The 121,896-nt window shown below is 38.4% G+C and overlaps 2 protein-coding genes and 2 pseudogenes across 9 annotated transcripts in view; all 4 read left to right on the top strand.

Annotated features, from left to right (window-relative positions):
* Positions 1-1,713: 1,713 nt before the first annotated feature.
* PRR14L (proline rich 14 like) lies at positions 1,714-71,238 on the top strand. Of its 4 annotated transcripts, none has more exons than XM_079149679.1 (10): positions 1,724-1,850; positions 3,675-3,792; positions 12,633-13,154; positions 32,179-32,251; positions 42,138-47,397; positions 50,650-50,721; positions 51,233-51,404; positions 52,675-52,781; positions 66,063-66,134; positions 68,267-71,238. In XM_079149679.1, the coding sequence occupies exons 3-10, from the start codon at positions 12,684-12,686 to the stop codon at positions 68,541-68,543; spliced, it is 6,504 nt and encodes a 2,167-aa protein (XP_079005805.1). In that variant the 5' UTR covers positions 1,724-1,850; positions 3,675-3,792; positions 12,633-12,683; the 3' UTR covers positions 68,544-71,238. The 4 variants fall into 4 exon arrangements, 3 of the variants coding, with proteins under 3 accessions (XP_079005803.1, XP_079005805.1, XP_079005804.1); XM_079149678.1 differs by having other exon boundaries at positions 3,672-3,792; XM_079149677.1 differs by lacking the exon at positions 3,675-3,792 and having other exon boundaries at positions 1,714-1,850.
* On the top strand, positions 70,485-75,688 carry LOC306667692 (S-formylglutathione hydrolase-like; annotated as a pseudogene). Its single transcript has 2 exons — positions 70,485-70,574; positions 74,809-75,688. The product of its transcript is annotated as an S-formylglutathione hydrolase-like (transcript).
* A 36,679-nt stretch (positions 75,689-112,367) lies between these two features.
* Positions 112,368-113,639, top strand: LOC306668344 (ras-related protein Rab-1A-like; annotated as a pseudogene). The gene has a single exon. The product of its transcript is annotated as a ras-related protein Rab-1A-like (transcript).
* A 5,397-nt stretch (positions 113,640-119,036) lies between these two features.
* PISD (phosphatidylserine decarboxylase) overlaps positions 119,037-121,896 on the top strand; it is a 49,954-nt gene continuing 47,094 nt past the window's right edge. The window contains exon 1 of one of the 3 annotated variants that reach the window (XM_079149726.1): positions 119,037-119,166. In XM_079149726.1, the coding sequence (XP_079005852.1) occupies positions 119,102-119,166 (65 nt within the window). In that variant the 5' untranslated portion in view covers positions 119,037-119,101. The remainder of the gene's footprint in view (positions 119,167-121,896) is intronic. The other 2 variants (XM_079149720.1, XM_079149723.1) reach the window with 2 other exon arrangements.

Genomic DNA, 121,896 nt, shown 5'->3' with positions numbered 1-121,896 from the left:
CCTTGGTACTATAATCACTGTACAACATCAGTTTGAACACTGTTTTGTTGTTTTGTTGGCTATGTATCCTTGCACAAGATACTCCTTTTTTAAAATTTCTCCCCTGTCAAGTATATATCCTTCCTCCTTCAAAAGATGTCTGAGGTGAGGAACATATAACCTTAAGCCTTTAAAATTAAACTAATTGGGTGGGGTGTTTAAATCAGTGGTAGAATGTTTGTCTATCATGCACAAGGCTCTGAGTTCAATTCCCACCACTGCAAAACAAAACAAAAACAATAAAAAATGAAAAGAGCCACATAAATGTGGAGAGTAGTATGAACTAAGCAAAAGCAAAAGGCATGCAATGCATCAGGAAATTGACTCTCTTCTGACTTCCAGGAGATTAGACTTTTGGACCCCATCTCTGCCTGGTGCAGAGCTAGAAGCATGGCAGGGATTAGGATGAGACAGGTGAGACACTCATGTCCTCATGTCCGGGTACAAAATGTTAAGGAGTGTCAAAAGGAAAAAAATACTTCAGCAAGATGAACAGTATAGATATATATTGTTTGTTTGTTTGTTTGTTTTTGGTATTGAACTCAGGGCACTTTACCACTGAACCACATTCCCAGTCCTTTTTATACCTTTATTTTGAGACAGGGCCTCACTAAATTGCTGAAGCTGGCTTTGAACTCCTAATCCTCCTGTCTCAGCCTCCAGAGCTGATGGGATTACAGGGGTGCACCACAGCACCCAGAAAAGAATATCTTGATTAGAGAAGAGAGACTTAAAGTCTCCCCCAAAACTTCCAAATCTCTAGTTCTGGACAGATCAATAAGCTCTAAGAAGCAACAAATTTTATTTTAACACATAGCTGTGTGATTTGGGAATTAAGTCAATTACGTTTTCTAGACATCCTCAATTCCCTTCAGGGTTTTTTGTTTGTCTTGTTTTTGTTTTTGTACTAGGGGTTGAACCAGGGGCACTTTACCACTGAAACACATTCCCAGTTCTTTTTATTTTTGACACAGGTGTGGCTAAATTGCTGAAGCCGGCCTCAAAATCAATCCTCCTGCCTCATGCTCCCAAGTGACTGGGATTACAGGCCACACCTCTGAGTCCCACTAGTGACTGATCTTTTCCTTCCTTCTAATGTCTGCCAGACACTGTCTTTAGGTGCTGTGAATATAGTGATGAATAAAACAGAGAAGGGTGGGAGGGGACAGACAATAACCAAGTCAAGAAATGAAACAAGATACTTTCAGCTAGAGTTAAAATGATGAAGAAATGAAAACAAAGTGCTATATTCAATTAGAAGCAGGGTGCCATTTAGATTTAGTGGTGTGATTAGCAGCAGGGGAGTAATGTGACCTAAAACACTGATCCAGTACTAAAAGATTTCTCGAGCTAACAGAATGGAAGCAGGGAGGCCCCTAAAATTGTAGATGTCCAGGTCAGACAAATGGTGATCTAGATCTTAATGGTAGTAGAGAGAGAAAAGTAGGCCCTGGGGTTCAGCAGAAACGGAGCCAAAAGCTGTGTTTCCCTTTAAGAGTCTGCGCCGCAGGGGCGGGGTTCAGGATTGCTGCTGGCTCGCAGAGGGCGGGAGTTCCGAGGCGGGAAGAGCGCCCTTTGGAGTGCGCGCGCGCTATGCGTGGGTGGGACTTGAGCGAATCCGCATGGCTAGCTCAGGCCCCGGATGAGGAAGTGCGGGGGAGGGGGGAAATCATAGAGACGGAGAGGCGGTAGCGGCCGGAGCGCCCACTGGCTCTCTGCTCTGTAAGCTCAGGTAGACTTGGCGGCTGCGGGGCTGCGTCTGCAGAGGCCAAGCTGGCGGGGCAAGCACTGGCCGGGGAACAGGCCTCAGGGTAAGAGGCCCCGGGGTTGGAAGGCTTCGGGCATAGCCGCTCCACCCCACAACGCCCTGCGGGGACCCTCCTTCGGGCGGTGCTGGCAAAAGGGGAGCCCGGGCCCCCGCCTTTGGGGGCGCTGAAGCAAGCGGAGGTTACGCTGCGGGCGGCAGAACGACCCAGAAAGAGGGAGGAGACTAGGGCCCGCGTAGCTAGGGAAAAAAGGCTTCTCCGACTCGAACGGGGAGACTGCTTTGCAACCTAGATCGGCAGGGGACTCCCCACCCCCCCTGCAACTTCTCTCCTTCGGGAGGACGACGCCCCTTGTGGGAGTACAGTCCTTGGTTCTGGTCCGTTCGTCAGCGGTGGGAGACCCACTCCCAGGGTGCGAGAGGGAATTTAAACATAAGGAGGGATAAGGGGTAACCCCCAAATGAGAACGTTCCCCCCACTGTGTCAGTGTCATTCAGGTGACGAGGGAAATTTTCAACTTCCCTAAAAGTATTGGAGAGGGTCTACCTTCCCTCTAAGTTTAAAACGACTTCCCTCCGTCATTTTTCACCTTTATCCCGAGATACAGAGAGGAAGACCTTGAGTTAACTTTATGATATCAGAAGTCAGCTTTTTCTCCCTCTCCCCAAATCATGTCCAGAGAGGGAGCTTCGCTTTTCTTCCCTTTTAGTCTCTTGGTGTGCAGTGAGCTCTTTTTTCCCTTGCACAGATAAGATCGTGACTTTCAGATTGTGATAGTTGCAAAGCCTCTCTCCCATCTAACATCTTTGTGACCTTGACTCATCCATGTCTCAGCTCATTTCAAATTTGGGTTACTCTTTTCTTAATATTGACATGGGAGTAAAGGGAGAATTTGTGTTAATGTTTAGTACATAGTAAGTTTTTGGCAAATTGTTACTGTTAATTCGTTAAGAAAGAAAACTGGGACTGGGGATGTAGTCCAGTGGTAGAATGCTTGACTAGCATACACAATACCCTGGATTCAATCACCAGCACTGAAAAAGGAAAGAATACAAATATCTTGGCCAAAGAAGCAGGTGTTTGCATGCATCTACTTACCACCACCAGCCACCACAAGTATTCAACCCTTATCCACAGGAGAGGAAGACTTTTCCCCACCCCATGGTGGAAAAAGATGTACTTCCACTCCCCTCAGATCTTACTGTTCTCTACTCCCTAAATTAACAAAGAAGGCCTCAGTGAAAATAATCAGGAAAAAAAAGACTTAGTTTTTTGAAACAGGTCAGTACCCAGGAAGGGAGACTGATGCCAGAATCCACCCTTTCCTTTGTGCACAGAATCTGTCACTTCTTCCTGAGTGATTAGAGATGTCCTTTCCCACTCTCCTTACTTGCTGTAGTGACAAAAAAAAAAAAAAAAAAAAAAAAAAAAGGCTTCCTCCTAACACAACCTCCCCTCCACACATTTGCCAAGAAGATGATTCTGATTTTTTTTCTTTTTTGTGTGTTCTCAAGAAAAATAAGACTATACTTTTGAGGACAGTACTCTTTTTCTCCTATCTACCTAGACTGATACAAATGGTTTCTTTTCTCCTCTCCTTTTGAAAAATAGATGGAGATCTTTTATGCAGGGAGTCTTTGTCAGTAGAAATCAGGAGCATTTTCACTGTTTGATTCCCCGTGTGGAGACAGGGGTCCTTTTCCTGCATGCTAATAAAGGGAGGAAAAGGGAAACAGTGGTTGATGCTTTTGAGATTTCCTGCCATTCCCTGTTCAGTTGGACCCTGTTTAGTATATGAGCTTCCTTGCCTTGCTTCCAATTTGTCTTGAAATCTTTTTAAAAACTCTTCTTTCTCTGTCCCTCAAGAAGAGGCCCCTTGGAATTCCCTCATGGAGGGATTGGCTGCAGTGTCTGAATCTTTGGAAAAGAATGCCTCTTTCTGAAGGGAAAAAGATTGTTGTGAACTTCTGAGGGCCTGATCATTGTTGTGAGTATTGTTCCTTGACACAAGCATGGCAGCCCCTGGTGGTGTTAACAGCTCTTTGCGTTGGAATTAAAGGGAGAGGAGACCTTCAGTCCCAGGATTTTTGGGGCACGTAGTTTTCTTTTTCTTTTTTTAAATTTTTTTAGTTGTAGATGGACAAGAATTCTTTTATTTTATTTATTTATTTATTTTTGTGTGGTTCTAAGGATCAGACCTAGCACCTTACACATATTAGGCAAATGCTCTACAACCAGGCTACAGCCGCAGCCCCAGGGCACATAGTTTTCCATTCTGTTTTCTTTGTTATCTCCCCTACACACACACACACACACACACACACACACACACACACACACACACTCACACTCGCATGCGTGTGTGCGTGTCCCCCCATTTTTTGCTTTATTCCTATAAATTTTTTGTGTCCATAACTTTTGTTTTGGGGAGAGTTGAATGACTAAAGTAAATGTTGCCACTTTGTCAAATTTTTAGTATTATGAAATATTCAAATGAGAGCTGCAACATAAATTATTCAATAATATGTTTTTGTATTTAATGTTTTTGTCTTTTGGTAGGATAAAAATTAACAGTAGTAAATTATGTGAAGGCACACCAAAGAAGTTTTCCATCTTTTCTGTGTGTAAAATGTTCTTAAATTACCTCAGATGCCCTTGAGTACTTGTGGAGAGGATTAGTCTGCACTCTGTACCACCATTGTTGATGTGTGTAGGTGTGTTTTGCTGAAACAAAGAGAAATAGAAAAGTTATCTTTTAGAGTCATGAGTTTTACAGTGGCAGGGCCCTTTGTGATTATTTTGTTTAATTTGTTCATTTTACATGAAAAAACAAGCCTGGGAAGTTCACATAATTTTCACTTAACATAATCACTGTGTAGCTGATGAATGGAGTCAGAATAAGGACCCTGGTTACCTGATATGGGAAACCAGCCAATTAGACTACTCACCACAAATCTTTTGCATTTGAAACAGAAAGATCAGTAGGTAATTGCTCTTAACTCAAAAAAACTTCATTTTTTTGAGAAGAATTTTACTGCATGCCTCATGTAAACATTACTTTGGTTTTTTTCCACATAGATAAGTTTATTTCCTAATCTAACACATTTTTATGTGTTGTGGTAAAGATGACAAGCCAGTAGCAGCTGGCAAGTGTCATTGGTAAATGGATAGTTTATTTTCTTTAGACCTCAGACTAGATAATTATCTGGTATACTCACTCAATAGGTTGATTTTAAGTCATTAGAAAGGATTAGCTGTAAATAAATCCCTGCCTACATTTTATAAGCACGTGTTACTCTTTTCTTTTTCTTCAATTTTTTTAACACTTGAATGTGAAACTTTTGATTATCGGAGGCAGAGAACTGACAGTTGGAAAGATACCATATAAAATAAAGGGCTAATACACTTACTAGTTTTTTATTGTTATGCATTTGGGTCTTGAGAAATAATAGAAAAAAATTAACATAATTCACTCTCAACTGTCTTTCTAAAAAATACAGTACACAACTAAGTCATTGGTTATCTCTCCACCAAATTAACACTGTTAATGGTTTGTGTTTTCAGAATATTTTTTAAATTTTCTAATTTTATTTTTAGTTGTCAATGGACCTTTATTGAATTTATTTATTTATTTATTTATTTATTTATATGTGGTGCTGAGAATTGAACTCAGTGCTTCACACATGCCAGGCAAACACTCTACCACTGAGTCACAACCCCAGCCCTCTTTCAGGATGTTTTTTATGTGCATGTATATTTATCAAAATGAGTGTCCTCGTGTTTATTTAGTTTAATAAAAACTATTCTAGGCAGTTTTCTACATAGAGAGATGTTTCTACATCATCAGTTTTAATTGCTGCATTGGGTTCAGAAACTTCAATTTTATGTGTGTGTTTTCACGTGGTACTGGATTTTGTGCTCTATGACTGAGCTACCTCCCTAGCCCTTTTTTATTTTTTATTTTGAAACAAGTCTCACTGAGTTGCCCAGGCTGGCCTCAAATTTGTGGTCCTCCTGCCTCAGCCTCAGAAATTTTAGTTTTAAAGGATTTGCATCTTTTCTTCAAAATAGTGTTCTGTTACTGCAGTCTTGTGGTACAGCCAGTATTTTGATAGATGATGATATGATCTAGAGAGCTGACAGTAATTTTAATCTGCTACTTTAGGCTTGCATCTAAATATCACTTCGCCTCTGAGGGATCCAGCTGTTCTATTTGAGTACAGTGTTTTGGTAACTAAACTGGAGAGTTGGCTTAGAAATTTTTGCAGGAGTGGGAATACTGGTGATTTGACCCAGGGGCACTTTACCACTGAAAACATCCCCAAACCTTTGTTAAATTTTTTATCTTAGGACAGAGTCACCAATTTACTTGAATTTGTGATCCTCTGGTCTCAGCCTTCATTTTGTTGTTGTTGTTTGTTTGTTTATGCTAGGAATTGATCCCAATCCTTTAAAAAATTTTCTTTTGATACAGGGACTCACTAAGTTCTTAGGGCCTTGCGAAGTTACTAAAACTGGTTTCTGATCTTCCTGCCCCAGCCTCCCAAATTGCTGGGATTACAGGCTTTTGCCACCATGCCCGGACTGGCTTAAAAATTTGAGGACCCAAAATTGGACTCCAAGAAAAAGGAGGGGGTGTTTATTGTGCTTCCACAACAAGTATGCCTAGTTGTTTTACAGGTTGAAAATTCTTAGAATTCTGTCCAAAAATGAGTATCAACAAACATGAGTATCGAAAAATGACAGTTTTATGGTATTTGTCTTTAAAGCTTTAAAGTTCTGTTTTAGTCACTGCCCATTTACAGTGTAGATGCAGGCATAAGAAAGTTAAAGACACTGTTTTCCCTGAGAAACATTTTGAACCATTCTATGCGATTATCAGTATTCATTCTTTCTGATAAAGATCTGTTTAGAAAGCAGAGCATGGGGGGACACACCTGTAATCCCATGACTTGGGAGACTGAGGCAGGAGGATTGCAAGTTTGAGGCCCACCTCTGCAGTTTAAGAAGGCCCCAAGCAACTTAGTGAGATCTTGTCTCAAAATAAAAAATAAAAAGGACTGGAAATGTTGCTCAGTGGTTAAGCACCCTGGATTCAAACTTCAGTACCAAAAAAAAAAAAATGTTTAGTAAATATGTAGTTGTACATGACTTTATGTGGAGTGACCTTTGGAAGAAAATGTTGAAGTAAGACTTGAGAATTAGAAAGAGTAGGGTTTATTAGAGACACTGTTGAGTTCATAGGTTGTTAAATGCTATGCAGAGTGGAAGGTTAGTTGTGATTATGTCTGGGGATTTGAGTCTGAGCTCTAGAAAAGTGATACTGATGTTGAGAGGCAGTTGTAGTGGCTAGTGTGTAGCTCAGTGATGGAGCACCTGCTTAGCATGAACAAAGCCCTTGGTTGAATGGGGTGGGGGAGGAAACAAGGAAAAGAGAGAGCATGTAATATACTGAGAGCATCTTATTCATCTTTGTTTCTTGCAGCTGTTTGCATGTAGAAAGACTCAATTATTCTTTGGATTAAATGGGCTCTATTTTAGACATATTATGTTGGGGGAGGTCCCATCCTTGGTAAGTGAAATGTAGGTCAGGAATTGAGAGATCGAAGGAAAGTTTGGGGGGCTTGGGCAGGATTCTTTATTATTATTATTATTTTCTTTGCAGTTTTAGGGATCCAAGTTAGGGTCTTGCATGCTAGGCATGTGCTCTACTGTTGAAATAGAATCCTGCGCCCCGCCCCCCCCCCCCCCCCCCCCCCAGTGCTGGGGATGGAACCCAGGGCCTCCTGCAAGTTAGGCAGGCACTCTACCACTATACTGTATCCCAAACCTTTTTATTTTATTAAGACAAAGTTGCCAAGGCTGGCCTTGAACTTGCAATCCTGCCCCAGTCTCTTGAGTGACTGGCATTACAGGCATGTGCCATCACACCCTGCTCCCCATCTGTTCTTTTAAAAATGAGTTTTATTAAAATAATTCAGGACTGGAAATGTGGCTTAGTGGTAAAGCACTTGCCTAGCATGTGTGAGACACTGAGTTCGATTCCCAGCACCGCATACAAATAAATAAATAAAGGTTCATCAACAACTAATAAAGATATTAAAAATATGTATATAATTCACATGAGCTGCGGGTGTAGCTCAGTGGTGGAGCATTTCTTAGCTTGCATAGGCCTCAGGTTCAATCACCAGCAGTGAAAGAATTTACCAATTTAAAGTATACAAATCAGTGGTTTTTAATATATTCACCTTTATCAATTTTAGAACATTTTTATACTTCAAAAAAAATGTGTCCATTAGCTTCTAGCTCTAGTTCTCCAACACTTCCAACTCTGGCAACCATTAATCTACTTTGTTTTATAAATTTACATATCCCTTTTTGTGTGTGCATTTGGTGCTGGAGAGCAAACTCAGGACCTCCTTCATTAGACAAGCACTCTACCACCGAACTAAATACTCAGCCCTGCATTTTCTCATTCTTTTTATTTCTATTCTTTCCTTTCTTTCTTTTTTTTTTTTTTTTTTATTTTAATTTGTGGTGCTGGGAATTGAACCCAGGACCTTGTGCTTGTGCAAGCACTCTACCAACTGAGCTGTATCCCCAGCCCATTTTCCCATTCTTGACATTTTATACAAATGGGATAAAAGTGGTTCTTTGTGTTTATTTCACTTATAGTGTTTTCAAGGTTTTTTTAAATTAAAATATTTATTTTTACAGACACATTTTGATTCATTGTACACAAATGGGGTACAACTTTTCATTTCTATGGTTGTACACAATGTATATTCATGCCATTCATGTAATCATACATATATATAGGGTAATACTGTTTCATTCTACTGTTTTTCCATCTCCACCCCTCCTACCCCTTTTTCCTCAACACCATCCAAAATTCCTTCATTCTTCTCTTCCCAAGTTTCTTCATTCTCCCCCCGCCCCCCCCCGCACTACCCTCCATTGTTATATATTGTCATGCACTTATCAAAGAAACATTTGGCCTTTGGTTTTTGGGCTTGGCCTATTTCACTTTGCATATTTTCCAACTTCATCCATTTACCAGCAAATGCCATAATTTTATTCTTCTTTATGGCTGAGTAATATTCCATTGTGTATATATACCATAGTTTCTTTATCCATTCATCAACTGAAGGGCATCTAGGTTGGTTCCACAATCTAGCCATTGTGAATTGAGCTGCTATGAACATTGATGTGGCTGCATCACTGTAGTATGCTGATTTTAAGTCCTTTGGGTATAAGCCGAGGAGTGGGATAGCTGGGTCAAATGGTGGATCCATTCCAGGCTTTCTGAATGGGTCCATACTGCTTTCCAGAGTGACTGTACCAATTTGCAACCCCACCAGCAATGTGTGAGTGTGCCTTTTTCCCCACATCCATGCCAACACTTCTTATTGCTTGTGTTTGTTTTTTTTTTTTCTGGGGGGGGGGGGCTGTACTAGGGATGGAACTCAGGGCCTTGTGCTTGTGAGGCAAGCACTCTACCAGCTGAGCTATCTCCCCAGCCCTTGCTTGTGTTCTTGACAATAGCCATTCTAATTGGAGTTAGATGAAATCTTAGGGTGGTTTTAATTTGCATTTCTTTAATTACTAGGGATGATGAGCACTTTTTCATGTATTTGTTGATCACCTGTATATCTTCTTCTGTGAAATGTCTGCCCATTTCCTTAACCCATTTATTGATTGGGTTCTTTGTATTTTGGGTGTAAAGTTTTTTAAAGTTCTTTATAAACTTTGGAGATGAGTGCTCTGTCTGAAGTGTGTGTGGAAAAGATTTTCTCCCACTCTGTAGGCTCTCTTTTCACATTATTGTTTCCTTTGCTGAGAAAAAAACTTTTTAGTTTGAATTTATCTCATTTATTGATTCTTGCTTTTATTTCTTGCACTATGGGGTGTTGTTAAGGAAGTCTGGTCCTAAGCCAACATGATGGAGATCCGGGCTTACTTTTTCTTCTATTTGGTGAAGGGTCTCAGGTCTAATTCCTAGATCCTTGATCCATTTTGAGTTGAGTTTTGTACGGGCTGAGAGATAGGGGTTTAGTTTCATTTTACTGCATATGGATTTCCAGTTTTCCCAGCACCATTTGTTGAACAAGCTATCTTTTCTCCATGGTAAGTTTTTGGCACCCTTGTCTAGTATGAGGTTACTGTACTTATGCAGTTATGTCTCCGTGTCTTCTATCCTGTACCATTGATCTACCTGTCTGTTTTGGTGCCAGTACCATGCCATGTTTTCAAGGTTTATTCATGTTGTAAACTGAATTAAATTAATACTACAACCCCATCCCCACCCCCAGTCCTGGGAATCGAACCCAGGGGCACTCTACCACTGAGCTATACCCCCTATCCTTTTTTATTTTTTGTTTTGAATTATTTGGTAGGGGATGGGGGTACTGGACATTGAACTCACGGGCACTCAACCAGTGAACCAGATCCTGAGCCCTATTTTGTATTTTATTTAGAGACAGAGTTTCACTGAGTTGCTTTGCAACCACCATTTCTGAGGCTGGCGTTAAACTCGAGATCCTCCTGCCTCAGCCTCCCGAGTTGCTGGGATTATAGGTGTGTACCACCACACCCAGTTTGAGATTGTTTTGAGAGTGGGTCTTTTTAAATTGCTAAGGTCGGCCTCAAACTTGAGATCCTATAGCCTCAGCCTCTGAAGTATCTAGGATTATAGGCATGTGCCACCATGCCCTTTTGGGTTTGTGTTTTTTGTTTTGTTTTGTGGTACTGGGGTTTGAACCCAGGGTCACTCTAGCACTGTGTATATTCCCAGCCTTTTTTAAAAAAATTTATTTATTATTCATTTATTTTTGAGTATTGTTACCTAGGGCAACCTGAAGTGTGTCATCCTCTTGCCTCAGCTTCCCAAGTGGGTGGGATTATAGACATGAGCCTGGCTCATGTCGTGCCTTGCTGACAAACTTGAGCTTCACAATATCCTCTCCTACAATTTTTCTTCCAATCTATATGTAGTCTGACATCCAGAAACTAGATCGTGTGTGCTGTTGGAGACAGGAAGCTGAACCAAGTTAAATTTGGACACTTTCTACTTATTTTGACATCAAATAGCAATTCCATTTTATCTCTTCTAAAACTCCTCCTCATCACGCAAATGACCTAAAATCTGAAATGCCCCCAGAAATATCCAGGAGCTAAATTAAAAAGGGGAAAATTTTAACTCTAAAAGAGATAAATTTGTCCCAGCACTATGAAAGTCTTTCACATGGAGAATCTCATTAGATTCTTACTGTACTTTTTTATGCAAGTTCGTATCTGTGTGCTACTTTTTTGGATTCAGTATTTGTATCTTTTTTATCAGCCTTTATTATCTGAATTTCATAGACTAACAAACTGATTTCTTTATATAATTTCTAGTGTTTGAATTAGTAATGTAGCTTTACATCATTTTACCTTTGGGAAGGCTTCCTTAACACTTATCTTTTTCTTTTAGTTTAGGGTTAGGAAAAACATCAAGAATAAAAGTGTGAAGTATCTTATTTGTTGAATCAATTTCTGCCTCAGTCAAGTGGAAGTGAAGTTTTTAAAAATATTTTTTAGTTGTCAATGGATTTTTATTTTATTTATTATATGCAGTGCTGAGACTTGAACCCAGTTCTTCACACATGTGAGGCAAGTGCAGTACCACTGAGCTATAACCTCAGCCCCATAAAAGTGGATTTTGTTGTAGAAACTGCATATGATTGCTGGACTAAAATGGAAAATGTACTGGCTGGGAAGTCCTGGTCCTGAATGTGTGTGTGCGTGTGTGTTTTGACTCTTTTTATAATATAGTATTGTGAATCACATATAAATATTTCAGCAAATTACTTATGTTTCAGCATACAGAGCAAAAAAATGATAAAAGCCAGGAAGGATTGAGGTGTGGTAGCACACACTTGTGGTCTCAACTACTGTGGAGGCTAAAGCAGGATGATGGCAAGATTGAGGCTGACCTTGGCAGTTTAGCAAGACTGTCTCAAAATTAAAATACAAAAATGGTGTAGCTCAGTGGGAAAGCACTTACCTAGCATGTGCAAGGCTCTGGTTTTAATCCCCAGGGTTCTAAGGGACTGGATAGGAGTATCTTGTGCTAACCTACTAGATACAGCTCAAGTATTTGACAAGCAGTAAAAGGAAAGCAGTTCCATTTTCCATGTATCCTCTTTCAAAGGAAAGATTTTCATATATCACACTCCTCAGAGTCCCTCAGAATAACCTCCAACATACAAAGAGTACCTACAGTATATCAAACTTCTATTTTGGGCAGTGGGGATATATCAGTGAACAAAAAGGGTGAGTTCATGCCCTGAAAACAAGTATAAAACCATATTGTCTTTTCTTTTCTAGAGGCAAGCTCTCTACCATTAAGAAACATTCTTAATTCTTTTTTGTTGTTTGAGGCTGAATTTCACTAAATTTCCCAGGCTGACCTCAACCTTGAGATTAACATGGTCCAGTCTGTTGAGTAACTGGGATTACAGGCCACCATGCCTGGCCAAAAGAAAAAAAAGAATCTATTTTGTAAATTGTATCAGCATTATCCTTGGATGTATAATCATGTTTTATTTTCAGCTACACGTGTGGGCCCTTCAGGTTTAAATGGATAATTATTCAGAAGTCAATATTTGAATTAGGATTAGACAGGATCCATTAAAAGTTAAGGTATGTGTTTTTCCACAAATTTGGTTACCGATTATGCTGGCATTTGAAGTAGAATTTATTTTCCTTATTTTAGCTAATGTGACCTGAGTCAGCTTCTACCCTATCAAAGTTTTAAACTTATATCCTTTTTTTGATTTATGTCAGGGTGAACTGTTAGATGTAAAAGACTTCACTCCATAATCTACATCTGCCCTAATGCTGTCATCCGGAGTAGAGACTCAGCCAGTTCCCATTGATCCCTCCATGTCTGCCGTGGTACAGGAATTATACTCTGAACTCCCAGTAAGTGTCTCCAAAGAGCTTCATGCAGACCCTGAGCCAAGTGTGAATCCAAATGTAAAACCTGGAGCCTCTAGCTCTCTTATAAGTCAGAATAGAACATTGCCCTTGGAACTCCAAAGAACTTGTGCAAAAAGTTGTCAAGAAACCTCTGAGACCTTGGATCATGGGGGCAGACTTGGTTGGTGTGGTCTGGTAGACCCCAAAGCAAGAAGTTCTATGGCTTCTGGGATCTTGGATAGGGAAGATAAAACCAAGAGTATGGAGCTAAAGGTCTTAAGAGATCAAGGGAACCAAGTGGAAATTATGAGAGAACCCTGTGAGGAAGCAAAGGAAGACCTATGTGAACATTCCACAGCTGCTGAAGAAAACATCATCCCAAGTGAGGTAAGAAATGACATCTTGATTCAGATGAGTTGACTGAATAACAGGATTGCAGAGTACCATTTCTCAGGATAAAATACAGGTGCCAACAGGTAGATTATGACTTATTCTTGAAACATTTCTAAAATGTTAATTGATGTTAACTTTCTTATGATGATCTTGTAAAATATTTGTATCACATGAGACACCTAGTAAAAAAAAAGTGTCACTTCTGTGAAGCAACTATTGTATACGGTATATCTCAGCCATTGTATGTGTAATGTTGAGTTTCTGAAAATCCTGTGGTATTTCTGCATTTGATGTTAAGAAATTATGTATAGTTGCTAGACACAGTTGCACACACTTGTAATGTCAGCTGCTTGGAGGTTGAGGCAGGAGGATCACAAGTTTGAGGCCAGCCTGGGCAACTTAGTAAAACCCTGTCTCAAAATTTTTGAATAAAGTGGGGGAAGTGGGCTGGGGGTGTAGGTCACTGGTTGAGCACCCTAGGTTCAATCCCTGGTTCTTGTGGGGTGAGAGCATTAGAAAGCCAGTTCTTTAGGGGTTGGGGGTTGTGGCTCAGTGGTAGAGCGCTTGCCTGGCATGTGTGAGGCACTGGGTTCGATTCTCAGCACCACATATAAATAAATGAATAGAATAAAGGTCCATTGACATCTAATATATATATAAAGGAAAGCCAGTTCTTCATTTAATACATAATGAAAAGTGTACTTATTACCTGATATGAATAGTCATCCTGACTGATATACGTCTCCCTATAGGAAGCCTACATGGAAAATCAAATTGCTGTGAGCTTGAAATTTGAGTAAGAATGTTTAGTTAGATGAGACTGATGATTAGTGAGCTGTGGTATGTGATGAACTCTGATTCCTAAAGATATATACATGCCAAGTGCACTAGAAAACTTTTTTCCCCCTAGTATTGGAATTGAACTGAGGGACACTCTACCTCTGAGGTACATTCCCAGCCAATTCTATTTATTTATTTATTCATTCATTTATTGATTAATTTTGGTTCTGGGGATTGAACCCAGGGCCTTGTGCATTCGAGGCAAACACTCTGCCAACTGAGCTATATCCCCCAGCCCCTCATTATATTTTTTGAGATAGTGTCTTGCTAAGTTGCTGAGATCAGCCTCAAATTTGGAATCATCCCATGACATTATCCAGAGTAGCTGGAATTATAGGTGTGCAGGTGTGTACCACCATGCCCCACCTAGAAACCTTAATCTCACCTGTGGATGGTATGATAAACCAGGAGTCAGCAAACTTCTTCATTTTTTTTTTTTAATTGTCAATGCTGGAAATCAGGCCTACAGCCCAATTGTTCATGCAAAGCAAGTGCTCTACCACTCAGCTATATCCCCAGCCTCAGAAAACTATTATAGAATTAAAGCAGGTCTAGACAATTTGCAAATGAATGAGTATGGCTGTATTCTAAGGAAACTTTTTTTTTTTTTTTTTTTTGCCGTGCTGGGGATTGAACCCAGGGCCTTGTGTTTGCAAGGCAAGCACTCTGCCAACTGAGCTATATCCCCAGCCCCTAAGGAAACTTCTGATTTCCGTATTTTACTGAATAATTGTCAAAGATGTAATGCCAAATTTTATTGCAAAAAAGTTGGGTGCAACCATTATGTGAAACTTCTGTAATTGTTGTACAGTGTTACTTAAAAATTATTTCTTACTAAACCATCATTGGTGCAAAACTAGGATGCATGGAATAGTTGTGAATATATGTTAATGTGATGGTGACAACTGTGAGGTAAAATATAATTTTTTTGAATGGAGTCTCACTGTGTCGCCTAAGCTGGCCTCCCAATCCTGGGCTCAAGGGATCCTCCTGCCTCAGCCTGCCAAGTAACTGAAACAATAAGTTTGCACCACCACATTGTTTAGTTGTAGATGAACACAATACCTTTATTTTATTTATGTATGTATTTATTTATTTATTTTTATGTGGTGCTGAGGATTGAACCCAGTGCCTCACACATGCTAGGCCAGCACTCTACCACTGAGCCAAAACCCCAGCCCGACAACACCCAACTTCTAATAAAACTATAAGCATAAGTGCAGGCCTAAGGGCTCTAGTTTGCTGACCCCTGCTATAGAACCATTAATAAATGGAGCCTAACTTGCTGGGCTAGACTCCATTCCCTAACTGATAAATACATTATTTCTCTTACACAGGTTACAGGTCAATTAATTATTGTTAGGTAGAGTTTATACATTGACTATAATTAGACATGAATGAAACACTGTATACTATTTCTTGGTATGAAGGGCTGAGTTTAACAAAAGTGGGTTTTTTTGATTGTTTTTATGAATTACTGAGAATTGAACCCAGAGGTATTTTACCACTGAGCTACATTCCCAGCCCTTTATTTTTTGAGACAGTGTTTCACTAGGTTGCCCAAGCTGGCCTCGAACTTGCCTCAGCTTCTCAAGTTTCTGGGGTTACAGGTATGTGCCAAAACACCTGGAAGTAAATGTTTCTTAATGTAATATTTGATATAAAGTAAAAGTATGTGTAATATAAGTTATAACATGGTGAGCACAAAACATGCATGCATATATATGTATTTGTATATGTAAAATACACACGTAAGCTGAACACAGTGGCTCGTGCCTGTAATTCCAGCTACTTGGGAAGCTAAGGCAGGACGATCTCAAGTTTGGGTCCATGCTGGACCAGAATAAAAAATGTAAAACTAGGGCTGGGGATGTAACTCAGTGGTAGAGTGCCCATGTAGCATGTAGTAGGCCCTCAGTTCAGTCCCAGTATTGCAAAGTGCATATATGTATATATAGATGCCACCCAACCTCAGAACTAGATTACTATCTCCCTATTCTTTTTTCAAATCATACCTTTTCTCCTAAATTCATCAGAGGTAAATACTATTTTGAATTATATAAAGCAAAATGAAATTTAATAGCTATAAATGTAAAATTTTCTACTTTGTTTCTAAAAGTGGGCTTCATAAATGAAAAAAGAGGAAATACTTACCTGGGAAACAGAAGACCTACAGTTTTAGCAAGTCAATTAGAATTGACTTCTTGGGGCAGAGGATTTAGCTCAATGGTAGAGTTTCCTGGATTCAATCTATAGCACCACGGGGGGGGGGAGGGGGGGGGGGGAGGAGAAGGAGATGATGATGACTGATTTTGTGATCATTAACATAAATATGCTGTGTGTACTGAGAAGTGGTGGTTTTGCTATGTTTTGCTGGTAAGGCTACAGCTGGAGTATCATACTCTCCTCTTAGAGTCATGTATGAAAGATCAATAGAAAACCACAAATGTCTCAGGATAAGAATTCACACTTAAACCAGGTTGGTACATGCCTGTAATCCCAGTGCCTCAGGAGGCTGAGGCAGGAAGATTGCAAGTTAGAGACCAGCTCAGCAATTTAGTGAGTCCCTAATTTACTTGGTGAGACCTTGACTCAAAATTAAAAAATAAAAAGGGCTGGAATTTAACTCTGTGTTAAATGCTTTTTGGAAAGAATGTTTCTCCGTTTGAGAAAACCTGAGTTGGGGGTAGTGGCTTATGCCTGTTTTCCCAATAACTTGGGAGGCTGAGACAGAAAGATGGCAAGTTCAAGGCCAGCTTCTGCAACTGACGGAGACCTCCTTTCAAAGTAAAAAAAATACAGGACTAAGGATGAAGTTCACAGGTAGAGCACCCTTGATTCAATCCCCAGTACCACAAAAACTAAATCAATAAATAAGGATAAGCCTTCCACTTTGCAGGGTTATAATCGGGACTAAAGAGAAGGAAGGCTTCTTATCTCATGGCTAGAATTTGATATTGGCATTCAATCACATTCTATATACACACAATTTCAGAACCTGAAAACATGCCTTTGCAGGCTGGGTCACTGGGTATCTGACTTATAAAATTAAATAGTCAAGAGAATTTGGAGAAGCTTTCAAGAATTTGAAATTTGTCCAACATATGTGGGCGTGTTGGACACAGTTCAACTCAGTGGATGACATGGAGCAATAGTAACTCCTAATCATGCTAAAGTTACAGGTTCCTGTGGAAAACTAAACACTGTAGATGTACCATTTGCATACTACTTCCGAAGATTTGCAAACCCAGAAGTCTTTGGTCTCAAGATAAGAACTCTGGTTAGATTGGTAAAGAACTATTTAGTCAAAAAAGACAACTGAAAAATTAAGAGAATATATTTGCAACCAAGCACAGTGGCACACGCCTGTAATCCCAGTGACTTGGGAAGCTGAGGCAGGAGGATCATGAATTCAAAGCCAGCCTCAGCAACTTAATGAGTCCCTAAGCAACTTAGTGAGACTCTGTCTCTAAATAAAATATTTAAAAAGGGCTGGGATGTGTCTCAGTCGTTAAGCGTCCCTGGGTTCATTCCCCAATACAAAAAAAGAGAGGAAACATATTTGCAGCACATATCACAGATAAATGTATCTCTTAATACATAGAGACTTCTTGACTTGAGGAATGAAGAAACAAAATCCAATTAATAATGGGAAGAAGAGACGGGGGTGTGGTAGAGCCTCACTTGCCTAGCATTTGAGGCTATCAGTTTGATCCCCAGCACTGCTTTAAAAAAAAAAGAAACGAAACTGAAATTGGGAAAACATTTAATAACTCACTGTATATATGTGGTGCTTAAATACGTGAAGAGATGATTCAACCTCACTCATACCTAGAGAAATGCAAACATAACCAACCTAAGGTTCTATTTTTTACCTATCAGATTGGTGAAAACAAAGAAATATGACAACACATTTTGGTTAGGAAGACTGTAAGGAAACATTCTCATACCTTGCTGGTGGGAATGCAAACTGATAGATACACTCTTTCTGAAAAGTAATCAGGCAATACTTAACAAAACTACATATTCCCCAATCTCTTGACATACATTCTCTTTGCTAATAATCTATCCTTGAAGGTGCATCTTCAACATGGAAAAAAAAAAAAAAAAAATATATATATATATATATACGAGATTATCCTTTAGTTTATAATTGCAAGATACTGGAAATAACCTCAATGTTCATATGTAGGAGAAAGGCTAAATACACTCGTTTGTGGTTTATCCATGCATGGAGTATTATGCAACTGTATTAAAGAGTGAGGAGGATCTCTGTGTACTAATTTGGAGTTATTTTCAGGTATCAGAAGTCCCCAAGACTTCCAAGGTTTGCAGTTCTCAAACTCACAGAACTCATAGGACTCACAGGCATTTGGTCATACTCACAGTTAAGGTGTGCTTTTGTTGTTCTTATTCAACCCATAGTTGATTTGCCAAGCTACATCAAACCCTGCCCCCCACCCCTTTTTTTTTTTAACTTAGAGACAGGATCTTGATACATTGCTTGGAATCTCCCTGAGCTATTGAGGCTGACCTGGAATTTGTAATCCTCCTGCCTCAACCTCCCGAGTAACTGGGATTATGAGTGTATGCCACTGTGCTCAGCTCAGCTGTTTTTGGTTTTTATGCCAGGTATTGAACCCAGGGGCATTGTAACACTGAGTTACATCCTCAGCTGCCCCCTCCCCCCTTTTAAATGTATTTATTTATTTATTTAAGTTGTAGATGGATACAGTACCTTTATTTTATTTACTTATGCTAATGTGGTACTGAAGATGGACTCCAGTGCCTCACATGTGTAAGACAAACACTACCACTGAGGTATAACCCTAGTCCCTCAGCCGTCATTACTTTCTATTTTTAGACAGGATCTTGTTAAATAGCCCAGACTAGCCTCAAACTTGTGATCTTCCTGCCTCAGTCTCCTGAGTAGTTAAGCTTTAGAGCAATGAAAGGATATAAAGAGAATCAGCAAAAGGAGAAGGGGTATTGAGTGAAGTCCAGAAGAAATTAGGTTCAAGCTTCCAGGAGCCCTCTTCTAGTGGACTTACATACCTTTGAAGTCCTCCAGGAACAAACTGTGACAAAACATGTGAAATATTGTTTGCCTTGGAAATTCAGTGCCCAGGACTGAAAACATGGGCATCATCTGCCTGGCACATACAGAATTCCAGACTCCCAGAAGGAAGACAGGTGTTTAGCATAAATCAATTATTGTACAGGTACAGTTGAGCCACTCTTATTTATGTATTTATATATTTATTTATTGTAGTACTGAGAATTTAACCAGGGGCACTCTATCACTGAGCTACATCTCCAGCCCTTTTTATTTTTTGAGACAGAGTCTCACCAAATTTCTGAGGCTGGCCTTGAACTTTCAATCCTCCTGCCTCAGCCTCCCAAGTTGTTGGGATTAGAAGCATGCACCACCATACCCAACTGATCCATTCTTATCATTTAGGGAATGGTGAACTGAAATCTAGTTCTCAGGTGGTAGCCAAAGACAGTCTTTCAAGTAAGTCTTTCTAAGGATAGCCATCAGGTCTGAAACATTTGCTCTTTTCTGGGAAGTAGTGTGTACTATTGAATGAATGCAAAACGAAATGAGTAGTGTCTTCCTTTTCATGCACGGAAGAAGTTGAGCCAGGTATGGTGGTGTAGGCCTATAATCCCAGCTACTGAGGAGGTTGAGGCAGGAGGATCACAAGTTCAAGGCTACCCTGTCTCAAAGTAAAAAATAAAAATAAAAATAAAAAGCACTGTGGATGTAGTTCAGTGGTAGAATACCTACCCGTGGGTTCAATCCGCACTCCCAAAAGAAAGAGGGGAAATAAGTGCACATACAGGTATCTGCTCATTACCACATAATACATACACATCTACATAGAAAGGATAAACCAGAAATTGATGTTATGTTTTCTTCTTTTTTAAAAATGCAATCTCATGAATTAAATTCAGGAGCACTTTCCCCTGAGCTGTAGCCCCAGCTCTTTTTATTTATTTTTTTATTATTTTGAGATAGGATCTCGTAAGTTGTCAAGTCTGACCTTGAACTTGCTGTCCTCCTGTCTCAGCCTTCTGAATTGCTGGGTGTTTCTGCCCACTTTTTTTTTTTTTTTTCTTTTCTTTTTTTAGGTTTGATTATAGGGAGTGAGGAGGAAGTGGGGCAGAAAGAATGGGGCAATGCAAACCTAATAGAAGGAGTGGGAGAAAGGGACACTTCTGTAAAGACACTTTTGCATAGTTGTGACTTCATACTTGAAAGTTAAGTAACTAGACAACTACAGTGTGAAGAGATGAACTCAAAATCAGATACAAGCTGTAAGAAATAAATCCAGCTGTATTACAAACAGCAGAACCACACTGGGAAAGGGAACATGACCCAAATAATTATGGAAAACAGTATTTTGACTGTATTAAGAGTGAATAAAACAAGAACAAAGAATTTTAGTTAATTTTTCACAGGGATATGACTTAGCAATTCCTGAATAAAGTAGTTATGTCTCTTCTGGGATTTAGTACCTAAGTACATATATGGTAAGTATGAGAGCCACCTTTCTCATTTTCAAAGAAATTACAAAGCCCAGTCAGTGTAAGGTGGCTAAAGATCCCCATAGTGTTGAGTTGGAATTGAAGTTATTGTTATGAACTTAGGGTTGATTATTAACATGTAGAGAGAAATACAGAAATAAACAAATGTGGTTGCTTAAGATAGGGCCTAGAAGCAGTGATGCCTCATTATAGTGAGCACACTTTGTAGGGCTTGGATTTACAGTGGGTGGGTTACTGGGGATTGAACCCAGGGTTACTTAACCACTGAACCATATCTCCAGCCTTTAGTTTATAAAAATGATAATTAAACAGAGAAAAGTCTTAAGAGAATTCCAGTTAATAAATAGAAGGAATGGTAGAAATAGAAGATCACCATATGATAACCATCACAGTAATAAAATCACCTTAAGCAAAAATCATGAATGAATGTTGAAACTAATGGCTAAAAGTTTGAATGAGGAATAGAAATATTTACATAGTTTCTAAATATCTGCCCACAAGGTACTTATTAACTACACAGGAAGAAATTTGTAACTATAGTAGAGTAACCTGGCAGGACCTACCTGAACTGAATGATCAGTTTGTTTCCTCAGGAATGAGGTACACTATGTATCTCTTGATAGGACACACTGAAAAGAACCAGTATCACTTCTGTGGTGTTCCTGCCCTCAAAATTGCATATCTAGAATCTAGTAATGAGGAGACATCAGACAAACCCAAATTGAGGAACACTGTCTTAAAAAAAAAAAAAAAAAAAAGTTTCAAGGAGTCTAAGGAGGTATGATGACTAAATGCATTGTAGGAACCTGGGTTGGATCCTGTTAAGGGAAAAGGACATCAAGGGCTAGAGGTATATAGCTCAGTAATAAAACATACCTTGGGTTCAATCCTCAGCACCACACACACACACACACACACACACACACAAAAAAAAAAAAAGAGGAAGAAGAAGAAGAGCCAGGCAAGGTGGCATGCACCTCCACTCCCAGCTGTTTGGAAGTATGAGGTAAAGGATCTATTGAACCCAAGAGTTCAAAACCAATCTGGGCAACATAAGGAGAACCTCTCTCAAGAAAAAAAGAAAAGTAAAAGGACATCAAGGAGCCATTGACAAAATTTGCATGAAGTCTGTGAGTTGAAATTTTGGCATTAATTTCTGACTTCAAGAATTGTACTGTTTGGTTTTGGTTTTGATTTTGGTTCTTGGTACCAGGAAAGGAACCCAGGGGTACTTAACCAGTGAGCCACATCCCTCGCCCTTCTTACGTTTTATTTTGACACAGGAACTCTCTAAGTTACTGAGGCTGGCTTTGAACTCATGATCCTCCTGCCTCAGCCTCCCAGGCCACTGGAATTATAGACATGCCCCACAGTACCCAGCTATACTGTTGTTATATGCTAACATTGGAGAAGCTGGGCAAAGACAACAGGGAATTTTGTGAACAATATTTGCAAAAAAATTTTTTTGGCCCTGAAGATTGAACCCAGGGGTGCTTTACCACTGAGCCACATCCCCAGTCCACCCCCCCCTTTTTTTTTTTTTTTTTGAAACAAGGTCTCATTCATTTGCTTAGAGCCTCGTTAAATTGCTGAAGCTGGTCTCAAACTTGTAATCCTCCTGCCTCCCGAGTTGCTGGGATTACAGGCATGCACCAGCACCCCCATCTCCAAAATTTTTGTATCATAAATTATTTCTAGATCATATATTTAAAAGCTTCTACAGGGGTCAGGGAAGAATAGAAGTTCATTGGATTAGACAAAGGGGAATGAAGGGAAGGGAAAGAGGATGGGAATAGGAAAGACAGTAGAATAAAACAGAACCTTTCTGTGTTCATATTTGAATATACAACCAGTGAAACTCCACATCATGTACAACTGCAAGAATGGAATTTTAATTAGAATAAATTAGATTCCATGTATATATAATATGTCAAAATACACTCTGCTATCATGTATACCTAAAAAGAAAAAATTTAAAGAAAAAGATTCTACAATTTAAAAATATTTTAATGGTTTTTAAAAAAATCTCTTTGCTAGAGGGTGACAATTTAACTCGAGAGGTACTTTTTTGGGGGTGGGATACTGAGAATTGAACCCAGTGACATTTAACCACTGAGCCATATATATTAAAAAATTATTTTATTTTATTTTATTTATTTATTTTTGGTACCAGGGATTGAACTTGGGGGACTTGACCACTGAGTCACATCCCCAGCCCTATTTTGTATTTTATTTAGAGACAGGGTCTTACTAAGTTGCTAGCACCTCGCTTTTGCTGAGGCTGGCTTTGAACTCTCAGTCCTCCTGCCTCAACCTCCCGAGCTGCTCGGATTACAGGCACGCACTCATTTTGAGATGGGGAATCGCACTAAGTTGCTTAGGACCTCACTAAATTGCTGAGGCTGGTCTAGAACTTGTAGTCCTTCTGCCTCAGCCTCCCGAGTCAAGATTATAGATGCCTAGCAAGAAAGATACTTTTTGACAGGCAGGACTAGAAATGAATTAGGTTGCTTCGGAAAGTTGTGATTATGAAGAAATTTAAGTAACTGTCTTTCAGGGATATAACAATGAGGATTCTGGTTTGGATAAGCAATTTCATTGGTATTCTTTTCTATCTGAAGTTTCTGTGATTTTTTTCTTACTAGAAAGATATTTTACTTGCCTTAGCAACATTCCACACAATTCTTTTCCTTCAGGTATTTCTTTGTGAGCCCATCCATAATCAGGCATTGTCTTAGTTTGGGGGACAAATACTCATAGATTACTCCACCTTCCTCCCTCCCTCTAGACTTAAAATCAGTCAAAGCAGCAACTTCAAGGAAGTTCAGCTCTAGTATTTCCTCTGATTTTGAAAGATAGTCACTTAGGCTTTCAGGTTATTTATTGCACGAATGCGATTAATGCATTTAACAGTAAGTCTGTTTGGATTTCTCAGTTCTGGCTGAGGCAGGAGGATGGTGAGTTCAAGTCAGCCTTGGCAGCTTGGTGAGACCCTATCTCAAAATAAAAATAAAAAAGGGCTTGGAATGTAACTCAGTGGTGTAATACTTGCTTAGCATGTGTAAAGCCCTGGATTTAATCCCCAGGACCAAAAAAGGAAAAAAGTTCTTTACTGTTTTATAGCTGAGGAAGGTATAAAAACTCTAATAATTTTGTTCTTTGATCAGGAACATCCCCTTATTGGGGAGGGGAGAAGAAAGGGATTTAAAAAAAAAAAAAAAAAGTATCCGAGAACAGGTGCAGTGGAAGGGACAGCTGCAAAAGCCAAACTGAATTGTGAAAGAACATATTCAGTTGTGAACTACATTCTCACAGGAGATACACCAAAAACCATGGTGCATGCAAAGTTACTAGCCAGGATGTGGAAAAGATTGGTCTTAGCCAGGCATGGTGGCTCCTGCCTGTAAGCCGAGCTACTTGGAGGCAGGGACTGGAGGATATCAATTTCAAGGGCAGCCTCAGCAACTTAGCAGGGCTCTAAGCTACTTATTGAGACACTGTCTTGAAATAATAAATAAAAAGACTGGAATGGAGATGCAGCTCAGTGGTAAAGTTTCCCAGGGTTCAATCCTCAGAACCCCACCCCTGCTTCAGAAATGGTCTTATTGAAGAAGTGTATACCAGAGATATAAAGAGGTAACCATGTGACATCTTACATTGATCTAGCATTGAAGGTTCTTTATATCATGCTTGTGTTTTTTTGTTTTGTTTTGTTTTGTCACTTAGAATAAGCTGTAAAGTATTAAAGTTTTTTTTTTTTTTTTCCTCTGAGGCGCCGGGCATTTGAACCTCGGCCCTTGCGCATGCTAGACTTGCACTCTCCAAGAGGAGCCATTCCTTTATCTCCCAAGTTTTTCTATATTTTTCTTTTTTTTTTTTTCTCATAATGGCATATCTGCCTGGATTGAATATATTATAAAAACTTTGGTTTTAGGGTACAATACTTGTGCTCAACACAGACACAAAGAAAGTGATGAATTGTTATAGCTGTAACATAAGATGGCATATTACACATTTTGGGGATAAGCAATTGTATTTGAAGGTATATGGAAAGGGGGCATTAAGTAGGGAAACACAATGGCTGTTGATTCCTTGAAACGTTATGTTGTTGGAGAAACTTGGTTTTTTGAGTTTTGTTTTGAGATGGGGTCTTGCTAAATTGCTCAGGCTGGCCTGGAACTCATAATCCTCCCACCTTAGCCTGCTGGGTTGCTGGAATCATAGGCAGGGTGCCACGATGCCTAACTTTTTAGAGAAACTTGTGTTTTAATGGTGTGTTCAAAAGAGACCCATTCTTTTGCCGTTTGTGTGGATTTACTTAAATGAAAGGTAGTTTTCATTTAATGAAACTAAATGCCCACTAAGTTTACTGTGTACTTCTTATCCTGAGAGTCTTTGAACCTATGAGAAATTGGCAGTAGTGTACAGGAATTTTGCTCTTTGCCTAAACTACTGTTGAAAAGAATTTGGTTTTCAGTAATTCAGAGGTGAAAAATCTGAATTTCATGGCTCAGTAAAATTGGTGTTCATAAGTTGTTCTGTGGGTCTGTAGTGCACTGTTGTCTCCCTGGTCATGGTTTGTCAGTGGTTCTCATGTGACAGAAATATCCAAAGCACGTTACTGAGACTTAAGATAGAACTTTCTCTTGATTATTTCACAATTCTCTTAGATAATTCATTCCTGGGGATGTCATTAATCCTTTACCCAGCTAACATGATTGATGACTTATTTAAAGTCACCGGCTCTTTCTCCAAATTGAGGTATGGGAAAGAAAGTTCCTCTTAAAGCTGTACAAGAATGACTTAAAGTTACTGTTTCACATTTTATTTCCTTTCTAGATAGGTAAATATACAAAACTGAAAGAGTCTTCTGTAGTTGTAAATATTTCTTTCAGAGTATCTTAGCTATGAAAATAATCATGTTAGGAAATAGGAAATATTCCTTTGGCCCTGTAGTTGGGATAATTTAGTGTATAGGCAATGCCTTCTATAGATGGAGTCATCACTGTTCTTTCCTTAATCTGTTTCTGCCGCTAGTTAGGGAAGCTAAGGTTTGGAGGAGCCCGTAGGGGGTCTGGTTATAAACAGAGCTCAAGGCTAAGAAAGTCATCAAGTCCTGAGGAGCTTAAAATTATGTTATTTATAAAAGCTAAGAGCCCAATGTGTATTCATTTCCCTCCAGGTATCTGTGAAGCTTCCTACTGTGTAAACTCATCCTATAGGAATGAATTAGAGAGCTACCTTTCCAGGACATTGTTTTGTTTTGTTTTGGTTTCGGTTGTTTGTCTGCCCCACTGGTGATCAAACCCAGGGTCTCACACATGCTCAGCAAGCAGTCTTACCTCTGAGCTTTGAGTTTCATCCCTAGCCCTACAGTCAACTTTTAAGACCAAAGATAAAAATGATTTTCAAGACCCTCTTAAAATCTACCAGAATTTTGAAGAAGGCCCACAAATTGATTTTGTTTCCAAAACAGTGGGCATTTAATATGCCCACTGCATTAAATACATTTAATATGCAAAACAGAAATGGCTTGTTGTTCGTTATCGATTCAAAAAGCAAATTGCACTGTTAGCTGGTATTTCTTATATAGTTTACAGAAAGCTTTAAACGATAGCAGTTATCTCATTTGATGTTGCAGGAAACTACGTTGATGATCAGTTGTGATTTTAACTAAGTCTGGACAGCAGGTGCTGGGGTTGTGACTTGGTGGAGCACTTGTCTAGCCTGTGTGAGGCTCTGGGTTCGATTCTCAGCACCGCATATAAATGCATAAATAAAGGTCCATCAACAACTAAATCTGAACAGTAGAGTAAAACATTTAGGACTCTTACATCTAGGAATCCTGAAAGTTAAAATGTTTAGCTGATAAAATATTGTAGGAAAAGGAAATTGGGTCTGATAAATTTCTGCACGTATTCATTATGTGGCTGGCTGCCTTCTAGTAAGGTTGGGAGGGTTACAAAGAACTACTGTGATACATGTCCATTATATTTAAGGAGGCTGTTCTATTCCCCTTATCCACACTCAGAGACCCAACTGGCAGAGCTCCCACCTGATCAGGAGGTCACCCACCATCATGAGGAGATCCCCCACATCTGACCTCAGCTTCTCATTCTATTTCCTTTTCACTCTTTTTAGTTTCTGATCATATTTGAGACTTCAAACCTTATAGTCTCCAGTCTTCCTGTGAGGGATAATGCAGACTTTTTTTTTTTTTTTTTTTTTTTGGTACTGGGTATTAAACCCAGGGTCACTTAACCACTGAGCCATATCCTTCATCCCACAGACCCTTTTTATTTTTTTATTTTGAGGCAAGGTCTTGTTAAGTTGCTTACAACCTCACTGAGTTGCTGAGGCTAGCTTTGAATTTATAATCCTCCTGCCTTAGCCTCCCAAGCTGCTAGAATTGCAGGCATGCACCACCACACCCAGACCTTAACTCAGAACACTTTAAGAGAACTCAGTATGGCAGGAGTCAAGTGGAATGACTTAGTTTTAGCTTCTTTTTCTCCCTTGCCTGGTTACAAATCAGAACCAAGGAGAAAAGAACATGGCCGAAGTAGTGGGTTTGGTGCTTCCCCAGGATATTTCGGGATATCCAGCTAGAGACACATCTGGCGATCAGTAGATGAGGGCAACACTGAAAGCTCAACAGCCCCTTCAGGGGCTGGAGCCAATAAAAGTTAACTGCACAAGCTTATAAGATATCTTTAGAATCCAAAAGAGCCTTTATGTCACTCTGTGCATTTAGCCCCAGAATAACTTGGTAGTCATTCTAGGCTGCATGCGAGAATTCATTGTGATAGTCCTGTTGGCTTTTCTCACAGAAAGGACTAACAAATATTTATGGTCTCAAGAATGGTAGAAGCTCCTCCATAGGAGCAACCTGTTTCAATAGGGTATCTTCTTAGCCATTTTATATGGTGCCCATTTTTTCTTAAAACCAAGTGTAAGGTTGCTCTCAGTACCACCTAGTGATAAGAGTCCTGGGTTAGAACTACTAGACTACTCATCCCACTGCATGCTGTCTTTTCTATAAAGTATTTTCTGATCTCTCAAATCATACACAAAAAAGCAGATGATAGTGTCATTTTGCATTTTTATTTGCTTATTTATTTTTCAGGCTTAAAGAATTAGCAGGATTTTGCCTAATGAAGAGGACAAAGGGGAGGGACATAACTGAGACAAGAGGAAAAATGCCCAGAATACATGGGTGAGGCAGAAGCTAGAAAAGTAGACAGGAGTCAGATCATAATAGGCCTGTGTATCCAACTGAAGAGTTTGGATTTTATTATGGAAGTGAGGAACCACTGGAGGATTTTAAGAAGAGGACTGACATGGACATATGTTTTCTTATTGTTATGCTCACCTGAGGGTAGACTGGAGACTGCACTGGAGGAAAGCCAGGGCTTAATGCAGACAAACTTAGGAAGCTGTTGCTATAATCTCAGTAAGAAATTATGAGAAAAATATAAACCATGTCAGAAGTAGAGAGGATGGAGAGCAGAGGACCTATTTGAGAAATGTTTTATGAATAGAAATCATATCCTTGACTCCTGATTAGACATGTGGAGGTGGAAATTCCTGATTAGACATGTGGAGGTGGAAAGCCAAAGTCTTTTCTCCCAGTTTCTTCCTTCTGACTTAGGTAATTATTTGGACAGTGGCATTTTTGAGCTTGGCAGGGGAGGCAATAGAAACACATTGATTTTTTTTCTTTAAGGGAGGCTGGGGAAGATGATGAGTTCAGTATTAAATGTTGCATCTGAGATCTAAAGGGAGTCCAAGTGGAGAGCTGCAAGAGTCTGTTAGTTGGCTAACTAGACTACATTTTTTAGTCTCAAGAAGTTTGAGACCATTCCAGAAACATATGTCTGGCAGCCTCATAGAATAGGCATTTTTTCCAGTTTGACATTTTGCATGTTGAAGAAACACTGAAAATGCAGTGATTGAGAGTTATTAAAACATTGTTACTGCCAAATTAACACTAAAGAACAATTTATTTTTAATTTCTGATTTCTTCCTACAGTGAGCTAAATGCAGGTTGCGATGGGCTGCTTCCTCACACTTACATTAGTGGTGTGTCTCCATGTTTAGAGCTAGGAATTCCTTTTAACAGGTTTGAAGAGCAAGAGCTGAGAAACATGTCCTTCAGTGGCAGTGGAATGAGGAGTCGGTAGCACCTTTTTTTTTTTTTTTTTTTTTTTTTGGGACCAGGGATTAAATCCAAGGGCACTTAACCACTGGGTCACATCCCAAGCCTTTTTATTTTCTATTTTGAAACAGGGTCTTTCTAAGTTGCTTACAGTCTCACTAAGTTGCTGAGGCTGACCTCAAACCTGCAATCCTCCTGCCTCAGCCTCCCAAGCTGCTGGGATTACAGACATGTGCCACCACACCTGACTCTAGCACTCTTTTTCCCACCAAACAAAGTCCTATAAAGAAACATAATTTATGGGGCATCAGAAGGCCAAAACACTCCTGCTAAACCAAAAAACCAAATGAATACTCCTGGGGCTGGGACTTCCTTACCTCTCATGTTGACCAAAGGAAAATTTCACTTTATACTCAACAAAATGACACCCCAGATTGCATAGTTGGCAGTAAGTCCCATTCGGCCACAACTGAACACACTAAGCCAAAACAGGTAGTCTAATCAGATTGTCTCTAGCAGACAGAGGTCAAGGATAGTGTCATTTTGGAGAAAGGATCAAATATTACTACAAATAAATGTTTTTTTTTTTTTGCATTGCTGGGGATTGAACCCAGGGCCTTGTGCTTGCGAGGCAGGCACTCTACCAGCTGAGCAACATCCCCAGCCCCAAATAAATGTTTCCTTGACCTTTATTTTGAAATAATTTGAGAAGTACAGAAAAGTTACAAAAATAGTAAAAAGAATTCTCTTCTACAACTTGCTGCAACATTTTGCCTTTTTTTCTGAATAATTTTAGAGTATATTCATAGACATGATGCCTAAATAACTTCAATGTTTATTTCCTAGCCAACAAAAACATTCTGTTACCTGACCACAATATGACTATATCTACTCTACAGACCATATTCAAATTGGACCAGATGTCCTATCGCTATCTTTTATTGGCAAGGAAAAGATGATATTTTTAGTTTTTATGGGGCAAGATCACTTGTTGCATTAGTTGACATGTCTCTTTTGTCTTCTTTAATCGGGAATAAACAGGTCCTTTGCCCATACTTTTGAAGAGGACAGGCCACTTGGTTTGTACAGTTTTCCTCAGTTTGGGTTTGTCTAATGTTTCCTCATGATTAGATTCCAGATAAATGCATTTTGGGGTCAGAAATACTACAGAAGTGATGTTTGTCCTTCTCAATGGATCACATCAGGAGGCACATAGTGTTGGGATGCCTCATCCCTGAGGAGGAAAAATTTGATCACTCGGTTTGATGAGGTTTGTCAGGTTTCTCCATTGTGAAGTTACTATTTTCCTTTTAATAATTTGTTAAGTGTCTTGTGGATATATATTTGAGACTATGAATTTTGTTTCTTATTCAAACTTTTAGCCACTAGTTTTAGCATTCATCAATATTTGCTTGAGATAATTGTTAGTGTGATGGTTGCCAAATTTTTTTTTTCTAATCCCAGCATTCCTTCTATAGTAAGTGCTTTCTTTTTCCCGTTCAGTCTGCCTTTCATGCTAGAATTTATTTTTGTTTTGTTTTGAATTTTATGCTCTGTACAAGTATTGCACACTAAAGTTTCAGTAAATAGTGAAAGAATATGTGTTGTCCATTCAAGTTCTCATCTCTAAATTCTAATAATGGTATTTTATTTCTATCTGTATTTGCCATCATTTATATCTTTGAAGCTTCTTTCTTGGCTTCTGTTCACAACACAAAATTTTGCTTAGATCTTTTATTTTTTTAATTATTATAAGAATTAAGAGAAAAATTACCTAAAGTTGTAGCAGTGATTTCACTGATCTGCATTTTTCGATAGGTGTTGCATCAAATCTTGAACTTATTAATTAAATCAATGTTTAAAAAAAAAGTTAGCCTGGTATGGTAGCACACACCTGTAATCCCAGCAACTCAGGAGACTGGGACAGGAGGATTCCAAGTTCCAAACCAGTCCTAGCAACTTAGCAAGGCCCTAAGCAATTTAGCAAGACCCTGTCTCAAAATAATAATAATAATAATAATAATAATAATAATAATAATAAAGGACTGGGAATGTGGCTTAGGGGTTGAGCACCCCAGACAGACCCCTCCCACAAAATGCTTAAGCCTCAGGAGAGGAGGAACAGAGATGACTCAGAAGGAAAGTTTAGTGTGCATAGCCATTTTTGGTTGGTCAGAGTCTCCCAACCAGTAAACCTGATATAAGTTCAGCATCACTTATCCAAAAATCTGAAATACAAAATGCTTCAAAATCCAAAACTTTCTGAGCATCACCCTGATGTCTCCAGTGGGAAATTCCACATCAGATGTCATATGACAGGTCATAGTCAAAATGCAGGAACACTGAAAATAATTGTATAAAATTATGTTAAGTTTGTGTTAGAGTATATGTGAAACATAAATGAATTTGTTTTTTAGCCTTAGGTCCCATCCCTGAGATATTATATTTTATATATGCAAATATTTCAAAATCTAAAAAAAAACCTGAAATCTGAGAAACTTCTGTTTTCAAGCATTTCAGATAAGGGATACTCAACAGGTACAGCCACGCATTGTGGGGTGCATTTGCCACAGTTGTACATTCTGCCATTGCCCTGTCCCATTTTTTAAATTTCTTCTGCTTTTAAGATGCAGAAGTTTTTATTGATTATGCTTATTCAAATTTGAGATTTCCTTCAATTTCTATTCCTTGTGGCTTCTTAGCAGATTTCTTGAAGTCATACAAAAGTCTCTCAGCCAGGCATGGTTGGTTCATACCCGTAATTCCAAACTGTCATTGATGATGATCTTTCTTTCCTTCCCTTCTCTAATGATCTGATGAGGAGGATTTAAAAAAAAAAAAACTTAAGAGGTTTGAGAGTAATTTTATTTTTGATATATACAATGTTTAGAAATTGAGATACATACAATTCTCTGATATTTTCCCCTGAAATAAAATTAAAATTGTATTGCAACAATTTGCTTTTTTAATTCAGAAGGCACTTATAGGGTTTTGTTTGCATCTGTAGGTTGACCTTTTTTACCTATTATTATTCAGACTTGAAAATTTTGACTTTTCAAGCTTGAACTCTAGAGAAGCAAAAGTTGTTATTGATTTTATTTAAATTTGAGGTTTCCTTCAGTTCCTAATCTTTGTGACTACTAGCAGATTTCCTGAAGTCATACAGAAGTCTCTCAGCCAGGGGGAGTGATGCACACCTGTAATCCCAGCTACTCAGGAGGCAGAGGTAGGAAGATCACAAGTTTAAGGCCAGCCTGGACAATTTAGCAAATCTGTATCTCAAAAAAAAGTTTAAAAAAAAAAAAAGGGCAGAGTGAGCTGGGCATGTAGCTCAGTGATAGAGTGCTTGCCTAACTTGTGCAAGCACCTGAGTTCAGACCCCCGGACCATAAAAACATTTCTCAAAGAATAATATTCGTGATTTCATGTATCTGAATCCTCCCTGACTCCCGAATTTTCTCATTGTAGGAGGACCTCCTGGTACAGAACAACAAAGAACTTCTATGTGCAGAACTTCCTGAAGATTTTCTAAGGAGCAAAGGTATTTATTTCTCTAAATCTTTTCCTTTTTCCACTTGCTACACATACTGTTTAAGTTCACGTTTCCTATTTTGTATTCAGAACATAAGGGTTGTAGGTCCCTGCTAGTTGCAAGATGAGCTAGCTATAGAAATATTGCCCATGAATATACCTGACTGAAAACACCTATTATCAGGCAGTGCCTTACTTTTTATGAAAGTTTGATTCCCTTTTATTTTTACATGATGAATCTTTCCCTATTAAATATGTTGAACCTTTTTTGAAATCGTTGATTTAATTTTATATAATCAAATATATTTTCCTGTTTAGAAGGGTGAACTAGGATAGGATCATTTATTGTTCAGCACATGGCTATTCTCTGGGGCAGGTATGAGAGGAAACATTCACTTTGGTCACCTTGAGAGTTTTTAAGGCAGTTATGTTTTTGTTACTTCATTTTGCTTCTCAAAACAGTGGCTGACTATAGGCATATGAGGGATTACTTTGACATTGGTTGTTGATTAAGAAGGAAACTGAGATCCAACAGAGTATCTGAGTAGAGATTCTCCCCCTCCCCCCACCCACAGGCCAAAAATAATCTTAGGTAACTTTAGAGAGGACTATCCTATATAAGATTAATAATATAGAATAACCAGAACCTCAAAAAAGAAAAAGGAAGATAAGTGTGTTAAAGAATGTGAACATTTTGCTACTGTGATATAATGTCAGATTTGACTCTCATCTTCTTGGTAGTCTGTACAAAAAAGGAAGCATTTGTCCTGGTTTATCACCCTGCTTCCTGCCGCTACAGATTTTCTCCGTGGCTCAAAGACTTGACTGTCTGGTATGTATTAAAGGACACTGCTCTAAAGAGAAATGCTGTTTTATCTACAAGTCTCACACTATTTTTAGGGTCTTAGGGGATTCAATTTAGTGACCCCCACCTCATCCTTAAGATCTTTTCATGGGGTTCCATTATGACTTAAGCTTTGGTACTTTTTCACCCACATATTATCATAAGATTTATAATGTTTGTGTTGAAATATATTTTCATTTACCCACTAAATGGTGTTTCAGAAGAACCTGAGTTGTATTCTTTCAGGATTGCTGCTATAGCTCAGTGATAGAACACTTGTTTAACATGTGCAACTCCTGAGTCAATTTCCAGTACCACACACCAAAAAAAAAGAAAAAAGAAAAAAAATCTGCCCATGATGCACATCTGTAATCCCAGCTATTCAGGAGCATGAAGCTGTTTGAAGGATTTCAAGTTTGAGGCTAGTGTGAGCAACTTAGCCAGACCCTTTCTCAGAATAAAAAATAAAAAGTACTGGGGGATATGGCTCAGTGCCCCTGGTTTCAATCCCCCCATTATTACCAAAAAAAAAAAAAAAAAGTCTGTCCTTTTTGACTCACCTGGCTGCTCTTCACCAAAAAGCTAAAAAGCTGGTTTACATAGGACATAGATAAAAGTATCCACAGAGAAACTGCTCAGTGGTACTTTTCTCCTTTTGTGGTACTGGGGATTGAACCCGGGGCACTTTACCACTGAACTACAGCTCCATCCCTTTTTATTTTCAATTTTGAGGGAAGGTCTTGCTAAGTTGTTCAGGGCCTCAGCCTGGGATTACAGGTGTGCTCTACCACACTAGGTTCCCAGTGGCACTTTTCTTCCTGTTCCAATGCCCCCCCCCCCCCTTTTTTTTTTCTGTACTGGGAATTAAATCCAGCGTTTAGCACATGCTAGGTAAGAGCTTTCTGTGACCGAGCTACATCCCCAGACCACTGTTCTTTTTTATTTTATTTTATTTTATTTTATTTTATTTATTTATTTATTTGTTTTTTGCATTACTGGGGATAGAACCTAGGGCCTTGTGCTTGTGAGGTAAGCACTCTACTAACTGAACTATATTCTCAGACTTCACTGTTCTTTTTTATAGTAGTAGTACTAATACTGGGGATCGAACCCAGGAATTCTTTACCACTGAGCTATATCTCAAGTTGCTAAATGTCTCACCAATTTGCTAAGGCTGGCTTTGAACTTGTGGTCCCTCTGTCTCAGTCTTCCAAGTCACTAAGATTACAGGTGCGAGCCACCCTGCTCAGCCCACCATTCTTTTTTTTTTTTTTTCAATATTTTTTTAGTTGTCAATGGATTTTTCTACTTATTTATACATGGTACTGAGTCTCAAACCCAGGGCCTCACACATGCCAGGCAAGTGCTCTACCACTGAGCCACAAACCCAGCACCAGCCCACCATTCTTTTTTAATGACTTACATTTGCAAAATCAGTCATTCGATTTCCCCCACTCACCCCCAAAGCCATTTGTAAGGTTCTCTGTTTGATATGGGGGAGCTTGAAATCAGCAACTCTACTGGAATATATAGTAACCTCACTGTAATACATAATGTATTATTCAGTCTCCTCAGAACCTTCCAAGGTATTCCTGTATTACACGCAAGGAAATAAGCTTAGATGTTCAAAGTCACAGACTGTTGTAGCAAGGAAGACAGGAAGGTTCTGTGAAGGCAAGTTTATGAAAACCTCAAGTCCTGGGGTTTCAAGCAGTATGTGCCACCACCGTGGATTTGACTTAACCAGATGTACATTATCTTTGGTAATGTGGTCAGCATTTCGGCTTACTTTGCCATGGTTGAGGTCATGTGTCTGCTGCCTCATCATTTACTACAAAATTGAAAATCAAATGATGCTTCTTAGATATCTACTTCTTGTATTCTTTCTCCAGGGGCCCTGCTGCTAATATTTTTTGCTCTGCTCAGGTTTGTTCTCTCTTTTCCTTCCTTTTTTTTTTTGGGGGGGGGGTGGTTTGCGGGGGGTCTTGCTGGGGATTAAAGCCAGGACCTTGAGTATGCTAAGCACATGCTCTACCACTGATCTATACCCCAGCCAAAGATTTTTTTTTTTTTCTTTTCTCTTTTTCCAGTGCTGGGGATTGAACCCAGTGGAACTATTGCCACTAAATTACATTCCTACCCCCTTCTGTTTTTGATTTTGAGACAGACTCTCCATAAATTGTGGAGACTGACCTTGAACATGTGATCCTCCTACCTCAGTCTCCCAAGTAGCTGGAATGGGATTATAGGCATGCATCACCATGGCTTGCCCCATATTTTTCTTGATAAAAATTTTAATATATCTTTACTACCTTTATTTTATTAAGTTTTTGGACTACTGAACACTTTGCAAATCATATTTTTATAAAAATTGTTTTGATTATTCTGAGTATGGGAACTTCAGTATTCTGTAATAATTTATAAGTTTGCTAAGGAATGAATTTAGATCTCCAACTTTGAGTTGTTTAGTAAGTAAACCTAGACTATTACACTCTCCTTTCAGTGTTGTTTTTCTTTCTCATATGATATATGTCTCACAAAATTACCAAGTTGCCAATTCCAGAATTTTTGAGATTCTTTTTTGTTTTTTTGGTACCAGAGATTGAACCCAGGGGTGCTTAACCACGGACCCACATCTCCAGCCCTTTTTTATATTTTATTTAGAAACAGGGTCTCCCTGCAATACTTAGACCCTTGCTAAGTTGCTGAGGCTGGCTTTGAACTTGCAATCCTCCTGTTTCTGCCCCTTGAGCCACTGGGATTACAGGCATGTGCCACTGCATGTGGCTCATGTTTTTTTTTTTTTTTGTTTTGTTTTGTTTAAAGGAGTGGGAGTAGGATTTATTCAGGTGTGAAGAGTAGAAACAACTCTCTTGCAGAGGCAAGAGGGGACCCTATAGGGGTTGTCTCATGATCTTATAATTTGCATTTTGGGGGGTGAAAAGAGGAAAAATCAACCAATATCATATCTACTTAATAGCCAACAAGAATGATTCTAGATGCTTGGATAACTGAATTTTATCTTTTTTCTTTTTATTAAGATATAATGTACAGAGAGCAGAATGTACCCTTTGTGTTTTGTATGCTTGTATGAGTTTTGACAAACATGTACAGTTGTGTTAGAACTAGTTCTATTTCAATCCTGCTTGCCAAGCCCTTAGCAACCACTCATTTGTATTATTCTCTCCCTATGCAGTTTTGCCTTTTACTGAATGTCATAAAAATGTAATCATATAAAAGAAGCCTTTGAGTCTAGCTTTTGAGTACACTTGGCCTAGTACATTTAAGATTCATCCATATTATTATGCATATCAGAAGTTCATTATTTCTTACAGCCTAGGTGTAGCCCCTCTTATAGTTATAACTGTTTGTTTGCCAGTTCCCATTTGAGGGAAATTTGGGTTTATAGCATTAGGTTTATTTTTTTGTTGTTGTTGTTGGGTTTTTTGTTTGTTTGTTTGTTTGTTTTGTTTTTGAGGTGCTTGAAATCACGCCCAGGCATGTTTTACCATAGAACTGTATCTCCATGGTTATTGGTTATTTATTTTATTTTGAGACGGTCTTGTAAAGTTGCCCAGGCTGGCCTTGAACTTGTGATACTCCAGCCTCAGCCTCCCAAGTGCTGGGATTATAGGTGTGTGCCTCCCCTGCCCCAGCTCCCATGGTCCCCTTTCAGGGTATGCCCCCGATAATCTAACTTCTTTCCACTGAACCCGATGTCTTAAATGTTCCACCACCTCCCAGTAGCGCCACAGGCTGTGGACCAAGGTTTTAAACACATAGGTCTTTGAAGAATACTTAAGATGCAAACGATAGGGTTCAGGTTGTGGCTCAGTGGTAGAGTACTTGCCTAGCATGTGTGAGGCACTGGGTTTGATCCTCAGCACCACATATAAATAAATGAATAAAATAAAGGTTTTTCAACATCTAAAAATACATTTAAAAAAAAGATTGAAACTATAGTACCTCTCATTTTACTTCATTGATATTTATATCTAATCTGTGTTATTATCTTGACAGTATAGCAATATAGTAAGTTTTGAAATCAGGAAGTCTACGTCTATTAATCTTATTCTTTTTAAAGATTGTTTTGGGTTTTATATGCCACTTGAATTTTCATATGAATTTTAGAATTAGCTTGCCGATTCCTGCAAATGTGAATATTTTTTAAATGTAGAGCTAGAAGTCCACAATCAGCTGAAGCTGAGTTCATAAAAATCTTTTGCTTCTTTTAGTCTTATAACTCACAGAATGTACAGTTCATCCTCCAGTGTTCTAATACTTTTTTTTTTTTTTTTTTTGTATTAGGGATTGAACCCAGGGGCACTTTATGCTGAGCCACACCCCCAGCCCTTTATATTTTTTTATTTTGAGACAGGGCCTCACTAAGTTGCTGAGAAACTTGCTAAGTTTGAGAGGCTGGCCTCAAACTTGCCATCCTCCTGCCTTAGTCTCCCAAATAGCTGGGACTACAGTTCTGTGCCACAGTGCCTTGTAGAAGTGGTACATTAAATAATTGAGAAATAGTATTACAGAGGTCTTGATAGAACTCATTTGCAAGGGAGTAGGAGCCCAAGGAGTAATAAGAATGACTCACACTAACTGAGCATGGGTTCTCTACACTTTTGAGAGCTTTACATATATTAATTCATGTAATCATAATAATTCTGTGCAGTATGTGAGTCTTGTTTTTTTGGGGGGGCGGGGCGGTTACCAGGGATTAAACTCATGGACAGTTGACTGCTGAGCCACATCCCTGCCCTATTTTGCATTTTATTTAGAGACAGGGTTTCACTGCTTTGTTTAGCAACTCACTTTTGCTGAGGCTGGCTTCGAACTTATGATCCTCTTGCCTCAGCCTCCGGAGCCAAAATTACCTCAAACTTCTTTAAAGTTCTCTGAAATCTCAAAATATATAATTAAAAATAAGTCAGAAGAATGAGAAGAGTGTCATTTTGCTTTGTAGCTGCATATAGCTGTTCTTTCCCACCCAACTTGCTGCTATACCCCTTGGGAAGTGGCTGCTCCTCTGCCTCCTCCCTAAGACTCTTCACTTAAAGTTGAGAATGGGCATTCTTCAGCAGGTAGTGACTCTGAGGGAGAGTCTTACCTTAAGTGCCTTGCATAAAGTAAATCAACAGTAAACAGGGGGCTGGGATTGTGGCTGAGTGGTAGAGCATTTGCCTAGCATGTGTGAGGCACTAGGTTCGATTCTCAGCACTGCATACAAATAAATAAAGTTTCATCAGTAACTAATAAAAATATTTTAAAAAAAAAATTATCAGTTTGGGGATGGATAAAGAGTTTTACAATGTTCCTGAGCAGATAAAGTAAGAGATACAGCTAGAATGGTGCTGGAACACAATTTAATGAATGGTATAGCATACAGTAGAAAGATAAATAAAACCATTTGGAGTACTCATATTAAGAAATTCATGAGTAAAGTGGCATTGTCTGCTATAATAGAAAGAGTAGACTAATTTTTTTATTTGTTTATTCACATTTATTCTCTAATACAGAAAAACAAAATGTACATATTAATGGTGTACCATGTAATGTTTCAATACACGTATACATTGTGTAATGTTTACATTGGGTTAAAGAGATCTGTCTCCTCAAACTTGTATCATTTCTTTTTTTTTTAATTTGTTTATTTTGATTCATTGTACACAAATGAGGTACAGCAGTTGTTTCTCTGGTTGTACACGAAGTAGAGTCGCACCATTTGTGTAACCATATATGTACATAGGGTAATGATGTTTGTCTCATTCTGTTATTTTTCCTTCCCCCCATCCCCTTCCCACTCCTCTTTTTCCTCTATACAATCCATCCTTCCTCTATTCTTGCCTCCCTCCTACCCCCCATTATGTATCATCATCTGCTTATCAGAGAGATCATTCATCCTTTGGTTTTTTGGGATTGGCTTATCTCAGCATGATATTCTCCAATTTCATCCATTTACCTGCAAATGCCATAATTTTATTCTTCTTTTTGGCTGAATAATATTCCATTGTGTGTATATATCACAGTTTCTTTATCCATTCATCAATTGAAGGGCATCTAGGTTGGTTCCACAATCTAGCTATTGGGAATTGAGCAGCTATGAATGTTGATGTGACTGTGTTGCTATAGTATGCTGAATTTAAGTCCTTTGGGTATAGGCCAAGGAGTGGGATAGCTGGGTCAAATGGTGGTTCCATTCCAGGTTTTCTAAGGAATCTCCACACTGCTTTCCAGAGTGTCTGCACTAATTTACAACCCCACCAGCAATATTTGAGTGTACCTTTTTCACCACATCCTCACCAACACCTATTTTTAAAATTTATTTTTATTGTAAACAAATGGGATACATGTTGATTCTCTGTTTGTACATGGAGTAAAGGCATACCATTCGTGTAGTCATACATTTACATAGGGCAATGTTGTTTGATTCATTCTGTTATTTTTTTCCCTACCCTCCCACCCCTCTTTTCCCTCTATACAGTCCCTCCTTCCTCCATTCTTGCCCCCTCCCACCCCATTATGTGTCATTATTCGCTTTTCAGTGAGATCATTCTTCCTTTGGTTTTTTGAGATTGGCTTATTTCACTTAGCATGATATTCTCCAGTTCCATCCTTTTGCCTGCAAATGCCATAATTTTATCATTCTTTATGGCTCAGTAATATTCCATTGTATAAATATACCACAATTTCTTTATCCATTCATCAATTGAAGGACATCAAGGTTGGTTCCACAATCTGGCTATTGTGAATTGAGCAGCTATGAACATTGATGTGGCTGCATCTTTGTAGTATTCTGGCTTCTAAGTCCTTTGGGTATAGGCCGAGGAGTGTGATAGCTGGGTCAAATGGTGGTTCCATTCCAAGCTTTCTGAGGAATCTCCATACTGCTTTCCAGAGTGGCTGCACTAATTTGCAACCCCACCAGCAATGTATGAGTGTACCTTTTTCCCCATATCCTCGCCAACACCTATTGTTGCTTGTATTCTTGATAATCGCCATTCTAATTGGGGTGAGATGGAATCTTAGGGTAGTTTTGATTTGCATTTCTCTTATTACTAGAGATGTTGTACATTTTTTCATATATCTGTTGATTGCTTGTAGATTTTTCTTCTGTGAAGTGTCTGCTCATTTCATTAGCCCATTTATTTATTTGGTTATTTGTATTCTTGGTGTTTCACAGTGATCAATATTGTGTGGAAAATTAGAATTTCAAGACTGCCTTTTGTTGATGATTGGTATCTGTGCAAGCTTATGAAATTCAGTATATATTTATCCATCTAGTATTTGCTGACTCCAGATATTTTGGAGACTGAGAATGTAGTTGAGTGGTAGAACACTTACCCAACATGCTAAGTCCTGGATTTGATCCTCAGCACTGCAAACACTTTTTAAAAATTTTAGTGGTCTCAGTCAGGACTTGTACCCAGAAGTTTGCAAATGTTTAACATATCCTTTATCAGTGAGTTACACCCCTTGCCCAGACTCCAAATATGTAAATACTGTTCCAAGCCTAATTATCATCATTTTGACTATTCTTAGGCTAAGTACAATAAAATAAAGAATCAAAAAGAAAAGGCATCATTCCTTTATATGGCAGGCACTGTACCAGGTGTTGTTTTACATGTATTATTTAACTCAGTTCTGCATATTAGCAGTGAGGTAAGTATACTAATCATGCTTTTTACAAAGGTGGAAACTTGAGACCCAGAGAAATAAATGTCATGGAGTCAAGGGGCTTCAAAGTCACTCATAGCTCTTTCTCTTAGTGATTGCTCTTCTTGGTACCTATTGAGAAATGAATAGGGAAGCCCTAGAAACTCACTAATAATAACATTTGTTGATATGACCTAACTATGTATTCATGAATTCTACAGATATTCGTCGAGTATTGTTATGTATCAGGCATTATGCTGGCAACAAGGAATAGGAGAGAACAAACCCAACATGATCTTTTATCCTCATAGCTTTTATTTTATTGGGAATTAGATCTTTAAATTGATTTTCTTTTTGCTTTATATGTTTAGTATATGTATCATGTTGTATGTATGCCTAATCCATATACACACATCTATACGTGTGTTTGTATGTGTGTGTTTGTATGTGTATAGCTTTGAATTTGTTTTCTAAAAGGGGAAGAGAGATGAAATGTACATATTGTGTGTGTGGATTAACAAATTTGAGGAACTACATTGTACTGCATCCTATACCTAGGATTTAAAAGAAACTCTGTATAGTAAAACTCTTTTATGAATTGTACTGACATTTTGCTAAGAAAGAGTTTTTTTGTTTTAAATATTTTATACTAGAAATGTTCAAACTTATTCATAAGCAGAAAGCATATCCTAAATCCTCACATCCCTTCTACTCAGCTTCAACAATTATCATCTCCATTAAATACAAAGACAGTTACTGCAGATAATTGGGTTCAAAATAATTCAATTTATAGATTAATCTCTTTTACATAGTTTTTGTCTTGTTTTGTTTTTGTGTTCCTAGGGGTTAAACCCAGGAGTCCTCTACCACTGAGCTTTATCTGTAGCCCTTTTTATTTTTTATTTTGAGACAGAATCTCATTAAGATGCTGAGGCTAAACTCAACCTTGTGATCCTCCTGCCTCAAACTTTCAAGTAGCTGGGATTATAGGCATACACCACCACCTCTAGTATATGTAGTTTCATGCAGAACTTTTTTTTTCCAAAGAGTAATTTTACCTACAATGCATCTAAGTTCAAGTAATAAGGTAGTCATCTAATGATGTAAGCTATTGTATTGTGAACCTGTTCTATTAATGTTTTTAAATTGAAACTTCTTAAGATTCTGAATTAGGCATGTGTCTTCATGTTGTATTTAGTTATCCAGCATTGATTGCTGAATGCTAAGTAACATTTAGAGAAAGTCATTTTGGTGGTATAGCACACTGATTTTGTGATTCTCTTTTCTTTTTTTAAATTGGGTGGTTTTATTGCCATTGGTTGCATGATGAGATTCAATAAGGTAAAGCAATTATTTTATGATTGTGTACTGTTTTGGATTTATTTCTCTTGTGCAGAAGGAAATGTGTGGATTACAACTGAAACTCCACTGAAATCCATTGAAGATGTACAAGGTATGAAGGTCAATGGGACTAAGACGGATAATAATGAAGGACACAAGAATGGCCATGTGAGTAAAGGTCTCTCAGCTGGGTGCAGCGAATATCCAGAAGTAGACAAAATCATGACCCATGGTGAGGTTACAGAAACCAGAACATTAGTTTCCTTAGAGCCTTTAACCTTTGTGGACACTGGATTAACAGAAGCAACTCCTAAAGAAAAAGAATGTGGAGAATTAAAAACTTGTCCTTCTTGGTTGTCATTATTACCAGGGAGCAGTGCCATTTCCAAAGTGGACAATGGGAAAGAAGAATTGTGTAAATTAAGCCTTGTCTGTGAAGCAGATGACAATCAACAACAGATTCTTGGCCACCATAATGAAAACTGCGGTTCTTCATACAGTAGTTCCACAGCTATGGGAAATGTAGATGCTGTAAAAACGTTGGAAGAAAATTATGAAATTTCATATTTCACACCAAGTTTGTCTGATCCAGAATCCAGAACAACATCCTTAGAAAAATGTGGTTTTGAAAGTGATGGTTTGCTGAAGGGATTTGCTGAAAAGACAGACAGTTCCTATTTTTATGAGGACGATCAAAGCAAGAACTTGGCTTCTAGAGAAGAAAATGAAGAACAACTTTTGAATCCCAGGAGTGAAAGAGAGGAACTCCTTCTTATTAATTCTAGGCAACCAGAAAAGGATGCCAGTAATTATTGTTCTGGTGTAGAAGAAGCTGTTGATTCCCCTATAGAAAATATTCACAATAATTGTTGCATTCAAGGCAGAACCCATACAGACAGCTCTTGTTCTTTAATGCCCAAGGCTTTTACTGAAACCACAGAAATAATGTTTAAAAAAAATGATTTGAAAATCACTTCAGATATTCAGGGTAGCTTGACAAACCCTGAGGACCATAGAGAAACTGTTACTAATATCAAGCAACCAGGTGGACACTGTGAAGAAAGCAGTTTTTCTTCATTGGTGCAGATGGAAGAGCCAGAACAGACAACCACTAAAGAATTCAATTTGTTAAGTGAAAAGGTTTATAGTAAAGACTCTGACGCCTTAGTCAGCATCCAGAGAAATCTGGAAGGTGACACCCAGTTAAATGAAGCATCATGTACTGATTTGCTGTCCAAAAGAAAATGTCTTATGACTTTAATGCCAAAAGATGATTCAAGTTCTATATGTAATGAAGTATCAAAACCCAAGAAAGATATTGTTCAGTTACCACCATCTCTAGGATTAGATTATAGATCTGAGTCAGAAAAAATTATACAGACCTCACATAACAATAGTTTACATTTAGATGAACAGAGCATTGTCCATGAGATGAATAAATCTTCTGGTACCAACAAATTGGTTGTAAACAAAGTAGAAAATGAATGTGTTTTAAATCAAGTGTCCCTTAATTCTGAAGACCATGTGAAGTTGCCAGCCAACTCCCTACTAAATGTAAACAGAGAGATGCCTTTAGCCACAGGCAAAGATGCCCAACAGAGCCAACATCCTCCATTAGAGAATGGAGGATGTGTTATTGCTGATACTCAAATCATTCCCTTTAGAACAAAAATGAAAGACATCTCTCCACTAGGTGAAAAAACCTGTGGTGCCTCTTCAAACAGTCCTACCTTAAACATCAACCAAGGAAGCGTAGAAGGAAAAAAAGAAATGGCTGACTCAGGAGCAGAAGATCTACATCCCAGTTTTCTCCCAAGTACAAAAGAAGCAACTGGCTTTCCTCAAGCAGTTTCTGTTACAGAATGTCAAAATGTTCAATCTCAGGATATCCTCAGTTGTCACTGTATAAGAAACAATGCATCAGAAAAGAATATGTGTTTTGCTTGTGCTTCTTTTGAACCCAACAAAATCATCCTGAAAGTTGATAACTCTTCTGTAACAAAAGGTAAAGATGGATTTCTGCCTAATGATCACCACTCCCAAGGAACAGAAGACTCCATGGAAAATAGCACCCATAAAGTGAGTTGTACAAAGGGGAGTGAACTTGATAGGAGAGAAACTAATGGCAGCCTACTGGGAGTTAAGATCAGAAATGAAATGACAGCAGGAGTGTCAGATAGTGGAGCTTCAAACACAACCAGTCACACCATCAGTCACATCAAACCCAGTGAGAAAGGACCAGGTGGGAAGAAAATAGATACACCCAAAGAGACAGCGTTTTATACATATAACATCTCTGATTGTGCTACACGAGAACTAAACCAATCTGCAAACATTCCAAGCCCTGAAACATTCTTGGACCAGGCTTCTACTGTTATGTTCTCCAGTTTTAAAAACATGAACCAAGTAATTGAAACACTTGATCAGAAGATAAGTGAAGTCCTTGACTGCCACAGTAACCAAAACAGACCAAATGAGTACAGAAATGAAGATAAATCAGCTGAGGAGGCACAAGATAGTAGCCAGAGAGAGACCAACATAGAGTCTAACAGAGAGGTAAACCACAACAAAAAAGACCCGATAGCCAGTCCAAACAGTAATAACCCGCTGTCTTATGATAATCCAAAGGAAGGTGATTCAAAAGGAGACTTGGGAAATATTTCCAGCTCCGCAGAGTTGACAGAAGATATCATAGGCATGGTCAGTGCTGACTATAATAAAAAGCCTATGGAAGGCATGGTGGACATGAAAGCATCTAGTATAGTTGGTAGTGATATAAGGCAAGAGAGACTGGCATCCCAAAAAACCTCAAGGAATACCTCCTCTCCCTTGAGAGGAGAATTGAATGCCCCATTCATAGGAACATTTGAACAGCACTCATATCTTCCAAATGCTGCTGCTTCTCCAGTGGAATCTCTTAAAATAAAAAAATCATGTGAGGAGAAGTTTTGCAGATCTTTAAAAGACTGTGAAGTGGAAGAGTGTCCAGATTCTTGTGCTCAGGATATGGGGTTAGTTACAGATCATGAACCAAATGTAAGAATACTGGGTAGAGTAAACATGTCTTTAAATTATATTTGTCATGAACACCAAGGTAAAGGATTATCTCTGAGAGAAACACAAGGAATAACTGAAGGATCAGAACTAGAATTAAATTCTGTATCAGGCAAGGAAACACTCTTTGAGATTTCCTCAAGAGACTTGATATCTTCTAGGTGCCATGAAGAGACCTCTGTCTCCCCAGGGAGCATGACATTCTTTGAGAAAATGTCTTTGTGTCTGTCTTCTCAAGAAAATTCAAAAACTGATACTAAGAGTAATGAAATTGACCCCAAAAATCTCTTTAAACCAAAAGATGGTGAAATGCTGTGTGAAACTATAGAAGACTACACAGTCCTGCCTGAGATGAAGGAAAGAGCTCTGAGGGATATGAATAACCCTAGTGAAAGAGACAGTATGCAGATCAGTGTGAAAAATAATATTTGCAAAGATTGTCACTCTCAGGAGAATTCCACTGATAGACTTTTGCCTTTGACAGCAGAAACAGCAATTAAAGTGAATAGAGAGGAAAGTGAAGATCCTCCAAGAGAAACTTTGGGTCACTTAACTGCTGGGGAGGAATCTGAAGAGATGATTACCATAAAAGGTGATAATAGTGGTAATTTGAGCAAGAGTTCTCAGACCCACTTGAAATGCCAGGGCATACATGCTGATGCTGAAAAACAACAAAGCCAGGGGGTTTTGGACTATATATTGCCAAAGGAAGAGAAACAAGTACATCAAAAAGGACCACATATGGTATTGGAACAATGCACATCACCTAATATGTTGTCTGATGAGGTTCAAAATAAGAATCAACCTAAGGCTAACAAAGATGAGTTCACCCTGATGAAAGAAATCACCCTGTCAAAGCCAACCAAGGGCAACATTGCCAGACAGTTTCAGAAGTTGAAAGACACAAAGGAGGAAAGTTTATGTCATCCATTAAAGAAAGACATTGAGTTGTGCACAGGTCTTTGCCTTCCTGATGCCCTTCAGAAAGCACAAGACCCCAGGTCTGCTGGGTATGATCAAGTACATGGTGCCTTTGTGAACATTTCCTGTCATAAAGGAATGCTTCCCTTCAAGAAGCAGCCCCATCGAACATGTAAGAGAATTGCCTGTCAGGAGCCAGTCAGCATGGGGAGGAAAATAAGTAAAATCAAAAGTTCTGCCTTTGGAAAGAGTTCCTCTGATCCCATCCCCACAAAAGCACACAGACTTCTCAGCTCATGTGCTGCATCTGCTTCTGCTCGATTGGAACCCAAAACAGTACCTGCCAAGAGCTTGCTTAGCCACATACCAAAGCAGAAGACTGCTCCATTCCATCCCTTAAAGAGCCTGAATTTTAGGATGCCTACCAAAGAATCAGCCTTACTAAACAAGCTGTCCATCCTTGCCTCCAAACTAGCCCCAGCCATAAAGACCCAGAAACTCAGATATCGGCGATGTTCCTCTGCACTTCTTCCAGTGGCTAAAAGCTACAAACGCCTCAGATACAAAAGGCTCCTGGATGGATTTTCATATAATGCAATGCAGCTGAATCCATATTTGGCAGCTAGTGGATGGGACAAGAGGATCAACAGTAAGCCCTTGGAACTTTATTCTCTCGAAGCCATCAAAAAGAGCTTCATAGATTTGAGCAACAAGATGCCATCATTATTGTTTGGTTCGGAAATCTTCCCAGTTTCTTTTCATGTAAAACTAGCCCCTGATTATATGACTGAATCCTCACGGACTTTTCCTGAGCACTGTGCTCCAGCAAGGCTTGCCTTAGGAGAGGCCCCCCAGTGCCCATCTCAACCTCCCAAGTGGACCTTTTCTCTTTTCTTATCCCATAATTGCCCTGGGATGGCCACATTCAGGGAAGACACTGGCCTCCATAGTCAGGCACATACTCAGGCTCCTCCACAGACTACAGCTCCTCTCCAAGACTATGGAGGCACTGCCATAGTCCAGACCAGAGCAGATTGCTCTGTCCTTGGCCTTCACACACTTCTTGCACTTTGTTCCCCGGGATGTTACCGAATCTGGACAAAAAAACGGAGCTTTTCTAGTCACATGCCTACCATGCAGAGGCTCTTCATGACCCAGTTTACACAGGGCTTGAAAGGGTTAAAGTCTCCAGCCTCCATAGCAGACAAGATCTTCTGTTCTCTGCCCTACTCGGTGGGTAGGGTGCTATCCATTTGGAGCCAGCATGGACCTTCCTCCTGCTCCTTCGAAATCTCTGCTGTCCATTCCAAGCGGCAATCAAGTCTGGGCACCACAAGCAGGTAAAATCTGTCCCTTGTTCTTTGCAAAAGTCCCATGTTTGCTTCCTCCCACTGGGGAGTGAAAAGGAACACTTCTGACAAGGCCATTTGCAGTCATCTCTGTATCTGTACTTGAGATTTATCTTGCCAGATCTCTGATGGGAAAAATTCAACAGTAATTCTCACATGTGGATACCCATAATTGCCCTATAAAATCTGCTCCTGTATTTTGTGTCATTCTTTTTTCTGTTCATTTTATTCTTCAAACCATCAGTCTTTTGAATCTCTTCTTTTATCCTCATGCCCCCAGTTTGCAAAGACAAAATGGTCATTACAAGTGAAAGACTATAAATAGTAACGATAGTAACAATAGCTTATAACTATATCTTGGTCACAAAGCATTACATAGTAGCATCTAACTCAGTTTTTGGCATGTAAAGAATGCAGAATAAGTACTTTTTAGTGAAGGAATAAATTACGTAAGTATCAGCAAATCTAGTTTATGAACCTCTGCATTTCTTATTGCACTTTAGCAGAGAGCTAAATAAATAAAAAGGTTTTGGAAAAATACTACAGAACCCTGAACATTGCTCATTGAATCCAAGATGAATTGCTAATTGTGAGCACTTGTCCTATAGGTAAAAGAAAATACTCACTTTTGTGAGGGCAAGGGTTATTGGGGATTGAACCCAGCAGCGCATAACCACTCAGCCACATTCTCAGCACTTATTTTTATTTTTATTTTGAGACAGGGTCTCACTAAGTTGGTTAGGGCCTTACTAAGGTGCCAAGTCTGGCCTCAAACTTGCCATCCTCCTGCATCAGCCTCCTGAATCACTGGGATTACAGGAGTGTATCATATCACCTGACTCCTTCTTATATTTAGCTTCTAATTTAATACTATAAATTCAAGTAGAAGGTGGAGAGGTGGTATTGATAGGGACTTTTTCTACTCGTTGGCTATAAAATTGCTGTAACATCATGTGCCTGGGCTCAGATAGTGTGTTTTTCTAAACACGCTTAGAAGTGTTTTCCAGCAACATAAAATACATAACCCCAGAAAACAAGATTTAACAGGTTGAATTAATTTGTGTTTTCATAGGATGTTTTCCTTTGACCCTTATTTTTCAGCACTCTGTACTCTGTAGTACAGGTTGGACAAGCATCAAGCATCTCTTTTTTGCCCTTTTATATATATATATATACTGGAGATTGAACTGAGATGTGCTTTACCACTGAGCGCTACATCCCCAGCTCTTATTTATTTATTTATTTATTTTTTTGGTACTGGGGGTTGAACTCAGGAGCACTCAACCACTGGGCCACATCCCCAGCCCTATTTTGTATTTTATTTAGAGACAGGGTTCCACTGAGTTGCTTAGCGCCTCGCTCTTGCTAAAGCTGGCTTTGAACTCTTGATCTTCCTGCTTCAGCCTCCTGAGCTACTGTGATCACAGGCATGTGACACTGTACCCCGCCCCAGTCCTTACTTTTATTTTTTTATTTTGAGACAAAGTCTAATAAGTTGTTTAGGGCCTTGCTAAGTTTCTGGGACTGGCTTTAAACTTGCAGTCTTTCTCCCTCAGCCCTCAAGCCCTCAGAGTTGCTGGGATTACAGTCCTGAGACTGAGGCACGTTAAAGTTTCTTTCTAAGCTTAGTCCCTCAATTATTAGGGTTTTTTTCTGAACTAGAACTAGGACCAAGATCTGCTGATTACTGATTGGTCAGGTCTTTTTCCAGTATTTCACCCTGCCTTTCATTCCTTGGAGAAACCTGAATTATCTGTTTTTCCTAGCTAGTAGGCACATTCCTTTTTCTTTTTTCTTTTTTTTTTTTTTTTTTTTTTGCGGTGCTGGGGATTGAACCCAGGGCCTTGTGCTTGGAAAGCAAGCACTCTACCTACTGAGCTATCTCCCCAGCCTTTTTTTTTTTTTAAACTTCTTTTGTGGCATTGGAGATTGAACCCAGGCCTCACCCTTGCTAGACAAGTGTTCTACCACTAAGCTATATCCCTGGCCTTATTTTATTTTTTCTTAGTGCTGGGGATTGAACTCACAGCCTCATGCATACGAGATAGGACTCTACCACTGTCTATGTCCCCAACCCTTTTATTTTGAGATAGGTCTCCCCTAGTTGCTCAGATTGTTCTCAATCTTGCAGTCTTCCTGCCTCAGCTTCCCAAGTAGCTGGGATTACAGGTGTGTGCCACCATGCCTAGCTTCAAATTCTTCCTGTTTCTAAGAGGAAATAGATTGTTTGGTCATCATATAAATATCTTGTTAATGAAGCATGTTCCAAGGTTGTATTGATTGATTGATTGTGCTAGGGATTGAACCCAGGGGTACTTTATCACTAGCTACATTCCCAGCCCTTTTTATTTTATTTTGAGACAGGGTCTCAGTAAGTTGCTGAGACTGGTCTCGAACTTGCGATCCTCCTGCCTCAACTTCCTGAGTTGCTGGGATTACAGGCATGCACTACCGCACCCAGCCTATGAATGCTTCTGTAAGTTATTAATGCTGTTGTTGTTGTTTCATCTATAAATATATAAATTGTAATTATAAAGGAATAAACTTAGCAATTTTCTTCCACATAGCCATGTTTTATGTGCTACTTGGCTTTAAAGAAAATGTTTCTCCGTATGTTTCTCTGTGTGAAGAAACATAAGGTTATACAGAATGGTGAATTTTAACAGTTAATAGTGAACTGAGTAGTGCAAGATATTTTTTACTTTTATTTTATTTTGTACTGGGGATTGAAACAGAGGTGCTTTACCACTAAGCTGTACCCCCAGTCCTTTTATTTTTTTTTTTTAGTTTGAAACAGGGTCTCACTAAGTTGCTGAGGGCCTCACTAAATTGTTGAGGCTGGTCTTGAACTTGAAATCCTCCTATCTCAGCCTCCCAAGTCACTGGAATTTCAGGCATGAGCCACCAGCCAAGCTATCTTTAAATCTTTAATATACATACTAAACAACTTGATGAAAAGGTATAAGGCCCAAATTCATTCTTGTTCCCCTCCTTTCTCTTACTGCCCTCTTTGTTTCTCTCTCTACCTTCTTTCCATTTAAGTTAGAAAATAATCTTGTCAGTCTGCATCTGTTCCAGTGATGGGCACATAAGTTTATTTTTCATGAATTGGGAGGTTTTAATGGGAGGTTTCCGTCTTTCTTGGGACCTTTTACTATGTGGTAATACCCTCAATAGCTCAGAATCCTTTCCTGTTGTCTCACTTCTATAACCTGCTGCTTTTCTATTTTTGATTCACTTCAGCCACACCGTGTTACCATATGTGCCTCTTCCAGGCATGGAAGTTACATGTAACACCAGCAGCAGTCAGATGAGGTAAGCCTCTGGCATACAAGTCTTCAATTGTGGAGACATGTGTGTGTTAGAGAGAGAAAGAGAGAGAGATTCTTGTCCCTGTAAACCCAATCTGCCTCTCTCAGCTGAGAGATTAAAATGTGCTATATTAACCAGCTTATCATGTCAGGAGTCCCTCTCATTTCAGGACTTGTCACTTAGACAACTTTATTCCCTGGATGCGATTGATCTTAGCATTATTTTTTCATTCCACTAAATGTGTTCTTCCCTCCAAAAGTACGTTTTGTTTTACATTTTTCCTTAAAAAATTCTATAGACCAATGAAATAGATTGACCGCATTCTTATATTTCACATATGTAGACCCAGGCTATATCAATGTGATTATAACATAGGCTGAATGGAGATGTTATTTCTGCAAAGTAGGGATGTCTTCAATTCTAGTATGGATGTCAAAAAAGTGAATGTGCTGGAAGTAGAAAGTGAACCCCTCTCATATGGTTCTTCTCTGGCTTTCTCTCTCTGTGGTGCTAGGCTAGAGCCTGTATTCACTGCCTTGGTACCAAAGTCTTGCTTGGTAACAGAACCAGCTGTCAGCAAGCTCCTGCTTTCAGGCTCTGAGTTCCCAATTCCTGAGTTTGATGAGCTGGATGGTGTGACAGCAGCATGCCCCCAACCACAGAGCAACCCTCCAGAACAGAAAGAGGTAAATGTGAAGAGCCAGTGGGGTAAGGTGGTGATGACATTGAGGTCTCCATTGTTGACTCACTTAGCATGTTAGGTGCAGACTAAACACCTAAAAGTCTTGATTCAGCCACCTTTAGTTTCAGCTAAGTGTCAGAGAATACTACTTATGAGTTTTTCCTGCTTAGCCAGTAAAGAATGGATTTCCTTTATTATTTATTTATCTTAGTTTACTTTTAGAGACAGGTTTCACTATGTTTCCCAGGATGGCCTCAACTTCTGAGCACAATTGATCCTCCTGCCTGAGCCTTTCAAGTAGCTGGGACTACAGGCGAGCACCACAAATTCAGCTTCAATTTTTTTATTTGCACTGTTTTCCAGATCCTTTTTTCTTGGTGACAACATTTAGCAGTGTTTTATAGAGACTAGGGCCCAAAGAACCACTTGTGCCAGCAAATGATGGTATTCTTTTTTGTTTGTTTGTGGTACTAGGGGTTGAGCCCAGGGACACACTCTACCACTTTTATATCCTCAGACCATTTTTATTTTTCTTTTTGATACCAGGGATTAAACCCAGGAGCGCTTAGCTATGAGCCACATCCCTAAGCCATTTTTTTAAAATATTTTTTCAGTTGTGGATGGACACAATACCCTTATTTTGTTTATTTTTATGTGGTGCTAAGAATCAAACCCAGTACCTCACACGTGCTAGGCAAGAGCTCTACCACTGAGCCACAACCCCAGCCCCTTTTTATTTTTATTGTTTTTATTTTGAGGCAAGGTCTTACTAAGTTGCTTAGGGCCTCACTAAATTACTGAGACTGGCTTTGAACTTCTGATCCTCCTGCCTAGGCTTCCTGAGCCACTGGGCTTACAAGTATGTGCCACCGTACCAACTTATTTTTTATTTTGAGACAGTGTCTCACTAAATTGTTGGGGGCTAACCTTGAACTTGAGGTTTTCCCGCCTTAGCCTCCCAAGTAGCTGGGATTACAGGTACATGCTCTACCACACCCAGCAGTGTTGTTCAATTTTGCAAAATCTGCTGCCTCCACTGACCGCAAATTTTATGAATTAACAATCTCAATGTTTGAACTCAATATACAATTCTGCTTTAATAATGTAAAAGGGGTAGTTGCTAAAAACAGCATAAGTAGGAGGAAGAGCTTTGTTATGAGCTACTTATTAGATTGTCTGTACTGAGGATGCCACATCTTGAGTGTCAAGGAAAGGGACTTTATTCAAAATGTTTTTACACCTTGACCATTTTTTTTCTTAATCCATAAAAACAGGCTGAGCCAGAGAAGAGACTAAAGAAAGTCTCGCAGATTCGCATTCGGAAAACCATTCCTAAACCAGATCCTAATCTTACCCCAATGGGCCTTCCTCGACCTAAAAGGTGAGCTCCTCTTCTAATACAAATTGCATTTTCTTGTGTGTGTTGTGTGTCTGTTGCTGCAGATTGAACCAGGGCCTCAAGCATGCCAGGCAAGCACTTTACCACCCATCTATATCTCTAGCCCCCTGGGTTTACTTTTTTTGAAAATCTTTCAAAAATATAGTTGTCATGCCCAACTCTTAACATGTCCTTTTTTGTTTGATTTTCTTTTTGGTATTGGGGATTGAACCCAGGGGTGTTTTACCACTGAGCACATCCCCAGCCCGTTTTATTTTTTATTTTGAGATGGTCTCACTGAGTTACTTAGGGCCTCACTAAGTTGCTGAGACTGGCCTCAAACTTGCATTCCTCCTGCCTCAGTAGCTGGGATTGCAGACTTACGCCACCATACTCAGCTCAACATGTGTGTGAGTTTGTTTGTTTGTTGCTTTGAGGCTTTTTCCCCTCCTTTTTTGGGGGGAGGTACAGAGAATTGAACCAAGGGGTGCTTAACTGCCATGCCCAGCAAATAGTTTATGTATTTTTATTTTACCTTTGTTTTGGTTCTGGGGATTGAAACCAGGTCCTTGCACCACAGGCAAAAGCACCTGCTTTACCCATGAATTATACCTAATCCCTTACAGTTGTTTTATTCATCACCCTATAATATATATTTCAAGAGAAAATTTTAAATATTACTAATATCCTATATTGAATAATATTTACTACTAAAATTCAGCATCAGTTTTATTTTTTTCTGCATTTTTTAATTGGTGCATTATGATTCTACATAATGAAAGCATTTCAGGCATAGTATAACAATATAATTTGGCCAGTATCACTCCCAGCACGTCCCTCCTCCTTTACCACCTACCACACATTGGTCTCTTTCCTCTACTGATCTTCCTTTGACTTTCATGAGAGCTGTCCCTGCCTTTCTTTTCCTTTATCCTCTCTAGATTCCACATGAGAGAAAACATATGACCCTTAGCCTTATGAGTTTGACGTATTTTGCTTAACATAATTGTCTCTAGTTCCATCCATCTTCTGCTGATGACATCATTTCATTTTTCCTTATGACTGAATAAAACCCCAGTGTACATACCACATTTTCTTTATCCATTCATCCATTGATGGACATCTCGGATGCTTCCATAGTTTGGCTATTGTGAATTGTGCTGCTGTAAACATGGGTATGCATGTATCACTGAAGTATGATGACTTTAATTCTTCAGGGATGGTATATTCTCCAAGGAGTTGTACAGCTGGGTCAGATGGTGGTTCCATGCCTTATCTTTTGAGGAACCTTCATGCTGATTTTTATAGTGGTTGTACTAATTTACAGTAACACCAACAGTGTAAAAATGTTCCTTTTTCTTCATATCCTCTCCAGCATTTATTATTTGTATTCTTGAGGACAGCTGTTCTGCCTGGTGTGAGATCAGCATCAGTTGTATTCTGTCTTGATAAATAAGTGTTTGGAAGTGCAGAGAGTTTTAATAAAATCAAGTCATTCAGTTACTTTAACTTTTGTCAAGTGACATGGTCAAAGATCACAGTGACCTGTCATCATTATATTTAATGAAAGCACTGAAATCATAAGGATAAAAGCACTGAATCATAAAGATTCTGTTACCCAGGCGTTGAAATCAATTTTTATTGTTTCAGTGTCTGAGAAGGATATCAGATAGATCCAGTAACTGTCAAATGCCCCAAAAGTTTGTATGTTACTGCTTAGAGGTACTTTATTTAATTCAATATACAGAAAGGGAGTTGGAAAAGAGAATTTTTTAAAAATTTACCTAGAGATTTCTTTATCTTTTGACAAAATATTTTTCTTACTTTGTTGGAAATATTTTTAAACCCTTGAAGTTGCATATTTAGTGTGTAAAATTTATGAAAAATCCTTGACATGCAGTTTAATTGGCAAAGGCAATTTGTTATTCAAGCCTGTCAATGAAATCATTTTTTCTAACTTTTCCATTTTGCAATTCAAGTAAGTGTGTTAATTGTACTTTTAAGAAAAAAATACAAAACACTGAAATTAGATTACAAGCCAGGCACAGTGGCCCATGCCCATAATCCCAGCTACTCCAGACCGAGGCAGGGAGATCACAAGTTCAAGGCCCGCCTAGGCAATTTAGTGAGACCCTATCACAAAATTAAAAAAAAACAAAAACCAAAAAACTGGACTGTAGCTCAGTGGTAGAGCGCTTGCCTAACAATTGCAAAGTCCTGGGTTCAGTTCCTTATAACAAAAAAGAAAAATAGATTGTGGAACATTCAGGATAGATTTTTAAAGACCATAAAGTCAAAATGAAAGTCATATAATACTTTATTAAAACAACATTATGACATTATGATGCTTTTCTCATGACTGAATTTATAATAAAGCAACATAATATAAAGCTGAACTATAAAATATGAAACAAGTATGGTAGAAAGCATATTGCTTCAATTAATCAAGCTATTAATAGATTTTGAAGAACAATTAAGAATCATGGAAAAAAATCAGAAATCCCTTAATTTATGTAAATCATGATTGCTTCTATAAAATTGTAGGAAAAAAGATCAATTAAGTCAAATGTTTCAGCATGGCAATTCATCATAAAATTTTTGGGTTTGATAATAATAGAAACTGTAATGTGAAATAAGGATTAATTGGATTAAATATTTCAATGTATGATTTGATAAAAGTTCATACCTTATCTGAAAGAAATAACTTTTAATTGTTCTTTTTTTTTTTTTTTTAAAATGTAGTGCTGAAGATCAAACCCAGTGCCTCACATGTGCTAGGCAAGAATTCTACCACTGAGCCACAACCCCAACCCCAAGTTATTCATTTATTTATTTTATTTTTTGCAGTACTATGGATCAAACCTAGGGCTCTGTGTGTGCTAGGCAAACACTCTTCCACTTGCCACATCCCCCAGCCCTATTTATTTTTTGCCATGCTGGGGTTTGAACCTAAGACCTTGTGCATGATAGACAAGTGAACTGAGCTATGTCCCCAAGCCAGTAATTATTTGATAGTCCTAATAAATATTCCAGGCTTTTTTTTTAATTGGTATTGGGTAATAAACCAAGGAAGGGCCCTCCGTACACTAGACATTTTCCAATCATTCAGCTTCATCCTCAGCCCTTTTTATTTTATTTTGAGACAGTGTATCACTAAATTACTCAGCTTGATCTTGAAATTGCAGATCCTCATGCTTTAGCACCCCAAGGAGCTGGGATTTCAGGCATTTGCCCCTTCACCCAGCTAGGTCTTTTTATTAAGTAGATATTATTTGATAATTAGAGTAAACAAAGTCAAGTCACTCTAACAAACTTTAACTCCACAAGATATCTGAAATCAGAATATTCAAACTCCAGCCCAAGAACATATTTTTAAAGACCGTTCTTTTTTTTTTTTTTGGTCTTATTTTTATCTTTGACACATAGTAATTATGCAAATATATGGAGTTCAGTGTGATGTTTCTGTACATGTTGTATGCATTGTATAATGATCAGATCAAGATAAATATATTTCCTCAGATATTTATCACTTCTCTGTGGTTAAGGAGTCAAAATCTTTTAACCTTTTTGATATAAACATTATTGTTAACTGTAATTACCCTACTATGCCATAGAACAACAGAAGTTATTCTATAACTTAATACCTCTCCCAAATCTCTCCCCCTAGAGTCTGGTAACTACAATGCTACTCTCAACTTCTATGAGGTGGATTTTGTGAGACTGCCAATATAAGTGAGATCATGTGGCATTTGTCTTTTTGGGTCTGGCTAATTTCGTTTAACAGATGTCTTCCAGGTTCATCTGTATTGTCACAAATAATAGGGTTCCATCCTTTTTTTTATGGCTCAATAGTATTTTCTTATATATATAAGAAAATATATATATATTTTTTATATATATATATATAAAATATATATATATATATAAAATATATATATATATAAATATATATTTTTTTTTAGGTTAATTCCATGTCTTAGCTGTTGTCAGTATTATCACAGTAAACTTGAGTATGCAGATATGCTGATAGATAACTTCCATATACCGATTTCATTTTCTTTAGCCATGTACTCACTAGTGGGATTGCTGGGGTCATATTGTATTTCCATTTACTTTTTTTGAGGAACCTCCATACTTTCTTCCTGCTATTAATGGAAATTACATTACCACTGATAGTGTGTGAGGGTTCTTTTTATTCCACATTTTCACCAGTACTTGCTTTCTTGTCTTTTTGATAATAACACCATTCTAATCAGAGTGAGGTGATATCTCATTGTGGTTTTGTGTGTATTTCCCTGATTGGTGTAGTTGAATATTTTATCATATACCTGATATACCTGTTGTACATTTGCGCTTTTTTTTTTTTTTTTTTTTTTTTTTTGCAGTGCTGGGGATCCAATATCATGCTGTTATAATTACTGTAACTTTGTAGTATGTTTTGAAATAAGTTTTCTAATGCTTTAAGCTTTCTTTCTGTATTTTTTAAAGCTATTCTTTCTTAAGGGAACTGTGTATAAAATGGTAAAGATAAGTCTTAGATATATTTACAGTAACTTCATTAATCACTAAATTGAGCTTAGCAAAATCAAATGATTTCATATATAGAAGTAGAATTCAAGATAGATGGGGGCTGTTCTGAAAGAATTTGTGGGATTGGAGGAATTTGACAGTTCTCAGATTTATCAATGGTAGAACACTTCTCAGATATATCAATTGTAGAAACTAAAGATTGAGAGATTATTTTGCCCAAAGCTGGGTTCTTGTGTCCTCTGTGGAACATCTAAACAGAGGAAGCTTAATACTGAGTATTGGACTATGATGGAAGAGTACCATAAATCTAAAGACAATTCTGAAGGGTACTCTAGGACTGAGGGACAAACTTGGAACAGGCACCACTTCCCGAAACTTAGAGTTGGTACTTTGTTGGAGAAGGTGTGGCTGCAGCCTATCAGATGACTGGGTTGCAGAGGCCAGAGCTGGTCAAGTGGGAAAGCAACCTTTTGGAGCACACACAAGCTAATGCTGGCAGGAACACATGCAGAAGAAATTGGGGTGCTGCTGTGATGCAAAGCCTGGAGCACATGGTGTTTGCACAAGGGCCAGGAGAAATAACCCCCAAGAAGTCAGGGTGCCACTGAGGGTATAAGGCCTGAAATGCCCTTTTTGTAGAACGTGCAGCAAGGTGGTCAGCAGGATAGGACTGTGAAGTCACTGGGAGACTACATGCTCTGGGCAAGGCACAACTGGTTCAGATAATCCCCAGATACCCCCATGTACATGCATCACTTATGGACCACATGAGAGTGGTAAGGAGAAAAATTCATCAGAGTTCAGAAGAGAAGCTCCCTTTGTCCTGCATTGTTCCTCCAGCACTGCCTTCTTTTCTTTTCTTTTGTTGTTGTTGTCTTATTTTTTTTGTGGTACTGGGCAATGAACCCAGTACCTTGTGCATGCTAGGCAAGCACTCTTAACAACTGAGCTACATCCTCAGCACTTCAGCACCTTCTTCTGAGCAAACAGTATCATATTCACTGTGTAGGAGAAATGCTTAAGGGACCCAAGGTTCCCTTATCATAGAGCAGATATTGAAGCTCAGATTTTGAGGAGAAGCAATAATATGATAATTGGAAGATTGCAGTCAACAATAAAAGGTAAACACATTCACTTCTGGAACTGTTCTTTGAAAAAGAGATTTCAATAAATGCAATAGTGTTTTAACACAAAGTTCCTATGAAGAAGTAAGAATAGGCAGGGAAGTTCAGAAAAGGAGTGAAATAAGAATACTAGTCCCAAGAAATATTAAAATAAAGGACTGGGAATGTGTGCTCACTGGTAGAGTGTGTGAGACCCTGAATTCAATCCCCAGCACTGCAAAAAATATACTGTAAGTCTCAGTAATTAGCCAGAACATAAATCTACACATTGGTAAAACAGAATAGAAAGTCCAGAAACAGATGCTAATACATTGAGAAATTTAAGAATAATAAAGTTGGATCTCTATCTTATACCCTTCACTAGAATAAATTCCAAATGAATCAAACTGTAATATAAACAGATTATAAGGATATATGAAGAAACCATAGGAAATTTCTAACTGGAGTAGCCAACTATAATACAAGTCTAGAAGTCAAAAGACTAAAACATATACATTACATTAAAATACGGAAATTCTGGAGAAGAATAAACACAGATGCATATCCAAGAGGGTTAATTTCCATATACACATACACCCATAGCTTCTAAGATTTTTTTAGCTTCTAAAAATTGAAAAGAAAAATCACCAGAAATTCCATCAAAAATATTTATGAATAGGTTGTCCACAGATAAGGAAATGCAAATGGCTCTTAAACACGGGCAAAAATGATAATTCACATATCTAGTGAAAAAACTAAAAGAAATATTCTGTCACTACTCTTGTACATCTACTAAATTGGCTGACAGGAAGCTTGATAATCAACACATTGCTTTTGAAGAATTGTACCAAACAAAACTAGAAGTGCCCAAACCTAGGCCAGCCATGGTGGGACACATCTGTAATCCAAGCTACTCAGGCAGAAGGATGACAAATTCAAGGCCAACCTGAGCAACTTACCAAGTCTGTCTCAAAATAAAAATTTCAAAGAAGTGTTGAGGGTCTCGGTCAGTGGTAGAGCACTTTCTAGCACAGATAAGGTGCTGGATTTGGTTCCCAATACCACACAAAAGAAAAGGCAATGTATAGATCTGTTGAGGCAATAATTCTGTTTCTAATAATTTATCATTTCTGTATTTAGGAAAAGACATGTATAAAGCTATTCACTAAATCATTGTAACAACAAGAGATTGAAAACGTTTCCACAACAAAAGACTGATTAAATATAGTACATTAATTCAGAAGAATAAAATGCCATATAGTCTTTAAAACAGAAAACAAGGGCAGGTGGGTGTAGCTCCATGGTAGAGCTTAGCATCTACAAGGGCCTGAGTTCAATCCCTAAGACCACAAAAAAAAAAAATAAAATAAAACCACCACCACCACCAAGATGCAGTACTTTGTGTACAAGAAACCAGTCTCCTTTGTATAACAGTGTGAGTGGTGCTCTCACATAATTTTACACTAGAGCCAACCTGTCTATAGAATGCTGCATTTGGAATAGTACAAAAGGGATTTTAGGGACGTAATCTTTTTTGCAGTGTAGGGAATCAAACTCCTGAGCCTCAAGTACTTGAGCTTGCGAAGTACTCTACCTCTGACATTACGCCCCCAGCCCTAAATGTTTCTTTCTTTTTTTCTTTTTTTTCTTTTCTTTCTTTCTTTCTCTTTCTTTCTTTCTTTCTTTCTTTCTTTCTTTCTTTCTTTCTTTCTTTCTTTCTTTCTTTCTTTCTTTCTTTTCTTTCTTTTCTTTCTTTCTTTCTTTCTTTGTTTCTTTTCTCTTTTTTTCCTTTTGCAGGACTGGGGGTTGAACCCAGGGATACCCTACCACCTTCTATATTCCCATGCCTTTTGACATTTTTTGAGACAGTCTCCCTAAATTGCCTAGGCTGACCTTGAATTAAATTGTAATCCTCTTGTCTCAGCCTCATGAGTCTCCAGGATTCCATACCTGGCCCTAAATGTTTCTTCACACTTCTGTTTTACATAAACCATTTCCGCAATAAGATCTACCATAACTCTCTAAGGGATGGGGGGTGTTGCTCGAAATTGAACCCAAGATTTCTCAAATGTTAAACATACCCTCTACCACTGAGCTGTACCTCCAGCTGCCAAACATATTTATAAATTAGATGCATAATTTCTCAGAAACTAAATTTGAACTTACCCCAAATGCCTGATGTCTTGGCCTTATGTATAATTTTCTTTGCTTTAGGTCAAAGTATAAAAGCCATTGTCACCCAAGCACTTTGGTCCCCTAGGTATTTTCTAGGCCAGAAAACATTATCAAAAATTTGAGCTATATGCTGCTAAATTTATACCAACATATCTCAGCACCAAGACCATACCTTGCTGCTAAGGGTGGAGTTCGTTTGTGTGTGTGCCCACATTGATAGGGATTGAACCCACAGCCTTCTGCATGTGAGGCAAGCACTCTACCAACTGAGCTATATCCTAGCCCCAAGGGTGTATTGTAGTTCAGTAACAGAACATGTGCTTATTAGTATGCATGAGATCCTGGGTTCCAAGCCTAGTACCAAAAATAAAAACAAAAAACATGCCAGTTTTCAGTGCCTTTCTCACTTCTGTGAAAACTGCATCAATCTTGTGTTGTAGAAATGTACTAATTTGAATTGTGTTTAAATTTCTGCCACAGTTTCATCATAAAAATGGTGTGGCCAAAACTGCTCTCGAAGAGTCATTTGCTGAGATTTGTCAAAAGTCAGAACTAGGATTTTGGTTTTTTTGGTTTTTTTTTTTTGGTGCTTGAGACCAAAAACAAACCTAGGGTCTAAACCTAGGGTCTTATGCATGCTATGCACATGCTTTACTACTGAGCAACTCCCCCAGTCTCAGAATTCAGTTTTTCTCATTCCAGGTTCAGTGTTCTCTTTACACTGTATCTTATAGGGTTGTGTTTGTTTTTCTTGTTGTTTTATGTTTTTGTGGTTCTGGGAATACCAAACATAGGGTCTCTGCAAGCTGGCAAGTGCTCTACCCCTGGGCTACATCCCCAGCTGTTAACATTTGAGTAATTCAAAATAAAACTTAAATAATGGTTTTAACAGTAGATTAAGTAGAGCTAAATAAGTTAATGAACAGAAGAATACATTGGAACAAATTTTTGAGAAGGAAATATAGAAACAAAAATGTGGAAAGTATATTAAAAGGAGGTTAGGAAGTAAAGAGAGGAGAATTAAGATCTAGGAGCATAGTTTTGGAAAGATAAAGGGTAATAAAAGATGGAATACTGAGCAGGATCAATAAAAAAGAATACATTTCATAGCTAATTGCATCATTAGAAAATTATAGAATTTCAAAGACAGAAAGATCTTAAAGGGAACAAAGAACATTATGAATATAGACATGAAAATCCTCAGCAAAATGCTAGTAAGCTATTTCATGCTTCTATAATTATGTCAAAATGAACCCCAATATTATGTATATTTGTAATGAACTGATAAAAAATTTTCAGGGAAAAAAATACTAGCAAACTGAATCCAACAGTATATAAATATCCCCAAAAGGATTTATCCTAGGAAGACAAGATTGGTTGAACATAGGAAATCAATGTAATGTGCCATAGTAATAGAATAGAAGAAGTTATAACCACATGATTGTCTTAACAGATGCAGAAAAATTGTGCAAAAAAGTCCAACCTCCTTTCATGATAAGTAACACTCTGCAGCCAGGCGCTATGGTGCATGCCTTTAATCCCAGCAGGTTGGGAGGCTGAGATAGGAGGATGGTGAGTTCAAAGCCAGCCTCAGCAACAGTGAGGTGCTAAGCAACTCAGTGAGACCCTGTCTCTAAATAAAATACAAAATAGAGCTGGGGATGTGGCTCAGTGGTTGAGTGCCCCTGAGTTCAATCCCCAGTACCAAAAAGAAAAAAGAAAGAAAGACTCTGCAAACTTAGAGTAGATGGGAATATCCTCAAATTAATCTACAAAAAACCTGCAGATTGAATCATACTTAGGGTAAAAGACAGAAAGCTTTACTCTAAGATGAGAAACAAAACAAGATTATGTTCTCTCACCATTTCTAGTTAACAGTCTACTGGAGTTTTTAGCCAGGGTAATTAATCATGATAATAAAATGCTGAGCTCAGAGTATAGCTCAGTAGTAGAACGTTTGCCTAACATGTAGAAGGTCCTGACTTCAATACTCAGCACTGCAAAATAATAATAATAATAATAATAAATAAAATAAATAACATTCATATTGTAAAGGAAGTAAAACTGTTTAGTAACAAATGAAAATATCCTATATATGGAAAACTATGGAATCTACACTATTAGAATTAATGAATGAATCAGCAAGGTTGCAGGATATAAGATCAATATACAAGATAAATAAGAAGAAATCAGTTGTATTTCTGTGCACTAGAAGTGAACCATTCAAAAATAGGTTTTGGGGTGCTGGGGAGATAGCTCAGTCAGTAGAGTGCTTGCCTTGTAAGCACAAGGCCCTGGGTTCGATTCCCAGCACCCAAAAAAAAAAAAAAATAGGTTTGGGGAAGACTTCTCAGAATATCATTGCTATCCAGAGCAGTCTACAGATTCACTGCAAACCTTCAAAATGCCTATTGCAGATTTATTTTTGTTTTTGCTTTTGTTTTTGTTTTGAGGAAACTGAAAAATGGATCCTAAAATTCTTGTGAACAACTAAATCAATCTTGAAAAAAGAACAAATAGAAAGTTCACAGTCCTCTGTCTCAAAACACACTACACATAGAGACCATTATGTTAAGCAAAATAAGCCTGACACAAAAGGTTATATGTTTTCTCTCATATTCAGAAATTAGAAGGGGATAAAGGGAAAGAAAGGTGGTGGGGGTGTTCTCAAAACACAAAGAATGTTTGACACCCAGGGTGAACCTTAATGTCAACTTTGAGGGGTAATAATGTGCCAGTGTAGTTTCATCTGTTGCACCAATTGTTCCCTTCTAGTGCAGAATATTGACAGTGAGGGAGGTCATGCACGTGTAGGGACAGGTGGAATGGGAATCTACTTTCTACTCCGTTTTATTATGAACCTAAAAAACTCCAAAAACAAATTCTAAAAAAGAAAAAGTAGCCCACAGAATTGGAGAAATGTGTAAACAATATGTAAGAAGGGTCTAGTATCCTTAATATATAAAACAAAAAGACAGATTTTTTTTTTTTTTTTTTTTTCGGTGCTGGGGGTTGAACTCAGGGCCTTATGCTTGAGAGGCAAGCACTCTACCAGCTGAGCTATCTCCCCAGCCCCAAAAAAAACAGATTTTTAAAATGGGCCAAGAGGACTGGGGATATGGCTCACTGATAAAGGACTTCCTCCCAGGTTTATGGCCCTGGCCTTGAGCCTTGGTACCACAAAAAAGGGGTGGGGGCAAAGAATATTAAAGCTGTTTTCTCAAAAAAATAGCCAACAAGCATTTGAAAAGATGTTTAACATAGTAGCCATTAGGGAATTACAAATTAAAAAACACAGTGAGGACATGGTGGCATTAGGAGGACCACAAGTTCAAGGCCAGCATCAGCAAGACCCTATTTCAAAATGGAAAAAAAAAAAAAAAAAAAAAAGGACTAGAATTGTAGCTCAGGGTTGAAGTATTCCTGTGTTCCATTCCCAGTACTGGGAGCAGGGGGAAACAACCACCACCTCACAGTTAGGTACCCATCCACTAGGGTACCTGTAAGTTAATCAGTTGTTATTTTTAAGCCAGAAAAAAATAAGGGTGTGGAGAAGTTGAAACCCTTATACACTGCTCATGGGAATGTAAAATAGTGTGTGCAGCTAATGTGGAAAACAATTGACAATTTATCAAAAAAAGTTACCATATGAACCAGCAATTCTAGGAAAAGCCCGAAAGAATCAAAAACATTCATTCACACAGAAACTTTTACACAAATGCTCTTAACAATGCTATTTATAATAGTTAAGAAGTGGAAATAACTGAAATGTTCATCATTTGTCAAAGGATAAAGAAAAGGTGACATATCCATACAATGGAATATTCAGCCATGGAAAGGAATGAATACTGCTACAATGTGGATTAACCATAGAAACCGTATGCTAAATGAAAGGAAACCAAACTCAAAAGAGCACATAATGTATGATTCCATTTATGTGAAATATCTAGAATATGCAAGACCTTAGAGGCAGAAAGTAGATTAGTGGTTACCAGGTGCTGAGTGTAGAGCAAGTCAGAGTAACTACTAACAGGTATAGGATTTCTTTTTGAGGTTATGAACTTATTGTGGGTTAGAGATGATTTATGAATAGCCTTGTGAGTAGCCTAAGAAACCACTGAATTATATATGTCAAATGGTGAATTTTATGGTATGTAAACCGCACACAGCTCCTTGGAGTGTGTTACAGGTCTACAGCAGGAAATATATAAGATAAGAATAGAATAGATTATCTTGTCACACCATGAAGTAACAGAGTCTACTAGGGATGGAACTCAAGTTGTGAATAGTGGTAGAGCACTTGCCTGGCATTGTGTGAGGCACTGGGTTCAGTTCTCAGCACAAGAAAGAAAGAAAAAGAGAGAGAGAGAGAGAGAAGAAATGTCCATTGGCAACTAGAAAGAAAAAAAATTTATTAAAAAAAAAAAAAAAAGACAACTACTAGGGTCATGTCCCAGGGATTCAGGAACCAATTTGAAGAGTCTCCTACAGATAAGATAGGCTGCACATCCAAAAGAGCAAGTAGGAGATTGAAGCATATCAACATTTCATAATGGTACTTTAAAAAAAAAAATTAATGGGACTAAAAATATAAGAGCACTTGCCTAGTATGCTCAAGGCCCTACACTGCAAATAATAATAATTTTAAAGTTTAAAAAAAATACAGCCAAGTGCAATAGTGCATACCTATATTCGTATCTACTTCGGAGGCTGAGGCAAAGGATTATTTGAGGCCAGTCTCTACAAAACAGCAAGATACCTGTCTTAAAAATAGAGAAAAGAAAGCCCATGCCCAGCAGGGCATGGTGGTGCACACCTATAATCCCAGCAGCTTTGGAGACTGAGGCAGGAGGATCTCAAGCCAAAGGCAGCTTTAGCAACTTAGTGAAACCCTGTCTCTAAATAAAATACAAAAAAGGGACTGAGGATATGCTCAGTGGTTGAGTGCCCCTGAGTTCAATTCCTGGAACCAAAAAAAAAAAAAAGAAAAGAAAAGAAAAAAAAAGTTCCAGGGACTTTTCATTGTTTGAAAGAAGGGTAAAAGTATTGATTCACTTCAGTCTATTAAGTTTAATGTGCTGGTTAAAATTATTGCCAACTACTACAAGAAAGTGTATAATTTCCAAGCCAGGAGAAGGTAATAAAGACATGCTAGGAATATACCTCAGTGGTCGAGGGCTTGTCTGATAGGCATGAGTTCTTAGGTTCAGTCTCCAGATCTATGAGAGGAGAGAAACTGTAAAATGAAATAGTAGAATAAATTCAAATATATTATTCCTAGTTCCATAAATGTACTAAATTTCATAAACTAGACGATTGGCAGCCAGAGAAAGAAAACTGAGTACATATTGTTCATGTAAGACATATCTCTAACTTACTACAGCAAGATTGAAATAAAAGAATGGAAAGGGTAGTGCTGTGAAACTAATCTATATTCTCTTTAGAGAACATAAAGATCTTATTTTTTTTTTTCCAGGTTAAAGAAGAAGGAGTTTAGTTTAGAAGAAATATATACCAACAAGAATTATAAGTCACCTCCTGCAAACAGGTAGGTACATGTGACTGGGATATAAGAGAGGGAAGAATTCTGAAATGATTGATATAAATATCTAGTACTTTGGAAGGGTTTCAGTTCTACCAATATTGGTACTTACAAGTAACTAGAATTTGGTATTTTTTGCTCCCTGTGCTTGAATTATGGTCAGTGGTAGAGTAGGAAAGAAATATATATGCGTTAGGTGGACATATAAAATGTAGTTCCTTTGTAGTTTGTATTTGTGTTTTTACCCAATACACTGACCAGCTTCTTTTGAACTGATCACTGATGTATCTGTCACTCAGATATGGTTCCAATCCCAAATACAGAAAGTTTCTCTTGACTACATTTGGGTCTGAATTTAGTTCAAGCCTGTGACATTTATTGAATGTCTATTTTGTCTAGGATATAGCCCAAGAGTTGCAGGATTTTATCCTAGAATTTTGTACATGTACTCTTAGGAAATTTGCACAAGACTATTCATTACAACATTGCTAAATGATAGGATAGGATTCGAAAATATCCAAAACATCCACTACTGGAGTTTTGGTTCATTCTTTTAATGGAATATGCTTCGCCTTAAAAAATGAATCTGGCTCAACACAATTTATAATCCCAGCAGCTCTGGAGGCTGAGGCAAGAGGATTTTAAGTTCCTGGCCAGTCTTGGCTATTTAGTGATACCGTGTCTCAAAATTTTAAAAAGGGCTGGGGATGTGGTTCAGTGATATAACACTCCTAGGTTCTATCCCCAGTTACCCTCCCCGCAAAATCAGACACCTTCGTAGTAAATTGCAACAAGTTTAAAGGGTATTGATAGGTCAGCACATTGTATAGGACAGAGCATATCGTTATAACTTGCTACTGTTTGGGCTATATGCCACAGGTAAACAAACTATAGGCCAAATTCTAGCTGGTGACTTTTTTTTTCTCCTTCTTTTTAATGAGATAGGCTTTCTCTGGTTTGTAACTCCAGGGCTCAAAGTATTCTCCCACTTCAGCCTCCTTAGTGCTGGGACTATAAGGTGTATCCCACAATGCCAATGCCAAGCTTTCCATCTTTTTGGTGTTTTTTTTTGTTGTTGTTGTTGTTTTTTAATGGTATATAATATTTTACATATTTTGTTGTTAAAAGAGAGGAAAACAAAAAAAATTGTTTTAGCAACTTATATGGCTCACAAAGTTTAAAATGTTAGTACTACCTGCCCTTTATAGAAAAGGGCCAGTCCCTAATATGTTATACATGCTTATCTATATACATTGAATGGCTTTTGGGAAGTTACACAAAACATTTATTGTTGTTATTAGCTATGGGGGGAATGATTCATCTCACTTTTCTTCTTTTTTTTTTTCTTAATACCTATGTTGTTGATGGACCTTTATTTTACTTACTTATATGTGGTGCTGAGAATCAGACCCAGAACCTCACACGTGCCAGGCAAGCACTCTACCACTGAGCCACACCCTCAACCCCTTATACCTTTTTTTTAATACTCAAAATTTTTTATTGTTCACTGTAGTAATATAAAAAAGTTGTATTGTGTATTATTAATACAACAGCATTGATTTTACCAAGAAAAATTATAACACACATTCCATAAAGTTCATACTACTTAGAAACATCATATAATCAAGTTTTTAAAATAAGAGATGAATTTTAAAATAACCATTAAGGAAGCAACATCTACTACACAGAAATGGGGCATAAAATATCAGGGTTTTTTGTTTGTTAGTTTTTTGGTACTGGAGATTGAACCCAGAGGTTCTCAACCACTGAGCCACATCCCCAGCCCTTTTACATACATATATATATAGATATGTATATATATACTTTTTTTTTTTTTTTAAGTGCCTTGTAAAGTTGCTGAGACTGGTTTTGAACTCGTGATCCTTCCGCCTCAGCCTCCTGAGCCGCTGGGATTACAGGTGTGCGCCACTGCGCCCAACTCTCACTTTTATTCTATGTATACATAGACATATTAATAAATACCTATATGTATGTTTTCCATACATATAGATAGATGCTGGCTAGAGGAAACAATTGAGTAAGGAGTTGTTAGTGCAAGTAGCTTTCAGCCTCTAGTAACTAGAAGGGTTAGTGAGCAGTCAGTCTGTCATTGATTTTGTTTTGTATCCCATCTTCAGGTGTTTAGAAACCATCTTTGAGGAACCCAAGGAACGAAATGGTACACTAATCTCAGTAAGCCAACAGAAGAGGAAGCGAGTTCTAGAATTTCAGGATTTTACAGTCCCACGGAAGAGGAGAGCTCGAGGTAAAGTCAAGTTGGCAGGCAGCTTTACCAGGGCCCAGAAGGCAGCTCTGCAGAGTCAAGAACTGGATGCTCTATTGCTACAGAAACTAATGGAACTAGAGACCTTCTTTGCCAAGGAAGAGGAACAGGAGCAGTCATCAGACTGTTGAGATGAATTCAGATAGGGGTCTCAATTTTGTATGTTTTTGGACCTCCCTGGAAGAGGTCTCCTAATTTTGCCCTAGGCCCAAACCACTCAAGATGCCCAGTCCATGAATATTTACCTATTTCAAGGTGCAGCCTTTTTAGAAACTGGTAAAGGATGGTCCTCTACTTCTACTGCTGAGTATAGAACCTCAGGAATGCTCCTTTCTCCTGGCAATGGTCCCGAATGACATCTGGCCACCTCCTCCCAATCTCCTGCTGTTCACAGGAGGAAGAAGCCACATATCTTAAGCAACACTAGGATTCCAAGGACTCACAGCATTTGCACGTCCAAATGAAAGTTCTGCTTTGTTTACGGTGGTGCTAGACCAAGATTACTTAGAAACATGGCCTAGGGAGGGGGACCTGGTGTCCTGCCCTGTGTGGTCTCACTGGCTCATTTAGATGGTCAAGAAAAGATGAGCTATTGTGTTTTCTAATCCTTGAGTCTGTCTGTTCAGAACCTGTTGGTGTGAGTGTATATGGGAGAGAGAAAGAGAGTGTGTGTGTGTGTGTGTCTGTAACCTTTTCCCATCATCTTCTCCCCACTGTGACTGTGGGTCACTAGTGCCAGAGGAGCCCGTCCAGGCCCCAAAATAAGTTGCACTTTTAATGTTGTGGTGTTGATTATTTTAATTTTCTTTCCTTCTTTCTTTTTGTGAATTATTATTGCTGCATGTTTGGGGCCTTTAAATGTGATTTTTTTTTTTTTTTTTTTAAAGACATTAAGGAGAAAGACAGTACATGTCTTAGGAGAATACATGTCAGGCATTTGACCCAGTTGATCAATACATGGAGGAAACATTTTCCCATTCATGTGTTTTAAGAAATCCCTCCCCATCTCCATCTTCTAGTGTAGCTCATTTGAGGGAGCACTTTTTCCTCTGGGTTCTCATTCCTTCCCACTAAACACTTTTTTTTTTTTTTTTTTTAAGTGATATAAGTAAATGTAGATTTCTCTTCCAGTCATTTAAAAAATGCTAAGGTCAAATGTAGTTTTATCTCATTTGTTGGTGTGTAACCAAGTTGAGTATAGCAACCAACCCAGAGTGTTTGCAGCTATCCGGGCAGCCTGCTCCAGGAGTTGGGGAGAGAGTCAGGGTAGTAGTTCAGACCCAGTGATGCATTCTTATGGTGAGATTCTGAAATTCCATGGCCAGCCCTCTCTGAGGGTACCTGGTCCAACCTACTGGAAATGCTGTCAAATGCCAGAAGTAGCTGAGTGTCTGGGTTTGTACCTGCAGGAATCTGGGCAGCAGGCCCAGAAGTCTCATTCCTTTCCCATTGAATCCCTGTGTGCACTTGCCTCCTTCCCAACCCTTGTTCCCTTATAGTTTCTTTTCCTTTTTTTTCTTTTTTTTTCTTTCTCTCATTTAAAATAAGAGTTCAGAGAGTCAACTTTCCTTGGCTGGTGAATGAGATGCTCAGGCCAGCCTCAGGACACATTGGTCACCTTTCTCCATTCTCCTAGGAGCCACTGCCACAAAGCAACCAGTGATGGAACTGTCATAGCTCCAGGGACCTTTCCCAGTTAGAGATAAGCAAGTGGTGACCTCCTGGAATGTTGAATGACTCTCTTCGGATTTTTTGTTTCCCCATTTGTTAGTGGATGGGGACGGGGGTGGGGGTGGGGGTCTCTATGTGCCTTTCCTTTGCAGGTTAAGTTTGTGCCACGCTGGAGCAGAAAAATTGACAAGAGCAGGGAAAAAAAAGTGCCACATCTATCATCCAGGCCCACTGCCTCAGACATAGTATTTAAATAAGTGAGATATATACCTGAACATCCACTGAAGCTTCCAAGATCATGGCCCAATAGGATTAGAAAAGCACCAGGGTTCCATACTGCATCTGAATTATGCTGGCCAGATTATGCCATTCTATATCCACTTTATCCAGACCATGTGGACATGACCTGTGTTTCATCTCAGTACCTCTCCCTTCCTTGGACAAAGTTCTTAGACATTCGGTGCCTCTCTGTCGTTTTGCTAGAGAGTACAGTGAGTATACATTATTCCCTTATACAAACGTGTCTAGGGAACTCCATTGCCAGCCATAGCTAAAGCAGTACCATGGCAGTCATGTTACCCAGCAGATGAAAGTTGAGGTGGTACAACTGTAGTATTACTAACATGACAGACATAAAATTTCAAGTTTGCCCATTATAGGCATGGCACTTGGAAGGTCCTGGAGCAGTGATATGAAACATTGGCCTCTGGGAATAGAAGACTAGAGGAACCTGGCTTCTTCCTTATCCTAGAATATAGGGGAGAAACGGCTCTGAAGCCAACCCTTGGAATTCTTGGCCTTTGGTGAGGCCCATCCCTGCTCCAAAAAAGGGGTCCCCATTGCAAACTTGAAATTGCTTGAAGTTGATACATCAGCTCAGCCACACCTGTCTTAACATCCAGTTTTGCCATTTATCTAGCCAGCCTCAGGGTTGTCAGTGGTCCTCAGAACCTGTGGTCCCTGACCACAATGGGAGACATTAGTCAGCTACTGGCATGCCACCTACCCAGGGCTATAGGAGGTCTGTTGTGTGCTGGAAGTTGATACAATTTCTGAATATGGAGACTTCCTACCCCAAGTAGTGGGAAGCTGCCATAATTACAATTTATTCAACTATAACACCCAGAAGAAGTTTTAGTGTTTTCTTGTTTATGGGGGGAAAAAAAGAGGAGAAATCTCAGGTCCAATCAGGGTTCTGCCCATCTCCTTTCCCATCTTCTGAGTTTCCAGCTCTACTGGCCTCCCCTTACCTCCCCTCTTCTTTTCTACCTTTTTTTCCTCTTAGTCTCCTTTCCAATTTCATTTCTCCATTAGTTTGAACGTACCTCATACTTTTTAAAGCAGATTGTCCACTTTTTCTTAACCAACCTTATTCTTAAGAGCTACAGCAGAGGGAGGTATAGTGAAAAGACATGTAGCGTTTGCCTTACTTGGAGCCTGAAGAGCTCAGAAACTCATGCTGTGAATCCCAAAACTCAGTGCTCCTTCAAGAGCTGTGAAAATCATGACACTTTGTCACAATTTTGCCTGAAAGGGTCTTTTGCATGGCACGAGAGCCACCTGAGGTCAATTTCAGATTCCAGACTCTGGGCATCAGCCCCCAGTGGCTCATCCCCTGCCCACCAGGCTAAGAGTAGCAGCGAGTGTGCAGGACTGTGGCAGCAGGTCCAAGGCTGCAGCGCAGCCTAATGGACAGAGAGCCATCGCTCCTGTCTCCAAGCTGGAATTCCATTTCATCTTTGTACCATGTACATTAAGATCCAGGAAAGACCAACTTCTGGGCAGTGACACTTTTCTCCCATTGCCTGGGGAGGGGAGAGAAGTATGCAGTTGGTGCTTTCTTTAATATCCTTGTTTTGTTTCTGTAAACTTTTCCCCTGGTATCATGGAAAGGACCTCTTAAATAACCACGTTGTGGGTGACTGTATCCAAAATATAAATAATTGGCCAGAGGTGGGGAGTGTCCTTGCCTGGATTCATGCTAGGAAAGGACTCTTTGCCTGAACTGAACTTCTATATAAAGCTGGCTAGGGGGAGAGGCTTAACTTTGCTAAAATCAGTTTAATATTACCATCTAGCCACATGTTGAACAGCAGAAACTTTGATGGTGAAGTGGGGGTCCCCATGCAGCCTGCCATCCAGCACAGCACGCTCAGATTTGATGCTTGTTAACTGTCTTCACAAGCCCTTCTTGGTGCTGAATTGGATTTTAATTCTCTATGAGAGGCTGCATCTCCTTGAGCCAAGGTCTGGGCCAGTAAGTAGCTGCCTGAAGTGTTTCTATATTATCATGGTCAACAGTTCAGTGAAATTTGTACATTTTTGGTAACATTGGCATACATGATGCCCCTGCAGTTCCTTTTCTGTTTGGTAGTTTGTGACTCTGAAATGCCCACTGTTATGTGTGTTAATTTATGAGAATAAAATTTTTTTGAAACCTTTCAAATAACTCCGGGCTGTTAATTTTGTTCTTATAGCCTCATACTGGGTTAAAACTATACCTGTAATACCATGAGGTTTTGTTTTACGTTTTAATAGACATTCCAGAACATTTTCTGAGAACTGTCCTGTGTGCAGAACATGTAGAATTCCACCTCAAAGGTGACCTTTAGAACCTGCTGTGAAACGTTTTGAACATACTTAGCAGTGGGAAACTTTTTTTTCAAACCAGGGAATACAGTATTTTAAAACAGTAGTCCCTTTGTTTTTTTGGGGGGAGGGGCGGTGGCAGGGTTATCAGGGGCACTCGACGATACTGAGCCACATTCCAGCCCTATTTTGTATTTTATTTAGAGACAGGGTCTTACTGAGTTGCTTAGTGCCTCACTTTTGCTGAGGCTGACTTTGAACTCTCGATCCTCCTGCCTCAGCCTCCTGAGCCACTAGGATTACAGATGTCCTTTTGATCTGAGGTAATACCCTACTAAGTTGGCTCATTGACTAATGATGTATGTATGTATTTTACTGACTAAGTATTTTAGGTGTGCTTTTTAAATAATGTCACTGACTTTCTCACATGGCAATTATAAATTCAGGTGAAACTATGTTTTACATACTTGGAGTAAGATCCTAGTTTGCTGAGAACACTACTTGGAAAATATAAATACAGTGGGATCCATTCATTTACTTTTTTTAAAAAGGTGTTGCTTTTTAATTTCTTTTTAGTTATACATGACAGAAGAGTCCAGTTTGATAAAATTATACATGCATGAACTATATCTTATGCTAATTATGATCTCACTTTTTAATCATCTGTCCTTCCTACTTGAAAGAATGATTGAAGAACAGCACTTTCACACCATACCCACATGTTCCATAAAGAAACATGATTCTTCCTGAGAATGTTCTTCCTCTGTGCAGAGCAAGAGGAGTGCCCAGTTTTCCTTCACGAACTCCTTAGTCCTCAGGACTTTCACAGTGTGAAATTCTATCCATATCATCTTTGCTATTTGGAAAGATCCTGTCTGACACAGCTGTGCTTCTGCTTATTAAGTTTCGCAGTTGGGGAAGAGAGGCTAATTACCCACTAATGCAGTAGTATTACTGTAACATCTCCCATCACAGAATCTTAACATTTATGAGGTGGTCTAAGTGCTGATCCAAACTGATTTAATCTTCTTCCTGGGCTGGGGTTGTAGCTCAGTGGTAGAGTTCTTGCCTAGCACGTGTGAGGCACTGGGTTCAATCCTCAGTAGTACATAAAAATAAATAACTAATTAAATAAAACAAAGGTATTGTGTCTATCTACAACTAAAAGAAATTTTGAAGTAGGAGCTGCAGATGTGGCTCAGGGGTAAATAAAAGTGCCCCTGGGTACAGTTGCTCTTACCAAAGATTCTCTGATCTACCTTTTCTTTCTTTTAAGTACTGGGAATTGAACCCAGTAGTGCCATACCTCTGAGCTATATCCCCAGACCTTTTATCTTTTATTTTAAGATAGGGTTTTATTGAATTGCTGAGGCTGGTCTCAAACTTGCAATCCCAGTAGCCAGGAACAGGCTTGCACTACTGTGCCTGGCTCTGATCTACCTTTTCTAGTAATAGATGATGATAACCCTGTTTTAGAAGGGATCCTGCACCATACCTGAGAAGAAGGAATGCTGAAGTATCTGGAGAGGCCTTGCTGGGTGTCTCCACTCAGTCTATTAGCATTAGATCATATCCTTTTTGTCTAATCATATTTTGATTGGACATGATTTCACTCATGTCTCCACAATGAAGTCTTCATAAAAACTCAAAGGAGGGTCTGGATTCAATCCTGAACACCAAAAGAAAAAAATTAAGAGTTCAGAGAAAACTTCTAGGTATCTTAACATGTAAAAGTTTTCAGGAAGGTGAGCAAGATTTCATCCATGTGCCAGGAGTGTGGCACACACCAATTTCATGGGGACAGAGCTTTTGTGCTCAGAATCTTTCCAAACTTTATCATATATCTCTTCATTTGGCTGACCATTCATATCCTTTAAAATATCCTTTTTAATAAACCAGTTAATGTAAGAATAATGTTTTCTTGAGTTGTATGAGCTGGTCTAATAAATCAAACTTGAGCCAGGCACAGTGGCGCACACCTGTAACACCAGCACCTTAGGAGGCTGAGACAAGAGGATCTCAAGTTCAAAACTAGCCTCAGACTCCCCCTCTAGCCACCAGTTATGTCCCCACCACCACCCCTGCTGATGATGTAGGATCATCTGCCCTTTGCTGCAGACAAAACAAAGCAAGTAGCAATTGGACCGGAAAAGAATAGCATTGAAGCGGATTTACAGCAACAAGTGTTTTGGGGGATTGCAGAAAGTATTTGAACATGATAGTGTTGAGCTGAACTGCAAAATGAAATTTTCTCTCTACTTACACCAAAGGCAGAAAGTGGAAAGTGCCCTGCACTGTATTGGTTGTCTGGTTTAATTTGCACAGAACAGAATTTTATATCAAAATCTGGTTATTATCAAGTTGCTGCCGAACATGGGCTTGTTGTCATTGCTCCAGATACCAGCCCTTGTGGCTGTAATATTAAAGGAGAAGATGAGAGGGGGACTTCGGCACTGGTGCTAGGTTTTATGTGAATGTCACTGAATATCCTTGGAAGACTACAGAATGTACTCTTCTGTAATGGAGGAACTTCCCCAACTCATAAATGCCAACTTTCCAGTGGACCCCCAAAGGATGTCTTTTTGGCCACTCTGTGGGAGGTCATGGAGCTCTGATTTGTGCTTTAAAAAATCCTGGAAAATACAAATCTGTGTCAGTGTTTGCTCTAGTTTGCAACCCAGTGCTCTGTCCTTTGGGCAAAAAAAGCCTTTAGTGGGTATTTGGGAACAGATCAAAATAAATGTAATGCATATGATGTGGCCCATCTTATGGAGTCCTATCCCGATTCTCAGCTGGACATACTAATTGCTCTAGGGAAAGATGACTAGTTTTTTCTGGATAGACGGCTACTCCCTAATCATTTCATTTCTGCCTGTGCAGAAAAGAAAATCCCGTGTGTTTTATATTACAGGAGGGTTATGATCATACCTACTACTTCATTGCAACCTTTATTACTGATCACATCAGACATCATGCAAAATACCTGAATGCATGAAAAACTTCTGATAAGAGAATCTCTTCAAGATTATAAAAATAGAATTGCGGGGGGTTTCAAGATGGCGGCCTAGAGGGTGGCTGCATTTCATGTTGCTCCAGGACTCAGAATTCAAAAGAGGAGATATTGAGAGACTTGGGACCAACTCAAAGCAGCCGGGTGAGTCTATCCCATTGGGGAGGCGTCCCAGATGGGGCGGTAGTCCCGGAACGCAGGGAACTTTGTGAAGTAGAGCTGCCCAGCAAGACACCCCTCCCCCCGCTGGAGCAGTGAACTCGGACAACTGGGAGCATCATAGAGGAGGCCGCTCAGCTTGGACTCGGAGCAACCACTGGGGATCTGGGCGGTGACCCAGAGGAGGAGCTGGGCAGAGAGCTGTTTGGACTCAGAGCGACCACTCCTGAACACCGGGGCCTGCCCGGAGGAGGAGGAGGAGTGCGGCGAGTTGCTTGGACTTGGAGTGACTGCACCAGAGCTCCAGGCGGCTGCTCAGAGGAGGAGGCGAGTGGTGAGTTGTTTGGACTTGAAGCGACCACTCCTGAACACCAGGGAGGGGGCTGCCCAGAGGAGGAGGAGGAACGGGGTGGGTCACTTGGACTCGGAGTGACTGCCCAGGGCTACGGGCGGTTGGCGGGAGGAGGAGGCACGCAGTGAGTTGCTTGGACTCCTGGTGACCGCACCGGAACACTGGGCGGCTGTCTGGAGGAAGAGGCGTGCGGGGGGTCGCTGGGACTCAGAGCGATTGTACGGGGCTCCAGGTGGCTGCTCAGAGGAGGGGCCGCATAGCCAGGCGATTAGGTGCAGAGCAGGGTCCCAGGACCTAGGAGGCTTCTTGGTGGAAGAGCCGCACAGAGACACGCTTAGGGGCGGAGTGAAGGTTCCAGGACTGCGGGCAGATTCTCTGAGGAGAGGCAGTCTAAGGAAACTTGTCTGCGAAGGGTGAGGCACCCAGGCCCAGGAAGTAGGTCCGGGCCCCTAGGAATGTTGCAGAGGAAGGCAGCCCAGCCCAGGTGGTAGTGTAGATTGAGGGGAACCTCTAGGAGGGGAACAGACCAGCGAGACCTCCCCACTGGGTGAGTCTTCCCTGCCGGGTGAGGTTTTCCCACAAAGACGATAAAACCAGAGACACAGGCCCAAACAGGCCTTGCCTCAGCCTGCAGCCTAGTTCCCCTTTGGATGACCATTGGTCAACAAGTGGAGGCACCTCTGCCCACTAGCAGGGAATATACCCCACCTGAAGGCCACCACTCCTAGAGAGGCAGCTTCCTTGTGGAGCACTGCGCTATCAACTTCCTCCAAGACTTCAGCCTACTGAAGGCTAAGAGGGGATATACTAGAAATCATCAGGGACATTGTAAGTCAATAGAGGAAATCTGCAATATCTCAGCGGTCCACTGATACCTGAACAATATGAGAAAACAAGGGAAGAAAATGCCCCAAACAAATCTAGAACTTACATCAATAAAACCCAATGACAGCATGGCAGAAGAAATGACAGAAAAGGAGTTCAGAATGTACATAATTAAAATGATCAGAGAAGCAAACGATGAGATGAAAGAGCAAATTCAGGCACTGAATGATGAGATGAAAGAGCAAATGCAGGCATTGAATGATCGCACCAATCGACAGTTAAAAGAGCAAATACGGGAAGCAAAAGATTATTTCAATAAAGAGTTAGAGATATTGAAAAAAACCACACAAATCCTTGAAATGAAGGAAAAAATAAACCAAATTAAGAACTCCATAGAAAGCATATTCAATAGAATAGAACACCTGGAAGACAGAACCTCAGACATTGAAGACAAAATATTTAACCTTGAAAACAAAGTTGAACAAACACAGAAGCTGGTAAGAAATCATGAACAGAATCTCCAAGAACTATGGGATATCATGAAAAGGCCAAATTTAAGAATTATTGGGATTGAGGAAGGCTTAGAGAAACAAACCAAAGGAATGAACAATCTATTCAATGAAATAATATCAGAAAATTTCCCAAATCTGAAGAATGAAATAGAAAATCAAGTTCAAGAGGCTTATAGGACTCCAAATACACAAAATTACAACATACCCACACCAAGGCACATTATAATGAAAATACCTAACATACAAAATAAAGACAGAATTTTAAAGGCTGTGAGAGAAAAGAACCAAACTGTATTCAGGGGGAAACCAACACGGATATCAGCAGATTTTTCAATCCAGACCCTAAAAGGTAGAAGGGCCTGGAACAACATTTTTCAAGCCCTGAAAGAAAATGGATGCCAACCAAGAATCTTATACCCAGCAAAACTTACCTTCAAATTTGACGATGAAATAAAATCCTTCCATGATAAACAAAAGCTAAAAGAATTTACAAAAAGAAAGCCAGCATTACAGAACATTCTCAGCAAAATATTCCATGAGGAAGAGATGAAAAACAAAGAAGCAAATCAGCAAAGGGAGGAATTATCCTAAAGGAATTGTCAAATAAAGGAGGAACCAAGTCATGTCAAATAAATAAATAAATAAATAAAATTTAAAAATGAACCAAATGACCGGGAATACAAATCATATCTCAATAATAACCCTGAATGTTAATGGCCTGAATTCATCAATCAAAAGACATAGACTGGCAGATTGGATTAAAAAGAAAGCTCCAACAATATGTTGCCTGCAAGAGACTCACCTCATAGAAAAAGATACCCATAGGCCAAAGGTGAAAGAATGGGGAAAAATATACCATGCACATGGACTCAGCAAAAAAGCTGGAGTATCCATCCTCATTTCAGATAATGTGGACTTCAAGCCAAAGTTAGTCAGAAGGGATAAAGAAGGACATTTCATACTGCTTAAGGGAAGCATAAATCAGCAAGACATAACAATCATAAACATCTATGCCCCAAACAGTGGGTCATCCATGTATGTCAAACAAATCCTTCTCAATTTCAGAAACCAAATAGACCATAACACAATAATATTAGGTGATTTTAACACGCCTCTCTCACCACTGGACAGATCTTCCAAACAAAAATTGAATAAAGAAACCATAGATCTCAATAACACAATCAATAATTTAGACTTAATGGACATTTATAGAATATACCATCCAACCAAGAGCGAATACACTTTCTTCTCAGCAGCACATGGATCCTTCTCTAAGATAGACCATACATTATGCCACAAAGCTAATGTTAGCAAATACAAGAAGATAGAGACATTACCTTTTATTCTATCAGATCATAATGGACTGAAGTTAGAAATAAACGAAAGAGTAAAAAACAGAATCTACTCCAACACCTGGAGATTAAACAATATGCTATTATATGATGAATGGATAACAGAAGATATTAGGAAGGAAATAAAAAATTCTTAGAGGCAAATGAGAACAAAGAAACATCATATCAAAATCTCTGGGACACTATGAAAGCAGTACTTAGAGGGAAATTTATTTCATGGAGCGCATTTAATAAAAGAAATAAAACTCAACAAATAAACAACCTAACACTACAGCTCAAAGCCCTGGAAAAAGAAGAACAGAACAGCACCAAAAGTAGTAGAAGACAGGAAATAGTTAAACTCAGAGCTGAAATCAATGAAATTGAAACAAAAGAAACAATACAAAAAATTGACAAAATAAATAGTTGGTTCTTCGAAAAAATTTAAAAAATTGATAAACCTTTAGTCACACTAACAAAGAGAAGACGAGAGAAAACCCAAATCACTAAAATTCGGAATGAACAAGGAAATATCACAACAGACACGACTGAAATACAAAACATAATTAGAAGCTATTTTGAAAATCTATACTTCAACAAAATAGAAAATTTCGAAGACATCAACAGGTTTCTAGAGACATATGAATTGCCTAAACTGAACGAGGAGGACATAAACAATTTAAATAGACCAATTTCAAGTCATGAAATAGAAGAGGTCATCAAAAGCCTACCAACAAAGAAAAGTTCGGGACCAAATGGGTTCTCAGCCGAGTTCTACAAAACCTTTAAAGAAGAGCTCATTCCAATACTTCTCAAAGTATTCCATAAAATAGAAGAGGAGGGAACCCTCCCAAACTCATTCTATGAAGCCAATATCACACTGATACCTAAACCAGACAGAGACACATTGAGGAAAGAAAATTTCAGACCAATATCCTTAATGAACATCGAAGCAAAAATTCTCTCAACGAAATTTTAGCAAATAGCATACAAAAATATATTAAAAAGATAGTGCACCATGATCAAGTGAGTTTCATCCCAGGGATGCAAGGTTGGTTCAACATCAGGAAATCAATAAATGTAATTCACCACATCAATAGACTTAAAGTCAAGAATCACATGATTATTTCAATAGATGCAGAAAAAGCATTTGATAAAATACAGCACCCCTTCATGCTCAAAACACTAGAAAAAATAGGGATAGTGGGAACATTCCTTAACATTGTAAAGGCCGTCTATGCTAAGCCCATGGCTAATATCATTCTAAATGGTGAAAAACTGAAAGCATTCCCCCTAAAAACTGGAACAAGGCAGGGATGACCTCTTTCACCATTTCTATTCAATATCGTCCTTGAAACTCTAGCCAGAGCAATGAGACAGACCAAAGAAATTAAAGGGATATGAATAGGAAAGAAGAACTCAAACTATCCCTATTTGCTGATGAAATGATTGTATACTTAGAGGAACCAGGAAATTCCACCAGAAAACTTTTAGAACTCATAAGTGAATTCAGTAAAGTAGCAGGATATAAGATTAATGCACATAAATCTAATGCATTTTTATACATAAGTGATGAATCTTTGGAAAGAATAATTAGGAAAGCTACCCCATTCACAATAGCCTCAAAAAAAATAAAATACTTGGGAATCAATCTCACAAAAGAGGTGAAAGACCTCTACAATGAGAACTACAGAACACTAAAGAAAGAAATTAAAGAAAACCTTAGAAGATGGAAAGATCTCTCATGTTCTTGGATAGGCAGAATTAATATTGTCAAAATGGCCATACTACCTAAAGTGCTATACAGATTCAATGCAATTCCAATTAAAATCCCAATGATATACCTTACAGAAATAGAGCAAGCAATTATGAAATTCATCTGGAAGAATAAGAAACCCAGAATAGTTAAAGCAATCCTTTGCAGAAGGAGTGAAGCAGGGGGTATTGCAATACCAGATCTTCAACTCTACTACAAAGCAATAGTAACAAAAACGGCATGGTATTGGTACAAAATAGACAGGTAGATCAATGGTACAGAATAGAGGACACGGACACAAACCCAAATAAATACAATTTTCTCATACTAGACAAAGGTGCCAAAAATATGCAATGGAGAAAAGATAGCCTCTTCAACAAATGCTGCTGGGAGAATTGGAAATCCATATGCAACAGAATGAAACTAAACCCATATCTCTCACCGTGCACTTAACTAAACCTCAAAATGGATTAAGGACCTCGGAATCAGATCAGAGACCCTGCAGATTACAGAAGAAAAAGTAGGTCCAGATCTTCAACACGTCGGCTTAGGACCAGACTTCCTCAACAGGACTCCCATAGCACAAGAAATAAAAGCAAGTACCAACAACTGGGATAGATTCAAACTAAAAAGCTTTCTCTCAGCAAAGGAAACTATCAGCAATGCGAAGAAAGAGCCTACAGAGTGGGAGAAAATCTTTGCCAATCATACTTCAGATAGAGCACTAATCTCCAGAATATATAAAGAACTCAAAAAACTCTACATTAAGAATGCAAATAATCCAATCGACAAATGGGCTAAGGAAATGAATAGACACTTCACAGAAGAAGATCTACAAGCAATCAACAAACATGGAAAAATGTTCAACATCTCTAGTAATAAGAGAAATGCAAGACACTTCACAGAAGAAGATCTACAAGCAATCAACAAACATCTGGAAAAAATGTTCACCATCTTTAGTAATAAGAGAAATGCAAATCAAAACTACACTAGGATTCCATCTCACCCCAATTAGAATGGTGATTATCAAGAATACAAGCAACAATAGGTGTTGGGGAGGATGTGGAGAAAAAGGTACACTCATACATTGCTGGTGGGACTGCAAATTAGTGCAGCCACTCTGGAAAGCAGTGTGGAGATTCCTTAGAAAACTTGGAATGAAACCACCATTTGACCCAGCTATCCCACTTCTCGGCCTATACCCAAAGGACTTAAAATCAGAATACTACAGAGATACAGCCACATCAATGTTCATAGCGGCTCAATTCACAATAGCCAGACAATGGAACCAACCTAGATGCCCTTCAACTGATGAATGGATAAAGAAACTGTGGTATATATATATATACATATATATATATATATATATGTATATATATATACACATATATATATATATATACAATGGAATATTACTCAGCCATAAAGAATGATAAAATTATGGCACTTGCAGGCAAATGGATGAAATTGGAGAATATCATGCTAAGTGAGATAAGCCAATCTAAAAAATCCAAAAGATGAATGATCTCAATGATAAGCGGATGATGACACTTAACGGGGGGTGGGAGGGGGGCAAGAATGGAGGAAGGAGGGACTGTATAGAGGGAAAAGAGAGGTGGGAGGGGTGGGGGGGAAGAAAAAACGGAATGAATCAAACATCAATACTGTATGTAAACATATGAATATGCAAATGGTATGCTGTTACTCCATGTATAAACAGAAACAACATGTATCCCATTTGTTTACAATAAAGATAAATTTAAACAAAGAGAAATGCAAATCAAAACCACACTAGGATTCCATCTCACCCCAATTAGAATGGCGATTATCAAGAATACAAGCAACAACAGGTGTTGGCGAGGATGAGGGGCGAAAGGTACACTCTTACATTGCTGGTGGGACTGCAAATTAGTGCAGCCACTCTGGAAAGCAGTGTGGAGATTCCTTAGAAAACTTGGAATGGAACCACCATTTGACCCAACTATCCCACTCCTTGGCCTATACCCAAAGGACTTAAAATCAGCATACTACAGAGATACAGCCACATCAATGTTCATAGCTGCTCAATTCACAATAGCCAGATTGTGGAACCAACCTAGATGTCCTTCAATTGATGAATGGATAAAGAAACTGTGGTATATATATATATATATATATATATATATATATATATATATATATATATATACATACAATGGAATATTACTCAGCCATAAAGAATGATAAAATTATGGCACTTGCAGGCAAATGGATGAAATTGGAGAATATCATGCTAAGTGAGATAAGCCAATCTCAAAAAACCAAAGGATGAATGATATCGCTAATAAGTGGATGATGACACATAATGTGGGGTTGGAGGGGTTAGTGTTAGGTTTAGAGTTGGGGTTAGGGAAGGGGGGCAAGAATGGAGGAAGGAAGGAATATAGAGGGAAAAGAGGGGTGGGAGGGATGGGGGGAAGGGAAAAAATAACAATGAATCAAACAACAATACCCTATGTCAATTTATGATTACACAAATGGTATGCCTTACGCCATGTACAAACAGAGGAACAACATGTATCCCATTTGTTTACAATAAAAAAAAAGAATTAAAACTAAAAAAAAATTAAAAATAAAAAAATAGAATTGCTGAGGGAAAATACTTCAAAACATTTGATTTCTTTTTTTGTTGTTGTTGTTGTTTTACTTTTTTCTTTGTTGTAGATGCACACAATACCTTTGTTTTATTTATTTATTTTTATGTGGTACTGAGGATCGAACCCAGTTCCTCACCTGTGCTGGGCAAGTGCTTTACCACTGAGCTACAGCCCCAGCCCCAAATATTGGATTTCTTAATGCTGAAAGAACTTTATTGTACTATTGAATTGCCTGAATAAATACATAAAATTTAAAAAAAAAGAAGCCAGTCTCAGCAAAAAAGCAAGGTGCTAACTCAGTGAGGCCCGTCTCACAATAGGGCTGGGGATGTAGCTCAGTGGTCCAGTGCCCTTGAGTTCAATCCCTTGTACCCCACCCCCAAAAATCAAACCTGAGGAGGGGATCATGGGAACCCCAATTTGTTTTTCTACTTGTTTTGAGACAGAGTCTTGCCATGTACCCAGGTGGGCTCCAAACTCCTGGGGTCAAGTGATCCTCCTGTCTTAGCCTCCTGAGTAGCTGGGACTACTCAGCTGTGAACTCCAATTTGTGGTCAGTTGGTCAGAAGTTCCAGAGGCCCAGACTTACAACTATGTTTGATGTGGGAGAGTCTTGGGGGTTGAGTCCTCAATATGTAGAATCTGATGCTACCTGCAGGTAAAGTGTTAGAAATGAATTAGAAGATACGCAACTAGTGTCTGCCTCTACAGAATCAATGGCTTGATGTGTGTGGGGAGGAACCCCCACATAATCTGGTGTCAAAAGTGATTTGTGCTGAGTCTATAGTAGGAGAAACCAAGCCTGAGTTCATTTTTTTTTTCTGCACGCACTTCAGTACTCCCATTGTTTCAGTATTCTTAAGAAGATATTAGGGGTCAGGGTTATGGCTCAGTCGGTAGAGTGCCTACCTCACAAGCACAAGGCCCTGGGTTCAATTCCCAGCACCGCAAAAAAAAAAAAAAAAAAAAAGAAAAAAAAAGAAAAAAAGACATTAGAGTCATGAAAACTCAGCCTAGAAAACTCTGGATAATCTGAGTATAAGAGAACAGCCTGGGAAACAGATTACAGAATCCAGCCCAGTCATTTCACATGCAGGAACTGTGAACTTCAAACAGTCATACAAGCCCTCCTTATCTTTAAATGAAAGGTTTGGACAAGAGGGATCTATGGTCTACCCCACAACTCTCTTGTTGTCACCAAACAAACTACACAGGAAACAATTTTTTTTTTCCAGAAGCAGAGATTGAACCCAGAGCTTTGTACATAGTAGGCAACTGGTTTACCACTGAACTATATCTCCAGTGCCAAAATAATATTTTTAATTGAGCTTTTCTGAAGATAATTATAAATTCCTATGTAGACATATTACATATTACAAAGAGATCCTGTGTACCCTTTATCCAGTTTCTCCTGATGGGAGGATCTTGCAAAAGTATATATTAGGGCTGGGGTTGTGGCTCAGTGGTGAAACGCTTGCCTAGCATGTGTGAGGCACTGAGTTCGATCCTCAGCACCACATATAAATAAATAAAGGTCCATCAGCAACTAAAAAAAAATTTTTTTAAAAAGTATATATTATCACAACCACAATGCAGTATCAAGATACTATATCAAGTACATTTCTGTCACTGGGATCTAAAAGGATTCCTCATGTAGCCCTTTATAGCCTCACTAACCTCCCTCTCACCCCCACCCTCTCCTTAAACTCTGGCAACCACTGATCTACTCCCTATGTCTCCTATAATTTTGTCATTGAAAGGATGTTATACAGTTTATGTAACATATAATCTTAATGAACTGGCTTTATCATAATTCTTTGGCATAATTCTCTGGAGATTTCCCCCAACTTCAAGTACATTGTCCTACTCATTAGGAATATGGGTATCTGAAGTCTCCAAATGCTAATTTTTTCTTTTTTATTGACACAATAATTGTACATATTTATGGGGTGCAGAGTGATAATTTGATACATGTACATACAATGCATAATGATCAAATCAGTAATTAACATTTCTTTTTCCTCAAACACTAATCATTTCTATGTGTTGGGACATTCATATTCTTTTCTAAGTTTTGTTTTTGTTTTTCTGTTTGATTGATTTGGTGCTAAAGATCAAACCTGGGTCTTGCACATGGCAGGCAAGTGATCTACCCCCAAGCTACACCCCCAGTTCTTCTAATTATTTTAAGATATATCATAGATTGTTGACAATAGTTACTGTGCTATAGAAGACCAGAACTAAGGGGCTGAAGGTGTAGCTCAGTGGTAGAGTGCTTACCTAGCCATGAGACCTTAAATTTAGTCCCCAACACCAAAACAAATTAAAAAAAAAATGGGCTGAGGTTGTAGCTCAGTGGTAGAGCACTTGCCTAGCATGTGCGAGGAACTGGATTCAATTCTCAGCACCACATATAAATAAAATAAAGGTCTATTGACAACTAAAAAAATTTTAAAGACCCCAAATAATTCCTCCTATATAACTCTGTTTTAATGCCCCTTATCTAATCTCTTTTCATCCTCTCTAATCCTGACCCTTTTCAGTCTCTAATGATCACTATTCCACTCTATTTTTCTATGGAAGGAACTTTTTAGTCCCACAGATAAATGAGAACCTGTGGTATTTATCTTTCTGTGCCTGGCTTATTTCATTTAACATAATGTCCTCCAGTTCTATCCACATTGCTACAAATTACAGGCCTTCATTTTTTTATGGCTGAATAGTATTCCATTGTGTATCACCACATTTTCTTTATTCATTCATATATTGATGGACACTTTGGTTGATTCCACGTTTTGGCAATTGTGAATAGTGATGCGATAATGGGGGACTACATCTAGGTATGGTGGCATATTCCTGTAATCCCAGTGGCTTGGGATGCTGAGACAAGAGGATCGTGAGTTCAAAGCCAGCCTCAGCAACTTAGCAAGACCCTAAGCAACTTAGCAAGACACCATTTCAAAATAAAAGCTAACAAGTACTGGGGATGTTCGATCCCCAGCACCACAAAAAAAAATTTAAAAAAAGTACTGGGGATGTCCATAAGGATGTACATTTCTTTTTAAGGTGGTTAAGTACCTCTGGGTTCAATCCTTGGTATCAAAAAAAAAGTGGAATTTATATAACATAAAATTAACCATTTTCTGAAAGAATTAAAACTTTTTTATTAAAATTTTCGTAGTTGTAGATGGATAGAATGCCTTATTCTATTTGTGTGGTTTTTTTTTTTTTTTTTATTTGCAGTGCTGGGGATTGAACCCAGGGCCTTGTGCTTGTGAGGCAGGCACTCTACCAACTGAGCTACATCCCCAGCCCCTTATTTGTTTATTTTTTTAAATGTGGTACTAAGGATTGAACCCAGTGCCTCACACTTGCTAGGCAAGTGCACTGCCACTGAACTACAGTGCCAGCCTGAATTAAAGCTTTTATTTCACCCAATTTAAAAAGTTTTATTCTGGTAAAATATAATATCGGCCCTTCAATATTTTTAAGTACCCGATTTAGCAGCATTAAGTACATTTACATGTCATGTAACCCTCACCACTATTTCCAAAATCTTTTCATAAATCCAAAGAAAAACTTCACAACCATTAATTAAGCAATAAGCAATAACTTCCATCATTCCTCCAGTCCTTAAAAGACACCATTCTATTTTCTGTCTCTGTGTATTTGCTTATTCTAGGTACTTGATATTAGTGGAATCATATGGTATTTATTCTTTGTGTCTGGCTTATTTCACATAACATGTCTGCAAGTTTCATTCTTATTGTAGCATTACATTCCTTTTTAAGGCTAAGTAGTATTCATACATATAGAGAGAGTAATATTCATATTATATACAGTGTGCCCATGAGCAGTTGGTTAATAGCTCAGAGCCTGTTTCTCCTACTGTTAAGATGGAAAACATTAGTAACTTTTTGATAGACCCAACAAAAATGTAATGTGTATATATATATATAATATATAAAAGGAAAAAGATCACATATGGATACAGCAAGATAGAGAGGCCTCAGAAGAAACCAAACCTGCTGACATTTTGACTTGGCCTTTTAGCCCCCCAAACTTCAAGAATATAAGCTTCTGTTGTCCAGCAGCCCACACTGTGTATTTTGTTATGGCACACCACTTATGAAAGGCCTGGTCAAGACTCAGAGCTTTCAAAACCCAGACGACTCTCATCCCATTGCATCCTGAGTGATGCGTAAACCCCCTCACTCAGGGCCAACTTAACCAATAGGCACAGTAATAAAACTGTTGAGGGCCATGGCAGCTCTAGAGGCCCATGACAATGTTTAATTTCTTAAGAAAAATAATAATTTTAAAATAATTAGTCTGACCTGGGTTTAAAATTACAAATTCATAGATATAAAAGCAATAGTCTTTACAACAACACAGTTGTAAAATATCATTTTTAATACTTTTATGGAGGCAGGAACCCAAATGCTAAGCAAAAGTGCCTAGGACCCACAAAAAACAAAATGCAGCTCTGTCACCATTACTCATAGGTTTTCAAAAATGCTTTGAAAATTCAAAGTTGAGTCACAGGGTTGATTCCCACACTGCTTCTTAAATCCTAGGACAATTCTGCCCCCTAGTGACAATAGAGAAATCTCAGAAGAAATTAATGCCCAGTTCCATTATTATTGGCCTTTGAAATTATGCTGCATCGTTTCATCTTCATAATCCCATGAGGTAAGCAAAGTCTGAATATTCAGCTAAGTCATGGGGGATCAGAGTAGTTAAGTCATTTAAGCAGTCATAACTAATTAGTAGAGAGCTGGTCTCAAGCTCTGGGCTGGGAATGCCAGTTACTGTGGTTTGGATGAAATGTCCCCCAAAGACCTATGTATCAGAGCATTGGTCTCTAGCCCAGAGCACTATGAGAGGTGGCAGAATCATCAAGAAGTGGGGACTAGTGGAAGGAAGTTAGCTCAGTCGGGGGGAAGACCCTTGAAGTGGATATTGGGACCCTCCCCAACCTTTCCTTTTCCTCATTTTTTGCTTCCTGGTCACCATGCACTCCTACCATGATGTGCTGTCTCCCCACAGGCTCAAAAACAGGCCAACCTGCCATGGACTGAAACCTCGAAAACTGAGTCCACCTTTCTTTGTAACCAATTATCTCAGGTATTTTTCATGGTGACACAAAGCTGACTAACACCTAGGGAATCCTGTTTACCTGGACTTTACATCCTTGAGACTGAGGGCTCAGATGGGTAAGAACCATAACAATGCTTCTCCAGATTTTTTGTCTCTAACTTCATTCTATCTGCATTTTTAAATTTGGGGCAGTACTGAGGATTGAGTCCTGAGGTGCTTTACCACTGAACTACAGTTCCAACCCTTTTTATTTTTTAATTGAGATAATGTCTCAGTAAATTGCCCAGGCTGGCCTCAAACTTGCAATCCTTTGGCTCCAACTTCATAAGTAGCTGGGATTACAGCCATGTACCGCCATACCAGTCTGTCTGAATTTCTAATTAGAGCCAGAGAGTATTTAGACTGTGATGATTATTGTTTCTAAATTTCACTTGTTACCATATTCTTTCACGGAGGCTACATTTTCCATGTAGAGAAGCGATTTGACTTTGATGCTTCATTCATAGCTCTTTGGGATCACATAGAATAATCTATCATATTAAATTTTCAAATATTAAGGGGTATGTAGTATATGATCAGCTTTGTCAGAAAGGTATGCCCTGCTAGTGATAATTTTCTGCTCACTGCACTGGCTGGGGTTGTGGCTCAACAGAACACTTGCCTAATATGCAGGAGGCCTTGCATTTGCTGACTAGGACAGAAAAGAAATAAAGAAAGAAAGAAAGAAAAAAAGGCATTGGGTTCCTTGCCCACTTTGACATAGAAGTGAACACTCAGCTGTGCACAGTGATGCACACCTGTAATTCCAACTTCTGGGGAGGCCAAGGCAGAAGGACTGCAAATTTGAGGCAAGATAGTTAGCAAGACTGTCAGTAACTTAGTGAGAACCTGTCTCAAAAAGTAAAGAGCTATGGATGTATCTCAGTAGTAAAGCACCCCCCATGTTCAACCACCAGTGCCAAAACACCAACAATAACAAACTATTCAGTTAGCTATTTCTTTTCCTTAAAGGAAAAGAATTTTCCTATTTTCCTTATAGCATGGAAAAACAGGCTCTCTTTCCACCCCAACCACATAACAGTAATCAGCACAGTGGTGATGCTTGGAGATATTACTGAGAGTGGAAGGACTAAAATTTGGTTCTTGTTGTCTAGTAGTCCTCCAGGAGCTGGTTTTGGTGTAATTTTTTTCACTTTGGCTGCATCATGCAAAGTGCACATATATATTTCTGATAAATGAAATACTACCATTTATCAGCTGCTCCTCTGTTCTGTGCCATAAAGACAGTTTTTCCTGAGTGAATGAAGATGGCCACTTAAGATCCTGGAATACTATTCAACCATAAAGAGGAATAAATGGGCTGGGGGTATAGTTCAGTTGGCAGAGCGCTTGCCTAGCAATTTTTTTTTTTTTTTTTTTTTTTGAGGTTCAATCCTCAGCACCACAAAAAAAGAATGAAATAAGACTAAGAATATAGCTATAGTTCAGTAGTACAGCAGGGCTTAGCAGGCACGAGATCCTAGGTTTGATCCACAACACGCCCCTGGAAAAGAATGAAATCCTCTCATTTGCCATTTGCCATAACATGGGTTGTGGAGAGTGGTTACAGAGGATGGGAGAGCAGTGACTGAGATTGGGGGGTCTCTGATGACCTCATGGCTGTGGATGTTTCTGTGCAAGGGCACAGGATGCTTAGCTGCTGTGGCAATGCCCTTCATGAGGAGGCTCTATGCAAGAGTCCTACCAGCTCTGGCCTTGATCTCAGGCACACAGCTCCCAGGAAGGAAGGAATTCTTATGCTAGACAACCACATGTTTCACCAGCTCCACTTCTCCAGTTCCTGGCTGCCTTACAGTAACTTTTAACAATGAACTTTCTTGAGAGCTACACAAAACTCCTAACATTGCACTTTGCAACTGTGGATTGCAACTGTGGAAAAGCTACATAGATGTCCTAGTTTTTGTAACTTTCCTGAATACAAAGAATAATGGTTGCATACACTTTAACCTGATAATGAGACATATGTAAATAAAGATTACTGGCGTAACTCTTTAAATCTGCATCTCCATCAGAGAGCAGAGCTCCACCTGATCCCAGCTTAATCTTCAAGATCTGTGTCTGTGAATCTTTATTTTCCAATCCCGCTTCGCCCCTCGTCGGACTTGAGAGGTTGGTTGCACTGGTCGCAGTAGTTGGTGGCCCGTAGAGATCTGGACACGGGAAATTTCTTCAGCCATTAGAAGAGGGGACACTCCAAGAGGCGCTCCATATAAGCCAAAAAAATCCTCAAAGGTAAGGAGGTCGGGGGAGTGAGTCAGATTCAGGTGTAAAATATGGGATATACAGGGTACAGAGAAAGGGATCACTATGTGTCTGTCCTTAGAGATATGCTTAGGAAGAGCAGTAGTTCTGTTAGAAGACCATAGCTGTTAGAATTTATAAACTTTATTACTAAAACTTTCCCCTGGCTTCCTACAGAAGGAGTGGTAAATGTAAAGACATGGGCAACTGGCACCCTGCTTAAAGTTAGGCTTACATCTCGAGGAACAAAAAAGAAAAAAAAGGGCCCTCCAGAGAGAATATAAACTATAACACCATGCTTTAAGAGAATAGTTTTACAAAAGAAAAAATGATTACAGTAGTTTTCCTTACCTCTTAGTTTCTTCTGGATCTCTATCTCTCCTAGGCTTGTATTTAAAAATGTAAATTACAGAGCCTGCAAGATTTACAAGGCTTACGAAAAACAAGACAAAAGGAAAAAAGTGTCCCTTTTTAAATTCAAACTTCTTGGATGACTATCTTATCTGTTTTCAGCTGGCTTTGTGAACAAGTTTCTCTCTAATGAATGCTACAGCACAGAAAAAGAAAAGTGAAAGATTCGGAATATACAAGCTTTCTTTCACTAAAATTTCTTATTTTTTTTTCCTGAGGACTTCACAGACTTGCAGTTTTTAGATATCTGAACTGACTCTTATCTGAACTAAAATTACACTCTGACTTGATGAAGATGTTAGTATTGCAGCCATATAATTTTTTTTAAAGAAAACTCCTGTTTTTTGAAATTCCACATGAATTAATGTATTTTTTCTGAGCAGTATTATTTTATCTAACTAATAAGGTTTTTACACTTTGTCTTTGTTCAGAAGCCAATTTCTCCAGGATTAGCTCTTAAATACATTCAAAATTTATTTTTAATAAATCCTAAGGAGGACAAAGACATGGTGATGTTGGGAATAAGTCAGATAACCATCAAGGACAAATAGCCAGCTACCTAAAACCTTTGATTTCAGTGTCCATTATGGCTGTTGAATTTTATACCTAACATTTCCAATTGGACAGGCCTGTCCTATATTTAAGTCATAATATTAAAGTTTGCTGAGCTCTATTTAATTTTTAATAGGTTAATCTAAGAGAGGCTTTAATATACATCAGTAACATTGCCTCCCATCTGTGGGGTTCCACTTACAAAAATTACAAAATCTTTGTTTCTTGTCTGTTTTGTATATGTGTGCACACCTGTGTTTTGTGTTGTTGGGTCTATATATACGCATGGTAGCAAAATTGGCATTTAGAAAAATGAGTGCTCAACAATTAAAATTTAAACAAAGAGATGAATCCAAATAATTTAATTCAAATTAAGTAATCAGATAAAAATAAAGATATCTTTAAAATTCTAACTCACAAATTTTTTCTAGGTGGTCAATTAATAAAGTGTTGATTTCTATAAAATGTAATATAATGTAATATCCATTGCTTCTAGGATTTTCCTTCAACAGGAACGAGATGGTTAATACTTTAATTACATTTGTCTAATATTTTAATTCTTACAGTCCACATGAGTAAATTAGATTTAACATAAATTGCCGGGGTCCAGCCCTAGCAGGGGTCAGGGGTCCTAGGTGGATGGGAGGGATCGGCATGGTAGAGAAACAGCAGAGACGCTGAATGTTCTAAGGCTGAATCTCTATCTTTATTTTTCTGCCAGCCTTTTTATAGATATTTTTCTTTAGTAATATCATTTTGTGGTTAGTTTAAAATAAGAAAAACCTTCAAAAGTACAATCTATGTTTCTTCTCAAAGTACACATTCCCTCTGTATGACAACCCAGACCAAAGCAACCTTATATCCAGCTAGATTAAAACAGCCTCCTCTCCCAGCTAAACCAAAACAAACTTGTCTCACAGCTAAACTGTGGGCACCATGATTGGCCAGACTTCAACCTTCAAAACAAACAGGTCACTAGATTTTTTGAGAAACCACCCCCACCATGAACTCCAGTGTTTAACAGTGAAAAGCTTTTCCCATTATTAACAAAGGGCAAAGAAATCAACTTACAGTTAATATTTAGTCTATTCAATTTCATTTAATGGCAGACTACAAGATTCTCAAAGAATTAGACTAAACATAGGAAAAACACAAATTATATTTATGACTAACCTAAATTTTTTTTATGTAAAGTATCTCTAGAATCAACTACTAAAACTAGAAAAGCAACAAAGGCTAAACACCGCATCCAAGCTCAGAGGAATGCCTCTTTATCCATCTATATTTAGAAATTATACTAAAGTAATCACAGGCTCCTTTTAACTCGACCATAGCTACAATTGTTTATTTTTATATATTTTATCTATGTATTACTACTAAATTTATATTGTGCACTATTTTGTGTCCCAATACAGTAAAACCTTCCCAATGTTTTTCCAATAAGTTTCTAATGATATATGATTATTAATATTAAAAAGCAACTACACATAGAGACATGCCACACCTATGGCCCCCAAGAGGGAGGATGATCAACAGAACAGTGTCAAGTGTTGAAGTGGCAGGAAATAGATGCACCAATAAATGGGATTAATCTTCATAAATGCGTTTTCTTAAATGGATAAATTTTATAAAGGAGTTTAGGATTGCTTTGTTTCTAGATCTTCACTAAAGCAGAATTACTGAGTTAAAGTTCTAACAGGTGTAATTCTTTTTTCTTTTTTAATTTATTTTTATTGTAAACAAATGGGATGTTGTTTCTGTTTGTACATGGAATAACAGCATACCATTTGTGTAATCATACATTTACATAGGGTAATGATGTTTGAATCATTCTGTTATTTTTTCCCTTCCCCCCACCCCTCCCACCCCTCTTTTCCCTCTATACAGTCCCTCCTTCCTCCATTCTTGCCCCCCCAATCCCCCATTATGTGTCATCATCAGTTTATCAGCGAGATCATTTGTACTTTGGATTTTTGAGATTGGCTTATCTCACTTAGCATGATGTTCTCCAATTTCATCCATTTGCCTGCAAATGCCATAATTTTATTATTCTTTATGGCTGAGTAATATTCCATTGTATATATATCCCACAGTTTCTTTATCCATTCATCAATTGAAGGACATCTAGGTTGGTTCCACAGTCTGGCTATTGTGAATTGAGCAGCTATGAACATTGATGTGGCTGTATCTCTGTAGTATGCTGATTTTAAGTCCTTTGGGTATAGGCCGAGGAGTGGGATAGCTGCGTCAAATGGTAGGTCCATTCCAAGTTTTCCGAGGAATCTCCACACTGCTTTCCAGAGTGGCTGCACTAATTTGCAGCCCCACCAGCAATGTATGAGTGTACCTTTTTCCCCACATCCTCTCTAACACCTATTGTTGCTTGTATTCTTGATAATTGCCATTCTAATTGGGGTGAGATGGAATCTTAGGGTAGTTTTGATTTGCATTTCTCTTCTTACTAAAGATGGTGAACATTTTTTCATATGTTTGTTGATTGCTTATAGATCTTCTTCTGTGAAGTGTCTGTTCATTTCCTTAGCCTATTTGTTGATTGGGTTATTTGTATTCTTGGTGAAGAGTTTTTTGAGTTCTTTATATATTCTGGAAATTAGTGCTCTATCTGAAGTATGAGTGGCAAAGATATTCTTCCACTCTGTAGGCTCTCTCTTTGCATTGCTGATAGTTTCCTTTGCTGAGAGAAAGCTATTTAGTTTGAATCTATCCCAGTTATTGATTCTTGCTTTTATTTCTTGTGCTATGGGTGTCCTGTTAAGGAAGTCTGATCCTAAGCCAACAAGTTGAAGATTTGAACCTACTTTTTCTTCTATAAGATGCAGTGTCTCTGGTCTGATTTCAAGGTCCTTGATCCATTGTGAGTTGAGTTTTGTGCAGGGTAAGAGATAGGGGTTTAGTTTCATTCTGTTACATATGGATTTCCAGTTTTCCCAGCACCATTTGTTGAAGAGGCTGTCTTTTCTCCATTGCATATTTTTGGCACCTTTGTCTAGTATTAGAAAGTTGTATTTATTTGGGTTTGTGTCCATGTCCTCTATTCTGTACCATTGATCTACCTGTCTATTTTGGTGCCAATACCATGCGGTTTTTGTTACTATTGCTTTGTAGTATAGTTGAAGTTCTGGTATTGCGATACCCTCTGTTTCATTCTTCCTACTAAGGATTGCTTCAGCTATTCTGGGTTTCTTATTCTTCCAGATGAATTTCATGACTGCTTGCTCTATTTCTATAAGGTACATCATTGGGATTTTAATTGGAATTGCATTGAATCTGTATAGCACTTTTGGTAGTATGGCCATTTTGACAATATTAATTCTGCCTATCCAAGAACACGGGAGATCTTTCCATCTTCTAAGGTCTTCCTTAATTTCTTTCTTCAATGTTTTGTAGTTTTCATCGTAGAGATCTTTTACCTCTTTGGTTAGATGGATGCCCAAGTATTTTTTTTTTTTTTTGAGGCTATTGCAAATGGAGTTGTTTTCCTCATTTCCCTTTCAGCTGTTTCATCGCTTGCATATAAAAATGCTTTCGATTTATGCGTGTTGATTTTATAGCCTATTTTGCTGAATTCATTGATCATTTTGCATTTTTCTTGTAAACTTTTTTTTACCTTTTTATTTGCATGTGTCTAACCACATAAGTTGATGCCAAGTCTTCAAAAAAAATAATATATATTACACATTTTTTTTCTGCTTAGAGAATGCCCAGCAGTGATATACGCAAGGCGGAAACTTAGTATTTGCAGATGGAAAGAAAAGACAAGCTATGTAAAGAAAAGAAAAACTATATAATATCAATAGCTACGTTGCATCATTGCAAATCTAGAGAAGTTTGGAGTTACTTAGGTTTTTACCTTATTTACGCTACAAATGACAACTGAATGGGTACAGATAAGTTCCTCTATAGAAAACTTGTGAATTTGATGAAACTTTATCATTGTTGATTGAGAATGGATTATTTTGCACAGTTACCTGTTAGTTTAATGCCACATCCTCACTATACAGCCACCTCGCTTCTACTTTAAAGCCCCAATGACAGAGAACTGGCTATTCCTAAGACAGTTATTTATTTATTTTTTAAATTTAAATCATCTAATTGTTAGAGAGGATTTCCCCAGAGTGAGAAATGCTTGTCTTCCCTTTGCTAGGAAAGTTGTGGCTTGCTGAGTATCAGGAGGCAAGAATTTTGCCCTGAAGGGCTCTGACTTGGAGAGAAAAGGCCATTGATTGTCACTGTAGCCACAGCTAAAATGGTGGCAACAAAATAACTTTTAATGATCCCAAGTGACTGAGTCACCACCTTCTGAGAAAGAGTCTCCTGCAGAGTTTGTCTTGTGACCTGTCTGGGCCCTGAATTTGGGCATCCCGCGTGAAAGGAACCCCAGCAGCAGGACTGCTTACTCCATGAACTGTGTCAATGGCTGATTTTAAATTTATTGTAATAGCGTTGAGTCCTCTTCTGAAAAATGGCAATAGTATCTGTCTCATAGAACTTTCAAGAAATTTAAGACAATGGAAGAAAAGGGCCAGTTTAGTACTTGGTAAGAATGTTCTCAGATGGAGGTAACAGAAACAACTCAGCTGAACAGTGTGGACTGTCATTATGCCACAAAGCGTTGAATACAGCTTCCTGCCAAATCGTCAGGGGTCCAGGTTTCCTCCTTCCTGTCTTTCGCCTCAACCTTCCTCATTGTGTTACTTCATCCTGGGATTTTTGAAGATGTCTGAGCAGCTTCAGACCCACGTGCCCCCAGCAAGCTTCCTTTGCATTTCATTGGTCAAGATGTATCATGTGCACATTTCAGAACCCAATCACTAGAAAGGGAGATGGGTTTCTACGATGGACTTAAATCAATCAGGTAGTACCTCCTGGAGCTGGAGCAATTTGATTCTATCAACAAGAAAAAAGTGGAGGAATGGATACTGGGAGAAAACTGATAGCATCTGCTGTGCTACCTTCACTAGTGAAGTTGAGAAAAAATACAGGACTGTGGTACAGTGGTTTCCACATGATTTCACCAATCTTTAACTGGGTATGATGTTAGATAAGACACAGCCTCTCAAGCTTCAGTTTTTTCATCTGCAAAACAGGCAAAGACTCATGTGTATTCTCTGGAGTCAGTCTTACGAAGATCATGTATGTGAAAGCCATTTATCAATTTTTATTTACACTGGTAGGTAGACTTGGTATATTATCATGTATATAATCATTCAACTTCTCAGTTCTAAAGCTGACAATCAAACTCAATCCTCTTGTGGTTTCTTATAGGATCTTACAATTGTGTACTACAGTAAATGGATGGAAATGTGCAGGAAATATAAAGGTACATCATAACTATTTAATGTCAAATAAATACTTGTGGAACCCCAATCCATGTCAAGAAACAACATTGCAAGCACCCCAGAAGCCCCATGTTCATGTGTAATCTTTAAATACATAATCTTTACACATGCTACATACACACACAGTATGTTTATACACACACACATATAGTGTAGCAGACATCCTTTTCATATTCTAAAGCTTTTATGAGATAATTATCTCAGACTCTTTTGTGTTCTCCTATGGATCATTCTTTTTGTATTCTCCTATAGTAACCACTATTCACTGCATGAGCATTTAGTGAGTGTGTGTGTGTGTGTGTGTGTGTGTGTGTGTGTGTGTATTTCACTCATGAATCTGTCTCTCCATGAAGGCATTCTTTTTTTGGGGGGGGGTCTTTCTTTTTTTTAATTTATTTTTATTGTAAACAAATGGGATACATGTTGTTTCTGTTTGTACATCAAGTAAAGGCATACCATTTGTGTAATCATACATTTACATAGAGTAATGAAGTTTGATTCATTCTGTTATTTTTTCCTCTCCCCCCCACATCCACCCACCCTCTTTTCCCTCTATACAATCCCTCCTTCCTCCATTCTTGCCCCCCTCCAACCCCCCATTATGTGTCATCATCCACTTATCAGTGAGATCATTTGTCCTTTGGTTTTTTTTGTGAGAGTTAAGTGAGATTGGCTTATCTCACTTAGCATGATATTCTCCAATATCATCCATTTGCCTGCAGATGCCATAATTTTATAATTCTTTATGGCTGAGTAATATTCCATTGTATATATATACACCACAGTTTCTTTATTCATTCATCAATTGTAGGACATCTAGGTTGGTTCCACAGTCTGGCTATTGTGAATTGAGCAGCTATGAACATTGATGTGGCTGTATCTCTGTAGTATTCTGATTTTAAGTCCTTTGGGTATAGGCCGAGGAGTGGGATAGCTGTGTCAAATGGTAGGTCCATTCCAAGTTTTCCGAGGAATCTCCACACTGCTTTCCAGAGTGGCTGCACTAATTTGCAGCCCCACCAGCAATGTATGAGTGTACCTTTTTCCCCACATCCTCTCCAACACCTATTGTTGCTTGTATTCTTGATAATCGCCATTCTAATTGGGGTGAGATGGAATCTTAGTGTAGTTTTGATTTGCATTTCTCTTATTACTAGAGAAGTTGAACATTTTTTCATATATCTGTTGATTGCTTGCAGATCTTCTGTGAAGTATCTGTTCATTTCCTTAGCCCATTAGTTGATTGGATTATTTGTATTCGTGGTGCTAAGGATTGCTTTAGCTATTCTGGGTTTCTTATTCTTCCAGATGAATTTCATGATTCCTCGCTCTATTTCTGTAAGGTACATCATTGGGATTTTAATTGGAATTGCATTGAATCTGTATAGCACTTTTGGTAGTATGGCCATTTTGACAATATTAATCCTGCTTATCCAAGAACATGGGAGATCTTTCCATCTTCTAAGGTCTTCCTCCATTTCTTTCTTCAATGTTTTGTAGTTTTCATTGTAGAGATCTTTTACCTCTTTGGTTAGATTGATTCCCAAGTTTTTTTTTTTTTTTTTTTTTGAGGCTATTGCAAATGGAGTTGTTTTCCTCAATTCCCTTTCAGATGTTTCATCGCTTGTGTATAAAAATGCTTTAAGTTTATGCATGTTGATTTTATAGCCTGCTATTTTGCTGAATTTATTGATGAGGGCTAGAAGTTTTCTGGAGGAGTTTTTTGGATCCTCTAAATATAGAACCATGTCATCAGCAAATAGTGACAGCTTAAGTTCCTCTTTTCCTATTCATATCCCTTTAATTTCTTTAGTCTGCCTAATTGCTCTGGCTAGAGTTTCTAAGACAATGTTGAATAGAAGTGGTGAAACAGGACATCCTGGTCTTGATCCCATTTTTAAAGGGAATGGTTTCAGTTTTTCTCCATTAAGAATGATGTTGGCGGGCTGGGGAGATAGCTCAGTTGGTAGAGTGCTCACCTTATAAGCACAAGGCCCTGGGTTCAATCCCCAGCAACCCATAAAAAAAAAAAAAGAATGATGTTGGCCATGGGCTTAGCATAAATAGCCTTTACAATGTTCAGGTACCTTCCTACGACCCCTTTTTTCTAGAGTTTTGAGCATGAAGGGGTGTTGTAGTTTGTTGAATGCTTTTTCTGCATCAATTGAAATAACCATATGATTCTTATCCTTAAGTCTATTGACATGATGGATTACATTTATTGATTTATGGATGTTCAACCATCCTTGCATTCCAGGGATGAACCCCACTTGATTGTGGTGCACAATTTTCTTAATATGTTTTTGGATACGGTGTGCCAATATTTTGTTAAGGATCTTTGCATCTATATTCATCAAGGATACTGGTCTAAAATGTTCCTTCCTTGATGTGTCTTTGCCTGGTTTGGGTATGAGGGTGATATTAGCTTCATAGAATGAGTTTGGTAGGGTACCCTCCTTTTCTATTTCCTGGAATACTTTGAGAAGTATTGGAATGAGTTCTTCTTTGAAGGTCTTGTAGAACTTGGCTGAGAATCCATCTGGTCCTTGGTTTTTCTTGTATGGTAGGTGTTTAATGGTTTCTTCTATTTCATTGCTTGATATTGATCTGTTTAAATTGTGTATGTCCCCCTGGTTCAGTTTGGAAGGAGTACATGTGTCTAGAAATTTATCAATGTCTTCAGTAGTTTCTATTTTGTTGGAATACAAATTTTCAAAGTAGCTTCTCATTATGTTGTGTATCTCAGTGGTGTCTGTTGTGATATTTCCTTTGTCATCAGGAATTTTAGTAATTTGAATTTTCTCTCTTCTTCTCCTTGTTAGTCTGGCTAAGGGTTTGTCTATTTTGTTTACTTTTTCAAAGAACCAACTTTTTGTTTTGTCAATTTTTTGAATTGTTTCTTTTGTTTCAATTTCATTGATTTCAGCTCTGATTTTAATTACTTCCTGTCTTCTACTACTTTTGCTGTTATTCTGTTCTTCTTTTTCTAGGGCTTTGAGCTGTATTGTTAGGTCATTTAGTTGTTGACTTTTCATTCTTTTCTTGAATGCGCTCCATGCAATGAATTTTCCTCTAAGTACTGCTTTCATAGTGTCCCAGAGATTTTGATATGTTGTATCATCATTCTCATTGATCTCTAAAAATTTTTTTATCTTCTCCCTTATGTTTTCTGTTATCCATGTTTCATTCAATAGCATATTATTTAGTCTCCAGGTGTTGAAGTAATTTCTGGTTTTTATTTTGTCATTGACTTCTAATTTCATTCCATTATGAACTGATAGAACACAGGCAGTATCTCTATTTTTTTTGCAATTACTAAGGGATGCTTTGTGGCATGACATATGGTCTATTTTCAAGAAGGTTCCATGTGCTGCTGAGAAGAAAGTGAATTCGCTTGTTGATGGATGGAATATTCTATATATGTCTATTAAGTCTAGGTCATTGATTGTGTTATTGAGTTCTATGGTTACTTTGTTTGGTTTTTGTTTGGAAGATCTATCCAGTGGTGACAGCGGTGTGTTAACGTCACCCAGAATTATTGTGTTGTCGTCTATTTGATTCCTGGCATTGAGAAAGATTTGTTTGATGTACATGGATGCACCGTTGTTTGGGCATAAATATTTACAATCGTTATGTCTTCCTGATTTATGGTTCCCTTAAGCAGTTTGAAATGTCCTTCTTTAACCCTTCTAACTAACTTTGGCTTGAAGTCCACTTTATCTGAAGTAAGGATGGAAACCCCCACTTTTTTACTGAGTCCATGTGTGTAGTAGGTTTTTTCCCATTCTTTCACCTTTAGTCTGTGGATGTCTTTTTCTATGAGATGAATCTCTTGCAGGCACCATATTATTGGGCCTTTTTTTTTTAATCCATTCTGACAGTCTATGTCTTTTGATTGATGAGTTTAGGCCATGAACGTTCAGGGTTATTATTGAGATATGATTTTTATTCCCAGTCATTTGGCTTATTTTTGGTTTTTAATTTGGCTTGGTTTCTCCTTTGAATGGTTTTTCTCTAAGGTAGTTCCTCCCTTTGCTGACCTACATTGTTGTTTTTCATTTCCTCCTCATGGAATATTTTGTTGAGAACATTCTGTAGTGTAGGCTTTCTATTTGTAAATTCTTTTAACTTTTGTTTATCATGGAAGGATTTTATTCCATCTTCAAATCTGAAGGTTAGTTTTGCTGGGTATAGGATTCTTGGTTGGCAACCATGTCTTTCAGAGCTTGAAATACATTGTTCCAGGCCCTTCTAGCTTTTAGAGTCTGGGATGAGAAATCTGCTGATATCCATATTGGTTTCCCCCTATATGTAATCTGAAGCTTTTCTCTTACAGTCTTCAAAATCCTATCTGTATTTTGAATGTGAGGCATTTTCAGTATAACGTGCCTTGGTGTGGATCTGTTTTGATTTTGTGCATTTGGTGTTCTGTAAGCCTATTGTATTTGATTTTCCATTTCATCCTTCAGGTTTGGAAAATTTTCTGCTATTATTTCATTGAGCAGGTTGTTCATTCCTTTGGTTTGTATCTCTGTGCCTTCCTCAATCCCAATAATTCTTCAATTTGGTCTTTTCATGATGTCCCATAGTTCTTGGAGATTCTGTTCATGATTTCTCACCATCTTCTCTGTTTGGGCAACTTTATTTTCAAGATTAAATATTTTGTCTTCATTATCTGAGGTGTGTCTTCCAAGTGGTCTAGTCTTTTGGTGATGCTTTCCATTGAGTTTTTTATTTGGTTTATTGTTTCCTTCATTTCAAGGTTTTCTGTTTGATTTTTTTTTTTTTTTTTAGAATCTCTATCTCTTTGTTCAAATGAGCTTTTGCTTCCTGCAATAGCTCTTTCAACTGCTTATTGGAGTGATCATTCATTGCCTGCATTTGCTCTCTTATCTCATCCTTTGCTTCACGAATCATCTTAATCATGTATAATCTGAAGTCCTTGTCTGACATTTCTTCTATCATACTGTCATTGGATTCTATTAATATAGAATCTAAATTTGTTTGGATCATTTTCTTCCCCTGTTTTTTCATGTTATTCATGTATCTTCCCCTCTAGCAGTGCAGATTCCCCCCTATAGGCTTATAGTGGCCCTTTAGGTTTCCAAAACCTTTTCTTTTAGGGGAGATCAATATTAGCAGTGCCCAATTCAGACACTATGCAATCCTAGACCAAATAGCCCCTATGAGGACATTAACAATATTGTCATAATAAACAGAATGAGTTCAATTATTATCTTCAGTATAACAAACAGATTTGCAATAAAGTCTACAGTTTCTAATGGAGGACAAAGAGGATGCAGAGGGATATAGAATGTAGCTGTTAGTGAGTTAAGAAAAGAATATACAGAAGTTCTAGATAATAGAAAGGGTGAGAGTATAATCAAAAGAAATTGAATGTTAGCATGCAAAAAGAGAGAAAGAGACTCTGAGGGAACAGGTAAACAAAAGGAAAAGAGAGCAAGAAAAGTAAAGAAATAAAAACTTAAAATTGTTCAATAAGGAGGAAAAAGAAAATCTACACTATAACAGTCATATGGTATTCAAACCTCCCAGTCTTCAGTAGCATGATGCATGGAGGTACCTGACAATGAGCTTCCAGTCTCCAGCAGGTGTCTCAGGATGGGATTTAACCCACCTAAAGATCAGAGCTATGGCTTCCAGGATTACCCACGATGGCTGCTCTCGCTTTGAAATGTGTTGGCAAATGGGGAGCTGTAGCTCGGGATGTGGACGTGGTCGACTGGAGGTCCTGGAGGCAGGGTGCAGTTGGTAAGACAGGGGTCCTGGAGGTTGGGTGTGTCTGGTGTGGTTATGGGATCCTGGAGGCCGGTTGTAATCCGTCGGTTTGGGGTCCCGGTGATAGGGCGCAGTCAATTGGTCTGGGGGTCCTGGCGGCAGGGAGCAGTCAGTCGATGTGTGGGTCCCAGAGGCAGGCAGTGATCAGTCGGGCTGAGGGATCCAGGAGATGGGGCTCAGTCAGTTGGGCCAGGGGTCCTATGGGGCCTGGCTGTTGTCTCAAAATGGCGGCAGCCACGTGTACTCAAACCTGCAGGTACTGTGACAGTGAACTTCCAGGCAACAGAAGGCAGCTGGCGCTCCACTGGCAGTCAGCAATCAGTTTGCTGACTGTTGTTGGACGATCGGGAGGTGAACCTTGGGCAGTGGGTGATGGACAGGTGTAAGGCAAGCGTTGGACAGACAAGAGGCAGGCAAATGGCAGATGATAAGCACCTGACAGTGAGCAATCTGCACTCAAAAAGGCATCGATATGCTGGCTGACTGCGGGTGATCACAGTAGACAAATGGGGTAAACAGCAGTGGATCGATAAGCAGCAAAAACTGCCTCACCATAAAACAGATATCCTCTGCTTGAAACCAGAGTTATGGAGCAACAAAGAACACAGCCTCCCTCTAGTCCTCCATCTTGGATCCTCTCTTGTAAACTTTATAACTATTGTCTATTCCTTACAGAAGTACAAAAGGCCTTTACTTTTTACATTTGGGCAGACTAATTATAGGACACTTGATTCATCCACAAAACTTACAAATTAAAAGTGATATTTTACAAATTTTCAATGATTTTCATAAGTTATTGAGAGAGTTGAACTGGTTAAAGGCCTGGTTACAATTATCTACTGCAGATTTGAGCCCTTTATTTGATGTATCATATGGAAATCCCTCTCTGGCCTCTCCTCAACAGCTTACTACAGAAGCAACGGCTGCCTTAATGAAAATTGAAACTGCTATCACGACTGTGCAACTTACTAAAATTAATTTACATGAGCCTATACATGGGTTGATATTTCCTATTTCTAATACCCCTACAGGGGCTGTATGGCAGTCTTCAAAAGTTATTGAAAGGCTTCCCCTTGTTTAATCTTCCCCAAAATCTTTAACCCCATTTCATAATTTTGCTGCTCCAGCCTATACTAGTTCATCTTTTCAACGATGTTGTGATCAATATCATATAGAACACTGAACTGAATTCCTTATAATCCTCAAGGTCAGTCCATTGTAGAGCGAGCTCATTTATCTCTGAAATTACAATTACAAAAACAAAAAGGGGAAAATAGAACCCCACAAAATTGTTTAAGTCATGCTTTTTTTGTATTAAAATTTTTGAACTGTAAGGCTGAAGGTCGTAGTGCAGCTAAGCAACATATGGCTCATAAAACAGTAGGCTCAACAGGTCTGGTTTGGTGGAAAGACTTACAAATAGGACAATGGAATGGACCAGATCCAGTTATAAAAATGGGACCACCAGATGACATAACTGTGTTTCCCATGGAGCCTCTACCAATACCTTACTGTTCTAACATACTACTACAGAATCGGGTGCCTTTTCTAAATGGATGGAGTGTGCCAACACTCCAGTACATCATAATATCTATGGCAGTAATGAATATATTTTGGATTGGTCTCACAAAATTGATGAGAAGAACTTATATCAAAATTATATAGAAAAAATCTATGACCTCTGGAGGATTTATAAGTAATGGTCTGATATTCAGTGGTGATGCATGCAAAGAGATCTTTGGCATTTGATAGTCATCCTAGATTTTGTTAACTTTGCTAGTACTCTCCTACCTGATATTGTAAATAAGGATTGTAAAGTCGCTCCTTGTTATGGCTTTCGAGCCTGTGCACAATCTCCTTATGTTTTAATTACTGGAAATATAAAAATAAACAGAATAAGAGAAAAGTATCATGTAACTTGTTATAACTGTAATTTGACTAAGTGTATTACTAGGTATAATAGAGGACAAGGAACATCTGTATTAAGACAACCTTCTTGTATTGTGACTCCAGCTAATATTTCAGAGCCCTGGTATTCCAATATTGGAGTTCAAGTTCTATAGAAGGCTTATGCCCAGTTACACAGACACTGTTAGGCTCTTGGTCTTATTATAATTGGAGTAGTTGCATTGATATCTGCTTTAGTCTCTGTCATGACTGCTGCTATAGCTTTATCCAAAGGCATGCAAAATGCTCAATTTATTGATGATTTGGCTCAGAATACTTCTAAAGCTTTACAGAATCAGGCAAATATTGATGATAAGTTAGAGGAAAAATTAAATTCATTAGAAGCTAGAGTTATTAATATTGGAAATGAACTTGCCACTCTTAAGACAAAAGCTCCACTGACATGCTAACTACAGATGTTTGTGTCACAGCGGCAATGTATAATGCTTCTCAATGGGACTGCGAGAATGTTAAAAATCATTTAATGGACATTTAGCAAAGAAATAATGACAGCCTGGATCTTATGGAGTTACATCATCATATCTAGGACATTCAAGAAATTCAAATTGATTGTGTGGATCCTGCATGACTTGCTAAACAAATACTTGATGATTTAAATAGCTTTAATTCTTGGAATAGGCTAAAACATACAATATGGTACATTTTTGGAATCATGTTTGCTACTAATTCTCTTTTGTGTGGTGATAATAAGATGCTGAAATTTCTGAGGAGAAATCCAATGACTCCAAGTCTTAACCCATCACTTGCATTTAAAAAATACAAAAGGGAGAGATGTGGAGAGCAGTGACAGAGGATGGGAGAGCAGTGACTGAGATTGGGGGGTCTCTGATGACCTCATGGCTGTGGATGTTTCTGTGCAAGGGCACAGGATGCTTAGCTGCTGTGGCAATGCCCTTCATGAGGAGGCTCTATGCAAGAGTCCTACCAGCTCTGGCCTTGATCTCAGGCACACAGCTCCCAGGAAGGAAGGAATTCTTATGCTAGACAACCACATGTTTCACCAGCTCCACTTCTCCAGTTCCTGGCTGCCTTACAGTAACTTTTAACAATGAACTTTCTTGAGAGCTACACAAAATTCCTAACATTGCACTTTGCAACTGTGGATTGCAACTGTGGAAAAGCTACATAGATGTCCTAGTTTTTGTAACTTTCCTGAATACAAAGAATAATGGTTGCATACACTTTAACCTGATAATGAGACATATATAAATAAAGATTACTGGTGTAACTCTTTAAATCTGCATCTCCATCAGAGAGCAGAGCTCCACCTGATCCCAGCTTAATCTTCAAGATCTGTGTCTATGAATCTTTATTTTCCAATCCCGCTTCGCCCCTCATCAGACCTGAGAGTTTAGTCGTGCTGGTCAAGGCAATGGGTGAATTGGAGATCATTAAGTGAAAAAAGCCAGGTGCAAAAAAGCAAGTACCCATTACCTCACTCATGTGGAATAAAAAATAGTTGATCCGGTAGAAGTTGAAAGTACGATGGTGGTTACCAGAGCTAAGGAGATTTGGGGAAAGGCTGATTGATGAGAACTAAGTTATATTTAGATAGTACTAAGAAGTTCTGGTATGCTGTTGCACTATAGCAGGGTATCAATATATAATGATAACACAAGCAACAATAGATTTTGGCAAGGATGTGGGGAAAAAGGTACACTCATACATTGCTGGTGGGGTTGCAAATTAGTGCAGCCACTCTGGAAAGCAGTGTGGAGATTCCTCAGAAAACTTGGAATGGAACCACCATTTGACCCAGCTATCCCACTCTTTGACCTATACCCAAAGGACTTAAAATCAGCATACTTCAGAGATACAGCCACATCAATGTTCATAGCTGCTCAATTCACAATAGCCAGACTATGGAACCAACCTAGATGTCCTCCAATTGATGAATGGATAAAGAAACTATGGTATATACATACAATAGATTATTACTCAGCCATAAAGAATGATAAAATTTTGGTATTTGCAGGCAAATGGATGAAATTGGAGAACATCATGCTAAGTGAGATAAGCCAATCTCAAAAAACCAAAGGACGAATGATCTCGCTGATAAGCCGATGATGACACATAATGGGGGGTTGGAGGGGGCAAGAATGGAGGAAGGAAGGACTGTATAGAGGGAAAAGAGGGGTGGGAGGGGTGGGGGAAGGGAAAAATAGCAGAATGAATCAAACAACATTACCCTATGTAAATGTATGATTACACAAATGGTATGCCTTTACTCCATGTACAAACAGAGAAACAACATGTAACCCAATTGTTTACAATAAAAAAAAAAGAAAAAATATATAATGATAATGTACTGTGTATTTCCAAAAGCTAAAAGGAAGGAGTTTGAACATTTTCACCATAAAGAAATGATAAGTATTTTAGGAAATAATTATGTTTAACATGATTTAAATACTGCATGATGTACATATGTATCAAAATATCACATGGTACCCCATCAATATGTACAATTTTCATGTTTTTATTTATTAGTTAAAATAAATTTTAATTTAAAAATATTTAAAGATGTAGATGGGAAAAAAGATACTGGGATGAACTCTGATCTACTGACTACAGGTTTATCTGCTCACAGGTCATGCATCAAAATTAGGTCTGCAAAAACAGTAGAATGAAACAGACCATATTACCCTATATATATGTATGATAACATGAATGTGTGAATATACATTGTGTACAACCATAGAAATGAAAAGTTGTACCCCATTTGTATACAATGAATCAAAATGTATATGTAAAAATAAAAAATATTTTAATAAAAAAGTTAGGTCTGCAATACAGCTTTGAAAGAATTTGCATAACCTTCTCTATGAGGCCAGGAGCTGGAGGTGAGGGCCAAGGAATGTACTTGGTGAAAATAAATGCAACTTACTATGGGCATGATTGTTCATATCAGTGCATTTCCTTTTTCTCCCTGCTTTTTCTCCTCCCTCTACTCTTTCTGTAGTCCTTCTCCTTTTCCCCCATTAAGTGGATAGAATCTAGGATTTATTGTTTGACAATTTGATAGAACAAGATCCCAAAATCAGGCACATATTTCCTTAAACTCATTGAATTGTATAGCTGGAGGGAGGCCTTAAAGACACATATATACACAAACACATATACGTATATAGTCTTAAATTTATAGAGACATACATATGTGTGTAAAAAAAAATTTTAGCAAACACATGCAAAAAAGAATCAAGGGAAATTAATTTAAATAACATTTTATTTAACTCAATGTATCCTTAATATTACCATTTCAATGTATAATCAATGTAAATTATTATTCAATATTCTTCATTTGTATTAAGTTTTTGAAAGCCAGTGTCTGTTTTACACTTACAGCACATCAATTTTAACTAACTATGATTCAGGTTTTCAATAATCTTATGTGGCTAGTAGTACTGCATCAGATAGCGAGATCCATCATATAAACATATCAAATGGATATCTATTATATAGATTTTTTTCTATAAGCAAACAAATGAAAGCATAATAATAATTTGGTGCCTTTTATAGGGGAGAAAAGCTGAATGATGAAAACACATTATCATATGCTTTTCTTGAAAGTTAGAAAAATACAAATTAGAACAATGGAATGTTATTCTTTATCTATTATATAGCCAGAATTTAAGACAAAGAGAAAATATTGTGGAACATTTGTACGGTTCTTTGTATGAGTGCCTTTTTCCAAATAGAAAGAATATTCTTTCCCCTTCCATGTGGTAATGGGCTAATTCTTATTTGTTTCTTCATCAGAATATAATGATGAGGATGATATTAATTTTTTTCTTATACTTACGGATGTGCCTCCAATGTCATCATTCAGTCAATCAAATTTACCAGAATATAGCTTTAAAAACAACAAAAATGGTTTAAATTTCTGTACATGATATACTATTTTAGGATAGGCTTTCATTATAGTCCAAAAAGCTTATTTACATTTCAGAGAGATTTAAATTTTTGTCTTTTCTGACAGGTTTTTTTTTAATGATTTCTATCCAAATTAATTTTTCTTTTCCAATGGGTTTGCCATCAATCTTTCAGTTACAATGAATGATATATAAGCAACTATCTGCAGGAATCAATCTTGATTTCCTTGAATTCCTTGTAAAAAGGAATTCCTTTAAGTTTATTGTAATTTGTTTGAAAGTTCGGATTTCTGTACAGTTAGCATTTTTAGACAGAGGCTCCCCTATAATAAATGAAAAATTTCCAGGCCCCCCCAAAAAATATATATATATACTGCATACATGCATATATAATTTATGCATATATACATATGCATGATACATATATGTTTGCACATATATAACACACATATATAAAACATTCTAATCCTTTTATTTATTGATTTTTTTAATACTATGGGGATTGAGCCCAGGAGCACTCTACTACTGAGTGACATTCCCAACCCTTCTTATATTTTATTTTGAGACAAGTCTAAGTTGCTCCAAGCTGGCCTCAACTTTCCATCTTCCTGCTCAACCTCTCAAGGAGCTGGGATTCCAGATGGTATTAATGAATTTTTTAAATTAAATTTTAAAAATGTACTAGAGAAAGTAATCAAAGTTAAAATGCATCCTTTAAAAATAGCAAAATTAATAAAACTCTAGGAAGAATGAATGGGGGGGAAGAGTACCAAAAATTCAAAAATTTGAATTTTTGAGAAAGAATGAGTATATTACTAAATATCCTGCCAACTTAAAAAAAAGTTATGAACAGTTTATGCCAGTTAGTTGAAATTTTTGATAAAAAGGATAAATTCCTATAAAAAACTTTTTTTCCCCAGTACTGGAGATTGAACCCAGAGTGCTCTACCACTGAGCTACATCCCCTCCCTAGGCCTTTTTACTTTTATTTATTTATGCATTTTTGGTACCAGGGATTGAACCCAGAGGCACTTAACCACTGAGCCACATTCCCAGTCATTTTTTTTTTTTTTTCAGTGCTGGGGATCGAACCCAGGGCCTTGTGCTTGCAAGGCAAGCACTCTACCCACTGAGCTATCTCCCCAGCCCTCCCAGTCATTTTTAATATTTTATTTAGAGATGATCTCACTAAGTTGCATAGGGCCTCACTAAGTTGCTGAGGCTGGATTTGAACTCACAATACTTCTGACTCAGTCTCCCCCAGCCCCTGAGATTATAGGCATGTGCCACTGCACCCAGTCAGTCCTTTTTACTTTGAGACAAGGTCTTGCTTAAGTCCTCAATAAGTTGCTGAGGCTGGACTCAAGCTTGTGATTCTCCTGCTTCACTGGGATTACAGGGCCACTGAATGTACTTGGTGAACATAAATGTGCAGCACTGGGCCTGACTGCAATTCATTTATGATGACAAAAACCAGATAAGGGCATGACAAAACAACAACAAACAATAATACAATCTCACAAAATAGATGCAAAAATCATCAATAAAAATTAGCAAATTGAATCTAGGGATATATAAGAAGGATAATACACTTCATTGATCAGTGCAAGGTTGACTTAACAAATGAAAATCAAGCAATGGACACTAGATAGCCACAGGCAAAAAGAAAAAAAAAAAAACCACAAAAAACTGGATCCTCACCTCACACCATATACAAAGTCAGAATGGATCAAAGACTTGCATATAAGAACTAAAACTATAAAACTCTTAGAAGAAAACATAGGTGTAAATCTTCATGAACTTGAGTTTGGCAAATGATTCTCAGATATGACATCAAAAGCACAATTAACAAAAGAAAAAATAGATACACTGAACTTCATCAAAATTAAACACTGGGCTGGGGTTGTAGCTCAGCGGTAGAGTGCTTGCCTAGCATGTGTGAGGCACTGTGTTTGATTCTCAGCACTACATATATTTTGCTGAGAATGTTCTGCAGTTCAGGTTTTCTATTTTTAAATTCTTTTAACTTTTGTTTATCATGGAAGGATTTTATTTCATCTTCAAATCTGAAGGATAGTTTTGTTGGGTATAGGATTCTTGGTTGGCAACCATGTTCTTTTGGAGTTTGAAATACGTTGTTTCAGGCCCTTCTAGTATTTAGGGTCTGGACTGAGAAATCTGCTGATATCTGTATTGGTTTCCCCCTATATGTAATCTGAAGCTTTTCTCTTACAGTCTTTAAAATCCTATCTTTATTTTGTATGTTAGGCATTTTAATTATAATGTGCCTTGGTGTGGATCTGTTGTAGTTTTGTGCATTTGGTGTTCTTTTTAGTCTCTTGTATTTGATTTTCCATCTCATTCTTCAGGTTTGGGAAATTTTTTGTTATTATTTCATTGAATAGATTGTTTATTCCTTTGGTTTGTTTCTCTGTGCCTACCTCAATCCTGATAATTCTTAAATTTGGTCTTTTCATGATGTCCCATAGTTCTTGGAGGTTTCATTCATGATTTCTTACCACCTTCTGTGTTTGGTCAACTTTATTTTCAAAACACTTTTGTGCTTCAAAGGACACCATTATGAAGATGAAAAGACACCCCACAGAATGGAAGAAAATGTTTGCAAATTGTGTATCCTATAAAGGAAAACTCAACAGAAGAAACAAACCACCCAGTTCAAAATTGGACAAAGGACTTGGATAGATATTTCTCTGAGAAAGTTATGCAAATGACCAATAAACACATAAAAACATGCTCAATATTACTAGTCATCAGAAAAATGCATACAAAAAAATCACAATTAGATACCCATCATGGTTTGGATGTGAGGTGCCTCCCAAAAGCTCATGTGTGAGACAAAGCAAGTAGGTTCAGAGGAGAAATGATTGGGTTGTTAGAGTTTTAACCCAATGTGTGATTAATCCCCCTGATAGGGATTAACTGAGTATTAACTGAAGTGGTAGGGTGTGGCTGGAGGAGGTGGGAACTGGGGGCATGGCATTGGAGTATATTTTTGTATCTGGCAAGGGCATGGTGGTTGGTAGTTTCCTTTTTGTAAATGCCAGGTTTGCAGAAAAAATACTGTGCAGACTAAAGACTGGCAAGTGGAGACCTCTATTCTCTGTTTTCTGATCATCATGTGAGCTATTTCCCTCTGCCATACTGTAGGGCAGAAGAGGTTGGACACCTGAGGAATTTTGAGGAAGCAGATTTATTGACTGCAGTTGGTCCAGAGAGGGCTCTTGCCTAAAACATTCTCTGGTCCAAGATTTTTAGAAATTCTTTGATCTTTATACCCAGTGAGAGGAGAGACTTTAAGGTTTACATGACAAGTGCTTTTTGTTCCATTTTTTTCTTTAGACAAAGACAGTTTTATTTTCTGCAAACCTGGCATTTATGAAAAGAGGAAACTACCAACCACAATGCCCTTCTGCAGAAGTTTTTGCTGATAAAAAGCTTTCTGACAGGCTAAGAGGAACTTGTATGCCACAAATATGGTAGGGGTTTCTGCTTAATGAAGATTAAAGGTCTTTTGGGTGGAGGTTTCTGGCCTGCTTCACCTCCATGATGTTCTGCCTCACTTCCAGCCCTGAGGAATGGAGCTGGCCTTCTATGGACAGACCTCTGAAACCATGAGCCCTCAAACAAACCCTCCTTTACAGTTGTGCTGGTTGGGTCCTTTAGTCACAGCGGTGAAAAAGCTGACTAAAACAAGACCACTTCACACTCATAAGAATAAATATTCTCGGCAGCAGCAAGGGCGGGCGGTGGCGGCGGCGGCAGCTGCAGTGACATGTCCAGCATGAATCCCGAATATGATTATTTATTCAAGTTACTTCTGATTGGCGACTCTGGGGTTGGAAAGTCTTGCCTCCTTCTTAGGTTTGCAGATGACACATACACAGAAAGCTACATCAGCACAATTGGTGTGGATTTCAAAATAAGAACTATAGAGTTAGATGGGGAAAACAATCAAGCTTCAAATATGGGACACAGCAGGCCAAGAAAGATTTTGAACAATCACCTCCAGTTATTACAGAGGAGCCCATGGCATCATAGTTGTGTATGATGTGACAGATCAGGAGTCCTTCAATAATGTCAAACAGTGGCTGCAGGAAATAGATCGTTATGCCAGTGAAATGTCAACAAGTTGTTGGTAGGGAACAAATGTGATCTAACCACAAAGAAAGTAGTAGACTACACAACAGCAAAGGAATTTGCTGATTCCCTTGGAATTCCATTTTTGGAAACCAGTGCTAAGAATGCAACGAATGTAGAACAGTCTTTCATGACGATGGCAGCTGAGATAAAAAAGCGAATGGGCCCTGGAGCGACAGCTGGTGGCGCAGAGAAGTCCAATGTTAAAATTCAGAGCGCTCCAGTCAAGCAGTCAGGTGGAGGTTGCTGCTAAAATTTGCCTCCGTCCTTTTCTCACAGCAATGAATTTGCAATCTGAACCCAAGTGAAAAACAAAATTGCCTGAATTGTACTGTATGTAGCTGCACTACAACAGATTCTTACCGTCTCCACAAAGGTCAGAGATTGTAAATGGTCAATACTGACTTTTTTTTTATTCCCTTGACTCAAGACAGCTAACTTCATTTTCAGAACTGTTTTAAACCTTTGTGTGCTGGTTTATAAAATAATGTGTGTAATCCTTGTTGCTTTCCTGATACCAGACTGTTTCCCGTGGTTGGTTAGAATATATTTTGTTTTGATGTTTATATTGGCATGTTTAGATGTCGGGTTTAGTCTTCTGAAGATGAAGTTCAGCCATTTTGTATCAAACAGCACAACCAGTGTCTGTCACTTTCCATGCATAAAGTTTAGTGAGATGTTCTATGTAAGATCTGATTTGCTAGTTCTTCCTTGTAGAGTTATAAATGGAAAGATTACACTATCTGATTAATAGTTTCTTCATACTCTGCATATAATTTGTGGCTGCAGAATATTGTAATTTGTTGCACACTATGTAACAAAACAACTGAAGATATGTTTAATAAATATTGTACTTATTGGAAGTAAAAAAAAAAAAAGAATAAATATTCTCCCTCTCCCTCTCCCTCCTCCTTCCCCTTCCCCTCTCCCTCCCTCTCCCTCTCCCTTTCTTTCCTTTTTTTTTTTTTTCCTGGTACTGGGAATTGAATCCAGGGGCACTTTATCAGTGAGTTACCTCCTTAATTCTTTTTATTATTTTGAGAAAGGGTCTCACCCTTTCAATCCTCCTGCCTAACCTATCCAAGTGGTTGAATTTTGGGGTTAGAAGTATATGTCAACCATGCCTAGCTGAATATTACTTTTATTTTCTTTGTACCATGGATTGAACTCAGGTGCATTTAACCACTGAGCCATATCCCCAACTACCAACTATATATATATATATATATATTTTTTTTTTTTTAATCTTGATGCATGGTCTCATTAAGTTGCTTAGGGCTGTGCTAAATTGATGAAGCTAGCTTTGAACTCACAATCCTCCTGCCTCAGCCTCCTGAGCCACTGGGATTACAGGTGTGCACTACCAGCCCCAGCTGAATATTACTTTTTTTTTTTTTTTTTTTGCAGTGCTGGGGATTGAACCCAGGGCCTTGTACTTGCGAGGCAGGCACTCTACCAACTGAGCTATATCCCCAGCTGAATATTACTTTTTTAAAACCCAGAAAATAACAAACGTTGGTAAGGCTATAGTAAAAATGGAAACTTTGAGCATTGCTGGTAGGAATGTAAAATGGTGAAACCACTTTGGAAAACAATCTGGCAGTTCCTTAAACAATTAAATGTACAGTCACCCTTATACAATCTAGTAATTCCACTCCTAGGTACTTGAGAGAAATGAAAACAAATGTCCAGGGCTGGGGTTGTGGCTCAGTGGTAGAGTGCTTGCCTAGCATGCATGAAGCACTGGGTTCCATCCTCAGTATCCTCAGTACCATATAAAAATAAATAAAGGTTAAAAAAAAAAAAAAACATGTCCATAAAAAACTTGTATGTGAATGTTTACAGCAGCTATATTCATAATTGCTAAAAGATGAAAACAATCCAAGCCCATCAACTGATGAATGAACAACAAAATGTGGTATATCCATATCGCAGAATATTATTTGGCTATAAAAAGGAATGAAGTACTGATATGATACAACATGGATAAACCCTGAAAATATTTCACTAAGTGAAAAGTCAGGCACAAGAGTCCACAAAATATGTGATTTCATTCATATGAAAATTTAGTAACACACAGAGATAGATAGTAGACAAACAATTGCTTAGGTCTTGGTAGAAGAGAATAAAAAGGACTGGGGAATACGCCTAAGTGGTAGAGTGCCCCCAGGGTTCAATCCCCAGTACCACAGAAAATAAATAAATAAACAAATAAATAGGGCTGGGTTTGTACTCAGTGGTAGAGCATTTACTAGCATGTGTAAGGCACTGGGCTCAATCCTCAGCACCACCCCCAAAATTAATAAATAATAAAAAAGGTATTGTGTCTATATACCAAAAAAATTTTAAAAAAACAAATAAAATAAAGATGGGGATGTAGCTTAGTGGAAAAGTGTCCTGGGTTCAATCTCCAATATGAAATATATATGTATAATTTTTGGGGGGGTGATAAAAATGTCTGTTGATAATTATACATCTTTGTATAAATGAAAAATTATTGAATTTACATTTAAAATGGTGAATTTTATGGTATGTGAATTGTATCTCAATAAAGCTTTTAAAAAAGAAAATAAATGAAATTTACCACATTAGCAGAATTCAAAGAAAAAATAACATATGCTTAATTGATACCAAAAATAAATTTGATAAACACTCATGATAGAAACCTTATGCAAAAATCCCTTATATGCATTATAGGAACAGGAAGAAACCTTTTAATCAGAAAGAGGGAATCTTCTATAAACATCTATACCAAAGAACATATTAGATACAAGTTCAATTATAATATCAAGTGTATTTCTACATTCCAGCAACAAATGAATAGAAACGATAAAAAATTTACAGATTTACTAAGTTCATATGTCATATAATTAACTTGTTTTAAATGAATTTTACTATATAATACTCACAGATTAATGCAGCCATCATCATAATTTTAGAACATATTTTATCACCTTACCCAAAGAAAACCCATACCCTTCAGCTATCAATCCACCCTATCCCCCTATTCCCCATCTCCAACCTAAGCCATTAACTAATCTACTTTTGTCTCTGTAAATTTCCCTATTATGGATATTTCATACACATGGAATATTGCAGTATGTGGTCTTTTGTTAAGTGGCTTCTTTTACTTAGCATGTCTTCAAGGTTCATCATTGTTATAACTTATCAATACTTACTTTTGCTAGCCCAACAACATTCCACAGTATGGATGTACCACCTTTTGTTTATCCATTCATCAGTTGATGGACATTTGGCTCGTTTCCATATTTGGCTTTCATGAATAATGCTGCTATGAACATCTGTGTAATTGTTTTTGTTTAGGCAAATGTTTTTATTTCCACATATTAGGAATGGAATTGCTGGGCTGTCCACAGACTCCATATCTAATCATTTAAGGAACTGCCAGATTATTTTCCAAAGTGGCTGTACCATTTTACATTCCCATCAGCAGTATATGAAAATTCTGATTCCTTCACATCCTTCCCAACACTTTTTATTAATCTATTTAAATCGTGGTAATATGTACATATCATGAATTTACCATTTTAACCTTTTCTTTTTTCTTTTTTAGTACTAGGGATTGAACTCAGGCCTTGTGTTTGTGAGGCAAGCACTCTCTATATCCCCAGCCCCCCAGCTCTTTTTTTTTTTGAGCCAGAGTCTTGCTAAATTGCCAAGCCTGGCCTTGAACTTGTAATCTTTCTGCCTCAGTTTCCCTAGTTGCTAGAATTATACGTGTGCACCAGCATACCTGGCTAGTATGTTTTTCAGTTTGTTCATGTTTTAGCATATATCATGTTTTAGCCTATATCTCATTCCTTTTTTTATAGCCAAATAATTTTTTTTATTTGAATATACCACATTTTTTTTTCAGGGTTATTTTGAGGCAGGGTTTCATTGTTACCCCAACTTGTCTAGAACTCTCTGGGATCAAGTAATCCTCCAACCTTAACCTCACAAGTAGCTGGACTACTCATGTGCACCATTGAGTAGGCTCTGATAAACCACAGATTGTTCATTTGTTCATCTATTTATTCACTTTTGGTTATTATGTACAAATATCTACTTCTATCTTCTAATTCTTTTGTGCTTAACAGGAATGAAACTGTCAGAATAATACGGTAGATTCTAAGGAACCACCAAACTGTTTTTTCACAGTAACTAGATCATTTTATATTCCCACTGGCAATACACAAGGGTTTCAATTTTTCCATATTCTTGCCAACATCTGTTATTTTATCATTTAAAAATATCCTATCCTAAGGGTGTAAGGAGTATCTCATTGTGCTTTTGCTTTGCATTTCCCTACTGACTAATGATGTTGAGTATTGTGTGCTTATTGACCATTTGTATATTTTTGGAGAAATATTCAAGTCATTGCCCATATTTGAACTGCGTTTTTTGTTGAACTTTAGTAATTCTTTATATATTCTGAATATTATACCCTTAATAGATATATCATCTGCAAATACTTTCTACTCTTCTGTGAGTTGTCTTTTCAATCTCTGGATAGTGACTTTTGATATAGGTTTTTTTTTTTTTCTTATGGTGGTACTGAAGATTGAACCCAGGGGCTATACACCCACCTCTTTTTATTTTTTATTCGGTGACAGGGTCTCACTGAATTGCTTAGGGTCACACTAAATTGCTGAGGTTGACCTCGAACTTGCAATTCTCCTGCCTCAGCCTCCCAAGTCACTGATATTACAGACATGAGTCACTGAATTTGGCTGCATAAAATTTTTAAAGTTCAATTTATCCTTTTGTTGCCTGTGTGTTTGGTGTCACAGCCAAGAAATCATTGCCAAATTGAGTCATGAAGATTTCCTGTGTGTTCTTCTAAGAGTTTCCTAAGTTTTCTTAAGTTTAGGTCTTTGATTGAATTTGAATGAATTTTAGCATATGGTGTGAGGTAAAGATTCACTTCAAACTTTTGCATGTACATATCCAGCTTTCCCCAAAACATTTCATTTTGAAATCACTTCTCTCATCTTTTGAGTTACTACTCTCAATTGCACATCTGTAGTTCCTTTTCTCTTCTCAGACTTTTGAAAATCATAACAGAGGGAGGAGTCCCCTCCAATACCAAACCTGAAGCATGCTAGGTTCCCTGTAGTCACTGGTTATGCCCTAGTTGAACTTACATAACTACACAGAAATAACTTGCAAGCACCAGGTAGTATCATCCTTCTCCAGTATCAAATGTTTGAAGTGGCTGCCCGCCTGTAATTCCAGCAATTTGGGAGGCTGAGGCAGGAGAACAGCAGGTTGGAGGCCAGCCTCACAATTTAGCCAGGCCCTAAGCAACTCAGCAAGAGATTGTCTCAAATAAAAAATACAATAGTAAAATAAAATGGTATGTAATTCAGTGGCAAAGCACTATTGGGTTCAATCCCCAGTACCAAAAAAAAAAAAAAAAAAAAAAAAAGTAAACAGTGATATAGCAGTTTTGCAGAGGAAAATTCAGGGCTGCAGTCCTTCAGATTGTGACCCAAATTCTACGCAAAGGGCTTCATATAGAAAGAATATTTAGATCAGAGGTTTTGGTATCAGAGACATACGTTCAGCTTTGACTTTTTTACTTTATAGCCTCTGAGCACGTGCCGGTTCTGTGCGGTTGAGTATGTTGCTTAACCACCCTGGGCCTCAGTAACTTCATCTTATAATAGGGATACTGTCTAAGACATAGCTGCGGATCTCTAAATTGGTGCTTAGTAAAAAGTGGCAGGTATAATTAAAACTTCGTTTTTTCCCTTAACTGAGAGAGCAGGACAAGCACCATCACACCAAATACCTAGTTTGACGTATAGTTGCATTTCTGGGTGATCCAACACGGATTGCGTCTAGTCTCCCTGGCAGCGCAGCGGTGGGAGGTAAGAAAAAATAGAACCAAACGCACGCAAAGTGCTGACGATAGAACCTGGCGCTTAAAAAATGGTAGCTGAATCGTCGATGCCCGGTTTTCCTATGCGTAAATGAGTGAGGTATACCAGTTGACAGAACTTTCTCGGACCTTGGGTGCCTCTGATTTTTCAGGAACAAGCAGAAAAAGACGACAGAAAGAGGAAGGAGGGTTGACAACGTTATGCCCAGGACCAGATTAAGCGCACGGGTTAACTCCACCGCCCACACTTGCCTCAATGGGCTCTGGAAGTTCCGGACTCCGGGGGAGGTGGGGTGGGGGAGTAGCCACAAGGCAGGGTTTACTTGGTTCCGCCCCCAGCCCTTCGCGTTTCTCATTGGTCCTCTGAACTAGAGGTTCGTGACGTCACACGAGCGCGCCTGGCGTGTAAAGGGGGCGTGATCTGCTGAGAAAGAGGAGAAAAGATGGCGGCGGCCTTGGGGCAGCGGACTCTACGGTTACTGAGCGCAGTCCCGTCGTGGCGGAGCAGGTACAGCTGCACAGGGAGAGTTCCTTGGGGCGGAGGCAGACCTGGGCCAAGCGAAGGTCGGGAGAGAGGAGTCGTTTCTTTACCATGGGTGTTCCTCGAGATGGTTCGAATGGAAACGGAGCCACCTTCTCCTGGAGCTGGGGGCAGGAGAAATTGCCACCGCATAGGGGCGGTTCAGGATTTAGTTAGGATGTGGCCTAAACGCCGTCTCTTTGCCCTTTCCAGCTAGGTGCAACAGAATAGGTAGAATAGGCTGCCTGCCCTTCTTCAGCGTGAGGCAGAGCCTGTAGCCTTAAGATGTTCATGTTCCTGGCTGGGGCGGTGTGATGTGGGACGAGCACTGTACTGGGAGGCGACTTTCACCTCGGATTCTTAGTCCCTGAAGCAAGGGTTAAACTTGGTATCTCAAAATAGTCTTATGAGATTGTGGGCTTGATTATCCTGGCGACCCCTAGCTATCAGGTTCTTAAAGATGGAAGAGACCTGAAAGGTCCTATGAATCCTGCTCGTTCTTTTGGAATTGATGAGATTGAGGTCCTGAGAAAAGGAATGATTTGCTCAAGTTTCACCCGGCCAGTTAGTAGTGTACCCAGGACTCGGACCCAGGTACCTGTGTCTCTCTCAGCATTTCCTTAGGCTGTCCACGGAGGAGGGCAGTTATTGTATAGCTTGGGAGTATCTGAACTCTCAGAATATAGATGAAAATGTTGTTAATTGTGACTGAAGAGTCAGCTACTCAAGATTTGAGAGATCATACTTTTGAGTTTCTGGCAAGTTTCATTTTGTTAGTAATCAAAGTTTGTGCATCGACAGGAGGTGACTTTTCACTGTAGTTCGGGACAATAAATGGACTGGATTTGGATTAAGAGGGAACAAACTATAACTGGCCTTGCTATAAAAGCTTTTCTATCGCATCATTAACTACTCAGAAATGTAGTTTTCTCAGGAGAATGCTGTGCAACAGTGGTGGTAACTGTTAAGATTTATACAGGAAGTTCTGTAGGTTTTCAATGATATCACCAGGTGTGCTGTTTGTGAGTCAGCGATCATCTAAAGTATGCTAGGAATTGGAAATTCTAAAAAATGATACTCCTAAATTAAAAAAAAAAAAAAAGATGATGGTGGGCAGGATGTGCCTTGTTCACCATCATTAAGGAAGGGAAAGAGAAAAAAAGAAAAAGCCATACTCAGTACCAGTGTAGTTAGATAAGACTGATTTAAATGCAGTGAGTGGGAGGGATGAAGATTTGCCTACCATAGAACTCTTAATTTTCAAAGATTTTATATATCAAGATAGAAACTAGATTGACACACATACACAAAGCCCTAAAAAGATAATATTTCCAAAGTTTATTTTTTTCTTTCTGGTATTGGAGATTGAACCCAGAAGTACTTTACCACTGAGCCATGTCCCCAGCCCTTTTTATTTTGAGACAGGGTCTTGCTAAGTTACTGAGGCTGGCCTTAAACTCACAGTCCTTCTGCCCTCAGCCTCCTAAAGTCACTGGGATTACAGGCATGTGCCACCATGCCCAGCCATTTCCATGGTTTTCAGTAAAGCAGTATCTGCTTGTGAGAAACACAGATGAAAACCTCATATTGGAGGAAGTTTTTCAGTAAGTGGATGTTGTGTGAAAGAACAGAGAAAGCAACATCTTGGGGTGATAATTTAGGGCCATGTTTCTCAAACTCATTTGATAAAAGAATGGGCTAGAATGTTTATTAGAAACAGAATTTCACATATACGTTGCTGTCTTACTACCAGTTTCATATTCAGTAGGTTAGAGTACTGGCAACTATAGTTTTTACAAGTACGCCATGGTAATTCTTAGGTTCAGGCAAGTCTGGAAAATAAGAAGTGGTTATTTAGCAAAGACTTCCATTCAGAAATATTTATGGCATTCCTGCCACTGCAACCACAGTGCCAGGGACCATGAGACAGGAAGGGAAAAGTGGGGAAATGAAGAATTAAAAGATGTTTAAAATAGGCCTTCGGTTCAAATAACTTTGCAATTTAGTAGAAGAGAAGAATACTTTACTATACATTCTAATTGAAGATAGAATGTGGGATAACGCCTTCAAAAGACCTTCTAGTTCAGTTTTATGAGAACTTTCACAGCTTTTGAAGCAGGAGAGATAGATGTAAGAACTATGGTTAAAATGTTACCATAAGAAAAGAAATGTTAAAAATATTTTACAATCATGACATGATGGAGAGACCAGTCAGGGTGGACATGGTCATAGATGTTTGAAATGGGCATTCATTGTGTGCCAACTCACTATCTGTTTTTTTGGTAAGTAACTTTATTTTATTTATTTATTTTTCTGTGGTGCTGAGGATCAAACCCAGTGCCTCATACGTGCTAGGCAAGCACTCTACCACTGAGCCACAACCCCAGCCCTCAACTCTAACTTTTCATAGTAATATGTAAGTAGATGACAGTCTCTGGGCTAAGGGTTTTACATGCTTATCTTACTCCTCATGAGGTGGGTCCTATTTTTATAGGTAGAGAAATTGAGGCTTAGAATTAGTTAAGAAAAATTTCCTAAGGCTACACAGAAAATTAGTGGCAGTGCTAGGATTTGAGTCACAGTCAAAATTGAGTGCCTTATCATGGGGTTTAATTATCTGCTTGCAAGATGCCCACATGAGTTTACCACGTAGAAGAGATATTAAATTGAACCTATACATTCACCTCTCTGGGTCTTAATCTCCTTGCTGTGAAGTCT

Source organism: Sciurus vulgaris, assembly GCF_902686455.1.
Source record: "Sciurus vulgaris genome assembly, chromosome: 8".
NCBI classification, from domain to species: Eukaryota; Metazoa; Chordata; class Mammalia; order Rodentia; family Sciuridae; genus Sciurus; species Sciurus vulgaris.
This window is presented reverse-complemented; position numbering and strand designations above follow the sequence as displayed.

Coding starts and splice junctions, on each gene's coding strand:
- PRR14L (XM_079149677.1), top strand. CDS start 12,684: ATGCTGTCATCCGGAGTAGAGACTCAGCCAGTTCCCATTGATCCCTCC. Junction 51,405..52,674: donor ACCCTCCAGAACAGAAAGAG/GTAAATGTGAAG, acceptor CCATAAAAACAG/GCTGAGCCAGAGAAGAGACT. Junction 66,135..68,266: donor AAGTCACCTCCTGCAAACAG/GTAGGTACATGT, acceptor TCCCATCTTCAG/GTGTTTAGAAACCATCTTTG.